This window comes from Sceloporus occidentalis, unplaced genomic scaffold, assembly GCF_023333645.1.
Source record: "Sceloporus occidentalis isolate IW3139 unplaced genomic scaffold, rSceOcc1.0.p SCAF_9, whole genome shotgun sequence".
Lineage (NCBI taxonomy): Eukaryota > Metazoa > Chordata > Lepidosauria > Squamata > Phrynosomatidae > Sceloporus > Sceloporus occidentalis.
In genome coordinates this window covers 24,698,424-24,840,631 of record NW_028316989.1, presented here as the reverse complement: position 1 = coordinate 24,840,631, position 142,208 = coordinate 24,698,424, and the positions used below count along the sequence as shown (strand labels likewise).

Below are 142,208 nucleotides of genomic sequence, written 5' to 3'. Positions count from 1 at the left end.
CACGCAGCTTTCAAACCTCAGTTTCCCTGGGAGGGAAGCACTTTCCGCGCCACTAGTTGCATGATGCCAGCTCCCACCCATTGCGTTGTCTGGCCCACGTTTTATGAGGTTTCTTGCAAGGATGTCATGGAGGACCTTGCCAAAGGCCTTACTGAAATCAAGATGCACTACATCTACAACATCTCCCTCATCTTCAAAAGAGAGAGATACAAAATTAATCTGGTGTGACTCGTTCTTGAGAAACCCATGTTGACTTTTAGTGATCACCGCTTCCCAAGTGCTTACAGATGTCTGTGGCATGATCTGCTCAATAATCCTCCCTGGTATCGATGCCAGGCTCTTTGGGCAGTACAGTGCGCCCTTTTTCAACATGGGGGATCTCTTCCGGAACCACCCCCGCGTAAAAAAAGGCGTATGCTCGAGACCCATTGAAAGTAATAGGGCTTGTGCATGGCACAGTGGCACAGCAGTGCACACGCACCATGGGCACAGGCCCCCCTTGCGTTCCTGCGCAACTTTCAGCATATGCTGAAAGCCGCATATAGTACGTCCGCATAAGACGTGTGCGCATTGTAATTGCATGAGTCCCTTTTTGCCCTCCTGTTTGAAATGAGGACGATACATACTCTCTTCCATTCTGCTGAGACTTCTCCTATTTGCCAGGAATTCTCAAATATTATTGGCAGTGGTTCTGAGATTACTTCTGCCAGTTCTTTTAATACCTTTGGATGTAGTTCATCTTGCCCTGGAGATGTGAATTCATTTATTCTGGCCAGAGCTTCCTACAATATCTCTTCACCTATTCTGTGCTGCATTTCCCCTATAAAGAAATATGGTATAAAATAAATCATGAGAAGGTAGAGAGAGAGAGAGAGAATCAGGCTGGTACAAATAGGGAGAAAGGAGATCGACAATGAGACGTGAAAACTATCAACAATTAGTGATTCCTTTCAAATCTATCTTCATAGAATCATAGAGTTGGGGTCATCCAATTTAAATCCCTTCTGCCATGCAGGAAATCATAATCAAAACATCCCCAACAGTTGACCATCCAGCCTCTGCTTAAAGACCTCCAAAGGAAGGAGACTCCACCACAACCCCCAAGGAAAACAGCCCTTACTGTTTCTCCTAATGTTGAGCTGGAATCTCTTTTCCTGGAGCTTGCATCCATTGCTCCATTGGGTCCTGTTCTCTGGAGCAGCAGAAAACAAGCTTGCTCCCTCCTCAGTATGGCATCCCTTCAAGTATTTAAACAGGGCTCTCATATCACCTCTTAACCTTCTCTTCTCCAGGATAAGCATCCCCAGCTCCCTGAGTCTTTCCTCATAGGGCTTCATGATTTCCAGACCCTTCACCATTTTAGTCGCCCTCCTTTGGACACATGGCTCCAGTTTCTCAATGTCCTTTTTGAATTGTTTTGTCCAGAACTGGACGCAATATTCCAGGTGAGGCCTGACCAAAGCAGAATAGAGCTGATCATAACAGTTTCTCAAATTTGCAAATGTACCCAGATTCTATGAAAGCGTGCGGAAGAAACTGACAGCAAACCAGGACAGACATCCAGCTGGTCATAGGTGACTGGATGGCAAAGTTAAAAGCAAAGGAGAATAAAAAACAGTAGGTAGATACAGATTAGAAAAGAAACAAAGCAGGAGAGTATCTGATAGATTTTTCATACAATCGGAGAGAAGACTGCACACATTGACATCTCCAGATGGCCAACACAAAGACTAAATAGATTATGTTTTCAAAAGGAGCCGATGGCAAAGCTCCCTACTAATGGCCAAGGCTAGAGGAAGTGCCGACTGTGGCCCAGAGGATGAATGGCTCATATTAAAAATAAGAGCAAAACTCAAGAAGAAAACAAAGCCAGTCATCATACCAACATATGATCTAAACACTATCTCAACAGATTTTATTGCCAGTATAAGGATAGATTAGCATTACTAAATAGAGACATGATAAAAGATGTCTGTACGCTTTCAATAGACAGAAAGAAACACAGGAAACCATGGATGACAGTTAAATGCTACAAAGAACAAAGGAGAGAAGGGAAGAAAAACAAAAGGAGCATAGGAACAAACTAATAACTATGATAATAATAAATAATAATAAAACTTTATTTATACCCCACCTCTCTGTCAAAGACAATGAGTACGGTTTACAGATTAAAACTTCATACAAAATCCCAGTATCCCCGTTTCCCTCCCTCCCCTAAAACAACAATTAAGCATTAAAATAATCCACTTAAAATAGGCAGCATGCAGTTGGGTACGGAGTATTGGAAGAGGCAGTCTTATTTGGCTGGGTTTACTATTCAGGAAAGGCCTGCCAGAAGAAATCCGCCTTGACAGCCGTTTTGAAGCTGTCCAAGCCAGTAATCTGACGGATCTCCTCCGGCCGGCCATTCCGTAATCTGAGAGCAGCTGAAGAAAAGGTCCTCTGGGTGATTGCAGTCCATCTGGTCTTTATAGGTGGCAACAAATTCCTCCCAGAGGACCTGAGTGCGCAGGGTTGGACCCAACTAGGTTCGACCCAAACCATGGAGGGCTTTAAAGGTCATAACCCACACCTTGTTCTGTGTCCGGAAACCAATAGGCAGCCAGTGAAGTGATTTTAGAATAGGTGTTATATGGTCACTTCTGGGTTTTCCAGTGACCATTCTGGCTGCCATATTCTGAACTAACTGGAGCTTCCAGACTAGGCACAAGGGTAGCGTTATCACCATGGAATCATCTGGGAAGCAGCCCTTTTCTTATTAATCCATTAATAATAAGAAAGGGGCTTCCCCATTGCTAATTCCATGGCGATAATGCTTCCATTCCACTTTAGAAGCGCCAGGTATGATCACACTGGTGATGCTTCCACCCCATTTTGATGATGTTTGGGCGACAAAAGCGCAACGTTTGGAGCTCTGTGTGATAAACCCCTATGTCATGATACAGTAATTTAATATACAAATCTGGAGCAAAATATCATTGATATAGATGGACCCTTCCCATATTGGGATCCAATGTTTGTTGTGATAAATGAGTATTAAAATCACAGGATGTACAACAGAATTGTAGCAATGGCTGCCATGGTCTTTCAAATGGGTTCAGCATGCCCCCACAGTTCATTCAGGGAACACATTTTAGATTTTAATTTACTGCTGTTTAGTTTTGGTAAGATAAATGAAAAGGGACAGTCTTTCAGTCTGTCCTTTACTTTCTTTACTGCTTTAGTGTTTGGCTGGGATTCCCAATGTCAATGCAGAATGATGCAGGAAAAGCACTGATGTCACAGGAGCATCACATATTCCATTGCAACACAGTCCTCTTGAAAATGGCATCTGTCCTCTTGCATGGGTAATGCAATACGTTCCCCCAAATGTGATTGAGTTGCAACTCCCAACTTTCTCACCAGTGGTTATTCTGGCAAGTGATAAGGGGAATTCCAGCCCAACAATATCTAGAAGTGTACATATGTTCCACGCCAGCGCCACTAGGAAATATCAGATCAGTGGCTGAAGTGGAAAGGCATCAGACTGACTATCACTGTTCAGTATTTTCACACTGAATCATCACTTATGACAGTGGTCAAGTTCAGGTGAGTTGCTTAAGAATGTCAAAGCCACCAAATTGTGTCAAGAGTGCAAAAGATCCCAATAGTCAGGATGACCCAAGGGTTGCTGGTGCACTCCTGGACATGAAGTTTTCAAAAGGAACATATATCTCTCTGGGACTGCAAAGAAGTCAGGGATAGCAGGAAAGAAATCCCAAAGTAGTGGAGGCACTGGAAAGAAAGGCTTCTGTGTAGCAAGCTGCACAAGTGGCATGGCTTTGCATACTGTGTGGCTGATTCATTTCTTGGTGTCCTGGGGGTATGGCTATCCCATGCATCTGTAAAAGTGGAAGTTAGAGGTTGGAGAATAGAAGAAATGGGCAAATGAGGAACATAACTGTTAGTTCTCACTATATCTCACTGAGTCATCACAGAACAGTTTGCTTTTGTTTTTGCTTGGTCTTGTTGGAAAGGTTACTCTTCTCTCCTGCTTAGTTAACTGAGTGCAAATTACTTCTATATTTTGAATTTAGCTTGTAATAATAAAAGGCCTAACTATCCTAACTGCACCAGATCCCATCTGATCTTGGAAGCTAAGCAAGGCGAGCCCTGGTTAGTACTTGGGTGGGAGACTGCCATGGTGCTGTTGTTGTTGTTGCTGCTGCTGCTGTGTGCCTTCAAGACCTTTCTGACTTATAGCAACCCTAAGGTGTTTTCTTGGCAGGTTTCTTCAGAGGGGTTTGCCATTGCCATCCTCTGAAGCTGAGAAAGTGTAAACTGCAAATTCTATATTTCAAAGGAAGGAACTGGCAAAACCACCTCTGAGCATTCCTTGTAACAAGCCCGAAAACCCACAGAAAACTATAATACACCAGATTATTACGAGGACCGTTATGAAAACTCACACCTTTAACACTGGTTTATATTTTGCATTTATTACTCCATAACCCTTCCTATAATTCCTCTGAGCATCTTCTCCTGTCTAGATGTGGCTGATGCTGCGTTCTTTGCAAGGCTACCTACTTTGCAGCTTCTGTCCTCCATCAACTTTAGGAAACAATACTCAGGAAGTAGAAGCCAGAGTTGCAGAAAAGCAGACGGGTTTATTGGAGGCCATATCTCCGAATCTGGAGTAATAAGCATGCAGGACATTTCCACTCAGACTGGGACAGCCGACTGAAATTCAGCATGGATTTGTTGTATGGCCAGAGGCCTTTTCATGCGCTGGGAATGGCAGTAGTTCAGTTCTCTCCAAAAGCTAAGGAAGCAATGGAAGATTTAGCACAATGACATGAAAAGTGGGGCACAGACTCAGAACTTTGCTGTAACCAATTACAAACAACTAGATCCCAGGTTCTTTTCCCTGTAATGAAAGGATAACAGGCACATCCCATTAGGACTGTCACTTAAGTTCCCTGGCTCTAGAGAAGGCCTGCTATGTATGGACTTTATGACATGGGGGAAACCAGAAGGAAACCAGGGGTTTAAAGAGTCAGCGATCGCGGAAGAAGATTTTCACACACATCGTGATTCAAGCAGAGGCATCCCAGGAACAACCAGGAAAGAACCAGCAACAAGTCATTTGTGGGATTTGTTTCTTCAGAGGGGATTTGCCATTGCTGTCCTCTGATTCTTTAAACACTCAATTTCCCCTGATTTCCCCCCATAAACTACTGTGTCAAAGCAAAACCCCGTGAGCCCCACTGGATATAATCCAGCCCTGGCTCCAGGAAGAGTAGATCTGCCATAGGGCTGAGGACGTTCCTTTTAATCTCTTGTAGCAGAATGGCTTGGCCTTATCTAAAGCAAATGTAAAAGGTATTTTGACCACAAGAAAATGCTTTCTCTCAACTGTAGCAATTTGAGGGGCAGTTTGCTTTACAAAAGTATAGATTACATTCCTTATTTGTTCATATTAGAAAAGTGGCTCAGAAAAAAATACAAAGGATATTTGTGTTGCCTAGTTTGGGTCCAGGACAAATGAAGTCCAGAAACTGGTTGCTAGAAATGTTGCTCCTGTAAATTCAACCATGACTACATTGGGATTGGGCACCAAAGCCAAGAAGAAACCTTTGCCATGTTCCTGTGCCATTATTCTGTCCAATTGACCCAAGCTTTGCTGGTTTTATGTTATTCCTGAGAGATTGAGCTTTTGTTCACTGACCAACTGCAGGATTGTCCATAGGCATCCTCAGAGGAGAGTTGTGCAAAGCGACACAAAAGGCCACTGTCCCTAGAACAGCAGACTCCCTCACTGCCCCAATTTGGCAGGGACAGTCCCAGCTGCTCTTCTCTGTCTCTCTTTCTCAGCTGCTTCTAAAATGTCCTCCCACTTTCCTCTTGTTATCAAGTATGGTTTTATATAAATTTTGGGTGCCATGCAGTCTGAAGCCATGACCCCTGACTGACCCCATGGCTAGCCGCCATTATCCCAAAAGTGAGCAGACCATGTAGCCAGCAACCTTTGCTAGGCATGGTCAAGGAAAAAAGGTAGATTAAAACCTTTCAGCAGCAGTTTTGGGAGTTGCTAGGCCGGATTCGCAAGCTACCTGAAGCAGGAAGACAATAGCTATAGCTTCCTCCTTAATGATTAAATTAATGGCTTGACCATCAAGGTATTCGCTCCCCCTGAAAAAGTGCCAGACTTATGCTTTGTGTATCCGTTGTGTAAGTTTCCGCTTAGACAAAGATAAGTCATCAAGCCTTTTGTCCGCCAGGCTGCCATAGCCTGAGGTTATGTTTAGCAGTATATAAGGACCCCACTTTTCGCCCTTCAGTGGGCTTGTTGAGCATTGGTTCCTTGCCTGAGTTCCTTGCTTGTAGAGCATTTCGCTCCGAGCTTGCGTTCCTGGAGCCTTGTGCTCTGCTGAAATCACTTGAGCGAAGCCAAGCTCACTATCTTTTTGGGCCTCTAGTCAGCTTTGCCCGCTGGAACTCAGCTCCTAGCCACCGCTTTCTTCCCGTCCCCGTGGCCGTGTCTCACCATCCACCATCCCTCACATCTGACGTCTTGGAGAAGACTTCGAAGGTAAATATTCCCAACGGTGCCTCTATCCTTTTCCTTTACTCCCGAACTCACCCCTCCCTTGCTATAGTAGTGTGTGTGTGTGTGTGTGTGTGTGTGTGTGTGAGATCCCTTTCATTGTGTGGCTTTAATAAATGTTCATATTTTAATTGCACCTCCATTGGCATCCAAGTCTCTGTCTCTGGTTGGACTAGACGACCTCTGGTATACACATAGGGACACGACCCTGCTGCATGCGTTGTTAGGACATGCCTCTCGTATAATTCCCCTAATTCGATCCTTCCTAACACTCTTCATCTTCATCTTACTTCAGGTTGTAAAAGTCATTCACACTCAGTTAACATAACAGGCAGGAGAGGAGAGGAGAGGAGAGACAGAGTTTTGTCCTCCCTATCTGTAGTATATAAATTTATGTCTGTTCTTCCTTGTTAACCATTGTGGCTGTGTCCTTGTCGGGCCACACTCTTTGACCACACTGTGATGTAGCTCAGCAACATGGGACCTAATTTTCAACTAATACTGGATTGAGCAATGTCTTGGTATCCTACTTCTTCCTTGCCTCTTAAAGCTCTGCCCTGTCTCCTCTCCAAGACAAAGACAACTCCATCTGTGATTTTTGTCTTGGAAAAGCAGCAAAGGGTGTTGTTTCCTTCCACCACCTTCATGCTTAATGCCAAAGGCAGAACCTCTCTCCCCTCGCCCATGTGCAAGCAAAGTGTGAAAACAAGATGCTGCATTACTGGAAATGGAACAGTCCTAGAGTCTGCCTATTATTAGAAAACAGTAAGGGAAAGAGGACTTTTACCTTGGCATGTTCCAATGCAATCTTTTTTATATGCAAAGTTGTTCTTGTTGCCACCACAGCCGCTGTATCTGAACTCCGTACACTGCTTGCCATAGAAATCAAAGTAAAAGCGAGGAATGGCTCCTTTGCATGCGCCTTCTTCTTTGGGCAATGTACATACTTGAGGCCAAGATCCTGAGGAAGTGAGGGTCAAATGCAGTCAGAGGGGGAAATATTTTGACAAGACGTGATGATGCATAATGGAGGCAAGCTCAATTATTTGTACCACAATAAAGTATTCTTACATGCGAACTAGTTCCAGGGGTGTGTTTGGAGTGATTAACAGAGAAAGGCAATTTGAATATCAATTGTGAAAAGAGTGTGCTATCTGTCACCCTAAGAGATAATAGGTTGGCATATTACTGAACAAGGTAAACACTGTAACACCATTTTTAATATACTGATATATGTATAATACATAAGGTAGACTGCTTCTATTCATCAATACAGGCCTTAATAAAATGCTTATGTAAAGAAACTGCATCCTTTTTAAACAGAGATAAAGCCCTTAATATCCTGAAAAACTGGGGACTTTTCTTCTTCCTTTTTTGAAGCGCTTTACACTGAAACCTCTTCTTTCACGGTTAGAACAGGTGAAAGTTTTGCTTTGACAGACGTGATTCAATACAAAGGGGTTTGCCAGGGATGCATCCTAGCACCTTTCCTTTTCCTTTTTAATATTAATGATGCTGTTGTTTCATTACAAAATCAGGGGTATCATATGCCAAACATTTAAATCGAGTGGTAAACATATTATTGTATGCAGATGATACGATTTTCCTTTCAACATCTCAAGTTGGTTTTTGAAGAGTGCTAAGACACTTTACTGCTTACTGCAAGGAAAATGACATGGTCATTAATAATAAGTCTAAAGTAGTTGTTTTTGGTACAAAGAGGAAATCATATAGATGGTTCATAGACTCGAAAGAGTTAGAGCAAGTAAAATTTTATTGCTATTTTGGCATTATTTTCTCATCTTCAGGCTCTTGGACATCACAAGTAAGGAAAAATGAAATTAAATCTGTTGTCAGCTTTAAACAGATTACTGAATTAAACTTTTGGTTATCAGAAGAAAGGCTTCCCAAGAGCTGCCTGGAGGAACAGAGGATGTTTCCTCAAGGAAATCTTTGGTATCATACACTTTTAAACTGGCTGCCCAACTTTGGATTCTCTCCTCATGCATTGAATCCAAGGATGTTCCTATGGCTGTTAGGGCAGTTATATCACTGGACGTTATCAGACTGGCCCTGAAACGGGCCCAATGCATTCTAAATGTGGGCGCGTGGGCGCTCACAGAACAGGATGGGGCAAAAAACCCCACTTTATCGCACACTGGAACGCCGCCTTTGCCGCCGGGCGTTCCAGTTGTGTCCTCATTCCGTTCCAGAGGGCGCCATTTCTGAGAACTGTTCTAAAGCGTTTGGGCCTCATCCTGTTCCGTGTGCACACGCGCGCACACACATTTAGAACACACTGGGCCTGTTTCAGGGCCAGTCTGATAAACTCCAGTGATATAACTGCCCTAACAGCCATAGGAAGAGTGACAGGACTAGCCAGGGTAAAATGTGAACATAAATGTGAAAAATATCTGACAATATCTCTGCCCATGGAATCATGTAAAGCCCTTACACGTTTATATGTTTTGAACAATTGGACACAATGATGAAATGGAGAAGGTTTTATGGGATCCCAGTTCAAGGAAAGACTGTGTATCTGTGGAGAGCCAGCTTTGGAAGATTTGGCTCATTATATACTTGAGTGCCAGATAAATGTTGGCATTAGAAAAAGTTATTTAAAGCCTTTCCTAAAGAAAATGAAATACAGGGGTGTGAAACAGAAACTTAGGCCCTGAACAGACAGGCCAAAGTAAAGCTTTGGAGGTATGCTGTTTAAAGGCTGCATGCGTCTAAGAGGCCGGAAGCCATGCCAAAGCCATGCTCCGGTCCTAAGGACTTTGTTGCAGCTTCTGGCCTCTTAAGATGTGTGTGTCATTTAAACAGCATACCGCCAAAGTGACCCAAAGCAGTTTTATTTTGGCCTGTCTGTTTGGGTCCTTAGTTACTTGTTGAAATCAACAAATCAATATATGATCCAAAGGCTACCAGATGTAGAGAAAAATGTTTGGAGACCATCAAGAGAGCCTCATCCCTGTGTTTGCAAGACCTGAGCAGGGCTGTTGTAAGTCTCTCATTTGTAGGATCATTGTAGTTGAAGCCAACTTGGCAAGAAATAACAGTGAATAGTGCTATAGTACAAAAATGCCAGATCATCGATCTTCTAATAAACAGAAGAACTATAACAGTAAAAAAACAAAGAATAGGAGAGAAAGAGAAGGGTTCTTTCTTTGTTCCAATATGTCTTGGAATTGGAAAATAAGTAAATAAATGCATTTGAGGAGAGAAGCCAAATGCTGCAGCAGGTGCTGGGAATTTCCAGAAGACAGTCTAGGACAACAGAACTGTTTGGGCATCTTTAAAGAAATGCTACAACCCCAAGAACAGTTTGTCCCATTCGGAGGAGCGCTTCATTAAAAGAAAAGGGAAAGTTATATTTTGTTACTCTGAAAAGGAGCTGGAAGAGTACTTACCGTACTTTTGGCATGTCTGCATGCACTCATTCCTATCCACAAAGTTATTCCTGTTGCCTAGACAGCCACCATAAATGAATGGCTCACACATCCTGCTCTCAACATCGTAGTAATAACGACGAAAAGATGCTTTGCACCATCCTACTTTCTTAGGATATGTACATATTTTCGGCAAAGACCCTGGAGAGGTGGAAGGATAGGCAAACAAAGAAAAGCCAAGATTTGTATAAGATATAAATGTCACATATATAATGTCACATCATATGAGCTTGTGCCATTTTAAAGTAAATGTAGTGGTCAGTAGTACCAGTGGTATCAAATGTGGAATGACTAGCAGTGAGTATTTCATAGAATCATAGCATTGGAAAAGACCACAAGGGCCACCCAGTGCAACCCCATTCTGCCATGCAGGAACTCTCCATCAAAGCATCCCTCTGTTTAAAAACCTCCAAAGAAGAAAACTCCACCGACTCAAAGGGAGTGTCTTCCACTTGAAACAGCCCTTACTTTCAGGAAATTCCTCCTAATGTTGAGCTGGAATCACTTTTCCTGGAGCTTGCATCCATTGCTTCATTGGGTCCTAGTCTCTGGAGCAGCAGAAAACAAGCTGGCTTCATCCTCAAGATGACATCTCTTCAATATTTAAACATGGATATCATGTCATCCCTTAACCATCTATTTACAAGACTAAATATACCCAGCTCCCCTTCTAGACTCCAAAAAAGCAGATTCTAGTCTAAGAACAGCTTTTACTGAAGAAGAAAGAAGCCAAAATAGACAGGTCCGTGACTTTTTTTGTCATAGTACATTCAGGCACTTTTGTAGTAAATAGTAAAATCCTCCCTTTGAGTTCCTGGCATTATATGATCGGTCCCTTTTGCCCCAAGCTTCCTGCGCTTTGATCGTCTTGAGGATGAAATGCTTAACAGTCTGGTAGTCTGGCGCCTGGCAAGATCTGTGTGAATGGGCAGCCTTCCCACACCAACAGACATAATATCCTTGACATTGTTATACGACTGCCAGCTACTCATATATGCATATAGACACACAAACCATGGCAAAAGCAAAACACTAATGAATCTTAGTAACATTATTATAACCATAAACATATTATCAGAAATGGACACTTGCCCAAGTAGGTATGTATATTTATATAGGATTATTTTAAGCCATGGTTTGCTCCGACCTCCCCCTTATGCAAGCCATTGGCCACGCATCCCAAGCCTAGCTGGGAAGGGTTTTTTGATCAAAGTTGTATTTCAGAGACTTTTCAGCCCAATTAGAAATGCATTAACCCTTAAAGAACCAACTCAAGGTTTATACCGGTCTTTCTAAATATAAACTATAAATCCCAACTCTAATGACAATCTCAGCTGTAACTCTAATCACATTTATGGCCAGACAGTATCATGCGATTCTGACAGCATGGTTTTGAGAATTTTTATTTGTATTTTATTTATTCATTTGTATACAGTGCGTCCGTGTTATAGGCGGGCACACCATAAGCGGTTTCCAGCACCGGAAAAACTCCTCTTGTGCCCCGGAAGGAGTAATGGGGCTCAAGCACACACAGTTTTTCCCTTACCGGGGGGCGGGGGGACAGAACAGATCCTTGCATAAAGGAAGGCCTTGCTGTATTAATAGGGACTGTCTGAAAGAACGAGAGGGAGAGGAATGGATTGGGATCAAGTGATGTGAAGGTGAAGGAAGCAAAGGGGGCTGGGATTGGATTGGCAAAAGGAAGAGTATTGCTCTTAGCAAACATTCACTTTCAAGTTGGTGGTGATGTGGAGGCACATGTGAGTCTCAATCTCTGAGCATCCCACACACCTACTAGCATGAAAGGAGTTTTGTGTGGCATGTGAATGTCTGCAGAGGACTTTGTACATGGATTTGGCTGAGCAAGCGCCTGGAAGGGAAGCGCACCTGATGAGCGAGGCTCTACTCCCATAGGGCTTTATGGTACAAATAAAAATTTCATTATAATTATTTTATTTGAGAAAACTGGAAGAACTAAAGGATGGATAGTTTAAATGGGAAACTATAGTGGACTTTTTAAAAAAAATTACTTTCAGGATGGCCTTCTTCCATGCAATCCACTTAAGTTCTCTGGCGAAAAATGATTGCCACCAACTAAGAGCAGGTTGGCAGCGGCTGCCCAGAGGACCTTTTCACCTGCCACCCCCAAATTATGGAAGAGATCCGGCTTTAAAAAGGATATCAAGATGGATCTCTTCTGACAGGCCTTCCCTGAACAATACACTCGGTCGCTGAGATGGACCATTTTATTAATACCCCAAGATATCCTGTTTGTCTCGTTTCTCCATTTTTAATTGTTTTAATGATTTATAGGGTATTTTAATTATTATTGTGTTGGAATTGTTATATTGTTGGCTGGGGAAGGAGGGGATGGTAGGATTTATATGTGTATTTATTTATTTTAATGTTATAGGGTAAGAAATTTACCATAGTTGTGAGCCGCCTCAAACCTGTGGGAGAGGCAGGATAAAAATAAAATTATTGTTATTATTATTATTAAGTATTGCAAATAGTAAAGAAAGTAAATTATGATAGTAATCAACCAGGTGGATGGGAAGAGGAGGTCATTTCTATGGAATTGTATGCTTTTAGTTTAGATATTTATATGTCAGATGATCTGGTGTCTTATATGTAGTTTTGTACTGTGTGTTTTGTTTATATTTTGAAGAATGTGTTTGCTTTATGTTGAATAAAAATTAATTTTTTTAGCTTACCTGCCTTGTGCCGAAATCCAGCACCAATAAACCATTTAAAGAGGGTTTGGGGAAACAGGCAAAGATGAGAAAGCTTTGTGCAAATTGTTCATTGCTCTAAAGCCATTTGGTTGGGTGAGGATTGTGGATTTCAGGGTAGAGGATGGGATTCCCTATCAGCTGCAAGCTATGTAACTAATGCAGTGACAGTGTCCTACACAGTGTCCTACATAGTGTCCCGCAGCCTTACCCCAACCCCAGTTCCCTCTTACCAGGAAGCAGCTGTTCTGATCAACAGGGGGTTGTTCCCCGATTGATCAGAAACAGCCGATTGACATTTCCATCTTAAGTGTGACAACTCCCAAGCAGCTGTGTTCCTTACCCATGGTTTCACAGCTAAGAAGACATTCCAGATGTGTCCCGAACCGATTCGCATTCCCTCCACAGCCACCAAAAATGAAAAGCTCACATCTCTCCGTTTTCATGTTAAAGTAATAACGTTTTAAGTGTGCTCTGCAACGTCCAACTTTTTTGTTCAGTTTGCAATTTGGAGGATAAGAAGCAGAGACTACGGGAAAAAAGAGAAATAACATTTATATAAATCTTATCTCAGGAAAAAACATAGAATAATATGACAAATACGGAGAATAAGGGAGTGTTGTGGTGCTTTTGTCATATATCTTTATTAATTTTAAAATAAAATATTATCAAGATGTAATAAATTCCTTATACATTGTATAAACGTACAAATTTATATATACATGAACATCCCTATATACTCATACGCTCCAACAAATCCAAGATGTTTTCTATTATAAATAGAAATAAATTGTTTTGAACTATTGTTTTGAATATTTTCTCACCTTTATTAAAAAAACATAAATTCCAACATACAGTCCTCCTTCCCTTACGCAGGGGATCTGTTCTGGACCCCCACCCCACCCCGCATAAGGGAAAAAACGCAGATGCTCAAGCCCCATTCAAATGCATAGGGCTTGTGCCTGCAGCGGTGGCGCATGGGGCGCACGCCAAGGGAGCGCACACCTCCCTTCCTTCGGCGTGGCTTCCAGCGTATGCTGGAAGCTGCATAAAACCCACCCGCGTATAACGCAGGCACACTGTATATAAGCATATCTTCCTCATAGATTTAAAAAACCTCAATAATACCCCCCCCCCAAATCATTTGTTTAATGATTCTTATTTTTCCCCCTAGTTCTTCCATATTCTGTTCTTGCATTTTGTGTTCTAATCTCTCGCATTTATTTTTCAACTCTCTGTCTGCTGGATTTTTATTTAATTTTTCTTCCACATTTTTAAATTCTTGACTAATATATGTATCTTTTATTTTATTTTCCTTTTTTATTTCCACTGCTCTTTTTATCAACAAACCTCTAACTACTGTTTTACAAGGATCCTAAGATGTTCTATATTTTACCTCAGGTGCAGTATTCTCTTGTAAAAATAGTTTAATTTTCTTTTTCAATTCATCCACATAATTTTCATCTGTAATGGAGTCTTCATTCTAGGAGCATCTCTCCCCAAACGAAGCCAGAGGACAGCAGCCGTGATGGAGCCCTCTCTCTCATTGCCTTCCCGGCTCCAGTGCCAAGTGATGTGGTGGCGGCAGCGAGGAGCATGGTCCTAATGGGACGCTGCGACCTGCACCAAATGAATGCCACTCCTCGCCCTAAAAGTATGCCAGCTGGGAGAGAGACTCAAATTACAGACCAATATCCCTATTAAATGTGGACTATAACTTTTTTCTTCCATATTGATGGAGAGATTGAAAAGAATATTAAAAGACCAGTATGCTCTGATCAAAATGTATTTTTACAGGGAAGATATATGTTAGAATGGTTTAGAACATACTAGAATATTATGAAAAACATGACAAAAAGGTGGCAATGTTGTTTTTAGATACAGAAAAGGCCTTTGATAACTTCAACTGGAACTTCATGTTAGAAATACCGAGAAGAATGGGAGAAGGCCAGAACTTTATGAATAGGACAGAAGCAATTTACAAAGAACGACCGCTCAGATTATCATCAATGGTGATGAAACCAACGGAAGTGAAAAAAGATCCATGACAAGGATCCACTTTCATCTTTGTTATTTATAACAGTACTTGGAATTTTAAATAATCAAATCAGAGAATGTGATGAAATAAATGGAACTGAAATTAACCAACAAAAATACAAATTGGATGATATAGCCATTCTAAAAAGAAGATCCCTTGAATGGAGAAGGTAAATTATTAGAAGTATTAAAGGAATTTGGAAAAGGTTGCAGGATTCAGAATAAAGTAAGAAACAAAGATCTTGACAAAGAATATGACAAAAAAAGAAGAAACAGAATTAATGGTGAAATCAGAATTAAAAATTGAGGGAGGAAGTGAAATACTTAGAGATTTGGTTAACAAAGAGGAACATAAATCTATTTGAAAATAATTACAAAAAAACATGGAAAAAGATTTTAAAAGATATAGAAAAATGGTCCAAGATGCAAATGTCTATGGAAGAATAGCAGTGATAAAGATGAATATCTTCCCTAAAGTGATGCTTCTGTTCCAGAATTTGCCAATTATATTAAATGATGAACCATTTAAACAGTGGGGGAAAAGATTTGTCAAAATATGGATGGGGGGGACACCAAGAGTAAAATGGAAATTATCTATGAAAACTATTAGAAAGATTGGGTTGGCACGCATATATGTGGTATGGAAAAACTAAAGTTAACAGAGAATTTGAGAACCATTACATAAGAAAAGTATTGTTAAGCATTTGGGTAAAACAGAAGGACAGGTTGCTTACCTGTAACAGTATTTCTTCGAGTGGTCATCTGCGAATACATACAAATGGGTTTCACTGCGCCTGCGCAGTGCTGTTCAGAAACTTCTGGAATCACTGGGCAAAGTTTACTTTGCAACATATAGAAACTTTTTGGCGGTAACTCCGCCCACCCGTTATAAGGCCCCTGCCTTCCCGCTCTTTCCCCAGTTCCGCAATTTTTCCACCAACCAGGCGATGGAAGAGCCAATAAGAGCAGGACACTGAGGGGATGGACGGGTGGGATTTGTATGTATTCGCAGATGACCACTCGAAGAAATACTGTTACAGGTAAGCAACCTGTCCTTCTTCTTCGTGGTCTCTGCGAATCATACAAATGGGTTTAGACTGACAAGCTTAGGTAAGCGGTGGAGGGAGTGTCCTGAAACCAAAGCTATGGTAAACCAAAGGTATATTTATTGCAATAATAAACACCTTGAACCATAAAAAGAGTCAGCCTTTTTGTTCATGCACAAAGCAAACATAGCAATAACATTGCAAAACCTGAGAAGGGAATAACGGGTCATGCAAGACCAGTCCCATTGAAATTGTGCAAGTCCACATTCAACAGAATGCAAAAAAATAAAGGCATTATGTACATAAATGCTGAGGACCAAACACATCAGAAGAGCAGTCAATGCAACCCTGAAACCAACACAGCCCTCCCGAAAGCTGCGTCTCGGATGGCTCTGGTGTCCAACCTATAGTGCTTAATAAAGGTCAGAGGTTGGGACCAAACAGCAGCCTTGCAAACATCCTCCAAGGGAACCCCCGACAGGAATGCAGAGGATGCTGACATTGCCCTCGTAGAATGGGACCGAACCCTGCCAGGGAGAGGTTTGCCCAACAGTTCATAGCAGAGGTGGATGGTACCGGCCACCCATTTGGAAAACCTCTGCGCAGACACAGGCAATCCCTTCTTCGGTTCCGAGTAGCATTGGAAAAGTCTCTCGGACCGACTGGAGGCAGCAGTTCTGTCCAGGTAAAACGCCAGCGCTCTCCTGACATCCAGAGAGTGCAGGCTTCGCTCCGAATCTGAAGTCAGATTGGAAGCGAGGGTAGGCAACACAATGTCCTGGCACATGTGGAAAGCAGACACAACCTTAGGCAAGAAAGTAATGTCTGTCCAAAGGACCACCTTGTCCTTATGAAACCTGAGGAAGGGCTGGTCCCTTCGCAAGGCACAGAGTTCGCCCGCGCGGCGGGCAGAGGTGATGGCCACAAGAAAAGCGGTTTTCCATGTCAATAGTCTCAAGTCCGCTGTGGCCATCGGTTCAAAGGGCTTGGATTGGAGTGCGGACAGTACCGCCTCCAAGCTCCAAGCCGGCGCCGGTACCGACACGGGAGGATGCAAGTTGGCACATCCCTTAAGGAACCCCTTCACCAAGGGATCCCTGAAGAAGGAAGCCCTCCCCCCGAAATGGTACTTGGCACAAATGGCAGACAAATAGCACTTAATGGATGCGAGAAACAGCCCCTCATCCAAAAGTGCCATCAAAAACTCCAGCACCACTGGAGTGGACACCTGAGCAGAAGACAAGCCCTTTTGGTCAAGGAAGAGGGTAAACCTCCTCCACTTCAGGGCGTAGGACCGCTGGGTGGAAGGTCTTCTCGCAGCCAGGATCACCGTCCTCACCGCCTCCGGTAGGGCGGCTAGGGCTGTATCCTCCAGGCCACCAGCGGTAGGCTCTCGATGCCTGGATGGAGAATCCGTCCGTCCTGGATCAACAGCAGGTCCGGGTGGGGATCGAGGCGGAGGAAGCATCTCCTGGAGAGATGGAGAAGGGATGCGAACCAAGGCTGTCTCGGCCACCACGGGGTGATTAGGATCGCATGCGAACGGTCTGTTGTCATCTTGGACACCTCCCTGATGATGAGAGGGAATGGAGGGAAGGCGTAAAGGAGCTCTCCCGTCCAGAAGAAGGCGAACGCGTCTCCGAGGGATCCGTCCATTCGCTTCCTGGAGCAGAACTGGGGACAGTGGCTGTTCCATCTGGTCGCAAAGAGGTCGATCCGGGGAGTTCCCCACTGGCCGAAGAGGTCGCTGACGGTCTCGGGATGGAGCCTCCATTTGTGGCACACCGACGGAGATCTGCTGAGGCGATCTGCCAACTCGTTGTCCTCTCCGGGAAGATGAATCGCCTGGAGGAGGATCTGTCTCTGGATGCACCAATCCCAGATGCGGAGAGTGAGGTCGAGCAGGGTTCTGGACCTGGTGCCTCCTTGTTTGTTGATGTAGTACATCACGGTGGTGTTGTCCATCCTCAGGAGGACCACCTTGCCTGCGACAGCGGATTCGAATGCCCTTAGTGCCTTTTCTACTGCTAGCATCTCCAGAGCGTTGATGTGGAGGAGCTTGTCCTGGGCTGACCACTTGTCCTTGACGACCAGGTCGAGCAGGTGAGCGCCCCAACCTTCCAGGGAAGCATCTGTTGTCAAAGTCAGTTGGGGCTGAGGTTGAAGGAAAGGCATTCCGATGCACACGTTGCAGCAGTCCAACCACCATCTGAGGGAAGCAGCCACAGGTCTCGGTACCGTGAGCCACTTGGACAGGGGGTCCTTCATCGGGGAGAAAACCGAGAGGAACCAGGACTGTAGAGGTCGGAGGCGAAGTCTTGACCAAGGTGTGACAAACGGTGTTGATGCCATGTGTCCCAGGGTGACCTGAACGTCTCTGGCCCTCACCCTTCTGTGGGAGATGAAAGGTTTGAGTGATGCCGTCAGGGCCTGGAAACGGTCTGGAGGGAGAAAGGCAGAGCATCTTTCGGAGTCGAGGATGGCCCCGATGAATTTGACCTGCCTGGTCGGTGTGAAGTGGGACTTCTGTCGGTTGACGACCAGCCCCAGGGAGTCTAAGAGGTGCAAGGCGAACGAAACTGCCTCCCGCAGTTCCTGTTGGGACTCGCCGGCGAACAGCCAGTCGTCCAGGTACGGGAAGACCATGAAGCCCCTCTGATGGAGGTATGCCACCACCGGTGCCATGCACTTCGTGAAAACTCTGGGCGCCGTGGCCAAGCCGAAGGGGAGCACGTTGTAGTGGTAAGAGACGGAACCGACGGCGAATGCGAGGAATCTCCGGTGGGACTCCCGAATCCCGATGTGGAAATAAGCGTCCTTCAGGTCGATCGTTGCAAACCAGAGACCCTGATGAAGCAAGGGGAGAATGGAAGCTAAGGTTACCATTCGGAAACGCCGGTATTCAAGACACAAATTCAGGTCCCTCAAGTCCAGGATGGGTCTGACGCCTCCATCCGACTTCGGTACCGTAAAGTACCTGGAGAAAAAAGCCCTCGCAATCAGGCCGGGCGGTAAAGGGGAGATTGCCCCCTTGCTAAGCAAAGTGCGCATTTCGTCGAGAAGGGTGTCTGAGGGGGGGGGGGTGGACATGAAGACTCCGGTCTTGGGGAGCTCTTGGAACTCGAGGGCATATCCCCTACGGACGATGTTGAGCACCCACGAGTCTGTTGTGATGGAGGCCCAGGTGGTAGCAAATGGCCTGAGCATGTCCAGGAAAAATGGGGGAGAAGGGACGAAGCGCACTAGACCCCATCAGTCTCTCTTCTTACCCTGGTCACCATCCTGCTGGCGGGGCTTTTGGTGCCGGGTAGGAAAATTCCGACGGCCAGAGGAGGAGGATGACTGGGACGCGTGCCTGGATCGTTGAGAGCCCTGTTGGTGGAATTGGCGGTCTTGACCAAATGGTCTGTAGGACTGGCCTTGGGATTGCCAGGGGCACTGTCTCTTGCGAAACGGGGCTGACACCGAGGAGGACATGCCATCTTAAACTTGCGGTTGAGGCGGTCGTCGGTGTCGGTGTTGAAGAGCCCTGACTCATCCAGAGGCATCTCTTCGATAGCCGACTTGACTCCAGGAGTGAGATCTGTGCCCCGCAGCCAGGCGTGTCGACGGAGTGCCATCGACGCCGACATCGCCCTACCCACACAGTCAGTGATGTTGCGGCACGCGGTGATGAGCCATCCACCTATGGAATGGGCCTCGTCTCTGACCTCGACCAGTTTCCTCTGGACATCATCTGGGACATCGGGAATCAGGGGGGAGATAGTCTCCATCAAGGCCTGCACATAAGCTCACATGCAGGCGGTGTAGTTGGTGGCTTTGATAGCTAGGCAAGAAGCTGAATAGGCCTTCTTCGCCAGCCCATCGATTTTGCGAGCTTCCCGGTCTACCGGGGAGGTGGCCTGTTTGTGGGTGGAGGCGAGCTGTGAGCCCTCTACGATGGCTGAGTTCTGTCTTGGATGAGTCGACAGCCATGGACAGGACGCCGGAGAGACTCGGTAGAGGGTTTCCACCTTCCGCGAAGTGCTGACCAAAGCCGCAGGGGAGTCCCAAGACCGCTTGATGATGGTCTCCAGGGACGGAAGGAGAGGAATGCAGGGTGGGGTTGGAACCCGACCATGGACCCTTTGCTCCACCGGATCCCGGGCCGCCTCTTCAGGATAAGCCAGCTCAATGTCCAGAGCCCTGGACATTTTAATGACGTGCTCGCTGAAGGATCGGCGGTCGTCAGTAGGCGACACTGGCTCCGGGTGGTGCATGTCCTGCGGGGAGTCCTGTGGTGACAGGTCGTCGTCAGAGGCCGAGTGTTAGAATCCTGTTAGTATTCTACCAGATAGTGGTTAGTGTTGTAGTATAGTAGTTGGGGATGATGGGGCTTTAGTTGCAGTTAGAAATGTAGATAGTGATGTTTAGTGCATAGCAGGGCCAGGTGTCTTATCGGGTGGCCTTGAGGGCCTGGCTCTCTGAGCAGGGAATGTGCTTTCAGTTCTGTGGGAAACAGGAGGGGCTTCGCTTGGCGGGTTTCTGCATGGGAGGGGATCTTGGCTTTTGGGAATTCTGTTACTTTGTCTGTGGGAGGGGTGTGGTTAGTCTCAGCTAAGAAGCTGAGTGAGGCACATGTCTGATTCTGGATCTATCAATAAAGTGCTGTTGATTATATCAATCAAGCTGACTGGTTGATTGTCTGGGATTCTGGGTGCTAACTCTGACACCGAGTCAGGTGAGGCTGGTGATGGTACCGGTACAAGATCCGACTCGGTATCGGAGTGGATCACCAGGTGCTCCAGTTCGGGACGGTCCCGGCCAGGCCCATGGGAGCGTGGTCTAGGCTCAAGCCTTGATGAAGATGGCTTGGCTGCAAATGAGGTGGAGGGGTTGGAGGTAGCCATTGTGGCCTTGTCCTTAGGGGCCCGGTGACGGCGATTTTCATCAAACTTGCGAAGTGCCGTCTCCCGCGGGACCGCCATGTAATAGCGGTCTACCTCCGAATCATAAAAGACATTGAGGTCATCACGGCCAACGTCTTCGGATGGAACAACCACCGGGCATGGTACCGGAATCGGAGAGCGGGCTGTAATCGGGGAACGCTGAGGCGGAACGAGGTCATCATCGTCTGAACCCACGAACTGGACGGTGGTCAGCCCGGAGAGCGTCGGGGCTACGTGTGGGACATCACCGTGTATGGAAGAGTCCTGTGGCAACGGAGTGGGAGTTTGGAGGGCCGGTGCTGGTACCGAATGCTGTGGAGTAAGGGGTTCAGCATCCTTATGTTGCTTGTGCCCGTCAGAGGGCTTGGAGGACTCCTTGCGCGGCTTCTTCTTGGGTGGCTCGGAAGAAGCGGAGTCAGTGTTCTTGGCCTTTTTGGCGGGCCTGGGCGCCTCCGGGGAAAAGAAAGGGTTCTCCTGGAGTTCCCTCATCCAAGAGGAACCGGCCGATGACGTAGTAGCCTCCGGAGCAGAGGTTGACGGGCTGGAGACTGCAGCCGTCGGAGTGGTGAGGTCTCCTCCCTTAGCCCTCTTGGAATGCTTGGGCTTATGGGACGGAGCCGAGGTTGACCGGTCGGTCCTGACCTTGGAGGCGGAGCCAGCAGCTGACGCCGAAGCCTTCGAACCCTCGGTCCCCGACAGTGTGCAGGGGCTCTTTGAGGGTTTGGTGGTGGTACTGGACCTATCTGGGCCGCTGACCACAGAAGTCGACTTGGTGGTGGCACTGGGCTTGTGAGAACCGCGGTCCACCTTAGCAGGGGTTGCCAGCGCCGGAGGGGCCGAAGTGGACTCTCGCGCGGGGCCAGGACAGGAGCGGCAGCCGGGAGGGAAGGAGCCGAAGCTGGGCGGGAGGTCTCCCCATGGACCTTACCCTGGGCCATCGCCGAAGTCAAGCGGGATTCCCGGTTTTTACGTGCCTGCGACGTCATAGATTTACAGAGCGAGCAGGATTTCATGTCATGGTCGCCGCCTAGACAGAGAAGACAGGAAGAGTGAGGTTCTTGGACCGGGAGCTTGCCTCCGCAGACATCACACTTCTTAAAAGGAGGCGACATCGTGACGGGACGATGGAGAGGAGACGAAGTTGAAGTCGAAAGCAGTCCATGGTCAAAGTACAGTGGGGGCGGCGGTCAGAGAGAGTGGTCAAGGATGGTCCGAAGTCAAATAGCCAGTGATCCAATAAAACAAGCAAGAGCGAAGTTCCCTGAAGCAGCAAGCGCGGCGGAAAAAAGGAACAGGGGAAAAGAGCGGGAAGGCAGGGGCCTTATAACGGGTGGGCGGAGTTACTGCCAAAAAGTTTCTATATGTTGCAAAGTAAACTTTGCCCAGTGATTCCAGAAATTTCCGAACAGCACTGCGCAGGCGCAGTGAAACCCATTTGTATGATTCGCAGAGACCACGAAGAAGAAACAAATAAATTATGGAAAGAGCCCACTTTGGATATCACCCCAAGAACCCTTCTTTTGGATATAGGGAGATTGTGGGGGGAGGCTCTTGTGATGGGCTCGCCTTAGGGTTGCCATAAATCAGAAATGACTTGAAGGCAAACACACACACAGACACACACACAAGACCTCAACAAGATTCCAGCCAATATTCTTCCTCAGCCAAGCTTTGGAAAGTTGTGTGAATTCTTTGGAGCGTCCTGATTATTAAAAGTTGGCCAGGTCTGCTGCCAGCTGCACGGAATCCAAGGAACGGTGACCAACAGTACACCTTCCCAGTCCTCCAGACCAGGCCAACATGACCAGAAGCCACAGTTTGGGTGAGGAAATAAACCAAGTTGTACTCCCAACACTTAAGTGGAAACTCCCATTTGGGTAATAAGGGAAGAATGCCCCGAGTAGCAAGGTGGCTACATTGCTGAAGGGAGGCTATTGGGATGGCAGGCCACATGTGTGTTAGGGTTACAAGTAGGCTACACACCAGTTCTTGTACATGACAGCACAAAGGGAGTTGCAGGCATGATGCTCAGGTCTATAGAAGGAAAAGGGTCTCTCGGTGGGATGGATTATCTAGATCCATTTCAATCTGGCTTCAGGCTTATTACGGGACATGGACAGCTTTGGTCACCTACAGAGGCCACTGGACAGTGGGGCTGCGTCCCCGTCCGTTCTGCTGGTTCTCAGCAACTTCTATCAACTATCAACCATGGTGTCCTTCTTGTGAGACTTGGGATTGCTCTGACCAAAAATCCATAACAACTTCATGTAAAACAGAAAGTTTATTGTAAAAGATAAGGTAGAAACACCCGGGACCACGTCATTGCAGAATCTGAGGCACACAAAGGGGAAGCCTTAATTTATACCGACCAGTGACCTCCACCCTTTTTTTCCTTTCCCTCTCAGATGGTTTCTCCAATTCACTGCCCCCCCCCCTCAGCGGAGGTTGGAGCCCTACATCAAAGCAACCCAATGCGGGCATCATTTGGTCTCCAGACATCCTCTGTCTTGGGAAAGCTATTGATGCCTTAATTGATGACTTGTATCTATGGAACCTCTCTCAGTCGTAAATCTTTTTCAGGGTGTGAAGGATTCTTTGTCCTGGTACTTCTCAAATAGTGGGGCGCGCCCCCCAGGGGGGGCACAAGGCTCCATAAGGATACAGTACTTATAACAATTTTATAGACAAATGATACTATTTACGGTCGCGCGGGGGGCGCAAAATGTTTTCTTCTTCCTAGGGGGGGCATGACAGAAAATAATTGAGAAGCACAATATGTTTTGCTTACGTGACACATTCGATTACAAATCATGGCCACAGATGGGCATTTCCCATAATGCTTTTTCAATTGAGTCCTACAGATACATACCTTTATTTAATACATATATATATTGCTAACACACTCTAAGATTTATATTAATATATGAGAATATGTATGTGTGTGTGTGTGTGTGTGTGTGTGTGTGTGTGTGTGTATGTTCACTACTAAATATGATCAGCAGCTTTAAACAGACTGCCACTCCTAAGACACCGCCTTCAAACATTCCAACACATCATACAACAAGGTGAAGGTTGTATGTACATATCATCAATGTGCATGTAACTAATTACTAACTTAGATGACTTAATCTAAACTCTTTACATCATCATGACAGAACCCTGAATGAATAAATGAATGAAGGGGTTCTGACACTTCTGTGCCATTTCTCTGGGATGGGATGGGGGCACTGTTATATAGTGCTCCCACACTTTCCTGGAGGGGTGGACCCAGAAGGTGGTTCTGGGGGACTCCTGTTTGGCTCCTTGGTCCCACAGGGTTCTGTTTTGTCCCCCATGTTGTTTATCACCTCTGGCCGGGAAAGGTCCTTCTGAGTTTTGGGTCTGGTGTCACAGTGTGCTGAGGACAGCCAACTCTCTTTCTTCTTTCCATCAGATTCCAAGGAAGCTGTCTCAGTACTGACCAATGTCTGTGGTCAGTAATGGACTGGATAGGGGCAAACAAATGGAAACTAAACCCAGACAAGGCAGAGGTGCTCCTGGTCGGTCAAAAGGCAGGTCAGGGACCAGGATGGGGTTACACTCCCCCCAAAATCTCAGGCCGGCAGCTTGGCTCTCCTCCTGGACCGAACTCCGAGGCTGGATGCCCAGGTTCAGCAGTGGCCAGGAGCGCATTTGCACAGCTAAAACTAGTGTAGTCAACTGCGCCCATTCCTTGAGATGTCATCACATCTGGCTAGGCTGACATAGAACTTGACTACATCCCATTTGGACGACTGAAACGCACTCCACACGGGGCTGCCTTGGAAAACCAGGAGCTTCCTCAGCTTCAAAATCCTGTCCTCCAAAGACTGACCGGGGCCAGTTATAAGCCCCTTGTGGAAAAGAGCTTCACTTGGGCACAATTCCAAGTCTAAAGCCCTGTCCAGTTGGGCCCAGACCACCTCTCCCTATGCCAACTTGTCCGAGGCCTAAGCTCTTCATGGAGAGGCTTCCTCTAGGACTCCCTTGCGGAAGACCTGGCAGAGAGCCTCCTCCAGGGATGCTCCCACATTTTGGGACCTTTCCGCAGAAAGCCAGGCCAGATCCCTGCCTGCCTTCCTTCCTTTTGCAGGAGGCAAAGGCAGTCCTGTTTGCGCAGGCTTTTCATGCATAAATAGCAGGGCTTTTTCTTGGGGGTGGTTTGTTGCTCTTTTAATTTTGGGCTGTTTTAAAAACGACTTTAATGTGTTATAAGGTGATTTTCATGGAGTTGAAATTCTATTGCAATTTTTTACAAATTGACTATTTCTGAAAGCTGCCTTGAGTCCCACTCTGGGAGAAAGGTGACATAGAAATGAAAGAAGTAAATGAAATGAAATATTAAATCCTTACCAAATTCCAGGAGTTCCATGAGGAGAATGAAGAGGACAATGCAATTGCACCGCATCGTTCCTGTTTGATGTGAGATTTTGGTGCTCAGTGGAACCACTTTTTATTGTTTGCTATGGGGAAATAGAGATGGGCATTGAGGCCGCTAGAACAAGGTGTCCATAAGTAGGAACACACTGGAGCTGGTTGACTTTGTTAAGCTCTCTTTGCCTCGGAATAAGTTCCTGGTCTACAATGAATACTATGCCATTCCAGCTAGGGATATGTTAGAGCCATAACTTCAAGCAACAGCAGTCTGTCATAGCCAAAATGATTTGAGACCCTACAATCTGGTTCCTATTGATATTTATCAGTGATGTAGACTCAAGTCAATTGATTTGGGCCCTATTCCCACTGGCAGTTTTGCTCTGGAAGGAACTGGGCAGATTCAGGGGGGGCCCTTCTGAATCTCTCCATAAGCAAGTGCTCAATACAAAGGTGCAGTTTATGATCTGCCCTTGGCCCCATTTTCAACCCCAAACTGCAAGCTAATGCATCCTGTATCCCCCCTCCTTGCCACCCCAGAATGCATCTTGCACATGTAATAATAATAATAATAATAATAATAATAATAATAATAATAAATTCCTCACCTCGGAAATGCCAGAAAAGGATGCGATTGCCATGCATTCTTTTTTGCTCTTAAAAGCAATTCAGGGCTACCCCTGAATTCCTTAGAGACAGTAGCAAAAGCATGTACAATTTGCCAATTTGCCAAATTGACAAGAGCAACGTTGTAACATTCGGATTGTAGCAATCATTCACAAAGGAAAAAAAGTCTTGCCCTTTGCAACATTTCCCCTTTGCTGGAAGCGAGCAAATGAAAGGGAAAGGGAACAAGCAGCTAGCCACATTCTATCCATCTATATATGTGCCTCAAGCAAAAAACATGCACATTTTTTATCAAAAATAATTGAACAAAATAAAAAAAGGGGGGGGGAAGGTGCCTGAATGCGAGCTCCATTTGTGCCCTGCCTGAACTGACCCCTTTTCTCCTGCTACATTCTCTTCAGAGGAGCTTTGCCATTGCCTTCCACTGAGGCTGAGAGAGAGTGACCTGTCAGTTCCAATTAAAGTAGACCCATGGGAATAAAAGGGAAATGCAGCACAGGCATTCTGACTGTAGCATCCTCATATAACACTACTACTACTAATAATAATAGTAATAATAATAATAATAATAATAATAATAATAATAATAATGGCTCATGTAACTGGGATTCCTCACTCCTTTGGTGCCTATGGCAGATGTCGAGGGGGTGTGTGTCGGAGGGACTGATCTTTGGGCTACCAATTTTTTTTTAAGTGGTTGTATATGTGATCAGTCATATCTGCATGGATTTTATTTCGCAAGCCACTGTTTCCATGCCGGGGTGGAAGTCAAGGCTGTCCCTCCATACTGACTCTCATCCTTTGGCCTACGAGGGAGTGACCAGGCGGACCTTTTTTAATCGTTTTGCCCAGAACTGGACACAGTATTCCAGGTGGGACCTGACCAGAGCAGAATAGAAATTTTAAATATTTAAAAGGATGTCATATTTTGATATTGAGGAGGGAGCAAGCTTGTTTTCTGCTGCTCCAGAGAATAGGATCCGGAACAACGGATGCAAGCTCCAGGAAAAGAGATTCCAGCTCAACATTAGGAGGAACCTCCTGAGAGTAAGGGCTGTTTGACAGTGGAAGATACTCCTTCCTCGGAGATTGTAGTGGGGTTTCCCTCCTTGGAGGTCTTTAAGCAGAGGCTGGTTGGCCGTCTGTCGATGGGGATGCTTTGATTGAGAGTTCCTGCATGGCAGAAGGGGGTTGGACTGGATCAGGGCCCTTCTTGTGGACTTTTCTAGGATTCTATGATTCAGTGCAGCAGGTTACAAGAAAAATGGTTAAGGATAGGTTTTTAAAAGCAACTTTATTCTCTTTGGACAGAAAACAAGTTAAAACATGTATGGTTATACAACAGTTATGTAATCTTACAAAAGTAGGCACAGGTGAATAGTCTGCCATCAGCTCTGCTTCCTGAGACACCATTCTACAAAAAGATGTTTTAACATCAAAGCACAATATTGACAGCAGCACTTTCAAAAACTGCTTCTTTTTAAAGTACAGCTGACAGAATTGCCTATCCTACACTGAGAGGAGCCTGGGAGCTATAGTCTTCTTCCAAGCTCTGGTTGTTATGTGATTTCAAGTGGACTCCAACTTATGTCCAGCCTTTTCTAAGGATATATATATATCTTGGCCAGACTGATTCAGAAGAGGTTTGCCATTACCTTCCTCCGAGGGTGAGAGTGTGACTTGCCCAAGGTGATACAATACATTTCCCACAACTGAGTTGGGATTTGAACCCTGGTCTCTCAGAGTTGTAGTCCAATACTTAAACCACTATGTAATGCTGGCTGTTCACACTCCTATCAAAGGTTGAAGTCTGTAACAGACGAAAGAAGTTAGCAGAGAATGAGCCATGCAGTTCAGAGCAAAGGTGCATCTAGCCCAACTCACAATCTGCAAGGTTGAGAGTTCAAGACCAGCCAAGGGTTGAAGCTCGACTCAGGCTTGCATCCTTCCAAGGAGGTTGCTAAAATGAATCCCCAGATTGCTGGGTGCAATTAGCTTACACATTGCAAAGTGCTTAGGGAGTGCTTAAGTGCACTGAGAAGCGGGATAGAAACGTACTTGCTATTGCTGTTCTGTTCCCACAAAGGCCAACAAGATGTGTCTGGAAAGCTCACAAGAAGGAAAAAGACACAAGTGTCTTTCTGCTCATGGCACCAGTGAGCAATTGGTATACTATGTGAAGTAAGAGACTCTTTTTGTTTACCCATGTAAACTCAAACAATGCTATTGTCCAAATTGGAACATACCGTATACACTCGACTATGAGTATGTATAAGTCGAGGTCAAATTTTGGGGCCAAAATGATGGATTTTGCTATGACCCATGGATAAATCGAGGGTAAAATGTAGGGCATATAGCAAAGGATCTAAAGAATGAGAAAACGATGTCAAAGAACTCACAAAATTTCAGCAGACATAACTTTTTGTGTTCAATTTTAAGGCTGGATGGATGAGAGAGCAGAAGGGGGCGGTGCTTCCAGGACAGATTATACTCTTCCTTTTCACCAGGGGATGGTGGTCATTTTAAAAAAATGATCAAAGCTATAAGAAATGTATGCTGTTTTAGTCATCCATGGTAACCATACAATAAAGAAATGGCACCCTTCACCTCCACGTATAATCATGATTATGGTCACGGTGGGAAGATCGGAAAAGGATATGGCTCCTTTTTGTTCCCAGTTGGTCACAGTATTCAGTAACTGACCACAGTTGAAAAACTGAAGGGAAAGGGAAAGAAATCATTAAGAAAAATGCAGCTATAGAACATGGTCAGATGGCACAAGGGATTTGACATAGTCTGCAACCAGTAGCAGCAGCATATTCCTTCATCTCACAGACCTGGTTGGAATGCCCTGCAAATCATTCTTAATTTGAAATCAATGAGATTTAAAAATGTTTACCTTTGGCTAGAATGTCCCTCTGTTTGTTTGGGCTTTTTAAAAGAACCCTTTAAATCCCTTGCGCATAGTAGCACATTTGACCTTTTTTGCTTCAACTGAACATTTTTAGCATGTTTCATTACTGTGATAACTTTCTGTTTTAAGTGTAAGAGGACCTCAGCAAAGATCAATCGTTAGTTTAACTTTTCCATCAATAAGTTCCAGGAACAAATCCTTCTGCAGAAGAAGGTGGTCTGGTGTGTAAAAACCAAGCAAAAAAGAAAAGACAGACAGACGGGAAAGAAGGAAGGCAGACATATTCATCAAGGATGATGGGCAAAATGTAACGTTCAGGCTTGCATCACAGATGTGGGATAAGGGACAAAACAATGGGTTTTGTCCTTAACAAGGCAGCAATATTTGATTGTAATACCTTTAATAGCGGACTGTCCAGGGCTGGATCTATTTTCTCCATCTTTCTGCCATAAGGTGATATAATTGTAGAAACAAAATTGCACAGAGCAAAATGAATCCAGCTGTTAAAGCAGATTCTGTTAAAGTGCTGTCCTCCTCCCTTAAATAGCATTTGTTAGAAATCTGAATATGAATGCAAGCTTGAGGCTGTAATCCATCACTTTGATAAAACATATACAGGGTAGCTGTGTTGGCCATATATCAAAGTACTGCATCATCCAAAACCCATAAAACAGTGATACATTTATGGGGCCAACCAAAATGTACATTATACATGCTGCAAGCTTTCAAAGCTCCACTGGCTTCTTCATCAGGCAAAGGTGAGAAAATGATACAGAAGATTTAAAAAAATGGTGATGTTAGTCTTAGCTTTGGGCAGTCTGGGAAAGCACCATTTAAAAAAAAATTGTAACAAGGACATACGCTCAATATGAACACATGAAGCACTACATGCTGAAGTGATCTTTCTAGGATAGGTTCCAGCTTTTGCCATGCATGCAGAGATACTACTCTTTAGCAGAGCTTAGAAATATTACTTTTTCAACTACAGGTCCATAAGGTGACACTGGCTAGAGGATTCTGGGATTTGTAATTCAAAAAAGTAATTTTTTTTCTGAACTGTGGAGTCTAGAATTCATAGTCATTTTAAAAATTGTCCTATTTCTGAAATCCAAGTGTAAGGTTCTGATAGAGCTAAAGCAGAATCAGCCGGGCAAAGAGAGAGGTATTGGCAAGTCTGGAGGTATAAAACAATATTCTTCTACAAAGTCTAAGAGAAGGGAGACCACAAACCGCCAAATGGGAATTGAATGCGTTCAATGCCCCCAGAATGTTATCTGGCTGTTGAGGGGCACACAAAACTCAGTGAGAGCAGAGCAGAGCATTGCAGAGCAGAGCATGGCTGGCTGCGAGGGAGGATTTCACACTGCAGTGTCTTAGAAGAGGCTCACAGGTGATAGCACCAAACACCAAAATCATGATGATTCCATTTAGGACTAGCAAAACAAAAAGCAACCCAGAAACATAGCAAATGGATGTCTTTCCCAGATAGCATAGAATCTGTCCTTTGTATAGCAAGACAAATCTTCTCTGGAGACAGAGCACAACGAAGATTTCTTCATCAATCCCATGTGGACCAAGATCCAATCTTTTCCAGACAGAACCTTCCTCTAGTCAGATTTGAGTCAATCTGTTTTGCTTGTATTTTCACAGAGTTCTTGTAGATCTGAGAAATACGAAAAAGGAAAAGGAGGTTAGGAGTCTGGATGCAGATGTATGTCTATGTCAGTTCAAATAAATCGATTCAGCCCAAAAAACACCCCATTTTACCAACATCTTTTTGAGATGGGTTAAATGGGTAGAAACCATGGCCTCCCTTTCCGAATCGCTTCAGGGATTCGAACTAAGTGGGAACCATCATGGTTCAAATGGTTTAAACTGTAGTGGAAACAACCCCGAGAATGCTGAACAGTGAAGTTAAGTGGAAATTCTCTTGTTGCCCAGGGCAAACTAAGCTTTCCAGGTCAACTTTCATTCCGATTCTTACCTGCCAGGCAGGTACTACTATTCAGTTATGCTCATACTTAGAGCCACTTATTTCATCTTAGGTTTAATACAAAGGCTTTTTCACCGGCCCATTCTGAGACTTTAGCGGGAACAAGATCAAATCTGCCCATGAACAGGACTCCTCCATAACCCTGATTTACAACTGTCAACTGAGGAAAAGGTTTGTAGGGTAATCCTATGCAGTGGCATTCCAGACCAGGCTGTCAGCTGGTGAGGCTCCAGGGGGACAGGGCCAAAAGGCCACAGCCTCTTCCTCAATGCCCAGCAGTGCCACTTTATTCATGAGTAAAATTGTGCCAGACAGGGAGGTGTGATGTGCTGGGCCCTCTTTCTCATTGCCCAGTGGTGCTCGTGAGTAAAACAGTGCAGGACAGGCAAGTGAGGAGGGCGCTTGGCCGGGTGTCATCCCACTTCTAGGGTGTCACCTACTAAAGACCTCCCTTCAGCCACCATCTTGAAGGAGAGAGAGGCAGGCTAGCTCCACCAGGCCTGCCTGGAAGAAGAAAAGACCTCCCTTCAGCCACCATCTTGAGGGAGAGAGAGGCAGGCTAGCACCACCAGGCCTGCCTGGAAGGAGAAAAGACCTCCCTTCAGCCACCATCTTGAGGGAGAGAGAGGCAGGCTAGCACCACCAGGCCTGCCTGGAAGAAGAAAAGACCTCCCTTCAGCCACCATCTTGAGGGAGAGAGATTGTATTGTATTGTATTGCATTTTTGTACTGTACACCGCTATGATCATTGCGGAATAGCGGTCTATAAATAAAATGTATTATTATTATTATTATTATTATTATTATTATTATTATCGCACCCCCCTTTGGTGATGCCACAGATCCTATGCCTGTCTACTCAAAAGCATGAATTTGTAGACAGGAACCTAAGGCAGCCTTCCCCATCCCTGCAATCTCCTAATTGGCTTGACTACAACTCCCACCATTCTTAGACATGATGGAAGTTGTAGTCAGACAATTGGAGGATGCTAGGATAAGAGTGTGGATAGTGGACACAATCTCTGACTCACCAAATGTTTGGGACTTAGACTCCCAGAAGCATTAGACTGCATTGCCAAGCAATGCAGATACTGGGGATGGAAATTCAAAATATCGACAAAATCAAAGGCATAGAGCATAGAGTGTCTCGGGCACCTAGGAACCAAGAACTTAAACAACATTAAATCCATCCATAGAAAGAACTCTGTGACAGATTTAAAGATCCTTCTTCTACCAATTACTTACAACGGATCAGTGTTTCTTTGATCTGTTTGAAGCTAGTCTCCCAGATCGACACACTGATGTAATAGATGCACCTGAGCTCCCTGGGATAGTCCTTACGGTCCATGTCCTTCAGCACAGGGATGGTGCGTCCATTTGCCATGGGTGCCTCTGTCAAGGCATGATGCATTTGGTAACGGCACCAGGGATCCGTGAGGAACTTGGGCGTAATGAGCAGCACCCAGCAGTGGCTGTTCCGGACAGCATCACAGAGCTCCGTGACAATGGCACTCCCCACAGTCGCGTCCCTTGGCTGAAGAAAGCAACGGAAGTGTTCAGGCTGGCTCTCCAGGTAGGAGACCAGCTTCTCCACAAATTCCAGGTCACCCTCATTGTGGCAGATGCAGACGTCATAGAGTTTGCTCCGGCGGATGCTTTCAGAGCTGCTTGTGTTCACCTGGGAGGTAGAGGACACTTGTTTGGGACTGACTGCCAAAGAAGAAGAGCTTCTCACCAGAGGCGGCAAAGAGAAGGAGGCCGAAGATTCAGGAGCATTGTTTAAGGATCTCCCTGAGAGGTCTGAGTCTTTCTTGGGTTTCTGCAGGAATGCTTTGAACCAGCCTGCAAAGTTAGCAATATGGCATGAGGTGAAATCACAACTGGGGAGATTATTAACATACTACAAAGTAGTGGTATTTTTCTGAAGAACCACTATAGATTACACCATTAATTCATTTGTGATTTTAGGTTCTGCCCTCAGTGGCAAATTTTTGCTAAAAGAAAAAAAAGCTACATTTTAGGGCTTCAGATTATGAGGCACTTTTAAGTACAAAAAGGGAAGGGAAAAGGAAGAAAGCAGTTATAAAAAATTAAAGGTACCTTCTTAAGTATATGCCTTGTTTTATTTATCTATGTATTTATTTACATACTTACTTTATTTATATGCCACCTTTCTCCCAGGATGGGATCTAAAGCAGCTACCAGAACAACAAATTAAAAACATTTACAAAAAGTTCTAAAACCAGTTTAAAATCCCCACATTAAAACACTATAAAACCATTTTAAAATCATACAGAATTAAAAACAGATAAAAAATACTTTCCCCTGCTTCACCACTAAAAGCTTGCTTAAAGAGAAATGTCTTTGCTTTCTGGTGAAAGGAAGGCAGGGAGTGGGGCAGCCTAGTTTCTGGCTGAGGAGTGGGAGCAGCTCCTTGTCCTCACCAAGTGAGCCTCTGGCGGGACCAAAAGAAAGCCTTCCCCTGGCGATCTTAAAGCTCTGGCAAGTTCATAATGGGAGATATAGGGGCCCGACAGACCGCCCCAAAAGGGCAGCCTTTAGACGCCCATTTTTCTGGTGCAAGGAGGCCGCACCAACTAAACATCGCGGCCTCCGTCAGGACTAAAAAAAACCCGCTGAAAGCTTCACTGCTGAAAGCGGGTTCTTTTTAGTCCATGCGTGGGACGCCATTGTTTTGCCATTGGCGCACTTACGCGCACTGATGATGCACGCACGGCGCAGCAATGTTTGGACGCTGCACCATGCCTATATCATCATGGTGGCCCCCATGTGGATGGGGCCATACCATGATGGCGGCAGCTGTGCGCAGTAGGGCTTGGGAGCGTGTGGACGCTCCACACTCCCAAGCTCTAAAATTGGCCCCAGACTGCTTTCCAGCAGTCTGTACTGGGCCATGGCCTTTCAAACAGTCTGGCCTTTCAAACATAGGGATTGATAAGGCATGGCCAGCACTTTGAATTGTGCCCAGAAACTAACTGTAGCCAGTGAAGCTGTTTCAACAGGGGAGTTGTATACTTTCTATAACTGGGCCCTGTCAGCAGTCTGGCTGCCACATTTTGAACCCACTGAAGTTTCCAAAGGCAGCCCCATGTAGACTATGCTATAGTAGCCCAAACGGGATGTAATCAAGGCATGTGTCACTGTAGCCAGGTCAGACATCTGAAGGAATGGGTGCAGACAGCGTACTAATTTTAGTCGTACAAATGCACTCCTGGCAACTGCTGAAACCTTGATTACATGAAATCCAGAGTCAGAGTTAGAAGACCCAAACTCCAGGTCTGAGATTTAAGGGAGCATGTAGCACAGCACAGGCAGAGTCCCAATGCCATGATCTGCCTTTCAACTGACCAGGAGCACCTCTGTCTTGTCTAGATTAAGTTTTAATTTGTTTACCCTCATCCAGTCCATTATTGACAACAGACACTGGTTCAGTACCCTTGGAATTAAATGGAAAGGAGAGACAGAGTTGGGTGCCATGCATATAGTGGTGACACAACACCCCAGTGCATTTGCACCCTTTTCAGAGAGACAGAAGGCTGTAAATACTAACACTTACTTTTCAAAGAGAAAGGGGAGGTAGGAAGTGACCCAGGTGCGAAGTAGAAAAGGCTTGAATTACACCAATGAACATAGTGGTAGCATTGTGGTAGAATCAGTATGTAGAGAGATCTTGAGTTATTCTCCAAGGTGCTGCAAGGTCTCTCTACATACCAAGTGAACACAGAGAGGAGATTATCTAGATTCATTTCACTCTGGCTTCAAGCCTAGCTATCTGGCTAGAGACAGATTTGGCTGCCTTGGTGGATGACCTCCGCAGGGAGCTGGACACGGGGAGTGTGTCCCTGTTGGTTCTGCTGGACCTCTCAGTGGCTTTCAAGACCATCAACCATGCTATCCTTCTGGGCCGCCTGTTTGGGATGGGACCTGGATTCCAATCTTTCCTGGAAGGGTGAACCCAGATGGTGGTGCTGGGGGTCTCCTGTTCAATGCCCTGGCTGTTGGCCTGTGGATTCCCACAGGATTCTGTTTTGTCATCTACATGAAACCCTAAATGCACCGCCTCAGGATGCCACTTTCATGCATGCACTAGAGTCAGTATTAAGGACTCTTGTACTAAAGTACTGTATAGGTAATTTTCTTTTGACTATCTACTTTCCTATTTTAGATGGATTTCTTTGCAACAATAAACTACTTTTTTTTAACCATACTATAGCATCCTGCATATTTTTATCCTGTTTATACCAGGAGTTCATGTTGCAGTGGGGCATGCTGTACTCTGCTTAACATAAATACCAATATTTTCCAACTTATTGCTGACTCTTTCTGCCAGCCACTTCCCATGGTTTCAAGGATTCTTTCCTAGCCTTCCCTGGAGAGGTCACCCCTCCAAGTATTAACCAGGCCTGGTGCTACTCAACTTTTGAAATTGGTTAGTTCAGGGTGATATGGTGATCCAAAGCAAACATGAACTCTCACAAGCATCAGCCTGAGCACAGACCAGCCAAGATTTGCGGACTCACTTGACATATCAGGAGCAAGGGTCAACTGGAAATCATCCACATGTGTCTTCTTCGGTGTTTCACCTGCAGACAGGAATCGAACTCAGGACAACTCCTGCAATCTCAACAGAAAGAAAGCAAAATCAGTTTGTCACAGTGACTCTTACAGGAGCCCACAAAACTAACAAAGAAGAGAATGCAAACACAGAGAGGGACAGCAGACGTTTCTAAGGCCAATAGCCCTGATTTCAATTGTTAGTTGCAATCAAATTAGGCCCATTAAATCAATGAGAACTTGTAAAGCCAACACTTAAGCAATTTTTTTTATTCAACAGATTTAATGGATTTAATGCGTGACACAGTGTTTTACTGTTGACTAGGACTAGAAGAGACAAGGGTTCAAAATCCAACTCAGCCATGGAAACCCACTGGGTGCCCTTGGGCAAGTCACACTCTCTCAGCCTCAAAGGAAGGCAACAACAAACCTCATCGGAACAAATCTTGCCAAGTAAATTCCACCAAAAGTTTGTTTTAGGACTGCCAGTCAGAAACAACTTGAAGTCAGAAATTACCCAAAGGCACACATCAGCAAAGTACAACAACAACAACAACAACAACAAACTCTAGATGGAACTAACAATTGCATTTGAGCCATAAAAAGCAACATCGCCATATTGGTCTATGATAAGACAGAGAGAAAGGGGGAAAAAATCCTCCCAATTCCATACCTGAGTAATATATTAGGACTAACCCAGGGTGAGAACTGTATAGTCCTCCAGATGTCACTGGACTGCAACTCCCCACATGCCTTACCTCTGGTTCTGCTGCCCTGGGCTAAATGCCGTCATTCTACACAAACCACTTGCAATAGAGCCAGCGGTATGTGATCTGGCATTATCAGTTGCTCTCAGTTTAAGCAAAAGCCCGGAAGTGTGGTATCACATAAGATATAGTTTTGTGCCCCAAAATCCTAATTGTAAGAAAAAATATATACAGTATTTTAAAAAATACAGAACATTATTGCAATAAAGGACTGGAAAATTAAAAGACAACTGTTATCTTTCCAAGCAAGTACTACTATTTATTGACAATGCTCACAAAAATCTGTCAGCTACAAAACCCATCCAGAACCCTATTTGTTCATAGAATCATAGAATTGTAGAGTTGGAAGAGACCACTAGGGCCATCCAGTAGAACCCCCTGCCATGCAGGAAATCCAAATCAAAGCATCCCTGACAGATGTCCATGCAGCCTCTGTTTAAAGACCTCCAAGGAAGGAGACTCTATCACCCTCCGAGGGAGTGCATTCCACTGTCGAACAGCCCTTACTGTCAGGAAGTTCCTCCTAATGTTCAGGTGGAATCTCTTTTCCTGTAGCTTGCATCCATTGTTCCGGGTCCTGTTCTCTGGAGCAGCAGAAAACAAGCTTGCTCCCTCTTCAACATGACATCCTTTCAAATATTTAAACAGGGCTATCATATCACCTCTTAACCTTCTTTTCTCCAGGCTAAACATCCCCAGCTCCCTAAGTCGTTCCTCATAGGGCATGGTTTCCAGACCCTTCACCATTTTTGTTGCCCTCCTTTGGACACGCTCCAGTTTCTCAATGTCCTTTCTGAATTGTGGTGCCCAGAACTGGACACAATATTCTGACCAAAGCAGAATACAGTGGCACTATTACTTTTCTTGATCTAGATACTATACTTTTATTGATGCAGCCTAAAATTGCATTGGCCTTTTTAGCTGCCGCATCACACTGTTCACTCATATTGAACTTGTGGTCTACTTGGACTCCTAGATCCCTTTTACACGTAGTTTCATTCAGCCAGGTGTCACCTATCCTATATCTGTGCATTTTATTTTTCCGCCCTAAGTGCAATACCTTACATTTCTCTGTGCTGAATTTCATTTTGTTAGCTTTGGCCCAGCTTTCTAGTCTATTCAGGTCATTTTGGATCTTGATCCTGTCCTCTGGGGTATTAGCTATGCCTCCTAATTTGGTGTCATCTGCAAATTTGATAAGTATGCTCCCAATTCTGTCATCCAGGTCATTGATAAAGATATTAAATAGCACTGGGCCCAGGACAGAGCCCTGTGGGACCCCACTGGTCACTTCTCTCCAGGATGAAAAGGAGCCATTGTTGAGCACCCTTTGGGTTCGGCCGGTCAACCAGTTACAAATCCATGTAACAGTTACCTTGTCTAGTCCACATTTTACAGTCTTGTTTGCAAGAATGTCATGGGAAACCTTGTCAAAGGCCTTACTGAAATCAAGATATACTATATCCACAGCATTCCCTTCATCTACCAAGCTGGTAATTTTATCAAAGAAAGAGATTAGATTTGTCTGGCATGACTTGTTTCTCTGAAACCCATGTTGAGTTTTTGTGATTATGGCATTGCCTTCTAGATGTTCATAGACTCTTTGTTTAATTATCTGCTTCAGAATCTTTCCTGGTATTGATGTCAGACTAACTGGACGATAATTGTTGGGATCCTCTTTTTTCCCCTTTTTGAAGATGGGGACAACGTTTGCCCTCCTCCAGTCTGCTGGGATCTCTCCTGTTCTCCAGGAGTTTTCAAAGATTATTGCCAATGGCTCCGATATTACTTTTGCCAGTTCTTTTAATACCCTTGGATGGAGTTCATCTGGTCCCGGAGACTTAAATTCATTTAGATTAACAAGGTGTTCCTCTACTATCTCTTTACTTATTCTGTGCTGAAATTCCCCTATTCTGTCCTCTGCTCCATTATCCTCAGGTTGAGCACCCTTTTCCTTTTCTGAGAAGACTGAGGCAAAGAAGGTGTTGAGTAATTCTGCCTTTTCTCTGTCTTCTGTTAGCATTTTACCATCTTCTCCACGCAGTGGCCCTACCGTTTCCTTCTTCTTCCTCTTGCTGCGGACATATCCAAAAAAGCCCTTTTTATTGTTCTTAACCTCTCTAGCAAGCCTGAGTTCATTCTGCACTTTAGCTTTTCTGACTTTACCCCTACACATGCCTGCTATTTCTTTGAATTCCTTTTTCGTGATTTCCCCCTTTTTCCATTTCTTATACATCTTCCGTTTCAAACTTAGCTCGGTTGAAAGTTCCTTAGTCATCCATCCTGGTTTCTTGAGACACCTCCCATTTTTCTTTTTCACTGGAACTGTTTGAAATTGTGCCTTCAGTATCTCCCTTTTGAGAAAGTCCCATCCGTCCTGAACTCCTTTATCTTTTAGTATTTCTGACCATGGAATCGCCCTCAATACTTCTCTAAGTTTACTGAAATCCGCTCTCCTAAAGTCTAGAATGCGCGTTTGACTATGCCTGGCTTCTCCTTTCCACTGTATTACAAATTGCAGGAGAACATGGTCACTTCCACCTAAGGATCCCACCACTTGCACCCCATTAACCAAGTCATCCTTGTTGGTTAGGATCAGATCTAAAATAGCTGACCCCCTTGTTGCCTCTTCCAGCTTTTGGACCATGAAATTGTCTTCCAGGCAAGTGAGGAATTTGCTAGACCTTGAGGATTTTGCTGAGTTTGACTTCCAGCAAATATCAGGGTAGTTGAAGTCGCCCATCACTACTACATCTCTCTTTTCTGACTGTGTGGTCATCTGTTCTAGAAAGATATTATCCAATTCCTCAGTCTGACTTGGGGGTCTGTAGTAGACTCCCACCATAACATCCTTGTTGTTTCCCTCCCCTTTAATTTTTATCCAGATGCTCTCCACCTGGCTTCCAGGATTAATGTCCTGGATCTCTTCACTGGTGTAAATATCTCTGACATATAGTGCTATTCCTCCTCCTTTCCTGTTTGGCCTATTTCTCTTAATAAGGTTATACCCCTCTATTTCCACATTCCAATCATGAGACTCATCCCACCAGGTTTCAGTGATGCCTATTATATCATATTTGCTTTGTTGTACTAGGAGTTCAAGTTCATCTTGCTTATTTCCCATGCTCTGTGCATTAGTGTAGAGACATCGCAGACCACGGGTCCCATCTAGTTGCTGCTTGTGCAAGTTTTTTTGCCTCCCACTGTTGGGTCCTTGCACTTTTTTTCTTGTTTCTTCTATGTCTGTTTGACTATTTTCTCCAGCCCTTTCACCTTCCTTAATATTGTCTCCCTTCCCCACGGAACTCAGTTTAAAGCTCTCCTGATCAAGTTCTTGAGACTGTTGGCAAAAACATTTCTTCCAACTGGCGTGAGATGCAAGCCGTCCGTTGCAAGAAGTCCCTCCTCATGGAACCGCAGCCCATGATCAAAGAATCCAAATCCTTCCCGGCGGCACCATCTGCGGAGCCAGTTGTTCACATCTGCTATTTTCCTCTCCCTTCCTGGACCATGCCCTTCAACTGGCAGAAGAGACGAGATGACAACCTGTACATCCATTCCTTTCAGCTTCCTACCAAGCGCCTCGTAATCCGTTTTGATGTCCTGAAGGCTGTGTCTTGCAGTATCATTAGTTCCCACGTGGACCAAAAGGAAGGGGCATTTGTCAGTAGGCTTGACCAGTCTTGTCAGCCTCTCTGTCACATCACGGATCTTTGCACCTGGAAGACAACACACCTCTCGAGACATCTTGTCAGGCCTACAAATCACTGCTTCTGTGCCCCTCAGCAAGGAGTCCCCCACTACGACCATGCGCCTCCTCCGAGGCTTAGCAGCGACTGTTCCCTCGGGTGGGACTCTCAGGCTCCCCTGCTCTGTCCCTGAAGTCTGTCCATGCTGCTCTTCTTCATCCTCCTTGATAAGGGAAAGAGCTTCGAATCGATTCTCTAGCTGCAAGCTCCCACAACAATCCCTTCTTGGCCTACTTCTCTGTGTGACATTCCTCCAGCTGTCTGCCTTCTGTGTATGTGAAGTGACCTTCTCGGCTCCAGCATCTTCCTCTGCGTGGAACTCATCCAAGATCGTTAGTTCTGTTGTGTCCAGGAAATCCTCTTGTTCCCTAATATGCTGAAGTGCAGCTACTCTGGACTCCAGCTGCTGCACTTTCTCCTCCAAGAGTGCTACCAACTTGCACTTGGTGCATGTGAAGTTCTCCACTTCTGTAGGCAAGAAGAGAAACATCCCACAAGAGTTGCAGGTGACTGCAGCAGATCCCTCGTTGTCCATACTGCAAAGTCTTTAGTAATGATTATAAAAGTCAGTCTACTGGGAATACTACTTTAAAAGAATGTCCTGGCTGCTATCTTAAAGGCAAGGTTGTGTTTCAATATCTGATTCTAACCTGATGCCACTTGAGTAGAATTGCTGAGTTAAAGAAAATTAAAATTCTCTGGAAGGTGTTCTATAAAGCTAGTCTGCTAGCTCCGCCCCCTTGTGACTCACAGATTTGACTCACAGAAACTCCGCCCCTTCAGCAACAAGCACATGGTCTCAAAATGGCTGCCCAGCAGCTCCTCTCCTTCTCCTCTCTCTGCCCGGACTGTTCTGGAAGGCTCTGGAAGGTGTTCTATAAAGCTAGTCTGCTAGCTCCACCGCCTTGTGACTCACAGATGTTGAGGCACATCACTCAGTCTCATTCTGAACTTGCAAAAGTTACTTTTGGGGACTATAACTTCCAGAATTCACCTAGCCAATGGTCAAGCTGGCAGGGAGATACTGGTTGATATACATGAAAAAAGTAACTTTTCCAAGCTCTAAATTTCCCATTCACCTGGCTTGACATGTGAAGAGGGTCTATGAGTCCTAGTAGACTATGAGTCAACATTGAGATGTGGCAGCTAAAAAGGCCAATGCAATTTTAGGCTGCATCAATAGAAGTACAGCGTCTAGATCAAAGGAAGTAATAGTGCCACTCTATTCTGCTTTGGTCAGGCCCCACCTGGAATATTGTGTCCAGTTCTGGGCAAAACAATTCAAAAAGGACATTGAGAAACTGGAGCCTTGTGTCCAAAGGAGGGCGGCCAAAATGGTGAAGGGCCTGGAAGCTCTATGAGGAACGACTCAGGAAGCTGGAGATGTTTAGCCTGGAGAAGAGAAGGTTAAGAGGTGTGTCAGAACCAGTTAAGCTCAAGTATAATATTGGACATATCCAGTTATTTAATATTCACTTCATGTATTCAGCTCATATATGATCACTGTTGTATGTTTAATATATATATTGATCTAGATAGTTCTGTGTGTTGAAATATTGTATAGTGTTGGGGGTTGGGAAAGTAAGGTGGAATATTAAGGGTGAGGCTTGGCTTGTGGATGGGGCCCTGCTAAGGGGTTTGGAATGTGGGATAAACTGTAACGGTTCTTCAACTGTAAGGTGGCTGGTTGCCATGCTGATTGATTCCTGAATGGGGTTTTAAAGTGGGAACTTTTCCTTGTGCCTTCAGATTCTGCAAAGACGTGCTTGTGGGTACTTCTGCTGTGCATCTTACAGTAAACTTTCTTGTTTTACATTAAGTTGGTTGTGGATCATTAGCTTGAGGTTCTCAATTCTCACAGGGTGATAGATAGCCCTGTTTAAATACTTGAAGGGATGTCATATTGAGGAAGGAAGAAGCTTGTTTTCTGCTGCTCCAGAGAATAGGACCTGGAGCAATGGATGCAAGCTCCAGGAAAAGAGATTCCCGCTCAACATTAGGAGGGACTTCCTGAGAGTAAGGGCTGTTTGACAGAGGAACACACTCCTTCCTCTGGGATTTTGGTGGAGTCTCCCTCCTTGGAGGCTGTCTTTAAGCAGAGGCTGGAGGGTCATTGGGGATGCTTTGACTGAGAGTTCCTGCATGGCAGAAGAAGGGGCTTGGACTGGATGGCTACTGGGGGCTCTTCTAACTCTATGATTGTACAATTCATACAAAACAATCTACAAATGCAGATATAGATATAGATAGTTTTAGCTTTTTAAAATGTGTTTTATTCTTATTAATATTGTAAACACTGTTTTAATATTGTAATAATTGAATTCCTTTTTAATGTACTTTTTTCTATGTTTTTAACTGTACTTTTTTTTTAATGCTGTGAAGCAGCTCTGAGTTCCAGTTCTGGGGAATGAGCAGGATACAAACAAACAAACATAACAACAACAACAACAACAACATGTTGTGGTACCTTCAGAACTGAGCACATTTGTTGTCTTCGAAGAAAACACACTTGGGAACCCAGACTGCATCCACACTGCAGAAATAATCCAGTTTGACCCCGCTTCCAGTGGCCCGGATCCATGCGGTGGAATGGTCTGGGAGCCGCCACGAAGTGCACTTCCCAGGATTCCATAGCATGGAGCCAGGCCAGGTAAAACGGGGTCAAACCGGATCATCCCTCAGTGTGGATGCATTAGCTTTGGGACAGAAAGCAACCTCCCCTCCTGATCCCAAATAAAGGCTAAAAAGCGCTTAGGGCCCCATAGAGCACTGTTTAAAAATAGGACTTTGGAAATATAGGGTTTTAATAATTAATTAATTATCCCCTGTTTTGCATAAGGCTGCATCCAGACTGGAGAAATAACCCGGTTTGACGCCGCTTTAACTCTTTGTGGGCTCAGGGCTGCTGCTATGGAATTCTGGGAGCTGGGGTTTGTTGTGGCCGCCTTGTGGGCCTTCCTTCCTTAAGCTCCGCTCCACTCCCAGAATTCCAGGGCCTTGAGCCAGGAGAGGCCCAGCGGGGCAGTGTCTGCAGTGGACGACGCGGCCTTTCTCTCCGGGAGAAGAGCTTCCCTTCCTCCTCAGAGGCGCCCCTTTTGCGGAAGGAAACCCATCCAAAGGCGCCTTTCAACAGCCCCCAAAGGAAGCCGAGGCGGCGCTGAAAGAGGCCTAGAATGACGATGCCTTGCTTGCCGGGGATAAGGCGGAAGCGGGGGCGAAGGCAGCCTGGCAGGAGTCGCGCCCTCTCCTCCCCCGGCAGCTACTCAAGAGGAATCACCGGGCTGATGCCGCTTGAGCTGCTCTGCTGCCCCAGGACGCGGCATTCTGGGGAGGGCTGCTGGCTGTGCAATAGACGAACGCCCATCCGAATACGAACAGCACGGCTCCCCCTGCGCCCCAGACGCAAACACAGGAAGGGCACGGCGCTCGCCCATTTGCCCGGAGGGGAGGGGACGGGGCGGGCCCGGCTGACCCCGGACCGAAGCCGCCCTTTGCCGCCGGCCGGGGCCCTTGGCCCTCTGAGCCCACCTTCGCGGAGCCGCTTTCAAATGGAGCCTCCTTTGCTGTCAATCAAACTCACTTCCGCTTTCGTCAGAGGTGACGTCTCCTGCAGCCATTGGCCAGCGGAAGGGGCTCCACCCTTTCTTCTTCTTCTTCTCTCAACTGTCGGGTTCCCTCCAGAGAGCTGTGGAATCCTGGGAGTTGGAGTTTGCTTGCGAGGTCCTGGCATCCCTGCTTCCTCCGTCCGCGGCCCCGGCACCCAGGCAGCCGCCGCCTCCCTCCCTCCTGGAGGCGGGCCAGGGCTCTGGGCGACGCGGGGCTGCCGCTGCCGGAACAGGAGCCCCGGCAGAAGCAGCCAGGCCCGCGCCGCCGCCGCCGGCCACGAGCCTCCTCTCTCTGGCTCTGGCTCTCCGGCCTGGAGCCCTCCTCCTTCCCTGGCTTGCTTCTTCCCTCCCTTTCCCCTGGCGCTCCTCCTGCTTCCTTCCCTCAAACGGAGCACAGCACCCACATTCGGCCCAGAGACCAGCCGCAATCAGAGAGAAAGGGGAGGCCGCTCCGGGGCCAGCCCTCCTTTGCCGGCAGCACTTTACCCCGGACCAGAAATCGATCCTTCCGCTTTCGGATGATGAGCCACGTTCCGGGGATTGGCCCTGGTCTGGATCGGTTCTCGTAAAAATCGGCGCCAGTGAGAACTTCCCACTTTTAAACCGGTTTAGGAAGCAGGGTCTTTAGCTGGAAGGCCGGCCTGAATAAACTGCTCCACACTTTGGTTGTCAATCACAAATCGTGATAAATAAATGACTATAAACCCAATAAACAGAATTGTGTTTTTAATGGAGGGGTCGTGTGTGTGCCATAGTGTTTCTATGGGGGCATATAGGGGCATATGTGCAAATATAGGTGGCTCCTGCCGCTGAGTTTTACCTTTCTTTTAAAAAAATCTTCAGTGTCTTTTGGATCAGAAACATCGAGATGCAGCAGCTAACAAGGCCAATGCGATCCTAGGCTGCATCAACAGAAGAATAGAGTCTAGATCAAGGGAAGTCATAGCCCCTCTCTATTCTGCTTTGGTCAGGCCCCACCTGGAATATTGCGTCCAGTTCTGGGCAAAACAATTCAAAAAGGACATTGAGAAACTGGAGCCTTGTGTCCAAAGCAGAGCGACTAAAACCATGAAGCCCTCTGAGGAAGGACTCAGGGAATTGCTGGGGATGTTCATCCTGGAGAAAAGAAAGTTAAGAGGGGATATGAGAGCCCTGTTTAAATACTAGAAGGGATGCCATATTGGGGAGGAAACAAGCTTGTTTTCTGCTGCTCCAGAGAACAGGACCCAATGGAGCAATGGATGCAAGCTCCAGGAAAAGAGATTCCAGCTCATCATTAGGAGGGACTTCCTGAGAGTAAGGGCTTCTTCCTCTGAGTGTAGGGGGTCTCCCTCCTTGGAGGCTGCCTTCAAGCAGAGGCTGGAGGGCCATCTGTCGATGGAGATGCCCAGAAGGGGCTTGGACTGGATCAGGGCCCTTTTGGGGGCCTCTTCCAACTCTATGATTCTGATTCTAAAGTGGTATTAAAGCGGAGTATCTCTGCAGCGCAGATGGCGCTCCGAAGGCGGGACTCCGTGGAAGAGGAGGAGGGACTGAGGCAAGGCCTTCCCTCCTTGGCTGAGACTAGGCCTCCTCTAGTCTTTACGCAACGGGCGCCTCCTTTGGCCCAAGCGCCGCCGAGTCAGGGAGGGAGGGAGGGAGGGCCGCGGCCGGGGCTCCTCCGAAGTCAGCCTGGCTGCCAGGTAAGGGCCCTTCTGGCCGCCTCCTCCTGGAGGGTCGGCAGCCTGCTGCAGTCCGGCCCAGGGCTTCTCCTTGGGGGGAATGGCGGCGGAGTGGCTTGGTGCTCCAAAGGCCGGGAAGCGGGCCTTGCCTAGTCCTTCCTGAGGGGCAGGCAGCGCAGTGCCTTTGCTGCGGAAGGGCCTCCGAGGAGGAGAAGAAGTGTGCCCTTCAGAGCCCTCAGACGCCTCCAGGCCGACCTCTCTCTCTCCTCATGCTCTTCCTTTCAGGGGGACCCTCGGCATCCCCCAGCATCCCCTGGGGATACAAACCCAGTGGATGATGCCCAAGTCCCGTGGTTCAATGCAGTGGTGCAACAAAATGGTGCCTCTTATATAAAGTGGCGAAATCAAGGCTTGCCTTTCCATATCTTGGTATTTCCAAGCCATGGGTATTGAACCCATTGATAAGAACCTAGAGACAGAAGGCCGGCTGCCCTCCTTTAGGCCTAACCATGTCTCATCAATGTCCTTGTTGCCATGATCGTCAGAGAAAGGTTTCTTCAGGGAGAGCATTTGGCCCCAAACACCTCACTTCAGCCCCCACTCTTCTTTCTGCTGCTTTATTTTACTTTGTGCCTGAGAGGTTGTTGTTGTTGTTGTTGTTGTTGTAAAGGTGGGGGCATCCAGAAAAAGGCCTCCTGCTCCTGGTTCAACTACCCATTTTGCCATTTTATATAAGAGACACCATTTTGCTGCACCGTTGCATCCACTGGTTTTGTATCCCCAGGGGATCCTGGAACCCAATCCCAGGGGAGCCAAGGGTCCACTCTCTTCAAAATCCAATTTCTCCTACCAATTTGAATAAGATTGAGTGCAAGGCGGTCTATGTGCCATCTGCCCCTTGTTTGTTTTCACATAGAGACTACTGAATCTCTCAGCTTACCGCAAAATAAGGTATCAAAGTGACACATCTTCCTTAAAAACAAAGCAAGGACCAGACTGAGCCGTGCCACTCGGATCAGGACCTTTGGGGGCTGAGAGGTTTTATGCCCCTCCACTTGTAAAAGCGAATCCACTCCGATGGACACAACTCAAATCTGAATGAATATAGGCAGACAGTCTACACAGTGTAGTTTTATTCCAAGTGCTGCTGCCTAAGAAAGATGCATTTGAGGGAGGGAAAAAGGAATAGGACCTTACTGCCTCCGATTACTAGACCTTTTTTCCCTATCTGGACAGATCTTCCAATACAAAGGGAAGGTCGTTGTCGTTCCCAGGATGGCGCATGTCTCAGTCCACTGGTTCCGCAAGGCTCTTCGCCTCCACGACAATCCCGCTCTGCTGGCGGCCATGAAGGACTGCGCTGAGCTCTATCCGGTCTTCATCCTGGACCCCTGGTTCCCCAAGAATATGCGGGTCAGCCTCAATCGCTGGAGGTTTCTACTTGAATCACTCAGAGATTTGGATGAAAGCCTTAAAAAACTGAATTCCAGGCAAGTGCCGCCGTGTAGCTAGGATTTTAGGAAGGGGGGGTCCAGACTAAGTGCCACCATTATAATGGGGCTTGGGTGTGGTGGCGCAGCAGCACACACCATTCATTTTTCTAATGGAAGGGGGGTCTGGACCCCAAGATCCCCCCCTTGGCTACGTCCCTGGTGGCTCCCTCCCTTTTAGGGAGAAAGGCGGAATAGAAATACAATAAAACAAAAACATAAATAGTTCATCTGGTCTTGAGACTTGAATTGATTTAGATTAACCGGGTGTTGCTGTACTACCTCCTTACTACTACTACTACTACTAATAATAATAATAATAAAATTTATTTCTATTTCCTGCCTCTCCCTACGGATCGAGGCAGGATTACAGCAATCGTCAAATTACAACAATAAAACATCTCAAATACATGGCATGAAATACATCACTATCAATACAATATAATACTATACAGTTGGTCAGCTCTCCATGAAAGCATGCAGTAAGATATATTACAGCAGGTTTGGTGGATAGGCTCGCCAGAAGAGATCTGTCTTTTCACCATCTTCTCCACCCTCCTATTTCCTTCTTCCTTTTGCTGCAGACATAATCAAAAAAGCCCTTTTTTATTGTTCTTAACCTTTCTAGCAAGCCTGAGCTCATTCTGCGCTTTAGCTTTTCTAACCATACCCCTTTTACCCTACCCTAGACCTTTACCCTACACATGCTTGCTATTTGTTTGAATTCCTCTTTGGTGATTTCCCCCATTTTCCATTTCTTATACTTGTCCCTTTTAAAACATAGCTCACTTGATAGTTCCTTAGTCATCCATCCTGGTTTCTTGAGACACCTCCCGTTTTTTCTCCTCATTGGAACTCTGATTTCATCATTTACATTTTGGAGCCAAGGGCTCCAAGGTCCACTCAGCCTTGCATCCTTCCTTCCGTGGGTCGCTAAAATGAGTGCCCAGCTTGTTGGGGGCAGTTAGCTTACACATTGTAAACCGTTTAGGGAGCGCTTAAGTACTTGCTAGTGCTACTTTGCTGTTGCTATTGCTTTTCTAAACTACTCTGTTTTGACCTAAGAACCAGGTCTAATCTTCAGTGCTTTCTTATTCTCCTGTCCTGTATCATGATACTCAAATGTGGTGATGTTTCCTCAGGCTGTTCATAGTTCGTGGTCGCCCTGAAGATGTATTGACAGAACTTTTTAAGACATGGAAGGTGACACGACTTGCATTTGAAGTAGACACAGAACCCTATGCAAGACAACGAGATGCAGAGATTGTGAGATTGGCAGCTGAACATGGTGTCCAGGTCGTTCAGAAAGTATCCCACACTTTGTATGACACTGAAAGGTGAGTTAGTGAGCAAGGGGCATGTCAATTAGTCGACTTTCATGAAGGAGAACTTTAATTGGATTCTCATTATTGGAGTTTTCTGACAAATTACCATCTCTGTTTTCTTCAGAATAATTGTTGAGAACAACGGGAAAGCACCTCTGACTTACACACGGCTGCAGACGCTCTTGGTTTCGCTGGGCCCTCCAAAACAACCAGTTCCACCTCCTAGTCTAGAAAACATGGAGGGTAAGTATAGGCGAACAGAGCTTAGCTAACATGCGAAACCAACAGGGATGTTTGGCATTGGTATGCTGAAAGAGATTGAATCAGCTGGCTTAAACCTCTCCAGCCCCAAAGAGTCTTCTGGGAGAGTTGGGGTAAGGCTGTTTGGTTTGTTTGGCCTTAGTGGAGGCTTGCTTATGTGTGCATGACGGAGTGTTGGGTCTGATTGTGTAGGTGCGGTGTGATTGTGTTCTCATTAGCATTTTATTGTTCTATGGTGTGTAGCTCCGTCTCCTTTCTGAGCAGGGTTTCTGCTCAGAGGACAGAAGTCAGAGACTTGATGGAGAGAGGAGCTAGCAGCCACTAGCTCTCTGTATAATGTAGCTGCAATCCCAGTCCCTGTAGCTGGACAAACAGGGCTAACAGGTGAGACCAACAGGGTTGTTGGTTTTTGGTGTGTGTTCTTCTGGCGTGGATGTTAGTAGGAGTTTTGAGGGGGAGATCCTCAGTTCTGTTGACTGCAGCAACTCATTCACTGTTCATATTTTATAGTCTTAAGTAGGCACTGAAATATGGACAGCGAAGGAGTTGCTGCAGTCACCTGCACCAGCTGTGGCATGTTGGCATTCCTATCAAAGGATGTGAGTAGCTACACCTACAGCAAGTGCCAGTTGCAGTTCTCCAGTTGGAAGAGACAGGCTGGCAACCTGACAAGAGTTGAGGAGGACAGGTTGTATATCTGTAACTGTAGTTTGAGTGGTCATCTGTGAACTCATACAACTGGGTTACCTTGCATCTGCGCAGAACCTCTTTGGTGTGTTCCTCAATGTTCTAAATAGAATTGTGGCAGTAGCCCCGCCAGCCTCCAATAGTCCTATATAAGGGGCTTTCTGCTGAAACCATCAGTTCCATAGGACGCTGATGAAGCCATCCACGGGAAGCAGCATGACACGACGAGGGGAGGATGGGCAAGGCTGTATGAATTCACAGATGGCCGTTAGAAGAACTAGTGCTTGGTGGATTCTAGGCAGCCATGCACAATTATGCTGCAACTTGACTGTGGCAGGAAACAGTCTGGCACAGCTCTTCATTCTGCCAGTGCCTCGCTCTGGAAATCCTTTGGTGGAATGTGTGTGGCACCCTTAACATGATTTGAAGATTTCCCTTTAAGCAATATTGCCCATTTGTCCGTTTCAGCAAGTTCATTCATCTTTGTGTATTTCACAATCTCACTTTGTCATCATCTTTCTTCCAGGTGATTGAAAATAATCTGAAAATGGCAGTACAGATGGAATTTGATTATTTTATTGGTTTCTTCCTTCTGTTTTTTTTTTGAAAGCTGCTTATGATTCGAAGGACTTAATTTCATAGAAACGTTAATCTATGTCTATAACTTAATGAATACACTTCACATCTAAAATGATCAGTAAAACATGTGGGTAAACGCAGTATTTACATAAGCCCAGAATAGCACAGGATATGCAGAGAGTTTAAGACAATCTGATATTCAGAATTACCTTAAATACAGTGTTCTGATTTTAGAGATAAAAAATAGCATATTGGGGTACATTCCCCCTCCATCTACCAAGTCAGTTCTTCATTGTCTAAATCCCACCTTCTTCCAATCCCTTTTTCTTCTTTGTGTTTTCGCTGCTTACTCCATCAACATAATTCTTCTCCTCACAGTCCCTGTTTCTTCTTTTCCCTTTCTAGGTCAGAGAGTGAACTATCAGTTTCACATCACCAATTAGATTTGGCTCTGTGATGATATCAGTGAAAAGTCACATTTTATAGGGGAGAAACTTTTGTTGAGGGGAAAAAAGGTCAAAAGCTATCTGTTTCAAAATAGCCAAAAATGCTAGCAAAACATTGTGCATTTTAGTCAGCATTATTTGAGAAATTGATTAAAGTTCTTTTATTGAGCCATGGTGGATTAGGGAGATGAACGTAGCTAAAGGGGACTAAAACCAACAGAGCCTAGAGTTTCAAGATGATAGAGACACTTTCTGCCTAGGTTGCTATACTCCTGTCAAAGAGGATCATGACACTGAATATGGCATCCCTTCTTATGAGGAACTGGGACAGGACCCTAAAATGGTCGGCCCGCACCTTTACCCAGGAGGAGAATCGGAGGCACTTGCTCGCCTGGACTTACATATGAAGAGAACGGTACAGTGAATGAAATATCTATTCTGTTTGCCCAAGAGATCCTTTATTATCTGGTGATGTAACATTTCCAGAAATTCAGAACAGCAAGGAGAAAGGTTTTCCCGGGCAATTGGGGGCAGAGAAGGGAAAACTGAAATTTTTGAAAGTATTGTAAAATTTGCAGTATAACAGAACTATATTTATTGCTTTAGCAACATAAAAGCCTCCATTCATAGTATAACGTATACAGTTGTACTATTTTGCATGTTTGTGAAATTTAAAAGCATGGAAGCTTTAGTTTTATACAGGCAAAATTGCCTGTAACCTCTCCTATATTAAAGGAAGGGCTGCACACTCCACCACCTGAGAAGTAGAAGGAAAAATGAATCTATAGATGTGTAATAAAATAAGGGATGCTGCTGTATAGACTCTCCTATAAGTCAACCTCATGTATAAGTTGAGGGAGGTTTTGGAGCAAAACTATGAATTTTGATATGACCAGGTATAATAAGTCAAGGATAAAACTTAGGGGCAATTAACAAAGTATCTAAAAAATGAAGCAAAGGAAAACAATGCCAAAGAACTTTAAAAATCCCAGCAGGCAAAACTGTTTGTGCTCATATTAAAGGCTGGATGGATAAGAGAGCAGTGGGGGGGCCAGTGCTTATAGAAATTCATAGAGGCTTGGTACAGACCACTGCTTTGCGGCAGCCTGGGGCCGAACTTAGGGCTCAGGAGAGTGGAGTGTCCGCATGCTCCATGCTCTCCTGGCGCCATTTTGGGCACATGCACGTCCACATGCCCCACGCGACTATGACGTGCCTTGTGCACATTGTCCAAATGGGGTACCGTTCCAGGATGCTAATGGCGCCTTGGCAGCAGCGTGGAAAGGAGCTGCTTTTTGCAGCTCCTTTTTGTAGCAGATCCGGGGCAGAAAGGGGCAGTGTCTCACCATCCCTTCCTGCCCGTCTGTATCCCTTATATCTTCACCTCATTTATCCCCCACCCCACCATAAGACAAAATGGTTTTAAACTGTCCTACAGTCATATGATTCCGACAGTGAAACAAGGAACAAATTTTGAAAAGCAATAAAACAAGGGCTATTTATATTAAGTCCTCCAGATGTTCTAGACATCAACTCCGAGAACTAGACAACATGGTTGTGATAGTTCCAGTAATAAACTAGAGCTCATGTGGCCAACTTGTGGCATTTCAATACTGTTGTGCTGAAACCATTTTGATATGACCTTACCTTACTACAATAGTTAGGGCTGATGGCATCTGCAGTTGTCCACTGTTCTCTTAAGAGGCGAGAACAGGGTGGGCCCAGTTTGACCAGTGGCCCCCTTTGTGGCCACTGAAGATCCCTGCCGATTCCTCAAAGCCCCCCCCCCCGCTTTAAAATGTTTTCTTGTAATTTGAAGTATTTGTGCCCCCAAACCATGCCAAAAAGGAAAAAGAAAAGAAGTCCTAAAGATGCGAAAACATGAAGAAATGCCCCCGCCACATCAGCAATCCAGAGCCCTGCACTACTCCTAAATACCTGTTCTCCTATGCAGCCTCTCTTAAAATAGTGATGGGAAGAGATGTCAAAACCCCTGACTCTTGCCATTTTGAGATGGACTATGAGGTCTTGCTGAACGGGGGAAGAGGGTCTGAGGTAGAAATTGGCCCGTAAACCCAACACAGTTGTCCACCCCTGGCCTAGAAATTAGTAAGCAACGCTAGCTTTCATTGTCTAGGACTGAAATTCCACAATGTGAGGGTGATTTCAAAATATTGCCTGCTAATCTTAGAAGGTGATGGAGTGCCTCAAGTTGGATGATGCCATCTGGGAAAAGCTGGATTGTAAATGTCACAGGCTTACTACGTCTTCTTTTAACATTGCAGTCATGGACATGTAACTTCAAGAAGCCTGAAACACACTGCAATTCCTTGGCTCCCAGCACCACAGTGCTCAGCCCCTACCTCAAGTTTGGGTGCCTTTCTGTACGGACATTTTGGTGGAAACTGACTGAAGTCTACCATGGGGTAAGAAGGGAATTTTTTTCACTTCTACAGTTGTTGCATTAAACACACAATGTTGTCTGTTTTCATGCCCCCCCCCCAAAAAAAAAAACAAAACCCTTGGAGATGGCAGTACCAGTCTGAGCCAACAAGGAGTTATGATAGAAACTGGTAACTGCCCCACATCTGGCAAATTCATCTCTAACACTGCCCACATAAGCCAATGTAGTTAAGAGTTACTGTGACATTATACTGAATCAGATATCCTTCAAGGCAGATTGTAAAAGCTACCTGGAATGGTCATGGACTGGCATACAGGTTATTTAATTCTACAAATGCTACTTTCTAGAGTTTAAATGGCAGCTTTCCACTTCTCTAGAGGAAACACACGGACCCCCCAGTCTCTTTACATGGGCAGCTTCTCTGGCGAGAGTTTTTCTACACGGCAGGAGCGGGGATCCCCAACTTTGACAAAATGGAAGGCAATCCAGTTTGTGTGCAAGTGGATTGGGATGATAACCAGGAGTATCTCAATGCATGGCGTGAGGTAGGTTGCCCTTTGCAACATGAAAGAAACACTAAACATCGATAAATACTGGCCTAGCAATTCCCTTTCTTTCCAACAGGACAAACATATTAATTGTTACTGTGCAGTAAATAATCTCTAGCACCAAAATCCAAAGAATATACTTTACTTCCTATAGCTCAATAATAGTGGTTTGAAAGCTGGACATGATGTTGCAGATCAGGGTTCGAATCTCAGCTCAGCCATGTAAGCCCACTGGGTGACCTTGGGCAAGTCACATTCTTTCAGCCTCAGAAGATGGCAGCCGCAAACTCCCTCTGCAGAAACTTGCCAAAAAAAACCATGATAGGGTCACCATAAGTCCGAAATAATTTGAAGGAACACAAGAACAAGAACGCAAAGGACTCCAAGTTTGACTCCCAGCAGAAAAGGCTGAGAAAGGCCTGAAACAGACAGGCCAAAACTGCCAGCTTCGGGCCATATTGGGGGAATGATGCATGCCCCAAACGCAGCTGGAAGCCATGCTGAGCACACTCCAATCAAGAAGAGCTGGCACAAAAAGGAGCGGTGAAAAGCCACTCCTTGCCAACAGCCAGGTTGAGGACTGTGGTGGCAGCCCAGATCGGGGCCCAGAACATGCAGCGATTGAGGCAGGAGCGGCTTCTGGACGCCCCTTTTGCTCCATTGGCATGAGGCCAAAGACTCCTGTGAAATCTTAAAGTACCACTGCAAGTGAGAAATTTATAGCTGTTATCCATGACTACTGTATCCACAGTGAACCAGGATTTCTTCAAATACCATTTGCTCCCACAGAAACATGGTTTTGTACCCTTTCTATTTATTAAAATATATATCTCACCCTATTCCATTGGATCTGTAGGCATCTTACAACTACTGTATACAACTTAAAATCCAATATCAGGAAGCATTGTATGATCTGAACCTGACCGCCACAAAAGATGAAGAGTTCAGGAAGCCTCTTCTAGTAATTCTGTCATTTGCTCCTGTGGCATGGTGAACATAGAGACACTAGACTTGGAGCACTTATGCTTTTAGATTTCAGCAACGCTGGCTGTCGGATGCAGAGACTTCTAGTCCAAAAAAAGTAATGTTCTCAAGCTCTCGTGCATTTGCTTAAGAAATCTTTTAAGACTTAAGAACCTATTTCCCCAAGCAATCTCTTGTCACTCCTGTTCGTATACTGAGAATATACATGAACACTTTTCTCTGTAAACAAATGAGACTTTTTAATATTTTAAAATTACAACAGATTCCTCATTTTGTAGTTTGCTATGCTAGGTCTTGCCTAACCAACTTGAAGTTGTAAATTAAAACCATAATCACCCCCAGCTTTAACTCTCTTCTTGCTGGCAGGGTCGGACTGGTTACCCTTTTATAGATGCTATCATGACGCAGCTGCGCACAGAAGGCTGGATCCATCATTTGGCACGGCATGCTGTGGCTTGCTTTCTGACCCGTGGAGACCTCTGGATATCATGGGAAGAAGGGCAAAAGGTAAAGGCACGTTGGAGGCTGTCATGCAAGCTCTAGAATTCAGAAATATGTCTGACTAGAAAAAGGCAATGTAGAGCAGAGGCGGGGGGGGGGGGGGGCGCTATGGAGGGATGGGGTCATACTGGCACTACCAGCATGACTAGAAGTGTTGTCACATCACTTATGTACACCTGTAGTATTTGCATTTGTCCAGTTTTGGGGTCCAGAAGTTTCAGGGGCTGCACAATAGGACTCCATGGGCCACCATTTACCCACCCTAGGACAGATTATTGTCTCGTGGCCTTGCTATGCATATAAGCCTAGATTTCATTGCAAACGGATCCACTGTGTCCCCCTTCCCACTACTTTAAGCTGTCTCAGCTGTCTCAGTACTATAATGTCTCAGTACTGTAATGATTTCAGGAGAGGTGGCTACCTGGGTTAAGGAAGTGGTCAGTCCTGGAAAGGAGCAGGAGGATGAAACCTCCCCCCTCCCATGCCCCTTTCCAAGGCGGATAGCTGCCTTAATTCAGGACCTTCAATATGAAGGAGGGGAATCAGATTTTGAGAAATGGTGACTCAAGAAGTAAATATATACATTTTCATTAAGATTTAGTATGGAAGGGGAACAAGTAAAGGAATGAGGTGGGCAAAAAACATGTGATGTAATATACAAATGAGCCAATGGGGAGATGTTTGGGTTAAAGAATTAAAATATCTATAGAAAATAGCTATGAAATGATGTTTAAGTGGTACCTGGCCCCCAGATAAATTGCTCACATCATGTTACTCCCATCTGTCTTGCAACGGAGGCATTGTGAAGCTACTACTCCCTTCTCCAGCCCACTTCCAACTGGCTATGCTCACTGGGACATCTACCGATCACCAGAGAGAGCCAGTGTGCTGCTGTCGTTTGAGTGTTGGACTCTCTATGACTCTGGAGCTCAGGGTCTGATCCCTTCTTGGCCATAGAAATCCACTGGGTAAACCTTTGATGAGTCACACCTGATGTCCAGAAAACTCTGTGATATATTCACTTTAGGGTCACCATAAGTCAGCAATGACTTGAAGGCACACAACAACAAAGAGCCCAGTTGAGAAAGCCTGTACTAGGAACAAGGTGGGTGTTCAGGCTGGGTTGTCCCCTTACATTGTGGCATAAGAACTGAGGGGCAGCGTGGCCGAGCAGTTTGAGTGTTGAACAAGGCCAAGGTTCAATCCTGGCTTGGATATGGCCTCAGGGGATGGCAATGGCAAGCCTCCTCTGAAGAAACCTGCCAATAAAACTATATGATAGGTTCACCTAGCTAAGTTGGAAATTACTTGAGAGCACACAACAATGAGTACAATGTACTCTCCCTCAAAAGTGGCCATTTCCCACACTGTTGCATTTCAGGTCTTTGAAGAACTGTTGCTGGATGCTGACTGGTCCCTGAACGCTGGCAATTGGCAATGGCTTTCTGCGAGTGCCTTTTTCCACCAATTCTTCCGAGTCTATTCACCAGTTGCATTTGGCAAAAAGACTGACAAAAGTGGAGAGTTTATAAAGTAAGTGTAACACTCGGGAGTTTCACTGGCATTTGAGCAAGTGTTAAGGTCTCTCTGTAGCTATCATTAAGGAAGCGCTACATGAGGTTGGCAACAGGGCCAAGTGGATCTTGTCTTAAGGGACATTGAGCTTATGAGAAACAATCTGGATCTAGTAATGAATAACTGAAAATGATTCTACTTTTTGTTAGAATATTTTTAGCCTGCTGCACATCAAAAAGTCCCAGTTCAGAGAAAATATTATCAAAGTCTAGGCTAACTTGATCCCTGGGATTCAGACCTGCTAGCCTTCACAGATGCCATCTGCCAGTATTTAAAATGGCAAAGGAATATTCAGCTGGGTAAATGCAGATCTACGTTCCTCAAGAGTGCATTAGTTTTTAACCGATCTAGGATGAGTCTGCCAGTGTGGTATTTCCTTCAGTCTCAAATTGTATGCTTTACATCAAATTTCTTTTCCTTGCACAGGAAGTACCTCCCCTTCCTGCGGAAGTTCCCAAGTGACTACATTTACGAACCTTGGAAAGCACCACGGAGCCTGCAGGAGAATGCAGGCTGCATCATTGGCAAAGACTACCCCAAGCCCATTGTTGTGCATGAGGAAGTGTGCAAGAGGAATCTTGAACGGATGAAGGCAGCATATGCACGGCGGTCACCAAATCTGACTGCTCAGGCCAAGAAGGAAGTCAGTCCGAAGAAAGGTGAAGTGGCATCTTCCACACTAGAGCGCCCTTCTGAATTACGATGGTCAGCTTGTGTCCAGAAGGACACAAGACCCAGCACTAACAATGCTGCTGCACAGCCTTCTCAAAATAAGGCTCAGAAAAGTCAAATTTTAAACACTGATCAAGGATGATTCAGATTTCTAAAAACTATCATACATATTTCTTTCCTCCTTTAAAAGCAGTTGGTGGGTATATTTGTGTGTCCCAAAGAAGTTACTTTTAATGTGGGAAAACAGGAAGATTTTGTTTCCCCATGTCAATTGGAGTGACTATGCAGAACATAGTGTATAGAACAGCCAAAAGCAGCAGCTAGTGTAGAAGAGACTTAAAAATGCCATCTTGGAGCATGGCATTATGTAGCCATCTGTGCCTGGGGGAGACAGAATAAACCCCCACTCCATCCAGAAACACAGCAGAGTTGTCAACTCCTAGCAGAGGTTAGAGAGGAGGCGGTGGCAGCAAGCCAGGGCAATCAGTCATGCAGACATATAGCAGCAGACTGTTGCAGAGATAGCTGCAAACCTTTAAATTAAGTTTCTTCTGTCATTCAGAGATCTTCCTTATTGCACAGGTGTATGCTAGGTCTATACTGAGAACTATTGAACTCTTGGTCTCTGCTCTTACAAAGGTACAGCTGGAAAGCTTTTGTAGTGTGTTAGGAAAGACAGCTGAAGGCCGGTCATCAGGAGTTACTTGTTGGAAGTGAACAGACATCAACACTTGATTCTTTAGTAATTAGAGGTACAGAGGGAACTTTCTGAAGTGCATGCCTTGCCTTTTCTCTCCATGTTCTGTAATTCAAGCCTTTTCTACTTCTTACCTGCAGAGTCACTTCTTATCTCCCCTTTCTCTCTAAAAGTCAGTGTTCGTGTTTTGCAACCCTTTAAGAAGCAGCCATGAGGTTTCTACTTCATGGCCCCTCACACATGTCCACGAGTAACCATTAGGTATTCTTCTACTGAACTACAGGCAACTTTCTTTTGACTATCTACTTTCCTATTTTTAGATGGATGTGTTTGCAATCATAAAGTAAGTTTGGTTTTTTAACCTTACTAGAATATCCTGCTAATTTTAACCTGCTTTATACCAGTAGCTCATGTTGCAATGGAGCATGCTGCATTCTGTTTAGTATGCCATATATACTCAACTATAAGTTGACCTCATGTATAAGTCAACGACAGGTTTTGGGGTCAAAATTATGGAATTTGATATGACCTGTGGATAACTGAAGGACAAAACTTAGATGCATGTAACAAAAGATGTAAAGGACATGCTGAAGAACTCACAAAAACTGTGTTCACCCCAAAGGCTGGATGGATGAGGAGGGAACTATAGTAAATCATGGCTATGTCATCATGTGTGGGAGACGCCAGCAGGTGCGGGCAAGGCTAAGAATATGCACATGTGTCAGAAAGAATGAAAAGGCAAAGAAAAGAAAATGGCAACTACATTAGCAGTGATAGCATTTAAATTTAATGTGATAAATTTGCCTGAGTTTAACCCAGAAAAGCTGACAAACAAATTCAAATCTCTTATTGAAATCCTTCAAAGCACCAAAAAGCTGCCACTGCCATCATGTTCCTGCCCAGGCATTCAAAAGGGCCAAAAGCAGTGCCTTGGAGGAGAGAGTCAGTGCATCTTTTAGGTGCTCTCACCTTTCGCCACACAACGCTGAGAAGCAGGCGGTTCCTTTTTAGTTGAAAGTTAAAATATAGTACTGACATTAACCCCAGATAAATCACCCCAGGTTTTTGGGCGTCAATTTTTTGTTTAACATTTCTAAACTTATACGAGTGTATACAGTATATACCATTATTTTCTATATCACTGTGAGCCCATTTTGCAAACTTCTGGATCTGAACTTGCAAGAAATGTGGTTGTACAATTGGGCTCAAGCTATGAACTCAACTAAAGAAGAGATCTCACGTAAAAAAAATGCATGTAATTTGTAAAATAAAAAGTAGCCCTTTTCTGAGAAGACAGTTATAAGTGTAATAATAAGTCAGTCTGTATACAGTCAGTAGCACCACAAATGCTGAATGTGTTTTTCTCATTTTAGGTGTCAATCGGAAGTGTTCAGGAGCTCCCTTAAAAGCTAAAGTGCCAACAAAGAAACTAAAAAGATGAAGCGGCTGAAAGCTGTAGCCAGTGGCATAAAGATAACAGCTACAGAAAATACATACTACAGCAAATGCAAGAGATCAAATCCAGTTGAGTACTTCTGTGCCAGCATTCCTGGCTGTAGGTCTCTGTCTGGGGAGTGGGCCAAGGGATACAACAGTTTCGGTGACATGCTTATTTTCCATAGTCAATGCTCCCCTTTTTAAAAGATGAGTAGATGTCTTTTAATATATCTTTCTACCTTTCTCCAGAACACTATCTGTGATGGTTATTTTATATACTTCAGGACTTCAGCTCTTTGTTTTTTTGACCTCCCTTCTGAGCATGTGAATAGCAGTTAGGCTTAAGAATGACAGCAGTGTGAAATCAAAGGCTTTCATGGCTGGCATCCATAGTTTTTTGTGGGTTTTTCGGGCTAAAAACCTCCCACAAAAACCTACTAACAGCAGTGTGTTTGTAGTTTTTTTTTAATGCTGTGACAAATATGAAAAATACTGCTTTCCATCTTATGCACATATTTCTTACTTTCGCCCTAATCAAATTTTTTGAAATCTAGAAAGGTAAGAGTAAGATAAAGATGCATACCACAATCACCAGCCTTTGTCCATGAGCCTTTTCAAAACCTTCAGCTTTGAAACATCTACTGTTGTTACCTTTTCAAGTTTGTAGTATTACTGTTGGAGTTAACAAGATTATCCTCCATCGGTTTAAAAACAGTATTTAGTTTTATGTCTGCCTTATAATTAAAAAGATAAAACTGCAGGATAACAAACCATATTTGAGTTTTGTATTAGCATTCACAGAAGTTTAAAGAGCTGCTGTGCCCAGAATGCTTCTATCCCATGCACTTTTCAGTGTATGTAATATGCTGCCTGTTGTGTTCCTTCCACCTGGATTTTAAGCAAGTGGTTACCACATGACTGCACAGAAAAAAGAAAGCTTTGTGCAGGGATTCACACTCCTCACAGATCCTTCTTTTGCCTGGCTTAATTGATCAGAGATTGGATGTCCACCTGTTTAGTCCTTTAGCAGCGGATTCCTATGCTTGTGCAGAGAGGAAAGGGATGGACTGCTCTGCATTTGTGGAGTCCTCCCAACTTGGATTCTATGGCTTCCTCCTCTCTTACAGGGTTAGGCAGAGCTTTGTAATTAAACCAGGCATCTAAAGGAAGATCATCTTGCCCTTCTTGCCTCCAGGTGTTTTCTTTTCTTTTTCTCATTTTTACAATGTTGCTGTAAATAATGACTACAAAAGCAAAGGAAAAATATAAAAAAATGTCTTCTTCAAGATACATTTCGGAGGGGAAAATCTCAGGGAGAATCCTTGATAAAGTTTCCAGTCTCATCGCAGCCAGTAAACAGTGTCAAACAATTAGATGTAGCAGAAAGCCAAAGAGTCCATTATAGCTAAAAAATCCAGCAGCAAGAGACCACGTTGGACACTGACCTTTTGGGGGGAAAAACCCACCACTATGTTTCCATGCTGAAATGTATGTACCAAAGCTTTTGACTCCTTAAATTCAAAGTAAATCAGTGCTTTGTTATGGTAAGGTTTTGCCAATTCAATTGTGGATGTTCCTGAGTTCCTGAGGACTCGACATGAATCCGTCTTCCATACCTTTGTACCACGTCAGGTTAATCCAGGACTGGAACTGGTTGCTATGAAGTCAGATGGAAAGGAAAGGGGGCATCTTCTTCCTACAAGGAAGTCAATCAATCATTCATTATACAATCCTTAACTGCTCAGACTTTGACTGTCTGGCACCTTTCCCCCAAGAACATATACAGTTATGGTATCCATACAACCCATAGCTTATATGTACTACAAAATTCACAAAAGAAGAGTGTAACGAGATAGAATCTATTGCTGGAATTAGGTATACATAACACAGTAGTATATACCTAACATACATCAGCATGCTGCATGGTTTGTGCATTGTGTTTGGTCTCCCGAAGACCAGGGTTCAATCCCTGCTTGGCCATGACCCATGGGCTAACCTTGGGCAAGTCACTCTCTCTCAGGCCCAGAGGAAGGCAACCCTCGTCCAGAGAGCCCAGGAGGGTCCTGCTGCAAGAGGCCTTCCAGCACTTGCACAAGTCCTGTCCTGCCTAAACAAGGGCCTGGGTTTCCTCATGATTGTTTTTGTTGCGTTGGGTTTTTTATGGCTTATGTTTTTAACAGGTTTTAATTTTTTGGAAATTACTAACGCTTTAACTATGTTTTTTATCTGTCATAAGCTGCCTTGAGTCCCAGGCTGAGAAAAAACCCAGGATAGAAACAAACAAACAAAAACAATAATTCGCCTTGGGAATTGCCATAAGTCATAAATGACTTGAAAGCACAACAGTAATTTTCTCTCTCTAGGTCCAAAGGACAAAAACAGAATTATTTTGCCTTCCAGATGTTCTTAAAGTGCAGCTGCCACCAACCTTAGCCCACATAGCTAAGGTTGTGGAATGCTGGGAGCTGCAGTCCAATATCTGCAATGCTGGACGATTCTCACCCTTTCTCCGATGTACGCATTCATCAAAGACGTTTACAGTAACTTATGACAGAAACTGAACCTAATCTTAACTTTACGTAATTCAAGAGAAAAAGTAGTCTGAAACACTTGTAATTAGTGGCAACATTTATATGTACTATTTATCATTTAAGCATTCTGACATGTAGTTATAATATATAGCTATATATATAGTAATATGATTTAATATGTAATTATTATTTTTATGTTTCTATAGTTTTTTGCTAGAATAGAATCATAGCGTTGGAAGAGACCCCAAGAAGGGCCCTGGTCCAGTCCAAGCCCCTTCCACTGCCATGCAGGAACTCTCAATCAAAGCATCCCCATCGACACATGGCCATCCAGCCTCTGCTTAAAGACCTCCAAGGAAGGAGACTCCACCAAAATCTCAGAGGAAGGAATGTGTTCCAATGTCAAACAGCTCTTACTGTCAAGAAGTTCTTCCTGATATTGAGGTGGAATCTCTTTTCCTGGAGCTTGCATCCATTGTTCTGGGTCCTGTTCTCTGGAGCAGCAGAAAACAAGCTTGCTCCCTCCTCAATATGACATCCCTTCAAATATTTAAACAGGGCTCTCATATCACCTCTTAACCTTCTCTTCTCCAGGCTAAACATCCCCAGCTCCCTAAGTCCTTCCTCATAGGGCTTCATGGTTTCCAGACCCTTCACCATTTTGGTCACCCTCCTTTGGACACATGGCTCCAGTTTCTCAATGTCCTTTGTGAATTATGGGGCCCAGAACTACACAGAATGTGGTATTTAGAAGAGTAATACTAAAATAAGTATGTTAAACTGATACATGAGTTGGAAGCCTTTTAGTTTTATGTTTATACACAATATAGCTTTCACAATGTGATGGGATGGGGTGATTATCGAATACTATATAGTTTTGGGTTTTGTTTTGTCTTGTGCCATGGGTTTTTCCTCTTTCCCCTCTTTTTTTCTCCTTCCTGTTTAAGTATTTTTAAACAATTTTATTTCACAATTGTTAACGGTTAAGTCATTGTTAAATATACTTTGCTATTAAAACCTAATAAATCCATATTAAAAAATAAACATTCTGACATGTTCCCACTGGTATTAGATTATATAAAAGTACCTACAGTATTCATGGGGTTTGGTTTCAGACCCCCCCCCCCAGGGATACCAGAGAACATGGAAACTCAAGCCAGTATTTGAAATGCAACATTACCTGTGATGGACTAAACAGGTACAGACATGGTGCCAGGGCAGGTGTGGAAGCAAGGCCTGGGCACCAAGCACACCTTCTTCTTGCTTTGGCTGCCCTTGGAAAAGTGGAAGTGGCGACTGGGAGGGCAGCAGCAAGTCTTGAGCATCAGGTACATCTTGCCCGTTTCTCGATGGGAGCGCACTGGCCACTGCTTCTGCTTTCTGAACAAAATGAGCAGAATGGCTGCAGCCAGAGGAGGAGGAGGAATGCTTGCCTGGCGCCCAGGCCTTGCCACCACAGCCCCCTCGGTTGCCCTGGGACTGCTTCCCGACCTGGCTGCAGTGAGTTGCAGGTAAAATGGATAGGTAAATGTTTCTTCCTTTCAATTTGTCATGAATCCCTTTCATTCATCCATTTATTCATTTAGGGATTCATGCCATAAGGGTTTTAGGTTTAGGGTTTTATTTGGGTTAATGTAGATTAAGTTTATAGTTGGTTTAAATGTTAGATTTAATATGGGCTATTACAAAGGGCTAGGAAGAGGCAGAGTGGCTGTTAAAGAATGCTCTTGTTTGTTAAGACTGGAATGTGGGGGAGGCTTGGTCTTCAAAGACTGGCCTCTGTGATGGGAGGGGGAACATAGCTACGTGGGGTTATGATGTTCTGTTTCTTATATTGTTGTATGAGCTCATTTTTATGTTGGGGATGATGGAGTTTTGTATTAAAGTTAAACATATATGCTGTTAAGTTTGAATATTCATTAAACCTGTTGTGACTCTAAGATCTGTCACTCAAGGCCACAGGTGCATTAGAAAGGATAAGGTGCCTAAGAACATACTGTAATTGTTTTGAAGAGCTTGCCAGAATTGTCGACGGGAGGACATCCCTTTGCGCAAATGAGATGTCCAATGAATTTGTTTTATTGGCCAACGGGGTGGGGTTACTTTATGAGGTTATAAAAACAATTTGTTTATGCTTTCCCTCATTCCTGACAAAAAAGTCACTTCTGTTGCATGTGTCTTCTTCTTCTTCAATAAAAGCTCTTCCTTTTTCATAGTACTGCCTTTTGTGTTGCAAGAGGGGCTGCAATTGGGAGCCTGACACAATCTGTGGTTGCTCAAATCCACAGATACTGAACCTGCAGATACTGAGGGCCAACAATAACAATACGTGATGTGCCGTATTTATATTCAAACTGATACATATTCATAAAACTGTATTGAATCATTCTGGTGTCTGATTTATACTGCCATAGGAGCTGATGAATCAAAATTTCAATTGTACTGATGTTTTCCGCCTTTACCATTAACATTGATAAAACAATGTTCTGATCACTACAAAAAATGATCACTGCTACAATCCCATATCACCCCCTTGGAAGCCTTTACAAAGGCTATTAAGACGGATCTCTTCCAGCAGGCCTTTCCGGACTAGGCTAGATCCATGGGACTGCCTCCTCCTTCCGGGTCGACATCCAACATCGCAACCTGAGAGACATCCTCTCCTCCAGAAGAACACTCATTTCATGTGCCAATCTGCCCACAATTTTAGTGTATTCGCATTGGAATGTTTTAAATTTTTTGCTGTTTAATCTTTTTTATGGGTTGATTAACTTTTTTTTATTGAGAGGGAAGGTTGGGTTTTGGAGGTTTTTAATTTTATTTTTTAATTGTATGATGCTGTAATTTTATATTGTTGTAATTTGCTTTGATTCCATTGCAAAAAAGTGGAATATAAATAAATAAATAATGGTGGTATCCTGACGGGCGCAGTGTCAGCCTGGATACGCCCTTTACAGACGCCCCGCAATCCTAGCATGTAACCGCGGCATTGTGATGGCGGCGCCTGTCTACGTGGGCACTGCCATTACATCACAGCTGCGCCACAACTGAACAGCGCAACGCAGATATGACGCCCTGGCACCGCTGTAGGGCGCTTGTGCCGCCCTTTCAGCGGTGCCAGAAGGAGCTCTGTTTTGGAGCTCCATGCGTATCGCTGGTGCGACCTTTAAACAGCCACGCCAGCAATACAGAGAGATTCCCTGCTGCTGTCAGGCATGAAGCCCCAAGGACACCCCTTTCCAGGCCGCAGGGAAGCGGCATTTTGCTATCCATTGGCTCTCCATGTGTTCTGGACTTGAACTCCTAGATGCCACATCCAGCACGGCTAATGGTAAAGGACTATAGGAATTGCAGTGCAAACTCCCAAGGGATTATGGGAGCTCTAGTCCACCCATCTGGAGGACCAAAGGTCCTCCACTTGCCAAATGAATGTTATTCTCCAATAGCCTTTTTCAGAGTCTTAGTCACAGCCACTTGGCACATATTCAACTCTTGCCTGGGCCCAAAAATGCACCATGGGCTTCTTTAAACCAGGGTTTTGTCTTGTGCACAAGTCCATTCAAATGAAGGGGAACTTTGAAATCCACAGCCTCAGAAACAGGACAGGAAACTGTGTGGGGAAACAAAGTGGTCGCAATACAGTGGTGCAGGGGCTGATGGATCCGAATCTGATGGAGGTAATGGAGATGGAAAAGAAAAAAGAAAAAGGTGGGACTTACCACCAAAATAGATTCCCAGTTCTGCGATGCTTTTAGATAATATTCCTCTCTAGGGCTTTCTCCCCCTTGATGAGTCTGTTGAAGGAAAATGTCTCCAAGTCGATCGTCTTGTATTTGCCATCCAGGATGAGCTCAGCTATGGCTTGGCCAACAGCTGGAGACTGCTGCAAGCCATGCCCACTGAAGCCGGTGGCAAAGTAGAGGTTTTCCACCAGCGGATGCAGGCCGATCACAGCATTTTGGTCAAAAGTATTGTAATCATAGTAACCGGCCCAAGAACTCTTCACCTGTCAAGAGGTAAAAACCAATCTGCTGTCAATTACCCGTCACAGCCAATATCTACATATTATATTCATCATCATCATTATTATTATTATTATTATTATTATTATTATTATTTCCTTACCTGCCTAGCCATGGATCAAGACGAGGAACAACAATAAATCAACAAATTCTTAACAGTTAACAACACATATCAATTAAAAGAACAGACAAGACACATGCATATTAAAATTATCCACATTTAAAATTCATAATTTAAAATTTACATTTTAAAATCATCTGGATAAAATCATACGGAAGAGACTGGTCTTTAATGCCGTCTTAAATTCAGACAGCATATTCAGTTGTCAAATCTCTTCCAGCAGGTTGATTTCAGGAAATATACTGCATAGGACCAGAGTCTACAGAGTGGACTGCAAGGGAGAAGGCAATCCTTTGGGTAACCTGGATCTAAATCACATAAGGCTTTACTAAACTAATTGGCAGCCAGTGGACTGATTTTAGTATTGGACTTACATTCACTCCTGGATGTCCAAATTTCTATTGTGCCTTATTTTAACTGTATTGTTTTTTATCTTGCATTGTAAGCTACCTTGGGTCCCAAACTAGGACAAAAGGGGAGTGGGATATAAGTAAAAAGAACACCTCCACAGATCAACAATTGACAGGATATTGTTGATGAACTTAAAAGGCACAAGCAACACGTGTATTTTATACAAGTTAACTTCAAAAAATGCATTCTCAGAAATACAGTCAGCTTGTAGCAATGCATATGCTTAGCTGATTTTCACATCTTCTATACTTTCCCTATTCTTTTCTTGCAACCATACTTTTAAACTGCTGGTCTATGACCACAATAAAAATGAACTGAACATATTTGTAAAATCATTAAAAACATTTTAAAGAAAAGAGACAACTGTTTTCCTAAATATAGCAGTGACACAGACCAACCTAACCCTTTGTATCATAGTACCGAGGATGTGGACAAGATCCTTAGAAGTGTTAGGAAGACAACCTGCTCCCTTGATCCCTGTCCCTCATGGCTAGCGGCTCAGGGGGGACCGGTAGTAACTCAAATGTTACACCAGATTATTAATACATCTCTGAGGGATGGGCAATTTCCATCGAGCTTAAAATTGGCCACAGTAAAACCTCTGCTCAAAAAGCCATCCCTTGACCCCCTGATGCATAACAATTATTGGCCAGTTTCGCTATTGCCATTTTTAGGGAAGGTGATCGAGAGGGTGGTTGCAATCCAGCTTCAATCGATCTTGGATGAAACGGATTATCTAGACCCATTTCAAACCGGCTTTCGGGCGGGTTACAGGGTTGAGACTGCTATGGTCGCCTTGGTCGATGATCTCCGTCTGGGCATGGACAGGGGGAGCGTGCCCCTGTTAGTGCTCTTAGACATCTCAGCGGCTTTCGATACCATTGACCATGGTATCCTTCTGGAGCGCCTGGCAGAGTTGGGAATTGGGGGCACTGCGCTCCAGTGGTTCTGATCCTACCTCTCTGGGAGGTTCCAGATGGTGCAGCTGGGGGACGTGTGCTCTGACAGGAGGGCCCTTACATCTGGGGTCCCTCAAGGAGCCATTCTGTCTCCCATGCTTTTCAACATTTACATGAAACCGCTGGGAGAGATCATCCGGAGACATGGGGCGCGGGGTTATCAGTACGCTGATGACACCCAAATAGTCTTCTCTATGTCTCCGACTGATGCAGTGACCGGGGATGGCATCTCTCCTCTCGTGGCCTGTCTGGAGTCGGTAATGGGCTGGATGAGGAAAAACAGACTCAGCTTGAATCCAGAGAAAACGGAAGTACTCGTGATAGGTTCCCCCGGTCCGGGAATGGCGGTGGTTCCACCTGTCCTAAACGGGATCACGCTTCCTGTGAAGGACTCGATATGCAGTTTGGGGGTGCTCCTTGACTTGTCGCTTCACCTTACATCTCAGGTGAGTGCGACGGTCAGGAGCACCTGTTATCAGCTTCGGCTTATACGCCAACTGCGTCCCTACCTGGGCCGGGCTGACCTAGAAACGGTGGTACATGCTCTGGTAACCTCTCGCTTGGACTTCTGCAATGCGCTCTACATGGGGCAACCCTTGTACCATACCCGGAAGCTACAATTAGTACAGAACATGGCAGCAAGGCTGGTTACTAATACACCTAGAACCAGCCATATAACACCAGTCTTAAAAGACCTCCATTGGCTGCCTATTCGCTTCCGGGTGCAATACAAGGTGTTGGTTGTTACCTATAAAGCCCTAAATGGCTTGGGCCCAGGGTACTTAGAGGACCGCCTCTCCCCGTACAATCTGCCCCGCACACTCAGATCAACTGGGCAGCAATTGTTAAGGGTTCCAGAGGCCAGATTAGTTGCCACCACTAAGAGGGCCTTCTCCATCTCGGCCCCCAGCCTCTGGAACGCGCTGCCCTTTGAGCTCCGCTCAGCCGCCTCCCTTACCCAGTTCAGGAAGGGGTTAAAAACATTCTTGTTCGAGCAAGTTTACCCCTGACTCCCTGACCCCTAAAGTATTCTCTCCTCGCCCCCTTCGTCAGCATGTCAAGCTGGCATGAATTGTGGTGCTTATTGTTTTATTGTAAAAGGTTTTTAATGCTATGTTTTGATGTTTTTGTATTGCTGTATTGTTGTATGTATGTTGGAAACTGCCTTGGTCTTATAAAGGCGGTATATAAATAAACTTTTACTTACTTACTTACTTAGTATTCTGCTTAAATTTAGCCACCTCCTAGCTGAGAACACTTTTGAAAAGGAAGACTTTTAAAGCTTCTGCCATTCATACCCTGACACTAAAGGAGGGGAAAATAAAACAGAGCAGCCTTTAAAGAAAGTCTGGGCAACTTCAATGGCCCAGAGGACAGCACACAGAGTTGGCCAGGAAGGTGGGCCTGTACATGTCCATAGGGAGATTCTATTAATGCTTTGAGGTTAAACTGCTAAGGAAAAGAACAAGCTATAACTGTGCTCAACTCTCTGCAGTGCTACAGGGAAGGAAGGCATAGTAAAATGATTCTTCTAACATGTTCTTTTCCCTAGACCTCTCAAAAGAATCGTATCTATATGCCCACAGCAGAGTTGCAGCACTGTATGTGTCACAGCAGAGCTGAAAGCTGCTCCTGGTTATTTTATCATGCCTGGGAAGTGTTAGGTTGGCACTGTGCTTTAAAAGGAAGTTTCAGAACAAGGGAATTCTTCAACTTCCTTCCATCAGATAGCCAATCATTACTTTACCTTCAAGGATTCAAAGCAGGGCACCCGGTGGGCCAACTTAGGCCAGACCTTCTCCTGGAAAAACTCATGATCTACAGCCAGGTCCTGGATATCTGGTTCTTCCTCCTGAGAAGAGAAAGCAGACATTGTAACCTAAACAGAAAAGTGTATATGAAGCACTAGAAAGTACAAGCTGTTCACATGAAGAATGCAGCAGCTGAAAACCTTGCTTGTACCCTGAACTTCTCTTTGGTTCAGTTTCAAGGTAGGTCCTCCCAAAAGGATGGAGTGCAACTCACAGATAATGCCTAAGTCCCATGCAGCCTGAAACTGGTGCTTCGCAATTGATTGATTTTTTGATTGAAATGTTATTTATATACCGCCGTTCCTATGATCACGGCGGTTTACAAACAGAATAAGATACAATACGATACAGGTTATAAATATAATACAATAAAAATCAGAGTTTAAAAATCAAAATTAACAGCTAAAGTCCTTCATAAAAAAAATCGTATACTACTATATATCATTAAAATCCATCATTAATCAATCAAAATAATAAAACAATATAAAAATACAATAAATAGTATGCAGGAGCAAAACAGTCAGGACATGTGAGGGAAGGCTTGACGAAATAAATGAGTCTTAAGGTTTCTCTTAAATGACTCCAGGGAGGGGGCTAAGCAGAGCTCCTCAGGGAGAGCGTTCCAAGACTGCGGGGCCACCACAGAAAAAGCCCTTTGCGCAGTCGCTGCGTATCTTGTCTTGGGAACACTCAAAAGTTTTTCCCCACGAGATCTGAGTGTGCGGGGCTGATTGTATGGGGAGAGTCGGTCCTTCAAGTACTCTGGGCCCAAGCCATTTAGGGCTTTATAGGTAACAACCAACACCTTGTATTGTGCCCGGAAGCGAATTGGCAGTCAGTGCAGATCTGCTAGTACAGGTGTTATGTGGCTGGCCCTGGAGCTACCGGTGACCAGTCTGGCAGCCATATTTTGAACCAACTGCAGCTTCCGAGTTTGGTACAAGGGTTGCCCCATGTAGAGCGCATTACAGAAATCGAGTCGAGAGGTTACCAGTGCGTGTACTACTGTTTCAAGGTCCCCCCGGTCCAGGTAGGGACGCAGCTGGCGTATCAGCCGAAGCTGATAACAGGTGCTCCTAACTGTCGCATCCACCTGAGGAGTCAGGTGAAGCAAGGAGTCAAGAAGCACCCCCAAACTGCGAACTGAGTCCTTCACAGGGAGCGTGACCCCATTCAGGACTGGTGGACAAACCTCCTTCCCAGGACCAGGAGAACCTATCACAAGTACTTCAGTTTTCTCTGGATTCAGGCTGAGTCTGTTTTCTCTCATCCAGCCCATTACTGACTCCAGACAGGCATTGAGTGGAGAGGTGCCATCCTTAGTCACTGCATCAGTCGGAGACATAGAGAAGACTATTTGGGTGTCATCAGCGTATTGATAACATCGCGCCCCGTGTCTCCGGATGATCTCTCCCAGTGGCTTCATGTAAATGTTAAATAGCATAGGGGACAAAATCGCTCCCTGAGGGACCCCAGATGTAAGGGCCCTCCTATCGGAGCGACAGTCCCCCAGCTCCACCATCTGGAATCTGCCTGAGAGGTAGGAACGGAACCACTGCAAAGCAGTGCCTCCGATGCCCAACTCCCCCAGGCGATCCAGAAGGATACCATGGTCGATGGTATCGAAGGCCGCAGAGATGTCCAAGAGCACTAACAGGGACACGCTACCCCTGTCCATGCCCAGACGGAGGTCATCGACTAAGGCGACCATGGCAGTCTCAACCCCAAAGCCCGTCCGGAAGCCGGTTTGAAATGGGTCCAGATAATCCGTATCTTCCAAGACCCTCTGTAGCTGGGAGGCAACCGCTCTCTCGATCACCTTCCCTAAAAATGGCAGCAGAGATACAGGCCGATAATTGTTTCGAATTAGGGGGTCAAGGGAGGGCTTCTTTAGTAAAGGTTTTACGATGGCTGTTTTGAGATTAGATGGAAAAAGGCCCTCCCTGAAGGATGAATTGATAATACGACGCAACATTTCTGTAATTGCTAAAGATGCCATCAAGAATGAGACAGTGTGTGGTGTAGTGATTTCAGTGCTGGGTCTGGATGAAGAAAACCTTAATTTGAATCCTTTCACAGTCATAAGCTTACTGGGTGGCCTTGGTTTATTCAGATAAAGTCTAACCTACACCAGCACACACATATATGTCACCCTGAATCCTTTGATGGGTGAGTGATAAAGGGCTTTGGAAAATAGTAGGTGCTTTACAAATGAATAACAAAGGATAACAGCCAACAAGCCAGGTAAGTCCTGTAGCTTTGTTGTGAGATCACTTCCCTACATGCCAGCAATTGGAATATCTGTAGTGCTCCCTGTTTGGGAGGCTGCAGTGTTTTCCTTTAGATCAGCTCCTCATGAAACCACAGGAAACTCACTTCTGTGGGGCTTATGCCTCCAAGGTAGTTGCCACCCAGGCCTTCCCTCCGGCAGTAAGCTCCTGTAGTGTCTATCAGAATGGGGCACGCCAAGCCAGGCCCATCCGGACAGTGCCACACATAAACATACCTAATGGGGCAAGGACAAAGAGATATTTGATGCAGCATTAAACAAAATAGCCTAGAACTAGGTTCATTGACAAAATGCAATTTCCAACCTTATTTTATTTATTTATTGCATTTCAAAGATTCATATCCTGTCTTCCTCCCTCAATGGGATTCAAGGTAGGTTTACTTCTTTGTTTATTTACGGATTTCACATCCCGCCTTTCTCTTGGTGTGTGACGCAAGGTAAATCTTTTTTGCAGCCAAAGCAAAAAGAGATATTTTATGCATTACATAGCCATTGGTAACTATCAGGAAAAAAACCTGAACCAATTCTACAAGACAGCATCCATTTCCATAAGTCAACAAGGGTTTCAAAACAATCTCTTAGGTTCACATGTTCACAAGGAAGCAAGAGCTAAGAAGGAAGCATAAGAACAGAGCCTGATCACAACAAAAGAACTTCTGCCTTTTCAGAGACCAAAATAACAATTTTGATGGCAACTTCTAAGTTTAGGGTCCATGACAAGAAGAACAGAATCCAGTCCCAAAAGAACATGGCTTTTGTGACTTCTGGCTGTTGCAAAAAGTATTTTAAAGGGATGTGCTGTTTTTTGCTTACCATTATTATAACTGCTTTTTAAATTGTTGTAAACTAATATTTTAATATAATAGCTTATTTGATGTTTAACTTCATGTTATGCCTCACTTTAGCTGTATTCTGTGTAATGGTAAGTCACCTTGAGTCCTGTATTGAGAGAAAGGCAGACTATACATTACATTACAAAAAGCTGATGTAGGCTTGATCTGATAATAATAATAATAATAATAATAATAATAATAGAATTTATTTATACCTCACTCAATCACTAGGAATCCAGGCGGCTTACAACAGTAGGGAAATACAAAGCAATAGCAATAAACAATAACAATACACATAAGATAATAAAGAAATATAACATAGCGCTACATAGCAAAAAACATAACAATAACAGTAATATTGTAGCAATTCAATAATGACAAAAGCCTAACGCTGATTATTACATTCAAATCAATAATTATAAAAAAAAATCCCCATTTCCAACCCCTCATTGGAAAAAATAACAAGCAGATGCCAATAAACAATGAAATAATAAAGGAAACACAGTACAAGTTACAACATTACCGTCAAGGAATTACAATAAAAGAATTACAATCTAACAACCTGAAAAAGGGGGAGACTAAAAATTAGCAACAAGATAATGTTCTTCTTAGTATTGCCCGAGGCTTTATAGACTGACGCCCAAGCTGAGTTGGTCCAGGGCTGGAGGAGGGGGCAGGATGTTAAAGAGCCCTTGATAGATATTGCAGCCCAGCAACATCTGGAGCAAACTCTATCCTGACTTAGGAGAATAAAGATCTTATACTTGTCATATGTAGCAATGCAGAACAGAATGGAAGAAATGGATACTCTAGCCCTTAACCCATAAGACAATTGCATGTATTCTTGTCCACCCACCACTATCTCCCAAATCTAAGCATCTGAATATATACCACTGCTGAGACCAAAGAGGCACATTAAATGTGGTCTTCAAAATATTATAAATGTTGTCTTTAACCACACCTTTTCTTGGGTTCCACTGGAAGCTTGACCCCAGATACTGAGTCTGGAGGCCCAGTCCCAATACCAGCCATCTCTGCCACTCTGCCTGACCAGGCTCCTGCTGCATTCACCACTAGGGAACACTCTATTGTGGCATACTCAGTACTGTTGGGCATCTGGACCTAGATGGTGATACAGGAGGAAAGAACTCATAACTTTTTCACTTGGTACACAGAAGACATCTAAGAGTGATGATGCTTTCCGGGCAAGAAGCAAGCAAGCAAGCGAGATAATCTAAGATTCATGAATTTCCACCAGAAATTCAAGCATTTGCTGCTCCATGAAAGTGGTAGATGACATTCCAATGTATTTCTTATTTTTCCTTCTCACCGAAAAAAGTGGTATTGCTACTTTCAAGCCAGGCCTATCTTGTTTACTATAAACCTCCTTTTCAAATCACAACTTCACTTGAAAAGTACTCCCCAAGAGACTAGTTGAACAAGGAACGCTGCTGTGACATCAGTCTATGTTCAGTGTACACATATGGCAGCCTAAAACTGAACTCAATGTTGGCTGACAGTGAGGAAGGGTGATCAGGCCTATGGGAAGTAGACCTCAAACAGTCAATGACAATAACAGTATCCATGTAGCTCCCTGTGACCGAGGCAGCCTTACCTCTTCCTAGAGTCAAGAAAGCAGACAGGTAAGCAGGAATGAAGCTTGCCTTGAGACCAGAGTCAAGCCTATCCTTGTACAAAACTGGCTCTTAAACCAATGCAAAATGCAGAGCCTATTTAGAAATCTTTTTGAGCTCTCTTACTAGGACTTCAAAATGCATCTCACACCTACATTTTGACACAACCAGAACTTAGGGGCAATAGTGAGTTACATATTAAAACCTTCCACTCAAGCCCAAAACAGATAGCCAATCAGAGCAGCGGGAGATTGCGCTGTTGCTCTTTGCCTTGGAGCTGCAGAAACCACATGTGCCCGGTCCTAATCCGGGCAGCTGCTGTGGTCCTGAACTGAGCCACCAGAAGGAATGGATTTTACCCACTCCTTCTTGACCTGCTTCTTTGCAAATGACACAGCCTCAGAACGGCTTCAGGCTGCGTTCAGGGCGTGCATCATGTAAACAGTGTGCTCCCAGCATAGTGTGAAGCTGTGCCATTTTGCCTGTGTATATTAAAATAGCCCAAGTATGACTTACATTAACATTCATGATACGGGAGAAATTAATATACTCTCCATCATCTGTCACCATTGCTTTGGCATCTGAAGTGAAAGCTGAAGGAGTCAGAAAACATATAGAAATAGCTGTAGTTAGATTTTAGTGGGAATGAAGGTGCATGATAGCAATATCAAGAAAGGAAGAACTCACATGTCACTTCACCACAGCTCTGATAGACACCCATAGATATTGCTTTGCTCCGGAAGGCATTCAAGAGGCTCCAAGGGTCAAACCAGCCCTCATTTTCTAAGCCTAAAGGGAAAGACAGCATAAGACACCTGAAAGAAATTCTGGTTTAGACTCACAATGGCTAAACACTTAAATCACCTGCAAATTCCTAAGTACTCTAGATATATGCTCAGAGGATCAAACAGAATTACTTGTCTTTTTTTTTACTTGTCTTTCCTAACAGAGATGCTCAAGACAGACAAGGTATATAAAGTTTATAATATTTTGTGGGTTTTTCAGGCTATGTGGCCGTGTACAAGAAGTTTTTTTCCTGTTTCACCAGCATCTGTGGCTGGCATTTTCAGAGAATAATGGCATGGAAGAGTTTTATATAAAGTTTCATATAAAACAGGAATGGGGAACATGTGATTCTACAGATATTACTGGACTGTTGTTCCTAATATTGGATCTGTAGTCCAGTGCTGGCTAGAAGTGATGAGAATCACTGTTCAACATCATCATCAAGGCTTCATGTTTCTCATTCCGCTAAAACAGGTACGTATATCACTTTACACACTCTTGGGAGCAACACACTCTTGAATCAAGTTTACTCTTACCTGCCCAGAATATCCTGAAGTTGTCCCTTTGTGGCAAAATACAATGTGATAGTACTGAGAAACAATTTGACCACGCAAGTTTGGCTATATGATAGCAAAATGGGGGTAACAAACAGGAAGGTGATAATGTGTCCCCAGGGAAGAGTACAGTGTCAACTTGGCAACCACCAGGAATAATATTCAGGCTTTCATGGCTATTCCCACTCACTTTCATAGGAAAAACACATAACATTATCTTTTGCCCTCTGACCCTTTACTCGATTTAACAGTGCCAAGGCTAGTGTTAGGGCAGACAGGAATTTAAGAGTCCAGTACCACAGGATGCCAATGCCACACCATCTGTATTCATCCATGGATATTTCTTTTTTAGTTGTGCTGGTGAAAGCAGGGACACCTTTGCTCCTTCCTTCCTGAAAGAAAACATTAAAGAAGTCTTATGAAAATGTGAATTTCTGGAACCTTGGGAAACTATCACTAAGAGAAAAGACTTGCAGTGGTTAATCGATGCAACCATCAGCTAAACAGTGGCTCCCATTAAGGAAAACAGGGGAGGGGGGCATGTTATTTTCAAAGTCACAGAAAGGATACTTGTGAAGAGAAGAGGCGGGCAGGCTCAGGGATTAATTCATTCATTCATTTCTATCCTGCCTTTCTCCCAAAAAGGGACTCAAGGTGGCTCACAATATCTGCTGTGCAGGAGGTCCTGTGAGAAAGGGTCCAACATTGACACCTGTCTATGACAGACAGCAGATAGGGAAATGATGGCAGTCAGATAGGGTACAGATGGCCTAGAGATAGGGAAAAGAATACAGAGAGAATGGGGAAAAGTTGTAATGGAGATAGGACACTCTGTCAGGGAAAGAATTGAATAGGGTTTTGGGAAGCTGTAAATGTCAGGAAATGGCATTGGTGTGGCCACTAGGGGGAGCTCTTGTGCAGATAATTTGGAGCTCCAGTGGCAGCTAATGTGTCAGCATTCAAAAAGTGCATCATCGGAATGTTGATGCAACTGTCAACTGTCAGTTCTCAACTGTCACTGAGGGACAGAGAGACAGTTGGTGCCTCGAGAGTGGACTGTGTCTGCTACTGAGAGACAGTTGGTGCCTATGGGCTGTGTCTGTTACTGAGAGGCAGTGAGATGGTTGTATGTTAATGTGGCTGCCTCAGGGGTTGTGTTATTGTTGGTTGGTATAAATATTGTGTATTAGAGACAGATGTCCAATACACTGTGTATATCTATGTTGTAAATACTGCAAAGGAAGATTAAAGCCCTTGTTTAGAGTGAAGACTTGTAAGAGTCGTTATTAGTTGAAGACATCTTCACAGATTCCTTCTTCTTGGCGTCCTGTCGAGTGGATGAACTCTGCAGGTGGCCGTGGTGGACACTGCACGTCATTTCCATAGGTCCCAACAAGGGTTATGGGCGCAGCACACGAGCCACAACAGTAAATGCTTAAATAGTGCAGGGGCTAATATCCGATCTAAGCCATGTATCCATGAACTTCTACTTCTTTATTCTTTTTTACAACTGTGTCTGGCTGTTTCTGTTACGTTTTGATGGAGAGCCTCATCACACTTATTAGAGTGAACCCCCCGAACAAGACATCGACTGGATCCCTTTGAGGCCTAAGGACCCAATCCAGGAAAGGATGTTGAGGGAAAAGGGCAAGGTCAGTGACAGGAGCCTTAGGGTTGGAACTGTGGATCCAACCTAGAGAGGGGATCCATCCGCTACTTTTTAAACAGAAGGTGATTTAGACATTTTACATGACAAAAACCAACATAAATCAGCAAAGAAGGGAAACAGATTTCAACCTCCAATTTTCATTTATCCTCTAGATTTATATCCTGCCTGTTCTCCAGTCACCTCATGCATATATGATGCTTCTCCCCACATTAACAGGGTTGTTGTGACAATAATGGGGAGTGGGGAGTCACGGAAACATTAACGTCTCTTAAGAGGACAAGCCTGGTTTTGCAACTGGAAATGGATGCTCACAACCTCCACCAACCCCTAGGGACAAAAGTAACAGCGGCGACAGTTAGCCTGTAGCTAAGAAAAGCAGTAGTAGGAAGCAGTTTGAAGACCATCATTCCATCTTCTTTAGACTACAGTTTCTATAGCTTAAAAAAAGAGAACCATACAGACTATCACAACGGAAAGGAACAGAGAATTTGGATCTTGCAAACCAGGCAGCGCTCTCTATCGGGAGCCATAGTGGATTAAAGACCAGACATAATAAGAAGAACATGACATTGCTCTTAACCTCCTGCACTCAGACATCCAATCCAGTGCCTCTTCTCCCCTCAGCCTCCTTCACTTATCCAGTTCTTCCAGTGTCATACCTTTGAACTTGCACATTCTCCTCAAGCACTGCAGCTTTTTCATCTGAAGCCAGGAAAAGATAGCCAGAAGGATTAAACTGAATATCTACAGGTGGCTGGCCGACAACATGAAGGTATTCCTGTAAAAAAAGGATAGTGCATTTCCTTTCCAAGGTCCACTACCTTCAGGCAGAAATGAAGTGGGAACTTAAGAAATGTATTCAGCATTGATACAACCCCTTTCCAGAGACTACAAAGAGCTTCATAATCATTGTTGTATTCCTTATAAAGGCAAGCCTTTATTGTCACCATATTATAGGTGAAGACCTAGGACAGAACAGTAGCTTCTAAAGGTAAGACCTGACCTGCTTCCTATGTCACAGTGTGAACAATCAAAGAATATTTATTCAGAAGTAAGCAATACAGTATTCAGTGGAATATTCTCTACCAAGAAGCCACACACCAACAAAGCTACTTTGGACTACAGCTTTGACAATTGTGCTATGGATCACATTTTAGGAGGTGAGTTATAAATTAAATAAACCGAATGGGCATTACAGGGGAGCTAACAAAGGCTGGATAGTTTATGCAAGAGAATAGGCAAATGTAACAATTACAGTGCACCCGCTCCATACGCTGCTTCCTGTTTACGGAGAAGCTACGTCACCATTAAATTATTGGTGCACGCACACCACACCACCTCAAGCACAAGCCCCATATTGAATGGGGCTTCAGCTTATGCAGCATTTGCCTTATGCTGGGGAGGGCAAAACGGACCCCCCGCATAAGGCAAGGCTCCACTGTTTTGTAGTTATGAAGGAAGAAAGATCCATTTCAAGGAAGAGCAGCTTTTGAAAAGCCTGTATTGTAACATTCCCAACAGCATGAAAGCATGTAAATTTGGCCATAAACTCATATAGGCTTAAGTTGCTATCTCTCCAGCCTTTTGTAAATCCTACAACACTCTTAAAGCCAGATCATACATGCCTAAGATACATCCCATTTGGATTACTGTGATGTGGGGCTGCCTCTGAAAACTGCTCAGAAACTTCAGCTGGCACAAAGAGCTGCAACGAGGTTGTTAACCGAAGCTGGCTACAGGGAACACACAACTTCCTTGTCACAACAGCTCCACTGGCTGGTGGCCCATTTCTGGACACAATTCAAAGTGCTGTTTTGACCCATGAAGCCCTGTAAGGCTTGGATCTAGGTTATTTAAGGGCCACGTATCTCCCTTTAGGAGCCCTAAAAGCACTGAGACCATCAGGAGAGGCCTTCTCTCTGTCTCTGCCAAACAAGAGAGAGGGTTTCTTGGTGGCTGCTCCCAGACTCTGGGACTCCCTCCCCAGAGAGGAAGGTTGCCCCCATTCCGGCTTTCCTTTCAGCGGCAGATAAAAACAAGATTATGCACCAGGTTTCTCAAACTGACTATGGTTGGATTTTAAATGTTGTTCGAGGTTTGTACAGAGTTTTTCATAAATTAAAATTTTTAATCTGTAATGTTTTTGAATTTTTTCAAATGGTTTTTTAAAAAAGTTTTTGTTTAAAAAAATAATTGTTTTTTCAACTTTGTATCTAAATTTTAAGGGTTTGTATTGTTTTTAACTTGTACTGTTTTTACATTTTGTTAGCCATCTTGAGTCTCTGTATCGGGAGAAAGGTGGGATAGAAAATAACAACAACAGTTTAAAAGAAATCAGACTATAACTAACATATAGAGAGCTGAACCTGTTCCTGGGAGGAGGCATCTCAACAGAGCTATTCCATTCATTTGACTCCCAGAACAACTGAGTCAACTAAAACAGAAGCAGTGCAGCATAGAGACCCCAAGGGCCCTGATCCAGTCCAACCCCATTCTGCCCTGCAGGAAATCTCAATCAAAGCATCCCAATTGAAAGATGGCCACCCAGCCTCTGTTTAAAAACCTCTAAGGAAGGAGATGACAAAACTCCCACAGGGCAGAGCTGCAGCATCAAATATACCTGATCATTTGTGGGAGCTTCTGTAGTTTAGGGGTTACAGATTAACCACTTATCTGGGCATCTGGCCATCACTGTATTCCTGACTAAGGATCTATAAGCACACAATGCCATGCTTCCTCCTCTGAGGTGAGGCGATGGCCCATTTGCTTGTTCCATGGAATCTGATGGGGGGCTGTCAGAAACAACTGAAGCAGGCAAATAGCAAACGCATAAGTGAAGTTCTTCAACTCCAGCAATCTCACAAAAACTGAGCCAGTATGACATACATCGATTAGGCGCAAGAAGTTTGCTGAGAACAGGCTCATCTGGATATTTTCTGGCATTGAGTACTGCTGCCGTATCCCCCCGACAGAGAGAACTGTGGATGCTTTGGAGTACTGTAATGAAAAAGAGAGAAAAGGATGTGTCACTTACGGTACAATTAAATACTCTGGGTAATGTAATACATTAATACAGAGTAAAGGCAGGAAAGAAGGAAAAAGAACTGTGGGAAAACTTCACTGGTAGGCAAAGTAGAGAATCCCCACATCTTGCTGTGATGCCTTAATAACCATGCTAACTGATAGATTCTTTACCACTTTGATAGCCTACACTGAAAGGTGGCCTTGACAAGGGATTATATTTTTGCCTATCCCTTCATCCAAGGCAATATACATGGTTTTCTGTCCCAGTCCTGTCAGGTAGGACAGGATGAGAGCTCAGGTATGCCACAATAACTGGCCCCAAGTCAACCCACAAGCTTCAAGGCTTAAGGCATTTCCAGAGAGCTGGGGGTGCTAAACTGCAAAAGACTCTTGTGGTGACTTAAAGGCTTAATTGCTTTTCTTTACTAACATATGATTTGTGAGACTTTAAGGTCCCAGAAGACTTTATTCTCTTGGAGCTGAGCAAGCAATCCCAGCCAGTGATCCCTTCTCCTGGGCCAACAGCCCAAAATGCAATGCATTATTTTCAGGAAGAAAATAAATAAAGCATTAAAATTCAACAGTTAGCAATTAACATTCAACCATTAAAATTAATTAAGTATTAATTAATCAAAGAGATAGTATGGAGGAAAATGAAATTTTGAAGGGTACTACAAACGAAATACATGCATTGTTATAAAGAGAAAGAGGAATAGCTTAGGAAAACATGGGAGGATGCTTAAGCACAAACCATAAATATCCAAGAATGGGAAAATAATAATAATGATAATAATAATAATAATAATAATAATAAATTTTATTTATATTTCCCGCCTGTCCCTGTGGATCGAGGCGGGATTACAACCGATACAATCAAACGATACAATTACACAGCCCATACTACATAAAATAATCAATTAAAACACGCTAAGATGCAATACAATAATTAACGAAGCCAAATCGTCATCTGTTTCTGTACTGTTGAATCAGGTGTTAAAAAATTCTATAAGATCCACTATAAAAGATCAGGTGGATAGGCCCACTGGAAGAGAAAAAACTTGGAGTCATCGTCATTTTAAAAACTGATCTATACAGATAAGAAGAACTGTTATAAATTAGTTTGGAGGTAAATACTACTTCGATAGACTTATTCAAGGATGTGTTGGAGGAGTTGTGAAGAAACTGGTACCTATACAGTACAGTGGTACCTCGGGATACGAAATACCCAGGTTACGAAATTTTCAGGATACGAAAAAAACCCATAGGAAATTATTGTTCCGGGTTAAGAAAGTTTTTTCGGGTTACGAAAAAACTTTTGGTGCTTTTCTGCGCGATTTCACACGGAATCGCGGCTTTTCCCCATTAGCGCCTATGGGAATTCGGCTTGCGAAAGCCTTTCGGGTTACGAAATTGACAGCGGAACGAATTAATTTCGTAACCCGAGGCACCACTGTATTGATAAGTGGTTGTACAGCTGTAAAGAAATTTTGGCAAATAGTATTTAAAGAGATAACAGAAATTGAGTTAGAAATATGTTCAAGGATAGAACTGTTATCCATATATGATAAGATTAATTGCACCCAGGCTATGAAGGATTTAATTAGAAATTTACTAACCGCAGCCAAATTATAGCAAAACAACAACAACAATAATAAAAAATAAATAAAAATAAAAAATGGAAAATTCAGGAAGATCTGCATTTCCAAGCGCGGCGGGTCACTCACACTGAGGTCCCTTTCGACCACTACCACGCGGATGGCCCCGCTCCTTGGTTCGTTCCTCTTCAGCCAGTAGGCCACTGACCACCCGATCACCCCTCCGCCAACAATGACCACATCCGCCTGTTCGGGAGGCAGCTCTCTCCAAACAGGCAAAGGGCTCCAGTCACTGCCAGGAAACGCCTCCTTTGCCTTCTTGCGGAACTTGTCCAATTCCTTTTGCAGATCTGAGAAGCATGACAGAGGGTTACCTAACTCTGCTCAGTCACTTAGTCATTGAAAGCCTTGATCTATCACCTGCCACCTTCTAGGGACCTCAAGGTGATGCACAACAAGTCAAAATACACAAAAATTTCTAAAAACAGACTGAATTAATTTCTTAAGGACAATTTAGAAATGGGTAGAAAAGATATCTAGGGAAGCCACTCCAGGGCTGGGCTGAAGCTAACAAGGTGAATTTCAACAGGGAGAAATGTAAGGTCCTACACCTGGCAGAAAAAATGAAATGCGCAGATACAGGATGGGAGACACCTGAAAGGGATTTTGGAAACTTGGGCATTTTGTGGCATGGTGGCAGCGATACTAGGGTTAGGAACCACACACCAACTGCACGTTCCCTAACCCTAGTATTGACTGGAGCACTAATGGCGGCTTCCCGTGTACACGGGCACCGCCATTGTGACGTAAGTGCCACGCAACATCTGCTTGGCTCTGCACAACGCTTATGTCTGCATGGCACCACGTGTCACTTATGTCACGAGTACGCCAGTGGCGCACATGCAACATCACTCCGGCACCATAAAAAGAACTTGGAAATACCAGGTTCTTTTTACTCCAGAAGGAAGCCTCTGGAGGGAAATAGGCCTCCAACAGGCCATCCCTTTGGGGCAGCCTGTACCGCACCTTAGTAGACCACAAGCTGAACATGAGTCAGCAGTGTAATGCAGCAGCCACGGAAGCCAACATGGTTCATGGTTGTATCAACAGAAGTACAGTGTCTAGATCAAGGGAAGCGATAATACCACTGTATTCTGCTTGGATCAGGCCTCACCTGGAACACTGTGTCCAGTTCTGGGCATCTCAATTCAAGAAGAACGTGGACAAGATGGAGGGTGGTCAAAATGGTGAGAGGTCTGGAAGCCATGCCCCATGAGGAGCAGCTTTGGGAACTGGGAATGATCGGGGGGATCATGACAGTCATGTTTAAATATCTGTTGGACTGTCATTTTGAAGAGGGAACAAGTTTAACTTCCATGTCTCCAGAGACTAGGACAAGGAGCAGTGGATTCAAACTACAGGAAAAGAGATTCCACCTAGATCTCCAGAGGAATCTCCTGATGATCAGAGTTGTTTGACAGTGGAACACACTCCTTCCTCAGAGATTATAGTGGCGTCCACTTCTTTGGAGGTTTTTAAGCAGAGGCTGGATGGCCATCTGCTGGGGATGCTTCAATTGCGAGTTCCTGCATGTCAGGACTGGATAGCTCCTGTGGTCTCTTCCAACTATGATTTCTAGTTCCTCCACTATTGTTTTATGATCGATATCCAATACATTCTAGCTTTCCGACACATCCACCACATGTGGGAGTATGTTCTTGGATTTTGTGCACATTTCTGTCACTTCTTGAACCTTTAAACATTTTAGCCATTCTGTATGGAGCCAAATGCCACCTTAGAAACATTTTATAATTGTTTCCCTTTAAATCTTGATAATCCATATCCATGGAGTATATTTATTCTTTGTTTCCATGTTTTTCTCATTGATCTAGATTTATTTTACCTATATTCTGAGCCCATTTTATCATACTATCTCCTATTTCATCATATATTTTTGTATTCTCTTCTCTTATTCTGTATTTCAAAGTTTTTGTATAGAATATCCACACATCTCAGCTTTACTTGTAAAACTGTAATAACAATTCCCTTTCTTAGATTTTCTTCAAGAGTTTCTTACTGTTTGTCTCACTTTTTGAACAACTTTCTCATTCTGTAATAGTTTTTCATCTAGTATCCATATGTATTCTTTATTCTTCTCTTTTACCTTTAACCATATTGGGCTGTGGTTTGATATAGTTCTTGGCAACAAACCCATTTTAATGATCTTGTAACCTATTATCTATTTGAGATAATGACTTCTGACTTTCGAAGGTATAATATTTTGCATAGTCACATTATTTGATAAGGAACCCAACAGTGTGTACTATTGCCACAGTTCCAGCTACCACCAAAAACTCATCAAGCATTGGAGTTGTTGCCCAAATCTGGGCTATTGCATCTTTAATTCTGCACTTTGGATTTCATGCGCTGTTCCATCCTACAGCATTCCAAGGGCAAACCTTCCTAGTGTCAGCAACATAGACCTTTGAACGCAAGAGCATGCAAATGGTTGATCATTTTCTACTATTTACTCAGCTTTAAACTCTATTAATAAGATAGTAGACATTTTTAATACTGTAAGAATGCCTCTTTCATTGAATCACTTATTTGTGCTTTTACAGCAGCCAATGAAATGTCTGTAGTAAGCTTGTAGGCATTACAAAAGTACAGCCACAACCCATTTTAAAAGGTTTGCAACACTTTTTAATTCAAGAATATGCAAAAATACAAGGAACAGATGTGACCTTTAAAGTGACATTTCCTAATTGAAAGGAACTGTTAAATAAGAAAATAAAATGTCCAAATATGTTGTGATTGCTGGGGAAGCTTACTGAAGCTGTAACCTTCAACATACTTTACAGATACTTTAAATTTTGCTGTACGCCTGTCTCACATTGTTATGAAGGGAGAAGGAGGTTAGAGAAGAAGGAATCCATGGACAGAAGTGGGTAAGAAATATTATTAAGGCATAAACCTAAAACATATACCAAACCCCATATTTTTGTCTTCACTAGGTCAACCAAAACTGCACAGAATTCTATCTGGAAAATTTTAAAACATCTTTCTTCATCTACTGAAGATAGTAAAAGAGCATTCAGGAGAAGCAGGGCAGGTATGTGTGCGCACTGTGTGCCTTCAAGTCAGTTCTGACATGGAAATCCTAAGGCAAACTTATCATGGGGTTTTCTTGGCAAGGTTTGTTCAGAGGGGGTTTGCCACTGCCTTCCCCTGAGGCTGAGATCATGCCACTAGCCCAAGGGCACCCAGGGGATTTTATGGTTGAGCAGGAATCGAACTCTGGTATCCAGAGTCATAGTTGACATAGGCCATTATACCACGAAGCAGTCACACTATGAGAGGGACGTAATGGACCCTTGGTATCTACTGGGGCTTGGTTCCAGGTGCCCCCCCTCCCCAATACGCAAGTCAGTATTTATCATTTAAGTTTACCTGGGCAATAAGGCCCAGCCACCAGGAAGGTGTTCTTCCTCACTCTTTCCCACCTTCCTATCACAAAGCCTCTGCCAGAATTTAAACCCTTTGCCTCCCATCCACTCCAGGGGCAGGAGAAGGAGTGGGGCAAGGTGTATCAATGGGAAAGGGGTTTAAATTCTGGAAGTGGCTCCCTTGTGAGAAAGTGGGAAACTGAGTGTATGTGTGGTGGGGTAGTAAATCTTGGCAGTGGCTTTATGAAGCTAAGCTGGGAAAGAGTGAGAGAGAGGTTTAAAGTCTAACAGTGGCTTTGCAGTGGGATTGACTTCCATGTAGGAAGGAGGCCTTGGCTTCCCAGGTCTTGCCTCAGCCTTTGCTAGTGGCATAGGGACACGATGGAAGATTTTAAAACATTAAATGTTTCTTTATTTCAATGTTCTGATACTGAACCCCAGATATTGACTCAACATGTTGATTGGAGATGAGAGAGATAGAAGAGTGTGCAAACTTTCGAATTATTAACAGAATATGGACTCTGAAATGCTTTTTACCCAGTGAGCTCATCATCACTGGAATAAGGCCCAATGCATTTAATTTCATGGTTTTTGTGGGCTTTTCGGGCTATGTGGCCATGTTCCAGAAAAGTTTCTTCCTGATGTTTTGCCAGCATCTGTGGCTGGCATCTTCAGAGAATGCTTTGCCTGGAAAAAGTGTATGTATACACACACACACACACACACACACACACACACACTGTGAGCCTGGGAATGAGGAAGTGATTTGCATGTGTATTGTTTTGTGTTGATGGCTGGCCTCAGCCTGGGAGGCTAATGCAAATGAGGATTAATGTCTGCTAATTGGTGATCATGATCTGCTGGGAAAGCCCCTGACTTTGAATGGTTTCCCATTTGCATTTGCTGAGTCCTAATTTTGCTATTCCTCAGCACTGGTAGCCATATTTTGTTCAGTTTAAGGGTTTCTTCTTTCCGGTTGAAATTGTCCAGGTGTTTGTGGATTTCAATGGCTTCCTTGTGCATCCTGACATGGTAGTGGTTGGCATGGTCCAGAACTTCAGTGTTTTCAAACAGTATTTTATGCCCAGGATGGTTTGTGGCATATTCTGCTACTGCTGATTTTTCTGGCTGACTCAGTCTGCAGTGTCTCTCGTGTTCCTTGATTCTTGTTTGCACACTGCGTTTGGTGGTCCCTATGGAGACTTTCCACAGCTGCATGGTATGCGCTAAACTCCTGTGGCTGTGAAAGGGTCTCTCTGGTCCTTGGCTGAGCGAAGCATTTGCTGGATTTTGTTCATCAGTTTGTAAACCATTTGCAGGTTGTGCTTCCTCACCACTTTGCCTATTCTGTCTGTGACTCCTTTGATGTATGGTAGAAATACCTTCCCTTTGGGTGGCTGCTTGTCTTCACTCCTCTGGGTTTTCCTGGGCCTGGCAGCCCTTCTGATGTCTGAGCTGGAATAACCATTGGCCTGTAGAGCCTGGTCCAAGTGCTTCAGTTCATCTTCCAAGAAGTGGAATTAATTTCAGTCTGCAATCATTTTCTCTACATTAGCTTAAAACAACATATAAACCACACTTACTGCTACTTCCTTGCAGGTTTTTTAAAAGCAGCTTTTCCTGGAGAAAAAACTTATGATTTCTAAAGCTTACAGGAATTGTGTTTTGTGTCACCTTACATACTTAATACATATAATACACTGCAGTTACTTATATACCCATGTAGAAGTCTAGAAACTTTAGTCAAAAAACTGACCCCAAAAACCTGGGGTCTTATCCACAGGTCAATGTGAACATTGTATTTCGGCTCAGAAAAGGGAACATCCCTGGTGCTTGGCAAAAGTGCAATGCGTCCTGGAGGCAATGCCTGCCCTCTGCTCTCTCTCCCATCCAGCCTTCAGGCTGAGCACAAACAGTTATGCCTGCCAGAATTTTGTAGGTGCTTTAGCATTGTTTCCCTTTGCTTCATCATTTAGATTCTTTGTTGTATGTCCCTAAGTTTTACCCTTAGCTTACCATATCAAAATCCTGCCCTCCTCTTATACACAGTCGACTTACAGTGAAATATATGTGGTATAGAATCAGAGTTGGAAGAGACCCCAAGGGCCCCGATCCAGTCCAAGCCCCTTCTTCTGCCATGCAGGAACTCTCAGTCAAAGCATCCCCAATGACCCTCCAGCCTCTGCTTAAAGACAGCCTCCAAGGAGGGAGACTCCACCAAAATCCCAGAGGAAGGAGTGTGTTCCTCTGTCAAACAGCCCTTACTCTCAGGAAGTCCCTCCTAATGTTGAGCGGGAATCTCTTTTCCTGGAGCTTGCATCCATTGCTCCGGGTCCTATTCTCTGGAGCAGCAGAAAACAAGCTTCTTCCTTCCTCAATATGACATCCCTTCAAGTATTTAAACAGGGCTATTATCATATCATCCCTTAACCTTCTTTTCTCCAGCTAAACATCCCCAGCTCCCTGAGTCTTTCCCTTAGGTTTACTTCCATGTATCTTTGTACTCTTCTAGGGAAAGGGAAGGGGGGGTTATGCGTTTACAGATCGCAACGGAGGGCTTCTAAATCGCCTTGGGTTTTCCGTTCGCCTGGCTGCATTCACACTGAGGCCTGTTACAGACCGCCAAAATAAAACTGCTTGGGGTCTCTTTGGAGGTATGCTATTTAAATGATGCCTGGGTCCTAAGAGTCCGGAGGCCGCGCCAAAGCCACACTCTAGTCCTAAGCACTGGAGGGCAGCTTTGGTGCAGCTTCCGGGTTCTTAGGATGCATGCTTCATTTAAACAGCACACCTCCAAAGAGACCCTTATTTCGGCAGTCTGTAACAGGCCTGAGAGAGAACCCGCTTCGGGAGCGCCTTTCAAGGCCCCGTCCCCTGCTCTCGCCTTCTGGGCCTCGGAGTTGGTTGTGGCGCGGAGCGGAGCTGGACACAGCCTCCCACAACCGACTCCGAGGCCCAGAAGGCGAGAGCAGGGGACGGGGCCACGAGAAGCTCTCCCAAACCAGGTTCCCTCTCTGTGTGCTTGGGCGCTGCGCTTCCCACCTCGGAAAGGGTCGTAACGCCGCGGGGCGCTAGTACGAAGCGGCCTCCGAAGCTCCGTCAGGGTCGGAGAACGCAGCGCCGCTGGATGCGGTCCTTCTGGTCGCGTTGCCGACAAGAAAAGACGCACGCTCCGCCTGCGTAGCATCCTTCGTCTACCCTTCGCTAGCTCCTCCTTCTCCGAAATGAAGCTTCGCCTCAGGGACGGCCTTTTTATACCCCACCGGAAGCCACGCCCATTTCCTCCCTCCCGCTCTTATTGGACGCGCCCTCCCGAAATACCCCCTCCCTCAGCACCATCCTCTTTTTAACTAGACTCCGCCCCCCATTTTGGACCAATCCGCCGCCACATCGCCTCCTTGATCGTGAGGCAACTCAGCGTTGGCATCCCTTCCCCTCTTCGCCTCGCACTCACAAACCAATGGCTACGCGTCCCGCTGACGTCATCCTAGCCCCGCCCCCGAGGCCGATGTAGCCGCACTACTCGCCGCTCTTGCCCAAGTCTCTATGGTCCTCGGAACGTTGCGCGGTCCAATCACATTCTCCCTTTTCGACGCGGTCCCACCTCTTCCTAACACGAGCCGCTTCCGGCGGAAGTGAGCCAAACGGCTGAAGGCTAATGTGACGTGGGCTGGTTCCCTGTCGCCCCTCGGTCTCCCTTTCCCCCGGCGCCAGGCCCGGAGCCCCGGCGGCGCCATGCTCGACTTCTTCACTATCTTCAGCAAGGGAGGCCTGGTGCTTTGGTGCTTCCAAGGGGTGCGGGGCCCCGCGGCGGCGGCTTGCACGGCGCCCGTCAACGCGCTCATCCGCTCGGTCCTGCTCCAGGTGAGCCCCTCGCTTCGCCTTCCTCGGGGCTGGGTCTCTCTTCCAAAACACGCCCAGAAACAACCATAGCCCAGTTCGAGGCCGCTTGGGCTGCCCTGGGTCAGGGCTAGGGAACCCCGGGAGTTGTAGTTTGTTGTGGCAGCAGAGCTCCCTCTGGCGGAGAAGGCTCCGTGCCTCACAGAACTACACTTCCCAGAATTCCCTGGCACTGGGCGGTTAAACCGGCCTCGAACTGGATCCGCCCTGCTGCAGTGTGCTTCGGGTGTCTGTTCTTATTTGCTTTATTTTCATCCCATCTTTCTCCCCGTTGGGACCCAAGGCAGCTCACAATACACACACACACACACTGAAACAATACCCTAAGAAGCAGTTACAATAATCCATCAGTCTGTAGGTCTTGGAATTAGACGGCATCCCGAAACAATAAGATGTATCCTTAAATACTAACGTTAGGATTGTTCATGCTATTGGATTATTGTTATTATATTTATTGATTTATAATCCTGCTCTTTTATTTATTGTTGTTCTTCATAATAATAATAATAATAATAACAACGTGATTTATTTATGTTTCCTGCCTCTCCCTGAAGATCAAAGCAGGATTACAACATAATAAAAATACAACATAATAAAAAATACGAAGACAGAATACAAAAATTACAATTAACCCCTAAAACCCTCCCACAATTAGAGATAATAACAGTCCAACCATCAAAATAGTTACGTCAGCGGCGTAATTCTGGAGTAATTGAAACGGAGCCGACCTTGAAGGCGGAAGGGCTATCCGTCTTTGGAGGCCTGCTTTATTTAAGCCTTATTTATATCGTGCTGCAAAGTTACACAGATCTGGGCCCCATACAATTTAAAATGTCGGAAAGTGATACATTAACACAGAATTAAATTGTTACAATATTCAATTAGGTTGCTTATTAAAAGATTGCTTATAAAAAGGCGAAATTGTTTGAAACACAGCTTTTCCCATTTCTATGTGTGTTTGTGAGAGGAAGCTGGCAAGAGGAGGGAAGCAATAGGCACCTTTGGAGAGGCACTAAAAAGACCCAAACTTCAGGCCCGAACTCTCCCTGGAAGCACAGAGGACTAAACTGAGGAGGCAGTTGTATTTATTTACTGTATTCAGCCAGAAAGGCTCTCACAGCAGACTTACAGATAGTGAATTAGACAATTTCTGCCCACAGGTTTCCCTTCTAAAAAGACCAGACACAAAAGGAGAAGGGAATGGCAGTGGGAAGGGGATCAGGTCCAGCAGTCCTCCTCTCCCTCAGAGGCCTGGACCAAGGCAGAGGGACTGGAGCCAGGAGGGCCCTGCTTCTTCCTTTAGGCCAGGCCTGATGGAGCTGGCTGGCCTTTCTCTCCTCTGATGTCAGATGGCAAAGAGGGAGAAGAAAGGACTAAAGACACTTGTCCCTCCACATTCTCTGGGGTTAGGGCACAAGACCCCTGTGAATATGTAAAAAAACACAAATAACAAAAACACCACGTTTTTACCTGAGAGGACACCTCTCTAGGAGTCTCTAGGTCCTTCAGCACAACTCTGTGGTCAGCGGCCAACAGACACTGACCATAGAACTGCGCCGGAGGAGCTACAAAGGCCTAGTAGAGTGGGTTCTCTAGGAATCTCTAGGTCTTTCAGTGCAAATTTTAGTTAAAGCTGTTCATAGAGTTGCACTGGATATTTGTAGAGAGAACATATTAATAAAATCCGTGAATGATCAAAGCATGCTTGGTAAAGTAGAGGGCAGTAAGAAAAGAGCAAGATGACATTTCAGATGGATAGACTCAATCAGGGAAGCCACAGCCGTGAATCTGCCAGAGCATTGGGTGATCTGGAGGCCTCTCGTTCATAGGGTCCCAGTGGGTCGAAGGCAATTAACTGGATTGTGTTGTTGTTGTGTGCCAGAGAGTTGGACTGGACGGACCTTGTGGTCTCTTTCAACTCTGTGATTCAAGTCATTTCTGAGTTACCTATCATGGAGTTTTCTTGGCCAGGTATGCTCAAAGGAGGTTTGCCATTGCCATTCTCTCATATATATATGAGATAGTATTACAATAGATATATTTATTTAAGAAATAGATAGATAATGAAAAGACTATAATATAATTAACTTTATATAGTTGTATAATAATAATAATAGAGGAATAAGGAATATCAGCTCTATTTTTTTCTGCATTTAATTGTAATGTACCGTAAGTTTAAGTATAGATTGTATATATTTGTATTATTACTATTTCAGTTTATCTGTATATTTTAATTGTTGGAAGCTGCTTTGATTTTTCCCAGCAGACAGGGTCCTAGCCTCCTGTATTCAGGGTTAAGCTCCTTCTATTCGCTCCTGTAGGCAGGGACAATAAACAAAAGACCGGCCCCTATATAGGGAGGAGCTAAGCCCCCTGGGCCTCAGTCTTGTTCCTGCCTAAGCTCCTAGCAGGATGTGTCTCTTAGAGCCAGCAAAGTTTTTCCTTTCTCCGAAAGTGGTTTGAGAGCTTCCTTGGCTTTCCCTTCTTCTCCTCTCTCCTGCCTTTCCCCCCTTCCTTGGTGGTGGCTATGGCAGAGGTTCCCAAGAGCACTGGCTAAGGGTCATCCTTAGCTCAGGCTTCCCTAGCTCAGGGTCTGCCAGCTCAACAGAGGGAGCTGGCTTCAGAGGCAGACCCATTGGGATGTGTTTGCTGTTGCTCTGCAGTTTCTTCACTACAGCCACTCCAGTCCTTTCTCTCTTGCTGCCTTGGAAGCATGAAGAAAGACTTAATATGGCAAGGGCTCCCAGGATTGGAGAAAGGTCTTGGTTTTGCCAATGACTCTCCCTCTCCTCCAAAGCTGCCCCCCTTTCATGGTGGGAGCACAGGAGATTTCTGTAAACAGCATTGCAGCACATGGAAGCCGTGGGAACAGACGGTGAGGGGTTTCCCCTCCATGTCTCTGGTTCTCCACATCACCTCTGCCTAGCCTGTTTAAGGCCAGGGATCAGTGAGGAAACGGGCCAGAAGTCATGGAAACTTCGCTTCTCAGCATCTCTGCTCAGCCCATTGGGGCCAGAGTTCAGAGGACAGGCCAGCCAAAAGCCATGGCAAAGGATTTCTCTGTATCACCTCTGTACAGCCTGAAACAGGGCCAAGGTCAGAAAGGCAAGCCAGCCAGAAGACACAGGAGAAGAGGTGAGTACCAGGGGCCCTCTCTCTCTCTATCCAGCAAGGAACCTTTGCCAGATCTAATGTCCTCGTTCAGGGCAGGCATTGCCATGAGACCTCTGCCATGGCCATTGCAGGCACTATGCCTAGCATAAGGTTTGGGACTCTGCCAGGAGGACAGATGGGGGCATAAACCCTTGGTCTCCTCCTCCCTTCCCATCTCTGGCCCCAATGGCACCCAGGACCCCAATAAGTGTGGGGGATCCTTTTGCAGACTGGGAAACACATGGTGGTGTTGCCAGGGATCCTGCACATTCCTTTTGAATTCTTATAATGAGATGGTGTGTAAGGAAGCAGAGGACTCCTCCTCTATGTTGTACAGCCACATGGCTGTAAAGGAAGCTAGACTTGGTCCAGCAGGAGCTGAAGCTTCCAACTCTAAAATGGTATTTTTTGGCTGCCACAGAGCATCCCACAAAAAAGCACAAAGTGGATTCATGTTCTCCCCAGAGAGAGCATGGCCTCTGCCACCCACTTCTAAACAGAGGCTGGAGGGCCATCTATCAGGTATTCTTTGATTGAGAGTTCCTGCATAGCAGAATGGTGTTGGACTGGATGGCCCTTGGGGTCTCTTCCAACCCAAGGAGTCTATGAGAGATCACATGGATACAAATCCTCCTGTGTTCCCTCCCCAAAAATTACAACAACAAAAAGGAGAAAACCACTTGTGGATATCATGGGTGGAGAGTTCCCTTCACCCCCAATTGTGTTTGGCTGCCCCAAACTGTGGCACTCTTGAGAGAACAGCTTGAGCGCTTGGCCTCTCCTTTCCATCAGAGATTATCCTTTCTCAGGACACAGACATACCTCAGGTAAATGTAGAGTCATGTCCCACAGCAGCCCCTCTGCCCTTCCCAGCTACCTATGCAAGTGGGAAGGGAGTTGAGGACCAAGCTAGCTTCTATCATGCAACTAGGTTTCTATAAAGCCTGCCTGAGATTAAAAGGGCTAAGCTGTAAACCCCATCTTGAAGTTGGGGCTGTCTCAAACATAAATAAAACAAAGTGCCCTGTGAGTATCAGGGCTACACTACAGGCCATATGCAGCTATCTACCCATGGTTACAAATGGTCTTCAGTCACTGCTAACTTAGGCCCCTTACAGACTGGCCAAAATAAAGCTGCTTCGAGTCAGTTTGGAGGTATGCTCTTTCAATGATGCATGTGTCCTAAGAGGCCGGAAGCCACGCCAAAGCCATGGTCCAGTCCTAAGGACTAGAGCACAGATTTGGCACAGCTTCTGGACTCTTAGGACGCATGCATCATTGAAACAGCATACCTCCAAAGTGACCCGAAGCAGCTTTATTTTGGCCTGTCTGTATGGGACCTTAGAGCAGTTTCCTCAGTGCTTGGAAGAAGCTACTGCCCAGGCAGCCTCCCTTGATGGGGCAAATAAGGGAGGGGAGAGCCCCCACAGCAACAGGTCTGGGGGCTCATATTTACAAGAGATACTGGTTAACTTTTTCTGGTGTTCATTTTATTACTGTTAGCCCATGAGGTTTGAGTTGTGCTGTTTCTGCTCACCCCCCTCTCTTTTTTCCAGGCCAGAGAAGATGCCTGGAAATTAATTCAACAAGGGAAGGGGCTAGCCATAAGTCAACATGATGACTTTTCTTCCTTCCTCATGGGCCTCCATCCCTGTCTCCATTTGGGCCAGAGCCTTTTTGCCTTAGCTAGAACAGCCTAAGACTTAGATGAGCACATAGTTCTACCTCCTTTGTGTAATATATTATCAGCCATAGCACTTCTCATTAAGAGCATAAGCTTTAACAATACAGATTCATTTAAATGCTAATAAACAGGGTGACTCAAGCAAGGAGAAGGCCTCTGGTCACTCAGTAGACCTCTAATGCTTACATGCATTGAGGATCTTTGGTAAAAACATCTCATATGAGATGGTTCTCACTAATACAGGGGGTTAAGAAAAATTCTTATCAAAAACAAACAAACAGCCTCCTCTCCATGGGGGGGAGAAACCCCCCTTCCTCCATGAGTGTTTTAAAACAATATAATCAAGTTTTTCTGCTAAGGGGTTGCTTCAAATCCCATTCAGACATCCTACAGAGCCCTGAGGAGTCTGCCACAAAGATCACAATTACAGCGCGCCCGCACCATACGTGGCTTGAGCATACACGCTCAACCCGCGGGGTGGAAGGGGCGGTGTGTCCCATTCAATTGAATGGGCACGCACGCCCGTTGCGTCCCGTGTGCCGCCGCAGCCGCCGTGTACGAGCCCCATTGGAAACAATGGGGCTTGAGCATAGGCGGAATTTGCCTTACGTGGAGGGATCCGGAACAGATCCCCGCGTAAGGCGAGGACGCACTGTACCTCTTACCTTGTCTAGATAGTTACACTTTAAATAAGAATGCCTGCTGATGGGCTTGCCATTCAACTGTTCCCTGCCCTGGATAGGCCTATTGTAACAAGGTCTATCATGCATATGATGAGTTGGGTTCAAGGCCATGAAGGTTCATGCTGCCAATCTCTTTCTTTTAGTGGTCTCAGGGTGCTACAAGATTTCTTTCCATACTGTTGGGCATGCTTTGATTATGATTTCCTACATGGCAGGGGGTTGGACTTGATGGCCCTTGTGGTCTCATCCAGCTCCATGATTCTATGATTTTATTGTTATATAAGGTTAGCTGCTGTGTGGCTGAGTGTCTTATTCCTGACTGGGTTTTCATGCCAAGGTCTGGTCCAAAAACCACTATTGTCCACTGCTTTCTGAGGCTGGGAAAATGGACTTCCTAGTGCCTATGCCTTGTTTTCTGCTAGCACATCTGCTCAGATTTAATATATCATACAGCTCCATATAGAGACTTACACCAGCCACCTATATGCCCACAGCTTGTAAATATATAATATAAATATAATTATATATAAATATATTTTAAAAATCCCAAGAAAACCGAACTGTGATTTTACTATGCCATTATATTTTATGTGACTTGAGCTTCCATGGATTTGGTATCCATGCAAAGTTCTGAATCCAACTCCAGTACATGTCAAGGGCCCACTATACTATTTAAAATTTAGGTTTGTTTTCCTTTGACAGATCCTTTTTGTGGAGAAAATCCTCTCCTCGAAATTAGATACCAGAGGGCTATCCTTGCCAAGCCCTCTGTTCCCATTTCATGACTTCTTAATCAGCAGTTCATTCAGCCGGGAGACCCCTCAGCCTTCATACAGGTTGATGATAGCCTGCTACATGGAGCTGGGGTGATTTTTGAAGCCTCTAGACAAGTTCATCCTCAGATGAAATCAGACTTAATTCTGACCACAGGCCCTGTTAACACAGAGTGCATCCACACTTCTGCATGGACACCAATGTCTGCGAGGTAAGCTTAATCCAGTGTCTCCCTTGCCTAACCATGGAATTAGTCTTATTTTACACAGGTTCACAGATGTTCCAGTAAAGAACTGCACATTGTTTTGAAATATTAGTTGGAGGTCAGACATTAACATTCCTCTTTCAGAGCAGTAAGTTTTAATTGCTACACGTGAAATCACCTTAATATCACCTTCATTGCTAAAACCAGTTGACAAGGTGATCAGTGATAGGCTGGAAGCTGCCATAGGTCCAGATTAGATCAGGTTCTATGCTGATTGATCACATAATCCACCTTTTAGACAAGTTCTCATCGACTGCTTCAGGTTTTCAATGGCTGACCTGCTATAGTCCATCCAAGATGGCATTAAAAACGGACTAAGACCCAACATGGTTATAAGGCAGGTGTCTGCCATCACGTCGGTTCTGCTCATGAGAGCAGCTAGAATGGCGGCCATCCTCACATTAAGAGGCTGTTGAGGGGAGTTTCCAACAGGGCCAGCCCACCAGACATCGTTTTCCATCTTGGGATGTGAACACGGTCTTAAAGGCGCTGATGGTTGGGACGATCAAGTCCCTTCGGGAGGCCTCCTCAAACACCTCTCCCTCAAGGTCATCTTCCTCATGGCCATTACCTCCACCAGATAGGTGTCAGAGCTGGGGCCCTGTCAGTACGTAAAGACTTGTGTATTTTTAGGCCAGTCTCAGTGTGCCTTCGTCCAGACCCTACCTTCGTGCCTAGGGTCAACTCAGCCTTTCAGGTATCACAGGACATTCTCCTGCCTTCATTCTGCCCTGATCCTAAGAAGGACTTGGAAAAGACCTGGCACACATTGGATGTGCGCAGAGCCCTCAAAATCTACATCAAGAGGACTTCAACCTTAAAGTCATCTGAAATGTTGTTCATTTCCTTTTCTCCTGGGCTCTTTGGGGTGCGAGGTATCTGCCTCGACTCTGAGTAGGTGGATCAGGTCTAGTATTCAAGAGAGCTACCGAACGCTTGATCTCACTCCACCTGAGGGGGTGATGGCGCACTCAACCAGGAGTGCATCTACCTCTGTGGCTCTGGCCACTAGCACCTCCCAGTCAGACATTTGCAGGGCGGCCACATGGAAGTCGCCTTCGACCTTCATAAGACATTACAAACTGGATGTGTCTCAGTCTGCTGAGGCGTCATTTGTAAGGAGGATCCTCCAACAGATTGTGTCGGGGGCCACAGTCTCCTAGTAGCACTTCCCTCCCAGTTCGAGAGGGCTTTTGTAAATTCTAGAATACAGGAGGTTAGGACCCTGTCTGCTGGGAAAACGAATGTTGGTACTTACCAGCGATACGTTCATTTCCAGCAGACGAGGGTCCTAGCATCCTGCCCACCCGGGTGCTGCCTGCGGCCTCCGACCCTGCCTGCCTGTTGGTGGACCTGCCTTGTTCTTCTTGTTGCTGGATTGGTTTTTCTGAGTTCTTGTTTGTTCTTGGACTAGTTTTTTCTAAGGTGTTCTAGTTAACCCTTAGCTGATGTTACTAAAGTTCAGTTCCTTGATTTACCTTACTAGTCGCTTGGCTTGTTATTGACTGAGGCCCAGAGGGGTTAGCTCCTCCCTATATAGGGGCTGGTCTTTTGTTTATTGTCCCTGCCTACAGGAGCGAATAGGAGGAGCTTAACCCAGAATACAGGATGCTAGGACCCTCGTCTGCTGGAAATGAACGTATCACGGGTAAGTACCAACGTTCATGTTTCTTACAAATAAGCGGGATATAAATAAAAGTTTTTTTTATTTTTATTTTTATTATATATATAGGCTGTTAGAAGACCACTGAGACTTAATTCTAACTGAATACAGTGGGCCCTTGTTATCCGCTGGGGTTTGGTTTCAAGATTCCCCCGTGGATAAAAAAATCCGTGGATGCTCAAGTCCCATTAAATATAATGACATAGCAAAATGGTGTCCCTTATAAAAAATGGAAAATCAAGGTTTGATATTTGAAATTTCAACTTTTTTTGAACCTTTTCAAGCTGTGGATGCTTGAATTCATGTATAACAAATGTGTTGTATAAGAAGGGCCTACTGTATATTATTTTAACCTGAGATCAGCCTCATTGACTTGAATTGGTTTTGCTTGCCCTTTATTCATAACTCACATGTCTTTCTATTGAAACATATACAAATGTGGGCTTACCATTGACTTGTCAGTTCAGACAGGTATGTTGCATTTATTTATTCAATGCCTGTGTTACCTAGTACAAAAAGCAGTATTTTTTTCTGTAGATTCATGGCTTATAATATATAAAAGAAGTGTGTGTATGGACTTTCAGGTTGCTTGTTGATTTATGGTGACCCCATGTATGTCATAGGGTTTTCTTAAACAAGGAATTGTCAGAACTGGTTTTGGCAGTTCCTTCCTCTGAAATCTAGCTTAGAGCACCTGGTATTCATTGGCAGTCTCCCATACAAGTACTAATCAGGACTGACCCTGCTTAGCCTCCAAGATCAGCTAGGATTTGATGCCGTTAGGGGGTTTAGGCTAGGAAAAAGCTCTGTAGAGGTGAAATAGCAGAGGTCTGTGGAATGAAAGGACAGGTTGCTTACCCGTCACTGTTGAGTGACCATCTGTGAATTCACACAATTGGGGTATTCCTGTGCCTGCGCAGAGCATATTCAGAACCTTCTGGAATAGCCAAGCTATTTCCCCCAACCCTCCTGCAAAGCACTGACAGCCAGCAAAGCACTAACTCTACTGAATGGGGGTTGGGACAGTAGAACCCTAATCTTGACAGTTCCTGCAGTGCAGGGTTTGACCTTCCCATTGGCTTCTTCTAATATATTGCTTCCTTGTCTTCTCAGGAGCGAGGTGGGAGTAACTCTTTCACCCATGAAGCCCTTACGCTGAAGTATAAACTGGACAATCAGTTTGAGCTTGTCTTTGTGGTAAGTGAGCTATTATGGACTTTAATCTGTTTAAAAATCCATTTCCAAAATACTACAGGAATGGAAACAGAGTTCTGACATAGAGAACACTCATTGGGGATGTATTATTACTAAAGGTTTCAGAATGTCCTTTTTGTTTCCTGTGATTTGGAGTACATTCTATGGAACATCAGTCTTGTATCAGACTTCATGACAAGGGCAACATCTTGTGTTTGGATTATTCAGAAAAGTTAGACTTCAATTGAGAGATGGCCCCTTTTTAACTAATTAATGCTACCTTTGCATGTAACAATATATTTAAAAAACCCTCTTTGTTGAGGAAATTGCCGTTGGGTGTGTTCAGCCTACTGTTCACATGAGTGAGTAAACATACCCGGAAGAGATATCTGAGCCTGGGATTATGGTTAAATGCATCCAAACAAGCCAAGTTTATAAAGCAGATTTAACCCCCAAATTGTTGATTTATGAATCATGGTTGGTTCAGTTGCACTGGTCTTGATACACGTGAAGGCTGGTCTTGATATGGCATAATGCATTTCCTTACCTATTAATTCCCAGCCATGGACTGCCAGGAGGAGAATGGAGGACTGAGTGAGGGAGGGCTCTTTAACATCTTGCCCCCTCCTCCAGCCCTGGACCTCCAGCTTGGGCGTCGGCCTATAAAGCCTCGAGCAATACTAAGAAGAACATTATCTTGTTGCTAATTTTTAGTCTCCCCCTTTTCAGGTTGTTAGATTGTAATTCTTTTATTGTAATTTCATTGACAGTAAAGTTGCAACTTGTGCTGTATTTCCTTTATTATTTCATTGTTTATTGGCATCTGCTTGTTGTTTTTTCCAATGAGGGGTTGGAAATGGGGAATTCTTTTTGATAATTATTGATTTTAATGTAGTAATCAGTGTTAGGCTTTTGTCATTATTGAATTGCTACGATATTACTGTTATTGTTGTTGTTATGTTTTTTTGCTATGTATTGCTATGTTATATTTCTTTATTATCTTATGTGTATTGCTATTGTTTATTGCTATTGCTTTGTATTTTCCTACTGTTGTAAGCCGCCTGGATTCCTAGTGATTGGGCGGGGTATAAATAAATTCTATTATTATTATTGAAAGTGGGAGGAGTGGGCTGTGCATTACTCACATGGTGTCATTCTGAAGAAATGGTAACAATTATTTGTGATCATTGTCAATGTGAGACTTCTGGTTCTCTTAGTAACAATATTTGTTCTTCTTGTAGGTTGGATTTCAGAAAATCCTGACTTTAACCTATGTAGATAAGTTGATAGATGATGTCCATAAGGAGTTCCGAGACAAATATCGAAATGAGTTTCAACAGAAGGGAACCCTTGGGATTCTCAATGGCACTTTTGATTTTAAAGAAGATTTTTTACGTCTCCTACGGTAACAGAAAAATACCTTTCATTAGTCACATTTCAGCAGGCTAGATATGTGCCTTAAGTGTTTGGAGGAAACCATTGAAACTAAGCCTAGTAAGCATTGGTTTCCCAACCATAGCCAAGTCTGGTTTATTGCATCCTGAAAACCTGCGGGGCAGATCTGATGAAGATTACTGGTAGCAGTGTGCACACTCATCACTCTCTGCTGGCTTTAGCAACTGTACAGTAGTTGCAATCACTAGGCTACTCAGTGGTGAAGTCTTTAAGTGGGCTGCCATGGGGACAGTTTGCTCCTTTAGGAGGGGAAGCAGTATTCATAGCTAGAGAAGGTGTGTGCTGGGAAACTGTCTGGTGAAAAACAGATCTTTTTTAACAAAATCAAAATTGGATTTGTTTCAGCTGAATTCTTCATTGAGAATTATTTCTCTGGAACAAAGCTCAAGAGGTGTGACATCCCAGAACAAGTCTCTGTGTCCTTGTAAAATATTCTTTTCTACATTCAAACTTAACAATTAAGAAAAACATTATGCTAATGTTCCATGACAAGCCTTGAGTTGACACATTGCATTCAGGTTTAAGAGGAAAAAAATTGAAACTACTTATTTATTTATTGCACTTATATCCCGCTTTTCTCCCAAATGGCCTCTAAGAAGACTTACTAGTTTTTTAAAAAGACAATTAAAACTTTAATGACAAAGTGTTAAGAGAGAATTAAATGTCATTAAAACCATGGTTAAAACATGTTTACAACATGATTTCTACAAAAAGATTAAAAATGTTAAAAGTGCAGTGCACCACATTAGAGACACACACACTCGAACTCCATAATTAAAATTCAAAAGCTGTGCCTAAATAAAGTCTTCAGCAGAAAGACAGAAGGGAAGGGGCCAATTGGACTCCCATAAAAACAGTCACAGAGAAGGCTCCTTCGCGAGTCCCTACCCGTTGGGCCTGCAAGGGTGGTGGGACTAAGAAAACCCTCCCCTGTAGATCCTAACACACAACTTGGCTTATATCAGGAGATACTGTCTTTCAGACAGTGTGGACCCAAGCTGTGTAGGGCTTCAAAGATCACAACCAGCACTTGGAATTCTGCCTGGAAATGAACCAGTTGCCAGTGTAGCTGGTTCAACCAGGGGGTGTCACATGATCCTTGTCCCCAGCCCCAGTCAATAGCCTGGCTGCAACATTTTGGATCTCTGAAGTTTCCTAAGAGTTTCTAAAGGCAGCCCCACATAGAGTATGTTACAGTAGTCCAGATGAGATGTGTCACCAAAGCCACAGCACTAGTTTTAACTGTGGAAATGCACTTCTGGCCATTGCTGAGACCCGGACATCCAGGTGCAGATCAGGCACACAATCTGAGCCTGAGATTTCGGGGGGGGGGGGGGGGTATAGCCCCATCCACCACATGCTGAATTCCTATTCCCTGATCTGCTTTCTGATTGACCAGGAACACCTATGCCTTGTCTGGATTAGGTTTCAGTTTGTTCACTCTCATCCAGTCCATTACTGACAGCATACACTGGCTTAGTAAAGAAACAGCTTCCTTGGAGTTGGATGGAAAGTGTGGTGTGTCATCAGCATACTGATGACACTGAAAGACAAAAAGCTGAATGACCTTTCCCAGAGGTTTCATGTAAATATTAAACAGCATGAGGGGCAGATCCAAATCCTGAGGCACACCACATGATAATGGATGGCAGTCCTAATTTTATGAAAGAGAAATGATCAGATAAGGATTAGATTATTATTATTATTAACCTTTATTTATAAAGCGCTGTAAATTTACACGGCACTGTACATACAATCTTTTCATTAGAAGGTTCCCTGTCCTTAGGCTTACAATCTAAAAAGACACGACACAAAAGGAAAAGAGAGTGGTGGAGGGGAAGGGGATGAGGGCCAGCAGTTCTTCTCTACCTCTGAGGCCTGGACCAAGGCAGATGGACTGGAGGGAGGGCTTGGCTTCTTAATGGATGGGTAAACTTCTTCCAAGGAGGCCTGTTGGAGTTAGCCTGCCGCTCAAGTAGGATAATACATATAAAATACATAGCAATACAGGAAATGATTCAATAAAACAGGCAACAAAAGAACATCAAATTAGAGTATTTTTAATATTTTGCTTTAGCTACCATTTGCACCAACCACAGTTTGCTATGTTCGGGATAAAACAGGAAACTGTGGTTGTTTTCTGCCATAAATGATAATCTTCCATGCAAAGAATTTCATGAGTCTAATGCTTATTCTTAGCACATTTCCAATAACAGTAAATTTTGTTTTATATGGATGTGCTCTTTGTTTGTTTGTGCTGGTCATTAGGCGCATGTTGGGAGGGAGGTTGCTCTGTTTTTATAGAAGGTTTAGAAAACCTGAGATCCAGATTAGTGTTTGACTATATTTTTAGGATAAGTTTCTATTGGAAATATTTAAATCAGACCCTTTACTTTTAGAAGAGAAATTCATAAGCAGATTTTAGTGGACAGAACATGATTCTAGGATGGTTTTTGTTTTGAAAGGGAAAAAATACAGATGGCAAAGGAAAGATGTGCCCAGCTGTAGGACCAGAGTCAGATGCTGCTTGGCAATGCTGCCCTCCGCCAGTCATTAAATGGCCAAGGACGAGGGAAAAGGCTCAGTGCAGGAAGGAAATAGTGGATTTCTCCTTCTGCAGTAGCTGCTAAGGGGCATTTGACATTATGCCTGCGTACATCACCATCAGGATTTCAGCTGAAATCTTAAACTGTGCTGTAGAAGAAAGCTGGAGAAACAAATTGCACAGAAAAAAAAATTTGGTTTGTACCCCATGAATGAACACACTTATGAAACCTGTTTTTTGCAACCAGGGAAGCAGAGGAGAGCAGTAAAGTCCGAGCTCCCACTGCCATGAAGACATTTGAACAGTCAGCAAAGTCCCAAAAAACAGTGAAATCGATGATTGAAAGTCGAGGAGAGAAACCAAAAGAGAAAACTAAAAATAAGAAAAACAAAGGTTTCAAAAAAGAAGGTGAGTTCCAAAGGGAGAGGGAGGGGTTACTGGAATCTGTGGCAAGAGCTGCTTTTCCCAGATTGTGCATGGAAGAAAGTGAGATAAGTAATTACCAAATGGGGCTACAGAGGTTCTGTCGTCGAGCTCCTGCTTTAGCAAGAACTGGGGACATTCTAGAGTGAAGAGAGCTTTCGTGACTGAATTTGCCCATGTGAGAGATGTTTCCTTCTCTGGTTTTGGTTTAGGGAATTGACTTTTACCATCACCCATGTTCTTCTGGAGCATAAGTACCAGTAAGTGAACAGAACTAGAGAAAATGAGCTTTTTTAAAAAAAACAACTGTTGCCTTAAACATTTTGAGATCAGGGTTTGTTTATTCTGGTCCTGCAACTGTAGATATGAGAACCTTTTGTTGTAGCTTGCATGCTGGCAATGGGTTGTCCCTTTCTATTCTCTCTCTTTCTGCCATCCCCATTTATTTTATTTTCTTCTTTTTTTCCTCCCTTTTTAACAGGATGCCAGGGATTGTTGCCAGAGGTCTAAACTGTTAGCTTATGCAGGCCTTTTGAAGTTAAGCCCAAAGTTAATTGAAATAGTGCTCTTTCCCCCCAGCTCCTGGAGGTGAAACAGTTGCAGCTTCCAAACCAGCCCCGCCTATCAAGCAGGACCCTGCTGTTGCAGCTGGTGACAGGGAGGAGCTGACAAAGGACGAGATCCTGCAAAGAAACCGGGAGGAATTCTTCAGGAAGCACATGAAGGGGGGAGAGAAGTCCAAGTGAGTGAGGCCAGTAACTGCAAATTGATGCTCCTTACATCTGCAGAGGTCTATCCTTTGATACTCCTTCCTGCCCAGAGTAAAAAAAATGACAAATTATTTGAGTTATGTTAGCTATCATTTGCACCATCCACAGTTTGTGTCTTTGTGAAGTTGAAGGCTTTCATGGCCGGCATCCATGTTTTTTTGTGGGTTTTTTGGGCTATGTGGCCATGCTGCCGAAACGTCAGGAAGAAAATCTTCTAGAATATGGCCACATAGCCCGAAAAACCCACAAAAATTTTTTGTGTATTTGGTTGTTAAGGTTTGTTGCGCAGATTCACTTTCGAACCCATGTGTAGAAACAGTCCTGACACCAAATTTGGAGATGAGTAAGGTTTACTCAGCATGTTGTAATGACAGAGCAACATGTATTATACATGCATATATTCTTTGTTCCTTATGAGACAGAGAACATTAGTCCTTTGATTTTAGTCCATTAACTTCATGGATTCATAGATGCAGTTCAGAGAACCACAGTGCTTGAGACATTAAGCATTCCCTCCTGCATAATTTCTTTGAAATCTTCAGAGCAACATAGGCCCAAAACAGATAGGCCAAGTAAAGCAGCATCTACATAGCTGCTTCAGGGGCATGATGTTTACATGACACACACCCCAAAACATCTGGAAGCGGCCATGCTGAGGCAGCAAGAGTTGTCCCAAAAGGGTTCACTTCAGAAGCAGGCCATGCTGTCGCTGTGGTACCACTGTGATTGGCACTGGAGCAGCCAGAAGCCACTCCTGGGCCATCTGCTTCAGCCCCTAAACAAACATAATTTAGCATACCTTCACATCCCTTCTACATTGCCACCATTTTAATTTTAGACTACCAATTTTATAGCAACTGCAACGTGATTTAGCATTCTTGCAACTTGACTGCAATCCTCTGCATTGCTTATAACACCTTTCCTACATTTAGCCCTTTATTTAATTATACAATACATACAACTACTACATATGCGGGGGTCCTTGATTCTCCAATACCAACAAAAATTGCTTCATTTGTATAGAGTCCGGAGGATTTTTCTATATCATTTCTTCAATGTCTACATGTGTTGTCATCTTGTAAATGCAGAGGATGTCTCTGTGTATATTTTTCATGAATATCCTTGGTGAGTGTGCATACACAAGTAGGCCTAGATGTCAAAAGAAAGTTTTTAAATGAAATTATACAGGTCATGTGCTTATTATAAAAATGCATGTGTATGACACACAACATTAACTTGTGAGAAAAATAAGCTCCCCCCACCCTCTATGCATCTTCTCTGGGGGATGTACAGTTGGTTCATGGACCAAGTAGTGTGCCAAGGCATAGTTTAAAAGCGCATGTGATTTTTTCTCATGCTTTTTGCAACAAATTTAACGAGAACCCATTTTGTTTATTATTTGATCTCAGTGGTATTTGTGCCTTAAATGGTGAGTGCCCTAGTTCTTATTGAATTTGCAAAAAATGTATCTGGGCTGCATTACTGCAGGATGTAGTTTCTATGAGAGAATGTTCTCCCATGAATAAATAAGCTCTTCATTTAGAGAAACGAGCATGCCGGGGAAAAGACGGCTAGGCAACAGCCGTTCTTCCTGAAAGGCTAAGTTTCTGGATGGCTGAATTGTTTATTTCCTTATGTCTGAAGGTAAATTTTCTCATATGACCCTCTACCTTCATCCTGAAGTGGAATAGCTCTGGGACGTAGTTTAAATGACAAAGTACGACAAGGATAGGGAACCTGAACCCCTCCAGATTCTCATAGAATCATAGAGTTGGAAGAGACCCCAAGGGCCATCCAGTCCAACTTCTTTCTGCCATGCAGGAACACACAATCAGAGCATCCCCAACAGAGGGTAATCCAGCCTCTGTTTAAAGACTTCCATAGAAGGAGATTCCACCACACTCTGAGGAAGCATATTCCATTGTTGAACAGCTCTTACTGTCACGAGGTTCTTCCTAATGTTAAGGTGGAATCTCCTTTCCTATAGCTTGCATCCATTGTTCCGGCTCCTATTCTCTGGAACTGAAGAAAATAAGCTTACTCCATCGTCAATATGACACCCCTTCAAATATTTAAACAGGGCTATCATATTACCTCTTGGCATGTCCAAAGGAGGGCGACCAAAATGGTGAAGGTGGAAACCATGAAGCCCTATGAGGAATGACTTATGGAGCTGGGGATGTTCATCCTGGAGAAAAGAAGGTTAAGAGGTGATATGATAGCCCTGTTTAAATATTTCAAGGAATGTCATATTGAGGAGGAAGCAAGCTTGTTTTCTGCTGCTTTAGAGATCAAGACCTGGAACAATGGATGGAAACTACAGGAAAAAAGATCTCACTTCAACATTAGGAGGAACTTCCCGAGAGTAAGGGATGTTCGACAGAGGAATACACTCCTTCCTTGGAGATTTTGGTGGAGTCTCCTTTCTTGGAGGTCTTTAAACAGAGGCTGGATGGCCACTTAGGGATGCTTTGAATGTGATTTCCTGCATGGCAGAATGGGGTTGGACTGGATGGCCCTTGTGGTCTCTTCCAGCTCTGTGATGCTATGATTCTCTCCTGCAGGCTAAATATACCCAGCTCCTTAAGACTGTCTTCATAGGGCATATTTCCCAGAACATTCATGATTTTGGTTACCCTCCTCCTCCAGATTGTCAACATCCTTTTTGAATTATGGTGCCCAGAAGGCCTGACCAAATCAGAATAGAGTGACACTATTGCTTCCCTTGATCTAAACACTACACTACTACTTATGTAGCCTAGAATTGCATTGGCTTTTTAAGCCAAACTCATATTAATCTTGTAGTCTACTAAAACTGCTGGGTCCCTTTCACATGTACTGTTGTTAAGCCAAGTATCCCCCATCCGGTATCTGTAGATTTCACTTTTTTCTGCCTAAATGCAATGCCTTACCTTACTGTAGGAATGTGTTCTGCTGTCTTAGATTAGGGTTCTATTGGTCACATTTGACAATTGTGCTTCTTTGGGCAGATAGGGTGAGGCAGATAAGATGCAAAACGTGGACTGATACGGTTGCCTCTGGCCCTACAAAGTTTCAGGCTGACTGCCGCAAATGACTGATGTCATTTTTCATGATTGCTGAGATTTAATTGAGCTTCTCTTCTGTTTTTCTTAGCAAGTCCCCAAAGCCTGATGCTCAGAAGGATAAGGGGAAGAAGCCCAGAGTATGGGATCTGGGGAACTCAAATGCCAAAATACTTGATTATAGCAACTCCACTACCAATGGAAATGCAGACACTTGCTCCATGGAGGAGTGTGACGCAGAAATGGTAAGGTACTCAAAACATTTGGCATTCTACTTTTGTTACTTGAGGCCATTGTCATAGTTCCATACAGTTATTTTCTCCTCCCTCAACCCTTGAAAATGTATGGCCAGTAGAGCTCCATAGTAGAATTTTAATACAGACCGTGCCAGCAAAGCTCTGAAAAGTTTCTCAACTGTGGCTGATCACAAAAACTAGTCGGGGTATTTGGTCAGATTATAGACTGTTGGAATTCCTCATCTTTTCTTTCCATGTCAGTGAAATAAGTGCAATTATTATTGCTATCTATGAAGGTGGGTGATAGAAGGACTTTAGTGGCAGAAGCTCTTAGAAGTGCTGCAAAGCAAATGAAAAGTGACTCATAGTACTTCACATTTCCAAAATTGCTGTAGTTGTTGCTTGCAGTGCTCTTATCTCAAGTACAGCTGCAAAAGTAGCCTTCACAGCTAGTGTGACTTGACTTGACGCCACATTCACACAAGCAGTTAACTTGAGATTTCACAATTGCACTTCATTCTTAACATGTTCAGCTTTAATATGGGTAGTATCAGGACCATGTGGCCTTCAGATGTTCTTGGATTGCAGCTCCCATTCCTCACTTTTATTTATTTATTTATTTTATATGCTGCCTTTCTCCGACATTGGACCCAAAGCAGCTCACAAAATATGCTATTTAAAACTTACAGTTTTAAAAACACAATTAAAACCATCATGTTAATATGACAAGTTAAAAATGTAAAATAATTAAAAACATATTTAGTTAAAAATATAAAACCATTGAAAACTTCCTCCCAAACAGTCTAGTGCTGATGAGAGTTGCAGCCTGACATCTGGAGGCTCACATGCCTTATATTGTGTTTATGTTGGGGGGAAATTAAAGCAAAAAGAGCAGCCTCATCTATTTTAAAATAAATGAATAATACGCAAACTCTGAGCACCTGCACAGTTTGTGTAACAGAGGGTTGAAGCAGACTGACGGCTTGGAGTGGCTTCTGGTGCTTCCAGACGTGTTGGCCATGCGTCATCTGCATGCCATGCCCCTGAAGTGGCTGGTAGCCACACCTTTTGTCCTGTGTGCTTTGGGCCAGAGAGTGACTGTGCTCCTACACTCCACTTTCCCAGTCTTTGTACCTTATACAGAGGGTGGCAACTGGAGGCGGTTGACCAAAAATAGCCCTGGGATGTCTTCTGCTAGACCAGGTATGCGCCACATACGGTCCGGGGGCCACATGCAGTCCACCAAAGGATTTTGGGTGGCCTGCAAGGATGTGGAACGACTTCAAGACTCCTCTGCCACTCAGCCTTCCCCTGAGGAGAAGGTGAGGCAGCATAGGAGGAGGATGGGCAAATGCTTGCCGAGTAAGGCTCTTCCACCATCTGGCTTTCTCCTGAGGAGGAGGACAGGCAAGTACTTGTCCTACAAGGCTCCTCTGCTGCTTGGCTTTCACCTTAGGATAAGGCCAAGTGGAGGATGAAGATGGGTGAACACTTGCAATGCTCCTCTGCTGCTTGGCTTTCTCTTGAGGAAAGGGCCAGGCAGAGGAGGACAGAATTAATATTAATATTAATTAATTAATTAATTGATTGATTGATATTTAATTAAAACCTATCTGTGGCCTGAACAAGTTAACGTATTTTAATTCCTATTGTCAAATTGTGCAGGTCTGCACTAGACTTTCATGTCCACCAAACATGATTCTCAATGGAAGAAGCAGCACTGTAAACTCCTTGTTCGCAGCTACATTCAGTATTCCACAGTAGAGAAATTAACCAGATTCTTCCCTGCAAAAGATGCTGAACTTTTCCCTTTTGTTCATGTAAAAGGAGCACAAGTGGATGACAATATTTCCCACCACTGTTCTTTATATATTTGTATCTCAGTATAATATCTTAGGTGTTGAACGAAGTTGGTTGTAGCCCATGCAATCTTCTGCCTTGATGAAGGCGTCACTCTAAAATGCCCCAAGACTGTTTTCACAATACAGAACCTAACTGAAACTTGTGTTGGCTCATCTTCCAATTCAGATTGTTGGAGATCGCAGCCATGAGCCTGGCATTCTTCGTGATATTGAATGTGAGAGTGAAGAGGAAATGGAAGAAGAAGAGAAAGTGTTTCAAAACACTTCAAGCACAAGGTAAAGCTTCCATTTTGTAAAGCAATCTATATCCTTGTGTGTAAGTTACTTTTTGTGCAAAGGAAATGGCAAAAGTTGTTTTTTTCAGGACCTGTGCTTTGCTGTCAGGGCAGAAAGAGCAACCATAGAAGGAGGAGAGTACAGAGTGTCCTTTTTTGTTTTACTTTTTAACAAATTTTATTAACTCAACTTTAAATAACGTACAAGACATATTGTCAACATACAAAAACATACAAAACACTTAACATCTCCTAAGAGGTATCCTAGAAGTATAACTTCTCTTTCCCACCATTTCCGCCTCTACAAGGATCTCTATACATCAAATTTAACGTAAACAAACATACAAATAAATGAAATCTGGACTTCTGAGTCTTGGGCTACTTTCCTATACAAAATCAGTAATATGTATATGCTTTCTTGACATTTCCTTCATAAACATCATTGTTCCATCATCTCTCAATTTAGTAACAACAGAAGCCAAAAGATAATAGTTTGAGTTTTTATGTTCTTTTAAATACTTAATAAATGGATCCCAGTCTTTCCAAACAATTTCCATTGTTTTCCCTTGTAATAATTTAGCTAGTTTGCAGCCTCCATGAATTCATAAAGTTTAATAAACCATTCATCAATGGTGCAGTGCTCTCCAGCTCCTGCCAACCTCAGCCAGTGATCTTGGGGGGGGGGGGGGGGTGATGGGACTTACAGTCTAGCAAATCTAGCAGGTACCAGTTTTGGGAAGCATGTGTACATTCTGCCAGAGTGTATACACTTGTTTTTGATCCCTTTGTATTTACCATCAGATTCGTGTAGAAGTTTCATGCACTTGGCTAACATGCTGCTTTTAGACTGTGTAGCCATAAACACTGAACTTTCATTCCCATCACACCTCTGTGGTGAACAGTTGCCTGTTAGGTATGAAAAAGATACTCTGAAACATTGCATGTCAGCTTTTGTGCTGGGCTTGTTTCAGTATTGGTTTTTGTCACCAATTTTCCTCCTGCAACATTGCAATATTACCTTCTTGTTTTTTCCTGTTCCTAGTGCCAAGAAGGGTGGCCTTGGAGGCATGTTTGGGATGCTAAAAGGCCTTGTGGGCTCCAAAAGCTTGACCAGGGAGGACATGGACCCTGTGCTGGAAAAGATGAAGGATCACCTGATTGGTAAGCTTTGGCTCCTCTGGAACTAAGCTGGCTAGTCCAGTGGGTCCTGGCAGTTTCTTCAAAGCTGTACCTGAGATAGGGCCAAGAAGGCTGGCGTTTCAAAGGGTGCAGTTTCTAAGGTGAACTGGTGGGATGGCAAAAGGGGAGGCAGCAGATGGTGGCTAGCAGCAAGACCTTCTTCTTAAATTGCTTATAAGTGGTATAATTTTGTTTACCCTGTTTTTGGAACATAGGTCTCCCTATTCTGGCTGATCAGCTGGGTCATCTAAAAAAGCATACAACGTTGTCTGGGGGTTTTGTTGTTGTTGTGTACCTTTGAGTTGACGCTAACTTACGGCAACCTCTTTTAGGGTTTTCTTGGCCACATTGGTTCAGAAGATAAGATTTATTATTTATTTTATCCTCATGGCTTTTTTTAGGCCGAGGGAGAGTGACTTGCTCACTGGGTTTCCATGGTTGGGAGGGATTCGGATCCTGGTCTCACAGAGTCCTAGTCTAACACTCAAACCATGCTACTGCACTGGCTCTCAGTTAGGGTTTTCATGCTGTCAGAATTGTCCATTTAGATTTTGTGGTATAGAGGATTTTTTAAAAATAAAATCTTACATATTTATTTGTCACCTAGAACTTGTGAGCAACCTGAAACTTGTTAAAGAATAGTCAGGATATATATGCTTAGAAATAAATGCATCCCCCCTTTCTTCTTGTTGAAGGAAGGGTAAACAGTTAGAATTAATGTACTAGTTAAGCTGGAGCATGTAAAACATTAATTCTGCTGGACAACTGATGAGCATTACCATCTGAATTCACTGTTTTGGTGTTTCCCCCCATCTTCCCCCAGCTAAGAATGTTGCTGCTGACATAGCTGTCCAGCTGTGTGAATCTGTTGCAAAGAAGTTGGAAGGCAAAGTGATGGGCACCTTTACTAGTAAGTGTCCTTTCTTTTGAAATAGCCAAAATATACCAGTCACTTCCAGGCTGGCAGTATTACTTTCCTTGTGAATAAATTCAGAACTGTTCATAAGTTCCGCACTTAATCCTTGCATAGAAACAGTGTAATTTAGACTGCAGCTTGTACATAATTTTAAAGACTTATGCGTATAGACTTCTATCTGTATATTTCCTGTATAGCCAGAAATGACAGCAGTGCCAGAAGTGAGGCCTAAGGTGAACACCAGCCCTTTCTTCACTGGCAGCACTGGCCTTTTCCTGGCAGCCTGGAAATTATTGGAAGTCATGTCTGGTTTCAATTTCAGGCTAATTTTTTACCATTCTTTGAAACAGGGATAAGTTGTGAGTTGCAAATAAGCTTAAAATGAAACATTCTGGCAGCGCTTGGTGGACATTTTTTCTAGTCAGTTTTTTGTAAAAAGGATGTTGAGGGGCTGCAAAATCTGGCTGGGGCTGTATCTAGCCCAGAGGCCAACCGTTACAGATTCCTGTTCTACAGCATGTCACAGAGAAATTTAATATAAGGAACCTCTTTTCTTATTTTCTATTCTCACATTACAGAGCTGCCCTAACTGTCCTGTGATCAGAACAGACCTGGAGTATAAATAAACCATTTATTAAATATGGTATTATTCCAGAAATGGGATGGCTTACAGAGGAAACTCTAAAAATGACTTCAAATCATACATTGCCATCAGTCCTGTGATGCCTGGTCTATTGAACAGGAGGAGGTTGGGACTCTGATTTGCCAGCAGCATGTAGGGATAGTGTGGGCAAAGACCGGAGACAGAGACTGGGCAGATGAGGCATGTCCTTCTTTGGAGGTTTTTAAACAGAGGCTGGATGGCCATCTGTTGGGGTGCTTTGATTGTGAATTTCTGCATGGCAGAATGGGGCTGGACTGGATCAGGGCCCTTGCGGTCTCTTCCAACTCTGATTCTGTGTCTAGAGCAGAAGTAGAAAATGTCATAGTCCCTAAACAGGAAGTATCCTATTGTACAGATGTTTCAGCCTTGCTCTACTTAGATGGGTCTCTCCTTGCAAACTGTTCATGTTGGAATCGGAGAAAAAAATATGTTTCTTCTTCGTGGTCTCTGCGAATCACACAAATGGGTTTACTCTGCGCAGGAATACTCGGAAACTTCTAGAATCTCTGGGCAGAATAAGATGTATCTTTCTGAAACTTTTTGGCGGTAGCTCCGCCCACCCCTATATAAGACCCCTAGTGGCCTGCTCTTCCTCAGTTCCTTCATTCCGCCACGCTAAGCAGCTCGAGGAACTTCGCTCGCTATTGCACAAATTGAATCTCTGGAAAGCTGACCTTCGGTACGAATTGACCAATCTCAAACGGACTTCCCTTCAAACAGACTGACCACTGGCATTGAATTCGGACTTGACTCGGTAACATTTAACCAACTTTACGGATCTGATTTGGACAAGACGCCTTCACGGAGGATGTAATGGCCTCCTTTAAGAGGTGCACCAATTGTGGGGTGAAAATCCCCATGGCCCATGCCCATGATAAATGCGTCCTTTGTCTGGGGGAGGCTCACATTCCATCCGCCTGCCCCCACTGCAAAGCCATGTCCACTCAGGCTCTTAACCGGGACCGGACCCTCTACGATAAAGTTTTGGGGCAGCCCGCCACCTCTGCTACTTCGGGGGAAGGAGATGGGAAGCCCTCCAAGGCTCCTAAGAAGAAGCAGGGCGAAAAACGAGCCCCTAAATCCTCCGCACCAGACCGGGGTTCTAAGAGGGCCCGCTCGGTTTCACCTCCGGCCAAGATCCGCTGCAAGGGACCCCCGAGCACGGTCTCCGTCCCCCCACCAGACACGAGGCCTCCCACGGTCCCATCTCCAGAGCCCAGGTCGACGGCGACGCCGATTACGCCTGTGCCTGTGGAACCCGTCCCGGTCCTGCTGGAGCCAAGAGTTCTCATCTCCAGCCACCTCTCCGTACCCGCGGAGGACATACAGATTGTGGACCTGGATCATTCTTCGGAGTCCAAAGGAGAGATCCCCGATTCGGATGTCCCGCTTTCTCCACAAAGGGCTAAACCTAGATCCCGCTCTCCTACACGGGACAGGTCCCGGAGGCGATCTCGGTCCCCGCGGCGGGACAAGCCTCGTACCCACTCTCCTCTCCGCAAGGACCGAGCCACTCTCGGTACGGAGGCTGATGAGGCGTCCGCCTATGACTTACCACACAAGGAATTTCCGGATCGAGATCTGTTGGAGTCTTACCCAGATCTTATTTATGTTCATCGTTCGGGCCAATACCTATTGCTCGTGGCGGCCTCCCATCTTCGTCGCAACCTTCCGGGACCCACCAGGACCAGACTGACGTCCTCCCACCAGCCTGACATGGCTTTGGACGATGACACCCGGTCCAGACTTCCTTCCACGCCTAGGAGAGATCCGTCTCCAGCTGGAGCCCGTTTGAGCCGATCTCGCTCAAGATCTCACTCGCGTTCCCGCTCGGAATCTCCCATGTCGGACACGGAGACTCCGCTGTCCTTTGTAGAGCCCGCAGTGCCCTCGCCTACTGATGACGTCAGGGCATTCACAGACCGCATTATCAGGATGGCTGACACCCTCAAATTGGAAGTCGCCCATCCCAACAATGACGCCCTAGATCCCGTTGAAAGGAGGATCCATGGGTCAGCACCGGCACCTCCGGCTCTAGCATACCTTCCCTCTCTGGAAAAGATAGCGAAGAGGTCTTGGGAGACGCCAGCTACCATTGCATCCACTTCTCGCAAGATTGAGAACTTATACAGAGTGACACCATCAGCACCATCCTGGCTCTCCAACCATCCCAAACCAAATTCGGCCATAGTGGAGGGGGCACAAACAACTTTCGCCCCACGCCCGTCTTCTTCTCCTGTTGATAGAGACAGCAAGAAGCTGGATGGCCTTGCAAAAAAGTTTTACGCCTCGGCTGCCTTGGATATGAAAATAGCCAATTATGTAGCCTGTATGGGAGCATACATTCAGCTATTGACGGAGAAGATGGATCCAACCATCAACGAACTCCCAGATGACAGACGCCGGATGATGATTGCACTCCGCAATGAAATCCACCTGATGGCAGGCCAACAGATTATATCTGCTAGGCACTCAACAGACTGCGTGTCCAAGGTGCTATCTGGGTCTATAGCTCTGCGCCGCTACGCCTGGCTCCGAGCGTCTGAGCTTACCCCGCACGCTAAGGCAGCTATAGAAGATATACCCTTCGATAACTCTGGGCTATTTAACAAAGAGACCGACAAAAAGCTTAACCTTCGGTACCGGCATGTTGACTTCGTGTCAAAATCACCACGCCAGAGATACGGTACGCATCGACCTTGGTACCCTCCGGCGCAACCTCAGGAGCATTCCTACCAGTCCACGGAGAGGGCACCTCACACTCGCCCTACCCACTCTCCTTCTGCTCCCCCTGACCGACAGCAGCCTTCGCAGTCTAAATTTCACCAGGGCTACAAGAAAAAAGATGCCTCTGCGCACCTCGTCACCAGTTTTAGTGATAGGCTAAGACCCTTTTTCAACACCTGGGCATCTATCACTACAGACTCTTGGGCGCTTACCATCGTCCGTAGGGGTTATGCCCTTGAGTTTTCTGAACTCCTGCCCACCGGAGTTTTTATTTCCACTGTCCCCTCGGACACCCTTCTCGACGAAGTGCGCACACTCCTGTATAAAGGCGCCATCGAACCCGTGCACCCCTCTCGGGTTCGATACTGCTTTTTCTCTAGATACTTTACCGTCCCCAAGACAGACTCGGGTCTTAGACCTATAATGGACTTACGGGGCCTGAATTCTTTTATTGTTTGCAAGCGTTTTCGCATGGTAACTCTTGCTTCTATTTTACCACTCTTGCAGAAGGACACGTGGTTCGTAACGTTGGACTTGAAAGACGCATATTTCCACATTTCAATAAGGGAGGATCACCGCAGATTCCTGGCATTCGCAGTCGGATCCAAGATCTTTCAGTACAAGGTTCTTCCCTTTGGCCTCTCCACAGCCCCACGGGTCTTTACAGAGTGCATGGCACCCGTGATAGCATATCTCCATCAAAGAGGGATAACTGTCTTCCCCTACTTGGACGACTGGCTCTTCACCGCAGCGTCACAGGAGACCCTCCTGCGGGATATCGAGTTCTCTCTTTCCCTTCTCAATGCGTTGGGGCTTCAGGTCAATTTCGAGAAGTCAAACCTCATTCCGTCCCAGTGCATGGACTTTCTGGGAACCACGCTAGATTCAAGGCAGCAGAAACTTTCCTCCCACAGGCAAGGTTCCAAGCTCTCTGTGCGGCGATTCTCCCTTGCATCCGTCAAAGACGTCTACAGGAGCGACATGTCCAGGTCGCGATGGGACATTTAGCCTCCACTACTTTCGTTACCCCGTGGGCACGACTTCGTCTAAGGCTGCTTCAGTCCTGGTTCCTGTCCGTGTTCGACCCCGTACGGGATTCCCCGGCCAAGACGCTCACCATTCCAAGAAAGGTACAACGATCTCTACAGTGGTGGCTCCGACCAGACAATGTTTGCTCTGGCATGCCCTTCCTACCTCCTCGACCGGAGATTACTCTCACCATGGACGCGTCCCTTCAAGGCTGGGGCGCTCACACTTTAGACCTCACTATAAAAGACAAATGGACAATTGCAGAGAAAGCTCTCCACATCAACATATTGGAGATGCTTGCTGTAGAAAAGGCCCTCAGGGCTTTCCAGAACGTTCTTACTGACAAGGTAGTGCTCCTACTGATGGACAATACTACCGTCATGTACTACCTGAACAAACAAGGTGGTACAAGGTCCAAGATGTTGCTGTCAGTAACCCTTCGGATCTGGGAGTGGTGCATTCTCCACAAAATACTACTACAATGCATCCACCTCCCAGGAGATCAAAATTGCCTGGCCAATCAGCTCAGCAGGACGCCAACTACCTGTCACGAATGGAGACTGCATCCGGATGTGACCAATCTCCTGTTTTCCTGATGGGGAGAGCCTCAGATGGACTTGTTCGCTTCACACCTCAACACTCACAGCCCATCGTTCTGCTCTCGGACCCAGGCACCGGGTTCGAAGGGAGACGCCTTCCAGTTCGAGTGGGACCAGGGACTGCTATACGCCTTTCCCCCATTCCCGTTGATCACAAGGGTACTGTCAAAAATGCTGACGGATCACTCCAACGCAATCCTCATCACACTGTGGTGGCCCAGACAACCGTGGTTTGCCCCACTTCTCTGACTCTCGAAGGATCACGTCCACCTCGACTACCGTCCCGACCTCTTGTCACTACACGACAGTCAAGTTCTCCATCCCGAGATGCATTCTCTCCCATTGGTGGCATGGAGGATACAGTCCTAACAGCCCTGCCGGCAAATGTCCGTACCGTGATACTTGCGGCACAGAAGCCTGCTACACAAAGATCTTACAAATACAAGTGGGATAAATTCCTCAACTTTCTTCGGGACAGACGTATCTCTCCCTCACAAGTCTCCATCCCAACGGTCCTGGACTTTCTTATGACCTTGACAGAGGCAGGTCTTTCGTTGAGCTCTATAAAGTGCTACCTTTCTGCCATATCCTCCCACTATCTGTTTGATGGCAAGCCTTCTCTTTTTGGTGACCCCCTTATAAGAAGATTTAAGGGATTCAACAATCTACATCCTCCAGCCTGCAACCCGACGCCGGCTTGGAGCTTGGAGGTGGTTCTATCCCGGTTAACCTCCAAACCGTTCGATCCCATGGCTACCATAGACTTGAGACTCTTAATGTGGAAAACAGCCTTTTTGGTGGCCATCACATCCGCTTGCCGTGCTGGAGAATTGTGCACCTTGCGAGCCGACCAGCCCTTTCTATGCTTTCATAAGGACAAGGTAGTACTCCGTACCGACATCACCTTCTTACCCAGGGTAGTGTCGGCCTTTCGTATTAACCAGGACATTGTTCTACCCACCTTGGCTCCGAACCCGACCACGGACGCCGAGCACCAACTCCATGCGCTTGACGTTCGGAGGGCGCTGGCTTTTTATTTGGACAGAACATCGGGGACAAGGCAGTCACAGAGACTTTTTGTCTGTTATTCTGAATCTAAGAAAGGTATGCCAGTGTCAGCCCAAAGGTTTTCGAAGTGGGTGGTCAATACCATCCGCTTATGTTATGAGCTGGCTGGCAAAACTGTACCTGGGGGGATTCGTGCCCATGCAACTCGGGCGGTAGCCACATCCTCTGCCTTTTTGACTGGGGTCCCGTTGGAGGATGTGTGTAGGGCTGCTATCTGGTCACAACCGCTAACTTTCATTAGACATTACAGGTTGGACACAAGGGCCAGACAGGAGGCAGCCTTTGGGAGGGCAGTGTTACTTTCCGCCATGCATTCGGTTTCTTAATGTGTTAATAAAGGACACTGGTTTAGTTTAACATTTTATTGTTATTATTGCTGATTGATAGTACATTGATTATTAAGAATGCTATTGACACTCCCTCCTCCAGTGACTTAAGCTTGCTAGTCTACCCATTTGTGTGATTCGCAGAGACCATGAAGAAGGAGGACAGGTTGCTTACCTGTAACTATGTTTCTTCGAGTGGTCATCTGCGAATTCACACAAACCCGCCCATCCTCCCCTCAGTGTCTCGCTCATTAAAACACTCGCTGTCGCGCTGTTGCGGCTCATTCGGAACTGAGGAAGAGCGGGCCACTAGGGGTCTTATATAGGGGTGGGCGGAGCTACCGCCAAAAAGTTGCAGAAAGATACATCTTATTCTGCCCAGAGATTCTAGAAGTTTCCGAGTATTCCTGCGCAGGCACAGAGTAAACCCATTTGTGTGAATTCGCAGATGACCACTTGAATAAACACAGTTACAGGTAAGCAACCTGTCCTTCCTTTCATCATAGTTTGCTTCCAATTTCCTAGCGGTGACCTCAACAGTCAAGCAGGGCCTTCAAGAATCTCTGGTGCAGATCCTACAGCCCCAGCGCCGTGTTGATGTCCTGCGTGATGTGATGGATGCCCAGCATCACCATCGGCCCTATGTCATTACGTTTTGTGGGGTCAATGGAGTTGGGAAGTCAACCAACCTGGCCAAGGTACTTGTGGAGCCTGCATCTGTGGGGTTGAGAAGGACAATGTGGATCAACAGGGACACGGATAATCCAAGATGCTAGACTGCAGTTCTAGTTATGGGAGACGAGAAGCCAAGGGTCATTCTAAGGGGCTACTGAATGGAAGCTCCAATCCTTATATAAAACATTATGATACTAAATGTTTACTGCTCCTCTGTTTTCCTGATGGAATTTGTTTTATTCATAACTAATGAGAAGATGCAAGAGATTATCTCTAGGTTTTCTGAGTCTTCAAGTACTACATATTAGTATATTTATATGTGGTCAGCTAGTGATCCACATTCAGTTTATGAAACAAAATAGTCAACTCACAGGTTCCCACTAGAATCCTGAGCCTTAGTTTTTACATTATTCCAGCATTATACACAGGCACCTGTAAAATCTTTACTCTGTCTCAGCATTTATAACTGTTGTCAACTCACGAAGTGATGCTTTTCAATGCAACATTCATGCTTTCATCCAAGTGTCATAAGTAATTGAATCACAGGCATGCTAATGTATTAAGCTAGGTCTTGCCTCTCATTTCTGCATTGCAGGTTGCACAAGCCCTGCCTAGGTTTTAGACACTTTCTAGAAATCAGAAAAGCATGGAAATTTAGAATGAATGTTCTGTTTATAATGTTGAAATGTGGAAAAGAAAGAAAATCTCTGGTTGCTGAAAAGAAGTACAATTTTATTACTGAAAATCGCCCCACACGTTTCAGCCTGGAAATATTTTCATGGCCTTTTCCAAGGGATTGCATCTTTAAAATCAACCAAAAATCTGTTGGATGTGCCAGTCTTCTTTGCATCTGTTTATGAAAAGGATAAGAAACTTGGGGCCCTTCTGATAGATTTTAAAAATAATTTTGAATTCTCTTCCACATCCTGATGAAGTATATCCCTCAACTTTGGCAATCCTTATAGTGGCTAAGGGGAGATAGAATCCAACATGGAGAGGGCTATAGGTTTGCCAGCCATGACTTAGATGTGGAATGGTATGCCATGAGCATTCATTCTTCCATCTATCCCTCAGATTTCCTTTTGGCTCATCGAAAACGGGTTCAGCGTCCTCATTGCTGCCTGTGATACGTTCCGTGCTGGGGCTGTGGAGCAGCTGCGAACTCACACTCGCCGCCTGAACGCTTTGCATCCTCCAGAGAATCACAATGGCCGCATCATGGTCCAGCTCTATGAGAAGGGCTATGGGAAGGATGCAGCTGGCATTGCCATGGAGGCCATTCTGTATGGTAAGGCCCCTTTTGATCTCTCCAGAGTCCAGATGTTGAATGCTCTCTTTTCCAGACTATAAAATGTTAAAGAAATTGAACTGCCTTGAGAAAAGAGAATCCCTTCACAAACCTATTTCTGTTGGAGGAGGAGTGCGGTTTATAGGTGTGCCTAGCCAGTCAACCTAAGAGCAGGATGTCCAATAGGTTACTAAACTGCTTAGGTGTTCTGCTTATTTTGTGGCCAGCAGAAATGTACTGAATTACAGAGTCCTCTTTCAGTTGCAAAATGTTTCTCTTTCTGAAATAACATTGGTGGCATGCTGTTGGGCAGAGTGTAAGAGACTGAATGCTACTGTCTGGTGATTCTGTTGCTGCTGACTATGCAGCAGGGTGAATTTCTTTGTTACAGTGAGACATGGATGAGAACAAAAACCATGGGTTTATATTATGTTTTAAAAAAAAAAACCAGTGGAGACATTCAAGGTATTTGTAGATGCTGTCCAGCAACTCATTTCAAATGAGAAAGCAGCTGCTTTGCAATAGCCTGACATTGTCCCTATTCCATTTACTTTATTCATCTCTTTTTCTCTACCTTAGCACGCAACCAAGGTTTTGATGTTGTCTTGGTGGACACAGCTGGCCGTATGCAAGACAATGCTCCTTTGATGACAGCTCTAGCTAAACTCATTGCAGTCAACACACCTGACCTTGTACTGTTTGTGGGAGAAGCCTTGGTGGGAAACGAGGCTGTGGATCAGCTGGTGAGTTTCTGACTCTTTCTCATTTGAGATACAAACACATGAGGTGGCAAACCAGCTCTTCCTTTGTGGGCTCATTCACAGAGTTCTCATATGCCCAGAATGAATAATGTGTTCCCACAGGACAAATGCACAGTTTGGATACATGAGTCAGTGGTGGGAACTGCCAAAGGCTCACCACTGTATTCATATCCAGTGGCAAATCCAGTGCATCCTTGCCTCATGCGGGGATCCGTTCCAGACCCTGCCACGTAAGGCAAGTTCCGCGTGTGCTAGTCATATATAATCTATAGGGGAAAAAAATGTCCCGTGCCATTATCCAGCACATCAGGATGCAGCCAAGCCTACATGACAGTAAGAGCTATTTCACAGTGGAACAGGGTGCCTTGCGAGGGTGAGCAACTCATGTTCATTGGATGTTTTTAAGTAGAGGTAGGGTAGTTTGTTGCTTTAGCTGTGGACTCCTGCACTGGCAGGGTATTGCTTTAGATCAGTGATGGTGAACCTTTTAGAGGCCGAGTGCCCAAACTGCAACCCAAGACCCACTTATTTATTGCAAAGTGCCATGTCCCTCTGGCTTTCTGGCAACTCTGTGCTGGGGCGACAGCACATGTACCCACAGAGAGGGCTCCGAGTGCCACCTCTGGCACACGTGCCATAGGTTTGCCATCACTGCTTTCCCTCAGAGACTACCCACAACACAGTGTAAGTTTGTTGTTTCTCCTGGTTTATGAGCCACCGTACCGTAGTGGCTGAATGTTGGACTGACTCTAGAAACTCTTCAACTAGAAACTCATGGCCATGAAACCCACTGGGTGACCGTGGGCAAGTCAGTGCTCTCAGCCAATGGCAAAACTCCTCTGAACAAATCTTGCCTGAAGGTTGCCATAAATCAGAAATTACTTCAAGTCACACACACTCTTATCTTCTTCAACCCCAGGTCAAGTTTAACAAGGCCCTCGCTGATCATTCCATGGCTCAGGCCCCACGCCTCATTGATGGAATAGTGCTCACTAAATTTGACACCATTGATGACAAGGTAAACATGGAACTGTATTTCATGCTTTCTCTGAGATGATATGTTCTTTTGATCTTATTAAATTCACAACTTGCTGAGAGCTGTGAAACCAGTGTGGTATCATGTATACAGCATCTGCTGAGGAATTAAGAGAAATACTGGAGAATGCGTCATCCTTCAGAAGCGAAGATTGTATACTCGTAATTCCTCACCAGTGGCTGGTTCTGGCTAGCAATAACGGCAGCTGCACTCCAACAAAAGGCTGGAGGACTACACACATGGCCTTAGTATCTTGCACACATTTCTAGTCTTCTTAAATAGTGGTGGTTCCTTGTGCAAAAGAACAAAGGCCCTCAAGCATCAGCTGCAAAAAAACATAAACCACCTACTCTTTTGTAAATCATTTTTGAAAAACCATGTGTGCATGAAAAAAATAGTTAGCCCACCATGTTTCAAATGTCATAAAGACATCAGCTTTTTTAAAAACAAGTATAAATGACTGTTTAGCACAGTGTCATTGAACTCACCTAAGATTAACTTATTGCTGCTTGTCCACTAAAACTAACTAAAGTGTGCTCTTCTCCCATCCTAGGTTGGTGCTGCAATCTCGATGACATACATCACTAGTAAACCAATTGTATTTGTGGGTACTGGACAAACCTACTGTGACCTACGTAGCCTTAATGCCAAGGCTGTGGTTGCTGCTCTCATGAAGGCCTAACCACCAGTTATTGCACCAAATTTCTGTCTGCAGATATCTCAGAATGTGCTTTCCAATGTGACTGTCTTAGTACTATTACTTCTTTTGGCCTAGTACAACACAGAATGAAGGGATGCTATAAGGGGCTTTTATTTTTTTCTTTTAGTTCCATTAACACATACCTTTTAAGCAATGTGCAGGTTTAATTTTAGTGAGTGCTGGTGTTTACTTCTGTTTCCCTTTTAGAAATTAGCCACATGCTCTAAAGTGTTTGGAGGAAGGAAAGTCTTTCTCTCACTGTTGACTCTGCTGCCTAAAACAGCCTGAGTCCGAATCGCTTGTCCAGTCAGCCCTCTTTCCTGTCTGCCTTCGTTCTGCTTGCTTCCCACTGGCTGAACCCAGAGCTTTGTACCGTTCATCCAAAGTTGGTGGGTGTCATAAAGACTTTGGTGGGGTTGTTGCTCTACCTCTTAATCTAAACCCTCATTTGTGCTCATAGAGCCATTCTAGATTATGTTTTGGTGATAAAGCCAAACAGGCTGAAGTGTGGAGAGAGCTGCTGCTTCGTGTGATAATTATAGTGAGTCAAGCTTTGACCTTGCAGCACCAAAGCTTTCAGACCCCTCTCCAAGACAAAGCTGGGACCTTACTGCTTCCAGAGGGCAGTGGAGGCGGGAGCTGCTGATGCCTTAAAAAGGTCCTTCTTTCTAATGTGAGTAGGACTTTTTCACAGCAGCGCTAGCCAGACATTGCCCCAGACCATTGGGTATGAAAAAGCACAGGGTCTTGTGAGGCTATTTCTCATCACATACCTGCAAACCAAGGATATTCCTCTATTCTAAGTAATGTCTCTCGCAATTGATCAGAGAGCTGCTTATGTTGCATTTTTGTGGTGCTAAATACTCAAAATCAGTGCTCAAAATCATTGCACTAGTTGCATGAATATCAGACCCTTTTTGTGTTGGAGTTGTTCAAGGTGAGCACATGCTGTAATTTTGCACAACAATACTCAAGCTGCATAGACAGTGTTGAAGCTTGGGCTACACAATGAATGCTGCATACAAAATCCTTAACCCTTCCCAGCTAAACAATGACAACATCCCTGTGGACATAAAAATGGCTATATGAGTTCATTTTAATGCTGATCACTATGTGTATTGGATCAAGAGTTGGTTATAAGACTGAATAACTCCCCTCCCTTGTTAACAGAATGTTTCCATCTCACTGCCTCACTTTTCCTACCTGATCACCAGATATCAGAATAAACCTAGTCCACAGAAGTCTTCATATGCTGTCTTACATGGACTGGTTAGGAATCCTCTAGTGGGGACAAGGCTGGTGGCTGCCTGCTGCTCCCCACTCCCTTTGGAGTGCCTCTTGAACCTGGTATAAAGTGCTATGTTGAATAATACAAAACTATGAGGATGTCTTGCAGCTTGGTATTTGCTGATGTGCTGTAGTGCAATAAGTTGAATGCTGTCTGCTAAAAAAGTAATTTATATAATAAAATTTCATTAAGAGAAAAAAATACACCCAAGTTCTCCTTTTCCAACAATAAGAGCAGGAGGACCAGAAAATGCAGGCTCCTGGATGTTTTTCTGTTTGTTTTTTTCACGATAGCAGTAATGACAGACAAGTTTCCCAGAAATGCCGTTTACCTGCTGACCTTGCCTGTAATGTGCAGGAACAGAGGAGTTGGACTGAAATGCATTATAGCTCCGTAAACAAAATGCTCCAGATTAGAGCAGATTATAGGGATACTACATGAATCTTCACCTTGTTGTCACCCTCAAATGACCCCACCTTAGCAAAATTTGTCAATACTAGAAAAGCATACATTTTGATTTGAAATAAGATGGTCCTAGGAGCTGTAAACAATTTTGAAAGAAGGCACATGCACCTTGTTTGTGAGATGAATCACTACTTTTTCTGGTGGTTCATAGGGTCCATTTCCTAACTACAGAAGGGGGGCCATTTAAAAGGACCCACTTGGAAAGGCCAGAAAATGGCTGGCAGCTTCCCTTTCTCCTTGTCTTCTCTGTTCCTCAACAGAGGAGGGGAAAACCTTTTGCTTCAAACATGGTTTGCCATAATCCAAATTGTCCAACTAGGTCACTTGATCTATGGATAAAACAACAACATTACTGAAGTTGCCTTGGTTACAATTAAACAAGCTAAACATAATTACAGTTAACCACACTTCAAAGACAAGAAGGATGAAGGCTAATTCTTAGCTGCAGTACAGGAAGAGAAGCGAGTGCATGAAAAACAGAAATGTGATCATTGTTCTGATAATGCACATCACAAAATACATTTTGAAAGTACCTTTATTAGGTAGAGTAGTGTGATAATATTTTAACTGCCAGGGGATTTGTAGAATGGTCAGATACTTAAAGTTCTGTGTTGAAGCGCTCTAGTCCTGTGGAGAGCTCTATTTCAGGAGAGTACACTAAATGTCTCTAAGCAGAAAACTAACTGCCTCAGTGAAATGCAAAGTGCCCAGATTCTGTAGCACGCAACTATGGCAATTACAGCATTATCAAGCTGCCTCAATGTATAAACTGCAACATCCTCTCTAGCTTTCAGTGAATTCTCACCACAGAACCGCACTAAAATAGACTTGTCTTTATTTCCACATGAAAGCAGTAGCCATTACCAGCAACTGGTATTCGGAGCTAAACCAGACATCCTACATACAGACATCTCATTGTGCAGCGATGACTATGTTTCAAGGCAATCTATATCAGAGATGAGTTAATGACCTTTATTACAGCTTCTGGCATACAAAACACTGGATAAAGAAAGAAAGACTTAGGAAATTAGAGCTTCAAGTAATTTTTCTTTAAAAAATGCTCGTTTCAGTCTTACCCAATATAAAAAGCACTAGTAGCAAACTCTTACCTGGAGGGAGAGGATGGATCTCCCTGCAGATACAGCCTTAAATAAAAATGACAGTAATAAGATGGATCTTCATGTCCAACATCAGAAGGGTCCAAGAAGTGCTGCATCAAGTCTTTCAAATACTTAGTTTAATATATCAGAGCAAAACAAGATAGGCATTCACAAGAACCAGCTGCGAAGAAAGTATATGCTTCTTCATTTCTTTCATATGACCATGAGGATCATGGCTCTGTTGAAGCCGCCAACACCTTGCTTTACATCTCAAGCAGAGGGATGAACCTGTTCAACTTGCACAAAAATGGGGTGCGGATGGAGTGCTTGGTGCTCTTGCCTGCTGCATCTTGTGCAGAGTTAGCCTCCTCAGAGGTTATCTGGGCAGATATGCTTTGGACACCAGCCTTAAAACTAAAGGCAAGAGGACATGCTTTCATAAAATCTCTGGAATTGGGAAAGGTTGTTATCAAAGCATCTGATTAAAAAGAGACAGGGTTGGCGGAAAAACAGCTCTTAGGAAAGATTTGCTTGAAAAGGCACGTAAGCTCACTCTTTGAATTCCCCCTTGTTAACTGCTTATTCAAAATATTTCTATACCACCTTTTGAGGGGGGGAAAGGCTCTTTATTTAATACCAGATCTGTGGGGCAGTATTTTAAGAAAGCCTTGGCATATTTTGCCATGCAAGGGTATGATAGATGGGAAGCACCACAAAGGGACATGCCATTTGTTTGCCATTGAGTTGCTCTATCCCAGGTGAAAGCTCTGCCCTCTAATGCAAATAAGTCTTCAGGGCCCTTCCATGGTGTAGCCATCAGAGGGCAGGAGGCATGGAAGTCACTGGTGCTTCCTGTTCCCAAGCTCCAAATTGGCCAGTTAACTGGGTTACTTCTCTGAGTAATACCTCATGTCTCAAATGGATGCAACCTTTGGTTGCTAACTATCACTCTATACAGGGGTTTTCTTGTCAGGTCTGTTTAATCTGACAACACTAGCTGCCCAAGACCATCCTTCCATGTTTTGCCAAGTCCTTACTCATGCTGAGTTCAATTGCAGTACATGGCTATTCCCTTTCAAAGTGCCTTCCCTTGATGAAAACGACTTTGCCACTCCAGAACTAAGAGGCAGCTAGAATCAGGACTATACCTCTTCACACTCTGCTGACATCAGATAGGCAACAGCCACCTTAATGCCTCTTGTTTTGCCAGAGGCATCTACCATATTGTTTCTAAGGAATCTTCCATGTTTTGCAAGACACATCTTGCTAAGTCAAGTCTCGAGTCTTCATGAATTTCCATGCCCATGGTAGCCATCATCTTAGCAAGACTTTCCAAAGCTGGCCCATAGGGACTTTTGAGCATTAAGTTATTACCTTTTAAAATCAGTAAACTTCAATCAAACACTAAACCTTTGATTTCAGCGTGCGTTTCAGCTGTGCCATTTAGTTGTCCCTCCTGAGGTAAACCTGGTTGAGAGATGAAGAAAATCCAGTGGTTTGAGGTGGGAAGGAAAGTCATGCTGGCCAAAGAAGCCAGAAGCCCAGTGGCCAGGGATGATAAGAGTTGTACCCCAGAACATTTGGAAAATCTCTTTAAAATCTTCCCACAATCCTATTCAGACATTGCTAGAATTTTGAGATAACTGTAAACTTTGGCCACACCTTTTCAAGTGCAATAGGACTAGAAACATGCTATTAGTTTTAAACTAAGCATGTTTTCAGTTTGGAACTAGTTTCAGAGTCCAGAACTACATTTGCATGCACAAGCTAAGGCTACCAGATAAAATAAGGAACAGGGCTCTGCTCCCCATAATAGTTATTTAGAAGACCAAATTCAGCACATGTTGTCATGCAATACAATCTCTTCTATACAGCTATTGAAGATGCAGGAGCTCTGGCTTATTCCACTGGGCAAGCCAAATACCAATCTCAACGCAAAGCCAATGAAGTCACTGAAGCTAAATAAGTGTTGCTCTGAACAGCATCTGCACCAACCATGAGATTATTAGAAGAAGGATGTGATGAAGCAAGTGTAGCAAACAAAATTCAAGACCAAAGGAAGTTATATTGCCTATAACTGCTCAATGTAGATGTCTTCTATTACAAGTACACTGTCACACACCTCCATTAAAATTTGGTAAGGCTGCCACTGTTCACGTATGCCAACTAAGGGATAGATATAAATGCTATATGAACATGCAGCAATCCCTGATCCAGCTAGACTCGCCTACTATCAAGATTAGAGAAACAGTATGTGCAATGGTTAGTGTGACTAGAAGATCCAGGTTCAAGACCCCCACTAAGCCATGAATCTAACTGATTTTGGGGGCAGTAACTCTCATTCTGACGTACTACACAGATAAATGGGGGGGGGGGGGGGACAGTCATGCATGCCACCTTGAGTTTACTGGAGTAAAGATGACGTATATGTAACTGTCGTCATTTCCCTTACCTGCATGACCACGGTTGGAGATCTCATTTGTCAGTCTCTCAAAATATTCTGGCAAGTCTGCATATTCATTCCCATAGGAGATCACTTTAATGCCTTTGTCCAGCATGTTTTCCCGGAGCTTCTTGAACTCGTCTACACCACCACCGCGCACCAGCATAAAATGCTCCAGGTCGGACTTGTGCTTCACAGCTTCAAGGAAGAGGGCTTGGAAAGTTGTATCATCCACAGTCCAACCACAACCCAGAAACAAGAATGATTTGGCTTCATACAATTTCTGGATCTCCCGCTTTTTAAAGAAAAATAAAAATAAAAGAGGAAAAGGGGGGAAACAGAAATGTTTCATTACTTCCACAGTTTGTGTATGTACATACCTGTATATGCATACATGCATCTGCTGGAACCAACACACATCTCTACTGGCATTAACCCTGCTTCATTTATGCATTAACAGCATGTTAAGGTTCAACTATTTAACAAAATGAAAGAACACACTCATAGTCACAATAAACAAGAACAGAATGCAAACATAGACATTTTCAATCCCACAGGTTTTGTATGTATACCAAGTCTGTGTGCGCATGATTTCTTCCTTTTTAAAAATAGGACAGAGTACCATTCTGTCTATAGTTTAGCAGTTCTTGACCTTCAGAAGACAATACTACAGACCAAGAGCAGGGGTTGGAATTATGTGGCCCTTCAGATGACATAGCCTCCAAAGCCAACAATGATTATTTTTCTTACATACTTTTATTTCCCTTTTGTTCCTCACATTAAGGCTTTAGCAGTGTCATTGTCCAAAAGGTGGAAGAGGCAACAGCTATTTTGGATCTGATCCTAACCAACAAGGATGACTTGGTTAATGGCGTGCAAGTGGTGGGATCTTTAGGGGGAAGTGACCATGTTCTCCTGGAGTTTGGTATACAATGGAAAGGAGAAGCCAGGCATAGTCAGACACGCATCCTAGACTTTAGAAGAGCGGATTTCAGTAAACTTAGAAAAGTATTGAGGGCGATTCCGTGGTCAGAAATACTAAAAATTAAGGGAGTTCAGGACGGATGGGACTTTCTCAAAAGGGAGATACTGAAGGCACAATTTCAAACAGTTCCAATGAGAAAGAAAAATGGGAGATGTCTCAAGAAACCAGGTTGGATGACTAAGGAACTTTAAACTGAGCTAAGTTTTAAATGGAACATGTATAAGAAATGGAAAAAGGGGGAAATCACAAAAAAGGAATTCAAAGAAATAGCAGGCATGTGTAGGGGTAAAGTCAGTAAAGCTAAAGCGCAGAATTAACTCAGGCTTGCTAGAGAAGGTTAAGAACAACAAAAAGGGCTTTTATGGATATGTCTGCACCAAAAGGAAAAAGGAGGAAATGGTAGGGCCACTGCGTGGAGAAGATGGCAAAATGCTAACAGAAGACAGAGAAAACGCAGAATTACTCAACACCTTCTTTGCCTCAGTCTTCTCAGAAAAGGAAAAGGGCCCACTGTACTTCCCATGATCTAGACATAAGACTGCTATTGTTGCAGACTAACATTGCACTGGCTTTTTAGTTGCCTCATCACACTGCCTACTCGTTCAGACTTCTTGATCCCTTTCGCATAATCGCTTAGGACATCAGTAAGCGGTATAGAAATGTACTTGCTATTGCTATTACAAGTACTGTTATCAAGCTCATGGCTGGTTCACATGCTGTGTCACTCATCTTATATCTGTGCATTTCAGTGCACTTGTAGAAAACATCTATATTGAGCAGTTATATGCAATATAATACAGGCACGACTTCCTTTGGTCTTGAATTCTGTTTGCTACACTTGCTTCATCACATCCTTCAGCTAATAATCTCATGGCTAGTCCAGATGCTGTGTCACTCATCCTATAGCAGTGCATTTCATTTTTTGTCATTTCTCCCTGTTGAAAATTATTTTCTTAGTTTTGGCCCAGCTCTCCAATCTGTTAAGGTCATTTAAATTCTGATCCTGTCCTCAGGGGTACTGGCTCTAATTTGGAGTCACTTGCAAATTTGATCAGCATGCGCAGCCTATTACAAGCCCACCTAACAGACGCACTGTCTAACCTTCATTTTACTAGCTTTTTGGCAAGGACATCATGGGTGAAATCAGACACAGTATTCTCTTCATCTATCAAGTTTGTAACTCCATAAAAAAAAGAAGGATAAGAGTCTGGCATGACTTGTTTTTGTTTCTGAGAATACCATTTTGACCTTTAGTGATCACAGCTTTTCTTTCCTAAGTGCTTTCAGACTATTGGTTCAAATATCTGTTCTAGAATCTTTCTTAATATTAATGCCAGGCTGTTTGAGTGGTAACTATTTGGCTCTTTGCCCCACCATGTTTTTGAAGACGGGGATAACATTTGCCCTCCTCCGTTCTGCTGGACCTCTCCTGTTTTCTGGGAAATCTTAAAGATTATTGACGGTGGTTCTGAGATTACTTCTGCTAGTTCTTTTGAAGTGAGTAGCCAGGTATTCCTGTGCTACCGCTTTACTTATTCTGTGCTGTATTTCCCCTACTGTATCATCTGCTCCCTTTTCCCCAGGTTGAACACCCTTCTCCTTTTCAGATTAGATTGAGTCAAAGGTGTTGAGCAATTCTGCCTTTTCTCTGTCCCCTTTTAGCACGTTGCCATCTTCTCCACACAGCTGCCCTATCATTTCCTCGTTCATCCTTTTGCTACGGACATAACAAAAATAATATTTATTGTTTTTAACCCTCTAGCAAGTCTGAGCTTGTTCTGCACTTCAGCTTTTCTGATTTCCTCCTCACATGTGCTGGCTATCCATTTCAATTCCTTTTTGGTAATTTCCACTTCTTTCCCATTTCTTTTACATGCCTCTTTTAAATCATAACTCAACTGAATGTTCTTTACACATCCATCCTCTTTTTTTCAGATACCTCCCAATTTTCCTCTTCATTAAGTGTTTGGAACTGTACATTCAATACTTGACTTGTCTGACAAGGTTTGGCTTCCCCTTTCCAGGAGAACATGGACACTCACAGCTAAGGATCCCACTGCTTTAACCACTGCTGACCTCTTCCACTTTCTTTGCCATGAAATTGTCCATAAGACAACTGAGGAATTTCTTATACCTTCTGTTCTTGGAATAGATTATACAACATTGATTTTTGTATCTCTATCTGGATATATAAACCAATGAGAAGGAAGAAGAAAAGGAGGTATATTGGGAATTGTACCTGAAGGTCATCTGGAGAGCAATGTGTTTCTTAACCTTGCCCTGGGAACTCTTCAAGCATTCAAAACATTCATAGCTTACTTTCATTTATGTCAAGGGTGGGGATCCGGAGACCCTCCAGATGTTGCCAAAGCATTACCCCCGTCCCCTTCGCCACTGGCCATGGTGAATGGGGCTGACTGGAGTTGCAGGGCCACACTTTATGCCTTGGTAAAACATCCCTTCAACAAAAGACAGACAGACACTGAAACCTTCAAGTCTCACCATGACCTCTGTGTTGCGTAGCACATTCTGATAGCCAGCTGGATGGAGAACGATGCCACTGGGATTTGTGTACACACCATGTATATGTAAGACGCTAAGCTTCCTCTTCTCCTGGGCCCACTCCAAGACCTGTTCATGATGGCAAAAGAAGCATTCACCGTCTCACTCCAAAGTATCACACATTCCCCCTTGGTTTCTATGGCCTATGTCATGAGTGGACAACTGTACCATGCACAAGGGCCAGATTTTGCCCCCACAATCCCTAGCAAGCTACAATAGTCTTTCAGTTATCTGAATGTGATGTCCCATTACTTCTGGTTTTGCTTTTGGACAGTATTTGAGGGTTCAAGAGAAACTACACTACCTTCTTCTCATCTGTTAGGTCAAGTGATTCAAGCTGTTTCCCTTGGTCTGCCGCATAAATTTCCAGCAGGTTGTCAAAGTTTGTGGTCAGTACAAGAGCACCCTTTTCCATCAAGTGAAGCACCGACTGAAGGAGCCGTTTCCCTGTGTCTTCCATTTTGGACTCCAGGTCATCAAAGACTTCATACAAGCAGTCTTTGAAAAAGGAAGAACGGACATTGCTTGTGCGCTGACAAGAAGAGCAAAACCAGACCAAGATCAGCAGCAATTTCACAACATTAAAAAAAAAAAAAAAGTTTCAGCAACAGATGACTTGAGAGAATTGTGGCAAACATAGTTGTCCTTATTGTTTGCAAAGGGTCAAGTGACACATGGCTTACAGGGAGGGGGAATGTGAGGATTTCCAAGTGTGCTCTCATCATGTCGCACCACTGGGAACACTGGCTAGGACTGACTGGGGTTGCAATCAAATATCTGCAGTAGGGCTAGAAATTTGCTTTCAGTTTTGAATGAAAACTCAGATCCTTTGGGATCTTCCAGACTCACGAGGGAGCTGAACTGTGAGTTTAGTAATACATTTGCATGCACAAGCTAGAGCACACCTTCCCTACGCATGCAGTAATGCACACACAGACTCAGCATTCAGTCCTTGAAGCCTCCTACAGTTCTTCTGTGGCTGGTGGCAGAGAGGCAAGTATTGGAGAAGCCTCAAGCTAAGTTCTCATAACCATTGGGGTCCCTTGAAGGCTTTCATTAACCATTTTGTGTCTAGCTACAGGGGAATAGCCAGATGTGTCCCCAATTCCACGCGACCCCCCATACACCCCCACCAACCACAGGATGATTGTAGAAGAATTGCAGCATTTCAATTGTGAGTCAGGGTCAGGGGATTTCTAGAGGATGGAATAGAAAGCCAACTTGCACAATGAAGAAAAAACATAGGAGACTTAAACCTGCCTATGTCTGTAACAGAATGTCATCCACAGCACTTAGATAAACTGCGCTTAATCAAAAACAATTTGCTTCAAACGCCAACCCCCTCACCCATGGAAAACTAGAGATAGAGTTGGGAGAGCACAATAGCCACCCAGTCCAGGAATACACAAGCACCCCGACAGATGACCCTACATGAGCTGGCTATGCATTTGAATTCTTCAGCTGAAAGTGCCTTAGAAAGCCATCCTCATTTCTTGAGACACCTGCCATTTTTCTTCATCACTGGTACTGTTTGGAATTGTGCCTTCAATATACCCCATTCTCTATTAGTATTCCTGGCCATGGGATCACTGCCAGTATTTCCCTAGGTTTACTGAAACCAGCCTTCTTAAATCTAGAATGCATGTCTGACTATGCTTGGCTTATAGCAATAGCAAGTATATTTCTATACCGCTTATCAGTGAACAAGCACTCCCTAAGGGTTTACAAGCTGTAAGCTCACTGACCCCAACAAGCCGACTACTCATTTTACTGACCTACGAAAGGATGGAATGCTGAGAGGCTTCCCCTTTCTGATGTATAACAAACTCCAGGAGAACAGGATCACTCCCACGTAAGGATCCTGTCACTTCCATCTTATTAACCAGATCATTGCTCTTGTTTGGGATCAGATCTAAAACAGTTAATCCCCAAGTTGCCTCTTCTACCTTCTGGATAATGAAATTGTCTGCAAGGCATGTGAGGAATTTGTTAGACTTTAAATTTTTGGCAGTGTTTCATCCAGTGTGTGGATGAAAAAAAAATACTATCTCATGAAACTGCAGACTCAGATGTGTGACAGGTGACAATGCTGAACTTCCTTTATTCCAACTGTTGAAGGATGGGACTTTCTTCATTCAAACTCAGATTCATGAGCACTTCTGGCTGGCAGACGAGAGAAGGCTATTTTGGATCAGAACTCGAAGTGTCTTGTTATTACTCAACATGTTCTGTTTACATCCTGTAAAAACAAGAAATCAAGTACAACTACACTGAGCTACATAATCTCAGTTGAAAGAAATTTTAAATTTAAAATAGAAAAATCAAGGGAAGTAATAGTGCCACTCTATTCTGCTCTGGTCAGGCCCCACCTGGAATACTGTGTCCAGTTCTGGGTAAAACAATTCAAAAAGGACATTGAGAAACTGGAGCCATGTGTTCAAAGCAGGGAGACTAAAATGGTGAAGGGTCTGGAAACCATGAAGCCCTATGAGGAAAGACTCAGGGAGATGGGGATCTTTAACCTGGAGAAGAGAAGGTTAAGAGGTGATGTGACAGCCCTGTTTAAATACTTGAAGGGATGCCATATTGAAGAGGGAGCAAGCTTGTTTTCTGCTGCTCCAGAGAATAGGACACAGAGCAATGTATTCAAATAAGAGAAAAAGAGATTCCACCAAAATGGTGAAGGGTCTGGAAACCATGCCCTATGAGGAACGACTTAAGGAGCTGGATATGTTTAGCCTTTAGAAGAGAAGGTTAAGAGGTTATATGATAGCCCTGTTTAAATACTTAAAGGGATGTCATATTCAGGAGGGCACAAGTTTGTTTTCTGTTGCTCCAGAAAATAGGACACAATGGAGCAATGGATGGAAGCTATAGGAAAAGAGATTCCAACTCAACATTAGAAGGACCCTCCTGAGAGTAAGGGCTGTCTGACATTGAAACACACTCCTTCCTCGGGGATTTTGGTGGCGTCTCCTTCCTTGGAGGACTTTAAATAGAGGCTGGATGGCCATCTGTCAGGGATGAAGCAAAGTCAGTGAGGAAACTGACAGGGAAAACAGATTGTAACAAGTGAAGAGCTGGATATAAAGTAACCACACGATTTGTCTTTTAACTGTGAAAAGATACGAATTTAAGGTCTGAATATAAATAAAGTTGTTATTCCTTTTGTTCACTGAAGAGTGGTTTGGTTTAATGTATAACCAAAAACATCATAAACATGCTACCAAAGATACTGAAGCACATAATAGATAAGGATACTGGGAGCCCATCACTTCTTAAGTGAGTGGATTAGGAAAGGAATTGGGTTCAGGAAAAAGAGGCCAAGGGTTAAAGGGATACTTCTGAGGAAAGAAAAGCCTCAGACTATATTTAAAAGATAGAAGAACCCCGTGGGCCTAGTGGCCAGAATGTGGTGGAGCCTCCTTCTTTGGAGGTATTTAAAAGTGGCTGGATGGCCATCTGTCAACGGGGATGCTTTGACTGAGAGTTCCTGCATGGCAGAAGAAGGGGTTTGTACTGGATCAGGGCCCTTTTGGGGGCCTCTTCCAACTCTATGATTCTATGATTCTAAGCTCCATTCTTGTGGGAAAAGACAATTCAGGCTGCATCAATAGAAGTGTAGACATTATAAATCAAAAGTGATCAAAGGAAGCTTTAGCAAGTCACTGCAGTCTGTGAGAAGGCATGGAGATGAAAAATGGTCCCTGCTCTCTCCAACCACATTTCCCTAACCCTGCCCTAAACTGTAGGTTATGTTTAAATCCAACACTTATATACTGTAGAAGCTTAGAAACATATACTGTCAGACTCAGCACTATAACCTCAACTGGATCTCTGCCCTAGAACATTTTACATGAGAAACCTTTCCTTCTATGTGCTGTCAACTCACTGGTGACAGTTTCTGGATAAGGTCATGAGCTACGTGGATGAGGTTCTTATCATCACAGAGACATTTTTGGAATTTCTTTCTCTCTTCATCTTCAAGGAGGTCAAAGTCAACAGCAGCATCTAGAAGGGCCTGGATTAGACCTTTCCAAGACTTCAAGGCTGGCACTTGAGGAGCGACTGCAGCACTTATGCCCGTCCCGATCACCAAGACCAGTTCCTGAGGCTTTTTGGTTTTCAGACTTGGCAACAGTTTCCTGCAACCAAAAAGGAGGAACAGTTAGAGAGAGAAGATGTGCCCACTAATTTAGAACAGTATGGAGAAATACTATACAGAATATAAACTTGAAGGCCCGTGTCCTCACTGTGTGCTTATACCCTTTCGAAAATACTCTTACTCTTTCGAAAATGACTACCGGGTACTTTTCAGCACTCTCAGCCACCCCCTTCTACTTTTCCATTAATGAGCATGCTACCACCCAGACCTTTCCTCAGATCTTCAGTCTTACCTTCATAGGAGTAGAAGGAATATTGAATTAGGTTAATCCTAATGAATAATGAACCGGGGATAAGCATGGTTGATACAAAGTGGAGGCATTTTAAAAAATAATACCATATTATAAGATGTTCAAAAAAGTATAGGATTCTCTCATGTTCACTCACTCACTTTCACACACATACAGACTCACTAGGGTTGCCAGGTTTTCAAAACAGTAATAAGGACACACAAGATGGGTTGGGAAAAGAATTGTGAGAACATGGCCTCTAATTAGAGTTACAAACTCTTGCAAGATCTCAGATCTCACAGAAACTCCCAATCCCTGAGAAATCCTGAAATATCACGCCAGCAGCCATCCTGGGGAAAGGATTTTACTCCTGCCAAGTGTGCTGCTCCACATGGAGTGGGAAGAGCCACACTCACAACAGAGCCCTCCCTCAGCAACGTGTGGTGTGTAACTTGGGGACTGTGCATTTGACTAATATTTGAAAATATAAGATTGTTGCTATCCTATTCAATGCTCATATGTGACAAGCTTTCTGGCCCTTCCATCAGAGATATTACAAAAAGGGACACCTGATAACCTTAACACTCACATTTTCACACACACTCCCATACAGATATACTATGCATATAATCATGATAGTATTTACTTTCTTTGCACAACATATATTAATGTCATTACTTGCCTGCCATGGTTTGAAAAGTTAACCTAGAAAAATATAGTTTTATTTGCAGCTTAGTTCTGACAACTGTTTCTGGTGTACCTCTCTAGCTACTAATTAAAGGTTTTCTGAATCTTACCACTGAAGCCTAGACTTCTGAACAAAGGGGTTACTGGACTTGACAATTATAGAATGCTATACAGTCGGCCCTTCTTATACACTGATTTTTTTATACACGGATTCAAGCATCCACGGTTTGAAAATGTTCAAAAAAAGTATAAATTTCAAATATCAAACCTTGATTTTCCATATTTTATAAGGGACATCACCTTGCTATGTCATTATATTTAATGGGACTAGAGCATCCACGGATCACACTGGAAGAGCCCCTCGCGTGCCCTGGAAGAACTAATGGGGTGTGTGCTGCTGTGCGCCATGGGCACAAGCCCCATTACTTCCAATGGGGCTCCAGCATACACTGATTTCCCCTTATGCGGTGGGATCCAGAACAGATCCTCGCGTAATGTGAGGGCCCACTGTATTGCTGTTGTTGCTGGTGGTGTTTCCTTCATCCCCAAACAACTCAAGTATCTCGTCCACCTCTCCATACATGCACCAAAACTTTATCCTCACAATGGCTCTGAGATAGGTTTCATAACTAATAACTAGAACTAAGCATGTTTCGGGGTCACAATGACCTGCAGAATGTAGAGGTTATGCATATGTAGGAGTCACACTGACCAGGGGACATGCGAAAACCTAGATAAAACTAAGATAAACACTGACGAGATTATTGATCTCCTAGTTGCCTGTCCTTGGCTCTTTGCATTTCACTTACAATGGAAGTAAAAGAGGCACTCAGTGACCATGCCATTTACCACACCATATGATGTTCCTATACGCCTTCCTTCCAATTAAAGGATTGTCTCAATGATCAATATATTGTCACTTCAGAGCTAAAGCCACCAGCCATTCCAGACCCTTTCTTCTATCCCCTGGAAAAGCCATTCAGGCCTTTATCGTACTGAATATAACACAACACATGCCTCAAAGGCATAAAATAGAGTATGACTATCTGCCCCAGCTCTAGCCACTTTGTTCACAAACCAGGGATACTTCTGTGAAACCCTCAGACATGGCATGAGCCATTCCAAGCCCCATGAACCCCCGTGGACTGTGCTGAACCCAGCAAAGCACTTTCCATGGCCCTCTCTTCAGGATCGATCATTATTGCCCACTTTAACCCCTGACTTTTCTCTATCCAATCTTCTGCACCTTTCTTTCCAATGACCTTGTATAATTCTTATGGCTATCTCAGTTCTTGTATGCCTGCATGAACATTTCAAATAAAATATCTTGTTTACAGAAACTGGAGCACTCTCCAATTACCAGTATACATTGGTGAAAAGATCCACACAGTTACCCTACTCTCACAGGCCTTCTTTGAGGTGTGTGTGTGTGTGTGTGTGTATGTGTGTGTATATATATATATATATATATATATATATATTAGATTGTAAGCCTGAGGGCAGGGAACCATCTATTATCCCCTATGCTGTAAGCCTCCTGGATTCCCAGTGATTGGGCGGCATATAAATATAAATAAAATAAATCCTATTATTATTATTATTATTATTAATTTCCCCAAATTCCAAGGAAACACTGGAATTGTCATTGGGGACACCCCAATATCCTCCACCTTCTAAGTCAGGTTATATTTATTTATTTTTAATTATTATTTTTAGGGACATATTCTGAAACTATTTCATTCTGTTTTTATATTTCAACTTGGTTAATTTTATTTCAGACATACCAGATACATGTCTTTTCATTTATACTTTTAAAAAATGTGTTGTGAATAGTGCAAAGAAAAAGAAAATATATAGATTGAAAGAAGGAAGATGAAATTATGTGTACCTAGGTTTTTTTGCAGGGGGAAATCCATCCTTGAACAACGTTTCTTCATCCAGATTCAGGTTCACATTAGAAGCCATCCAGTTTCTAGAGTGAAAGAAAGGCAAATGTCCAAGGTGAAACATGGCAGAATAATACACTCTCAGCAAAAGTAAATTTCCTGTTTATCATGGCAAGTTTGTAAGGAAGAACAATTATTGAAGCTCATTATCTCTCGCATCGACTCACTTATTCTACAATTAAACACGTTACTGCAAGGATTATCAAAGGGTTATCTTAAGGAAGTGTGAGGCCAGTTGCAAACTGAAAAATCCCTGTTTTAAACTCAATGAAGGCTACACAGTAAAACCAGGAAAAACAGCAGATGACTATAGAAAGGTGCTGTCAATGAGCAAGATTAACAAGAACGTCTGTTTCTTGTTTGCTAGGTAGTGGTCTATTAGTAGTCATTTAAGTCACCAAAGTAACTGAAACATTCCACTTGTGATCCAAATGTTGGATTCTTCAGTGCAGGAAGCCAGGAAAATTAAAATTACTTCTATTGATATTATTATTGTTGTATTTATTTATATTATCCTGCTTTTCCCCCGAGTTTGGGAATCAAAGCAGCTTACAACAGTTAAAATGTGATGAGTGATTTCAACGATCGTGATATTTGCTGGAAGTCAAACTCAGCAAAATCCTGAAGGTCTAGCAAATTCCTCACTTGCCTTGAAGACAATTTCATTTTCCAAAAGGTGGAAGAGGCAACAAGGGGGGGGGGCAGCTATTTTGGATCTGATCCTAACCAACAAGGATGACTTGGTTAATGAGGTGCAAGTGGTGGGATCCTTAGGTGGAAGTGAGCATGTTCTCCTGGAGTTTGTTATTTATTGGAAAGGAGAAGCCAAACATAGTCAGACATGCATCCTAGACTTTAGGAGAGCAAATTTCAGTAAACTTAGGCCCCACACAGACAGGCCAAAATAAAGCTGCTTCGGTCACTTTGGAGGTATGCTGTTTAAATAATACATGCATACTAAGAGCCAGGAAGCCGCACCAAAGCCACGATCCAGTCCTAAGGACTGGTGCACAGCTTTGGTGCAGCTTCTGGACTCTTAGGACACATGCATCATGTAAACAGCATACCTCCAAAGTGACCCGAAGCAGCTTTATTTTGGCCTGTCTATATAGGGCCCTAGAGAAGTATTGAGGATGATCCCATGGTCAGGAATACTAAAAGAGAAGGGAGTTCAGGACGGATGGGAGTTTCTCAAAAGGGAGACACTGAAGGCACAATTTCAAACAGTTCCAGTGAGAAAATGGGAGATGTCTCAAGAAACCAGGATGGATGACTAAGGAACTTTCAACTGAGCTAGGTTTGAAACAGAACATGTATAAGAAATGGAAAAAGGGGGAAATCACAAAAAAGGAATTCAAAGAAATAGCAGGCATGTGTAGGGTTAAAGTCAGAAAAGCTAAAGCGCAGAATGAACTCAGGCTTGCTAGAGAGGTTAAGAACAATAAAAAGGGCTTTTTTGGATATGTCTGCAGCAAAAGGAAGAAGGAAACGGTAGGGCCACTAAATGGAATAGGTGGATATAAATAAATATTTTAATTTTATTTTTTATATTATTTATTGTTTTATATGTATTTTCTAGAATGTACGCCATTGGCAGGTTTCATTTTTATCGATTTTATTGTGTGTATGTACAGGGCTGTGTAAATCTACAGCACTATATAAATAAAGTTTAATAATAATAATTCAATGTAACTAAGGAAATGTGATTTCTAGTTTTCTTTGTTCGAAATACAGTACTATGAAAACTTGGTTCATTTTAGAATCGTTGCCCCAGAAATTTGGATGTATTTCCTTCTGGAGACAACAGCTGCAGCTAAAAATAAAAAGGTGTCCTTTCCATTCGAGTTCCTGGTCTCCCTGCTGATTTCTGGTTAAAATTCTGGTTTTAAAATGATCTATAATCAATAATCTATAACAGAATTAAAATGTCTTTGTTTACTTATGCAAGGCTTACCTGCCATGCTTGTCTCATTTGCATATTAGTTTTGAATGAAAAGTTTGCTAAAACATGTTGAATTGCTCTTGTTTTCTGTGGGAACCTACACTTATTCTTTCTGTCTCTGGCACCAAAGTTTCTGTTGAAGATTTAATGAACACATCTGCTACATTAACTGAGGTGTACCTGTACTGTCAATTTGCTACTTGTAGTTGTAGCCTTCCCCCACTAACACCTCAGTTTCATAGGATCAGAGTCTTATTTGTCCTGTGACTCTGTTGCCCATACAGCTTAGGCCTATAAGAAGCTGAATATGCCCAAATTTGCTCTTCTTCATAGTGGTCCAAAGGACAAGATCCCCATCCTTCTTTGCAAGCTGCCACTTGGCAGACAGGCTATTATTGGCCAAGGATTACTGCTGATAAGATGCTCTTAATTCTGAAGTCAAGAAACTTAAGTCTCCCACTTGTTCATTAGAGGAGAATGGGCAGCTCTCCAAGAAAGCAGTGAATGGGAAGCAGATTGTGTGAGCATCAAGAGCCTCTCAGACAGGTCACTGGGCTGGCACCGCTGATTGCTTGGTGAAATGGGCAGGGGCAGACCAGCATCTTGTCTACAGTCTTTCAACAACAAATAAAGAAACAGAAGAAAGGAAGACTAAAGCTAGGCTGAGCATCTTTCTGGAAAATGCTTTCTCTATTCTTCTGCCCCAAGCCTTCCCTAACTGTAGTCATCTTGGAAGAGTGAGTTAGTGAAATTCCCCAGCTTGCTACAGTTAAAAGACCTTATAGAAAAGTTCTTCCACAGGGATTGTCCTTCCCTTCGGTTGATACGCAATGGCAACCTTCCCTGGGCCAGGGGAGTTTGCGCTGGGAACCTCTCGCCTTGATTTCTGCAACGCGCTCTATATGGGGCTACCCTTGTGCCAAGTTCAGAAGCTTCAATTGGTCCAAAATATGGCAGCCAGATTGGTTGTTGACAAATCCAGGCTTACCTGTCCTAAAAGATCATCACTGACTGCCAATTAGCTTCTGGGCACAGCATAAGGAGTTGGTTATTACCTTTGAAGCCCTACATGGCTTGAGCCCAGGATACTTGCGGATACTCAGAAGTTCATCTCAGAACTTCTGAGATGAATCTGTTAAAATCGCAAAAGACCAGATTGACAACAACCTCCCAGAGGTCTTTCTTTGCTGCCGCCCTGAAACTATGGAATGGCCTTCCGGAGAAGATCTGTCTTATTACCACCTTAGATGCCTTTAAGAAGGCAGTTAAGAGGGATCTCCTCCGGCGGGTCTTCCCACCTTGATCACTATGGTGAATCTTCCATCCATTTAGATGGCGTCTCCATTTGATTATAATTGATTAGAATTTTAATTGTGAATTTTATTAATTTAAGGTATTTGAGGGTTAGGGGATTATTAGCTATTATTATTTTATCGTATCATCTTTATTCTATTGTATTTTATCTCTGTTGTAATCACGCCTCAATCCCCAGGGAGAGGCAGGAAAATATAAATATATCATCATCATCATCATCATCATCATCATCATCATCATCATCTCCCATGAACATCCCTGCTTAGTAGAATGGGAACAACGGATCAGCTGAAATGTCCTTACAATTAATAGTTAGTCAGCAGACATGAGCTTCTCAATGATGGCAGCCAAGCTTTGGAACTTCCTTTCTGTCTCTTCAATACCGTCAAGTTAGTCTTATTCAAGTGAGAACTTGGAACTGAAGGAAATAAAGTTTTTAGTTATTGTTCTTCTTAATATTTTAATATGTTTTCTTTTACATTTTATAATTTTATTACAATACAGTTATATTTGGGGGGTTTGGGCTGCAATTCCGTAGCCTTGGAAGAGGGAGGAACATCCGCCTTCTTCTTTGTAGGCAGAGAGACCTCCCCCATCCTCTACGCTCAGTAATAGCAACAAAGAGGGTATTCTGGGCACACATCCAGGAAGGTTTGGGGTCTTCCATGCCCTAAATACACCCTCAGAATGGGTGAACCCATGTGCCAACCTTGGAGCTGGTGTATGTATTTTCCTTCGAGTGCAACCAGCCCACCTTCTGCCATGACAAGATGAGGTTGGCAGGGCTTGGGATTTGGCAAATGCTTCCACTATGGATGCTCCCTCCTCCCCTCTCCAATGTCAGTTGCTCTGGATATTTCAGGGAGATAAGAAGGACAGATATATTTTGATAATTCATAAATATCAGATGACTATCGCCTACGCAAAAGTCGCCTTTAAGTGTATTCCCTTCCACTGTTCGACAGTGGAACACACTCCAGCCAGACCTCCTTGGAGGTCTTTAAACGCTTTGACTGGGAGTTCCTGCATGGCAGAAGAAGGGGCTTGGACTGGATCAGCTCCCTTGTGGTCTCTTGCAACTGATGCTATGGCTCAGGCTTCTGGGAGCTGGAGTCCATAAAAAGGGCACCGTTAGGAGAGCAGTACCCTCCATGGTGACCCTCTAAAGCAGTGGTCCCCAAACTGTGCCCCTTTTAAGAGACTTTGGACTTCAGCTCCCGGCATCCCACGCTATTGGCCAACATGGCCGAGGCTTCTGGGGGTTGAAGTCCAAAATCTCTTAAAAGGGGCACAGTTTGGGGACCACTGGTTTGGGGCGCCACTGTACTTTGGCTGAGGAAAGGCTGGCCCCGCTCGCCTTCAGCTGCGCCTCCGGGATCCTCCTCCTCCTCCGAGGAGGCCTGACCCACCCGGCTGCCTCTTCTCCTTCCCAACCAGAGCGAAGCGGAAGGACTCACCTGGCAAAAGAAGGACGCAGGAGAGAAACAGCCGCAGGAAGCACTCCCCGCCTCCCCCCACTTCCGCCCGGGCATAGAAAGGTAGGGCTAGAGCGTCCCCTCACCACGTCATTTCCGGTCTCTACTCAGGCCTCTCTTTCTTCTCCCCTCTATGGTCTCAGGCTGTGTTTAGCCTTCAGGACTGGAGGGGAAGTAGAGCCGCCATCTTAGGCCTGGATCTAAGTTATAAAGAGGCCCTCAGCCTCAGGGCTGCTATGAGAGGCTTCTTCGTGATTATTAGGCGTCATTTACTACAATCAGCAGATCCAATATATCCAATAAACAATGTAAAGTGTAAAAACAACAGCTAAAAGGGATAAACAATACAGTAAAAAC

At 44.2% G+C, this 142,208-nt stretch overlaps 5 protein-coding genes across 23 annotated transcripts; 2 read left to right on the top strand and 3 right to left on the bottom strand.

The window, feature by feature from the left end:
* Nucleotides 1-27,075: 27,075 nt before the first annotated feature.
* On the bottom strand, nt 27,076-43,645 carry TIRAP (TIR domain containing adaptor protein). Of its 10 annotated transcripts, none has more exons than XM_089537826.1 (5): nt 43,379-43,645; nt 35,956-36,197; nt 35,249-35,342; nt 31,953-32,549; nt 27,076-30,377 (listed from the first exon to the last, which is right to left on the bottom strand). In XM_089537826.1, the coding sequence occupies exons 3-5, from the start codon at nt 35,253-35,255 to the stop codon at nt 30,337-30,339; spliced, it is 645 nt and encodes a 214-aa protein (XP_089393952.1). In that variant the 5' UTR covers nt 35,256-35,342; nt 35,956-36,197; nt 43,379-43,645; the 3' UTR covers nt 27,076-30,336. The 10 variants fall into 10 exon arrangements, with proteins under 10 accessions (XP_089393952.1, XP_089393956.1, XP_089393948.1 ...); XM_089537830.1 differs by lacking the exon at nt 43,379-43,645 and adding an exon at nt 43,076-43,315 and having other exon boundaries at nt 32,024-32,549; XM_089537822.1 differs by lacking the exon at nt 43,379-43,645 and adding an exon at nt 43,076-43,314 and having other exon boundaries at nt 35,249-35,349.
* Nucleotides 43,646-45,035: 1,390 nt separating this feature from the next.
* LOC149307037 (cryptochrome-1-like) lies at nt 45,036-63,416 on the top strand. Of its 3 annotated transcripts, none has more exons than XM_089537812.1 (12): nt 45,036-45,085; nt 46,301-46,554; nt 47,697-47,891; nt 48,004-48,122; nt 50,113-50,267; nt 52,138-52,278; nt 52,634-52,801; nt 54,155-54,295; nt 55,671-55,822; nt 56,291-56,523; nt 57,374-57,576; nt 58,607-58,921. In XM_089537812.1, exons 2-11 carry the CDS (start codon nt 46,340-46,342, stop codon nt 57,445-57,447), a joined length of 1,593 nt encoding a protein of 530 aa, XP_089393938.1. In that variant the 5' UTR covers nt 45,036-45,085; nt 46,301-46,339; the 3' UTR covers nt 57,448-57,576; nt 58,607-58,921. The 3 variants fall into 3 exon arrangements, with proteins under 3 accessions (XP_089393938.1, XP_089393937.1, XP_089393936.1); XM_089537811.1 differs by lacking the exons at nt 45,036-45,085; nt 57,374-57,576 and adding exons at nt 45,892-46,015; nt 61,408-63,416 and having other exon boundaries at nt 58,607-58,757; XM_089537810.1 differs by lacking the exons at nt 45,036-45,085; nt 57,374-57,576 and adding an exon at nt 45,892-46,015.
* Nucleotides 53,170-87,566, bottom strand: FOXRED1 (FAD dependent oxidoreductase domain containing 1). Of its 3 annotated transcripts, none has more exons than XR_016282298.1 (13): nt 87,399-87,566; nt 81,040-81,260; nt 79,178-79,288; nt 76,951-77,069; nt 74,920-75,014; nt 73,970-74,071; nt 73,799-73,875; nt 72,610-72,770; nt 70,902-71,031; nt 68,462-68,566; nt 64,921-65,207; nt 60,167-60,366; nt 53,170-54,267 (listed from the first exon to the last, which is right to left on the bottom strand). XR_016282298.1 is itself a non-coding variant. In XM_089537813.1 (12 exons), the coding sequence occupies exons 1-11, from the start codon at nt 87,541-87,543 to the stop codon at nt 64,953-64,955; spliced, it is 1,521 nt and encodes a 506-aa protein (XP_089393939.1). In that variant the 5' UTR covers nt 87,544-87,566; the 3' UTR covers nt 58,475-60,366; nt 64,921-64,952. The 3 variants fall into 3 exon arrangements, 1 of the variants encoding a protein (XP_089393939.1); XR_016282299.1 differs by having other exon boundaries at nt 60,287-60,366; XM_089537813.1 differs by lacking the exon at nt 53,170-54,267 and having other exon boundaries at nt 58,475-60,366.
* A 424-nt stretch (nt 87,567-87,990) lies between these two features.
* On the top strand, nt 87,991-122,498 carry SRPRA (SRP receptor subunit alpha). Of its 2 annotated transcripts, none has more exons than XM_089537795.1 (14): nt 87,991-88,220; nt 97,592-97,675; nt 98,914-99,077; nt 101,920-102,080; nt 102,675-102,837; nt 106,001-106,154; nt 108,174-108,283; nt 109,325-109,443; nt 110,285-110,371; nt 117,316-117,488; nt 118,540-118,753; nt 119,333-119,496; nt 120,434-120,532; nt 121,104-122,498. In XM_089537795.1, exons 1-14 carry the CDS (start codon nt 88,092-88,094, stop codon nt 121,230-121,232), a joined length of 1,950 nt encoding a protein of 649 aa, XP_089393921.1. In that variant the 5' UTR covers nt 87,991-88,091; the 3' UTR covers nt 121,233-122,498. The 2 variants fall into 2 exon arrangements, with proteins under 2 accessions (XP_089393921.1, XP_089393922.1); XM_089537796.1 differs by lacking the exon at nt 87,991-88,220 and adding an exon at nt 94,726-94,761.
* SIRAL1 (SIR2 antiphage like 1) lies at nt 102,825-141,898 on the bottom strand. Of its 5 annotated transcripts, none has more exons than XM_089537801.1 (9): nt 141,834-141,898; nt 140,680-140,794; nt 137,063-137,146; nt 133,986-134,238; nt 130,398-130,625; nt 130,034-130,162; nt 126,556-126,841; nt 125,478-125,570; nt 102,825-102,907 (listed from the first exon to the last, which is right to left on the bottom strand). In XM_089537801.1, exons 3-8 carry the CDS (start codon nt 137,137-137,139, stop codon nt 125,497-125,499), a joined length of 1,047 nt encoding a protein of 348 aa, XP_089393927.1. In that variant the 5' UTR covers nt 137,140-137,146; nt 140,680-140,794; nt 141,834-141,898; the 3' UTR covers nt 102,825-102,907; nt 125,478-125,496. The 5 variants fall into 5 exon arrangements, with proteins under 5 accessions (XP_089393927.1, XP_089393926.1, XP_089393924.1 ...); XM_089537800.1 differs by lacking the exon at nt 102,825-102,907 and adding an exon at nt 122,599-123,332; XM_089537798.1 differs by lacking the exon at nt 102,825-102,907 and having other exon boundaries at nt 123,441-125,570.
* Nucleotides 141,899-142,208: the final 310 nt, after the last annotated feature.

What these genes read in the sequence shown, in the direction of transcription:
- SRPRA (XM_089537795.1), top strand. Translation starts at nt 88,092, where the DNA reads ATGCTCGACTTCTTCACTATCTTCAGCAAGGGAGGCCTGGTGCTTTGG. An exon ending in TCCGCTCGGTCCTGCTCCAG is followed by an intron (nt 88,221 to 97,591) that starts GTGAGCCCCTCG and finishes TTGTCTTCTCAG; the next exon opens with GAGCGAGGTGGGAGTAACTC. An exon ending in AGTTTGAGCTTGTCTTTGTG is followed by an intron (nt 97,676 to 98,913) that starts GTAAGTGAGCTA and finishes TTCTTCTTGTAG; the next exon opens with GTTGGATTTCAGAAAATCCT.
- SIRAL1 (XM_089537801.1), bottom strand. Translation starts at nt 137,139, where the DNA reads ATGGCTTCTAATGTGAACCTGAATCTGGATGAAGAAACGTTGTTCAAG. An exon ending in CCCCCTGCAAAAAAACCTAG is followed by an intron (nt 134,239 to 137,062) that starts GTACACATAATT and finishes TTTTGGTTGCAG; the next exon opens with GAAACTGTTGCCAAGTCTGA. An exon ending in CTCCAACCGTGGTCATGCAG is followed by an intron (nt 125,571 to 126,555) that starts GTAAGGGAAATG and finishes TCTCTCAACCAG; the next exon opens with GTTTACCTCAGGAGGGACAA.
- FOXRED1 (XM_089537813.1), bottom strand. Translation starts at nt 87,543, where the DNA reads ATGCTACGCAGGCGGAGCGTGCGTCTTTTCTTGTCGGCAACGCGACCA. An exon ending in TGTGGCATTGGCATCCTGTG is followed by an intron (nt 74,072 to 74,919) that starts GTACTGGACTCT and finishes CTTTCCCTTTAG; the next exon opens with GCTTAGAAAATGAGGGCTGG. An exon ending in GAGGCATAAGCCCCACAGAA is followed by an intron (nt 68,567 to 70,901) that starts GTGAGTTTCCTG and finishes TTCTCTTCTCAG; the next exon opens with GAGGAAGAACCAGATATCCA.
- TIRAP (XM_089537826.1), bottom strand. An exon ending in CAAAGAAACACTGATCCGTT is followed by an intron (nt 30,378 to 31,952) that starts GTAAGTAATTGG and finishes CGTATTTCTCAG; the next exon opens with ATCTACAAGAACTCTGTGAA.
- LOC149307037 (XM_089537811.1), top strand. Translation starts at nt 45,947, where the DNA reads ATGTGCCATCTGCCCCTTGTTTGTTTTCACATAGAGACTACTGAATCT. An exon ending in ACTTACATATGAAGAGAACG is followed by an intron (nt 50,268 to 52,137) that starts GTACAGTGAATG and finishes TTAACATTGCAG; the next exon opens with TCATGGACATGTAACTTCAA. An exon ending in ATCTCAATGCATGGCGTGAG is followed by an intron (nt 52,802 to 54,154) that starts GTAGGTTGCCCT and finishes TCTTGCTGGCAG; the next exon opens with GGTCGGACTGGTTACCCTTT.